The sequence below is a fragment of the Drosophila yakuba genome, chromosome 2R, assembly GCF_016746365.2.
Source record: "Drosophila yakuba strain Tai18E2 chromosome 2R, Prin_Dyak_Tai18E2_2.1, whole genome shotgun sequence".
Taxonomy (NCBI): Eukaryota; Metazoa; Arthropoda; class Insecta; order Diptera; family Drosophilidae; genus Drosophila; species Drosophila yakuba.
The window spans coordinates 5,920,527-6,064,705 of NC_052528.2; the positions used below are offsets into that span (position 1 = coordinate 5,920,527).

Below are 144,179 nucleotides of genomic sequence, written 5' to 3' on the forward strand. Positions count from 1 at the left end.
TCCACTCAGAATTCCGTTTGCTGGCTTCGCGTTCGGTGTGTTTTGAAATTGTAGCTCCGGCTTTGTGTGAAATTTAATTCCGATTGGAAACGCGTAACGGTAACGTGAGGTCCCCTCCTTGCATTTGTGTGTAAATCTGTGGCTGCGGCTGTGTGCGTGAGTTGTAAACAACGCAGACTCTCCAAGACCGAATGGCCATTTTCGGGGGCACTTCTTCGTTTTTCCCGCATTTCCCACTTGACGTGTTCCCATTTCGCGGCTCTCAGGGTTTCCCCCCCTTTTTCCCTCGATCATATGGCGCGCATTTTGCGTGCTTCCTTCCTCCTTTCTCCTTCCTTCTTCTTAAGTTTTTTGTTTTTCTTGAATATTTTTTGTTTTCTCCGCTTTTGGCCAACTTCCTGTTGCGTTCTATACGAACTTCAGGGCGTTTATTGTGTGCATAACTGTCGGGCGCAACCTTAAATAACCGTATATTGCTGGCAAATAATTTCGTCGTCGTCGTGTGCAGTCAAATGCAAATTTCATTTTATTTTCTCATTCATGCAAAATGAGTATTTATGACTCTTGCCTTGTATTTGCTCCTTGCAGTTTTGATTTACCCTAGCTGACTTTACACTCCGTTTATGTTGGCTCCTAAAATTTGGGTGTGTCGCGAGTTTCACAGAAAGTGGGCGTAAAATTTAGGAAACTGCTAAACGGAAGAATGAATTTGATTTTCTGCGGTAGCTGATTCTGCTTGTTATGGTAAAAGATTTATTTTGTATAGGACACAAAGAAATATACAACTGAACATCAATTAAAATTATTAAATTCCCATTTAAATTCCACTGTGACGGTTGTTTGCTTTGCATATTCATCACTAGAATCTGCCTGCCTAATTCCATTCTAGCTCTTTAATACCAAAGATTTCGCTTATACATTGCCAGATCAACCCGGGTGGTGATTCTTATGAAGAAGAGTCTCTAATAAATGTTAGGATATTACAAAACTATTTATTAGCCAATCACTACCAATTTAAACCAATCTCCGCAATCTTTTAAAACATTTCAGATAGCTGCGGTAGGTTTTCACTTAGTATCTACGAATCCAACTTAATCACCTACTATACATCCCTACATCTACCTGTAAACTACTAAATAGTCTCCTCATGCTTCTAAGCCTTCAACTTAAATTACATTGCACTACAAAACCCTTATAAAGTTTACAAAAACCATTGCCGCAAACTTATTAAGTCCGAGCATCGCTTGCCCAAAAAATATCCTAGTAAACGTGTAAAAAAAATACGCACGTAGAGAGTGTAACGGAAACTCATGAAACTACAGGATATTTCACAAATACAGATAAACAGCAACACCTATTGCCATGGGAGGAGAAGGGGGGCGAGCCGGGGGGAAAAGTTGGTCCAGAGGTTGGCTATAAACGAAACGTAGGAAGCCAGGAAGTTCCCACTGCGGTTGTGGAGTGTGGAGGAGATGGAATCTGTAGGCTCAGAGTTGGATAGGATGCAAAACATATGATTCGCAAGAGCCACACTGAGAGCTCTCCTTGGGGAGAATGTTCCGCTGTTCTCCCTGCTCTCTCTCTCTCTGTTGATTTTTCAAGCATTTTCTCTCTCTATGCCTCGGAACCACTTTCTCCCTTTCTCTCTGCGCCCACTCACTAAACAGGAGAATTTGTGCTCTCTGCAGAGCTGCTTTCACATGTTATTTGGTGGTGGAAAACTCGGTTGGCCTAGACGTCGCGCTCTGAGGACTTTTCCAATATGCTCTGTGCTCATTGTGTCGACTGAGTTGCTCGTGGAAGGACGACAACGACGGCGGTGTCTCCAGTCTTTTGAATTTCGGTTCGGTCCGCGCCAAAGGACATACAGAGACTCACTCCAATATAGCATATAGCATACTTACCGCCCACCACCCCTCGAATACATAGGCGCAGTGAAAAATTCTATACGTTTGCTGAGTCTGTGTGCGTGTCTCGCGTCGCGTGTTACAGTGCATGTGTGTGCGTGTGTGCGAAATGGGCACAGCGAAAATAATTTAAATAAATTTGGAAAAGTCCATTAAGAGAGCTAATACGAAATTCTTTACTTCCCCATAAATCTGAATAAAGGGAAATATAACAAAGGATATACGACACAAGCGAAAAGGAATAAAATATATATGTAAGATATATCCAAGTGTGTGTGCCAGTGCAAAGTGTTGATGGAAACTAAAACCAAATAATAAGTGAAACTTACCGGGTATTGAGTCCCGAAAGAGATTATAGTTGTAAAAACACGAGCACTCGATAAAATCAATAACTGGGATTAGAAGCTGAAGCTTACAACAAAGCGGAACTGAAAAGGAAATTGGAGAAAATACGCAAAAAAATTAAAGTAAGCAAGGTCTAATATTAGTTTATATAAAGCTACTGTTTTTATATAAGATAATCTCGAGTCAAAGATGAAACGAGAAATGAGTGGAAGATGTGTAAATTTGTATAGAAACTATAGAAATTGCAGAAGGTGTCGGGCAAAATAAATTGACTGCTATTGGTCCAAAGTACAAAGAACGTTTGTAGTACGAAAAATTCATTATTTTAACGTTATTTTAAAGAATTTCAATGGGTTTTGGATTCATTGCTGGGCTGTGAGTGTGCTGGAGCAGTTGAGGTTAACACACCTTAGACATATACATACACGCCACCGTACACACTCACAGCAGCACACACACCAATACACAGAGAGAGGAGCCCCAGCCCGAGAAGCTCTTTCGCCCCTGTGCGTATGCAGCAGTTTCTTTTTGGCCCGAGCTCCCGCTCTGTTTTTTGGGGAGCATGAAAAATCGATCGAATCCTTGTTCCTCTCTCTCCTCTGGAGCTACAATTATGTTCAGCCCCTTCTGCCCCACGAAAGGAAAAAGGAAAACAGCGACGGCCGCTTATCAGCAAAAATACGAACTCGTAGTACTCCAGCATAGTTTCCCAGTAGGAAAATTGGCAGGAGTCTGCACAGTGAGTTTTGACTTCGTCGGGGGGTTGGTTTTTCGCCGAGAGAATTGGGGAGAGTGGGAAAACTCTCTGGGCTTTGCAGATTTTCGCTAGCTCTCTGGAAACTCTGAGAGAATACAAGAGAGGTTGCCACCATGTGGACTGCACTTGTTCCTCGGCTCTTTGCTTTCACTGTGAACTTCTTGCCGGTTTCCTGGTCTCTGCTTTCATGTTTGCTTTATCGCGATGGGTAGGAAAAAATATCAAAGTGCCCATCAGAAGTATTAGAGAATCGGAGAAATGGTTTGAGACACTATCTGTCAGATAGGGCAGGGAAAATACAGCCAAATGTGGGAAAAAAATGTATTTTGGTTATATTAAGCGAAACTCTCGCATAATAAAATAGTTTTTTCTTTCCAAGATATCTTACTTGTGTTATGGTATTCCATTAAAACTTCAACATTTTTCTCATTGTATTTATTTTTTAGCTGCTGCAATTTCAAGTACTGTTTACAAGCTCTCCTTTTGCTATTATTGTCTTTTATTACCGAAGCCAACTTAAATTTCGTTTCAAAACATTTTGGCCAGCCCTGTCTGTCCTCTTCAACGAACCTTTCTCACATATTAAGCGCGAAATTGCCCACACTTGAATATTTCCACTTTATTGAAAAAGATGAAAAACTAATCACTATAATTTGTCAGTCAATAATAGCAGCAACAATTTGCGGGCAACAAGCAAACTATAATCTAGCAATTTGCGAGCAATAATGTAATCAGTAAATGGCGTCTACACTCTTGACGTTCCAACGGAAAGGCCCAAGACCAAAAACACAAAGCGGTCGAAGATGCTACACAATTCAGAAAAAATTAAATAACATGAAAAAAATAAATATGAGTATAAATCTACGTGCCAGTCAGGAAAATAATAAAACTTCGTCTGGTCAAAAGATATTTGTGAGCAAAGTGTGGCAAAGGCGATTCAACGAAATTATCGAACTGTGGGCCGAAAGTTAAAAATAAGTGCGGTCAATATGGAGCTTATGTGCAACTTTTAAAGAGAAATAAAATGAAATAGTTGTTGTTTTTTTTGTTTTAAATTCATTATACGTTTACATGTTAAACTGGAAAATATTATCTATATTTTTAAATTACTGTCCACAAGAAATTCATTACTCATTATTTCAAGAAAAGTCCTTTTACGCTATAAAGGTTAATCTTAAATTAAAAACACTAAAAAAAAAATACATTCCAAGGGCTTTAGCCCACTGTTTGCCACTTTGCCATTGGCGGCGTTGATGTTATCGCCTTGGTTCAGGCCAAAGGCAAAAAAGTATCTGAAGACGCTAAGACGGCGACGTTGACTTTCGACTGTGGGAATTGTGAGAGGAGCAGCAAAAAGCTGCTTGCCACCTTAAAAGCCCCAGACAGGCAGCCCCAAAGAGTTCTTGGCCAAGTCAATATAATTGACTTATCTGCGCCGCATTGTTCTTGCCTCTTGGGGCCAAGACGAGTCGTCGTCGTTGCTGCTATACAATGTCTTTTGTAGTGGCTGTTGCTATATTGGCCCATTGGCCCGAAGAGGTTGGCTCCCTTCTGCGGTTGGGCTTTTGAACATAATGAAGCTCGCTGGCCTCGTATTTGACTTATTGCGGTCGGAACGCGCCGCCGTCGAAGATTCATTGATCGATGGCGGCGGCGGCGCGAGAAGCGAAAAAAACACGTGAAATATTGGAGTCTTAGGTAGGTGGATATAGGAAATTCGACGGGGAGCCTCTTGGCTGGTCAATAACTATTGAGATTGATTGAGATTGCTTTGCGGTTAAATTGAAAGCAAAGCAACGACTTCAACTTATGCAAAGTACCAAGAAAGAGTAAAAACAAAGTAAGATCCAAGATTGGCAACTTCCTTTGCGTAGAGCATTTTCAATTAAGTTTTTTGGGCACTTTTTCCTTTTCCACAGCTGGCATAGCAAAAGGTCTCGAATTATTAATTTCAGCCTCAATTTCCGTTCGGTGCAATTTTCCAGCTAAGCGACAAGTCCCAGAAGAAAAGGCGATTGTAAAACACGTCCTCTGCAAAATTCAAGGTACACAGCAATAATAATTTCCTTGATGCCCCATGCTTGCATTCTTTGAGTTGCAGCAAAGCGAATTGCTAAATTGAGAATTTCAAGCGCTCAATGAATTTGCATGCCTCGCATTCGTGTGTGGCAAATATTTAAACAATTTCCCATTTATTATATTTTTGTTGACGCTGCTCGAATTTTAATTTGAGGCAGTCTCCTCTGAGATGCTCTGGCCAGGGGCTTAGTTAAAGGGGGTCAGACTTTTAAATTCTTCTTCGGATGTTTCTTTATATTTATTAACGTGCACAGTAACTCAATAAATTCTGGACCCGTACATATTAGTTTCTAAATTAAAAATAGCCCTAGTTTTTGGAAAACATATGTGTCATCTGGCTTTATTATCTTTTGAATATGTACTTGTATTAATCCTGTCCAATTCCATCTGAGTTTAAGACCCTCTCAAAAGGCGCTACCTATGCCCCTGTGCAATAAATCTCCTTCGGTTCGGGCTCTTCTTGCACTTATTTTTGCTGGTCCAGGCCAACGCCTTGTGGTCTCTTTGAGCCGGGGCAAAAACGAAATGAAATGAAATCTTTATGAATGAAATTTCTGCTTAATGCATTCGTCTCGTCCAGAACATGTGAGCAGCATGTGTGAGACTTATGATGATGACGTTGGCTGAGATGCGGAGGAAGGGTCAACTTGGGCAGTCCCAAGTTGGGTTGGGTTGCCACTTGGAAATATTCCCTTTGCCCTCGCCAAATGTGCAGCATTCTGTGTGCCTTGCCTTCTTCTTAAATTGAGCCCTACTGTCTTCGTTTGAGTGGAATATGGGCAGAATATGTCATTTCTAATGGAATTTTCAGGCCACATAAAAAAAAATGCAAACAACTTCCGACCGAGGGAAAATTTGTTTAAATGCAAGCGAAGGCTTCGCATAAAAGAGTAGCAACCCCGGTTTCCCTTTTGCGTCTTGCTGCTCATATTTTCCGCTGCATTCCGTTGCTAATTGAGGACAATTAAAATTTATTAGCTGGCAACAGCAATTAAATGCAGACACCAAGCAAGCCATCGAGTAATTTTAAAATGTTGTATCAAAAAAATTCAAAAACTGTTATAACAAACAAAGAGCCTTACTTCAGTTTCATTTGCCAGAATATTAATGGGAATAAGTTTGTTTGGATGATGCGTTATATTTGCTAACTTCCTTTTGTTTTTTAAGTCCATGTTATAATCCGCCGACCAACGGGGACTTCGAGTCTTCCCTAGGCATAACTCGAAAAAATAACGTATCTGTCGGATTCCACATATCTGGGCTACTCTGACATCCTTCAACTCTCTGAGAGCTAAGCTTATAACTCTAATAAGCTTACAACAACTCGTATTCTGAATAGTTGCAATTGCTCCGGATTTGTGAAGCGGGCGAAGCAACCAGCAGGGTCAGAACAACCACCCACTCCATCCACTCCACCCATCCATCCCACTTGACAATCAATCAATCTTAAGTGGAGATCTGCAGAGAGATCTGTGTATAGTACGGAAAATATTGAGGGGGCATTAGATGCTAATCTGCATACTGTGTCAAATGCGATGTCGGGATGCATTGGGTTAGTTTATTTTTTGCCAAGTGGTACTTGCAACAAATTGGAGATGAAGCCACAGCTGCGGGTGGCAGATGAAAGGAGTTCCAAGGAAGGGGTTGCATTTAACCGAAAACTGGGAAGCTCCTAAATCTTCTCTGGCAATTTTTTGCCGCACTGCAGCAGCGGCAGCAAAAACAATGGAAAATCAATAGGAATTGCAACCCCGAGCAAGAATCATATACAGTCTGTGATCCGATGTCTCGGGTCGGGTGATTGCCCTCTTTGCCGGTTGCTGCGGTTCTTCTCCGTCCACTGAATGAGTCCCCAACCCCCTCCTTTTTTCCTCCCCCTGCGGCCATCCACTTCCTCCTTTGACAACAGTTCCGGCATGGTTTGCGAATGTGTGAGTGTGTGCGTGTGTATGAGTGAGTGCGAGAGTGTGTGTCAGGGATATTTATGTGTGTGCGCTCGCGCATCGTATCCTTTTTATTGCACAAAGCAGGAGCACACTCAAAAAAGATTCTTAGGTAATTATTTTGATAAATTTACCATTAAAAGATTGAGTTTTTCTATAAAAGGTTGTAAAACACTCATATTTCAATCAAGAAAAGGTTGGTCTACCTTACAGATACAAATTCTTCTCCAATGTTTTTGTTGTTTTTACAACCAAGACAGATTCTTCGGTGCCACCACATATTTTCTCTAAGTGCATGAGCGGAATAGAACGACTTTCCGGGGGTGGGCATCTGAGGGTAGTGACGACAAATGGCAAAAAAAAAGTGTAAACGGAGTGGCGTGTGCGGCAATACTTGTGACAAATCTGTAGGAATACAAAAAATACAGATGTGTGTGCACGAGGGGTGATCCACAATTCACATGCAGCAACCAGGGAAACTCGCATACGAGACTGGGCGCTATAAAAATGTAAAATTCATTCAGGGCAGCCGCAGCAGCTACAAAGGCAGAGAATAAGACGATATGCGACGGCAACAACGTGACTGCGCATAAATACGTGAAGGAACAAAGGGAAAGGATGGAGGATGGGAAAAGATATAGATTGGAGTTGAGTTGGTGGAAAGCACCAGACAACGGAAATCGATAAACAGTTCGGGAGATGTGAAAAACGTTTGGGTGTATCTCTACAACAAAAAACTGCATGCCCTTGAAGGAAATAATTAATGTTACACAAGCTCTAAAATAAATGTGTATTGGAAAACTTCATATTGAGTATAGTAGATTAAGACTGCGAAGTTTACGCTAATATCACACCTTAAAGTGAAATCGGTAAACATTCAGGATATAGGTGAAAACCGTTTCTGTCTATCTATCTCTAAAGCCGTAATGGAATTTATTTCTTTGAGTAATGTTTCACAAGCTGAAAAAATAATGTGAGAAAACGTTAAGTTTAAAATATTTTAAAAATGTTTATAAAAAATGTATACTTGTTAGTGCAATAGATCAAAAGTAGGTGTCACATCTTAAATTATTAAAGATAGTTTTTAATATTTGTTTCACATTTCATGATAGCTTACGAGCTGACTAAACCAACGTAGCTTCAATGTAGGCTGTTTATTTTAAATTTTCCCCCTGGACACACCTTTTTATACCGATAACCACATAATCCCGGCCTCTCATTTTCCCTGGGGCGTTTTTCTCGCATCTGATATTTATTTAGGTGTTCCAAATTCCGTATTTATCCCCACTTGGGACGCTTTAAAACATTTACACCACGCTCTTATTGTTTTAGCGGATTGGAAACGCTTTCCAATTAATTCCCGTCCCCATTTGCCCATTTATGCCCCGGATTGTGTCTCAATTTAATTAGTGTTCGAGGCTGTTAGGCTTTGGAATGTGGCACACACACACACACTCACGCAGGCGATTCCATAAAATAAACGACAATTATACACGGCTGCGAATCAGCCAATGCAAATATTTAACCTTGGTGCTATATTCTGCATACTTTTAAATACACACATCTGCCACCACCCCATGTTGCACACAGAAAATCTAGAAGTGAGTTGAATATTGCCAATAGATGATACCAGAAACATCACTAAACCTCTTATGTCAAATGTCCAATTCATGTTTTAAAAAATATAAGGTATTTTTATAATATTTAAAAATGAATATATTGAATATGCTAGGCGATTGGTACTTCTTTCAGTGATCGGCCAAGTTGAATGTCCTCTCACTTATGACGGCCACTGTACTGAGGCTCCCCTCACCTTTGCATTGATTTTGTTTCTTTTTCCCCCCTCATCGATTGCATTTTACGCCTCACATTGTTTGTTCTGTATGTCGCTGGGTTTTGTTTTCTTTTTTGCAACTCTAGCTTCTATTTGTTTTTGGTTTAATTCAATTTTAGTGCATTGCACTTTTTGCGCCGGCGATGACGCCGGAAGTGCAGCGGAAGGTGATGAACGGGTGGCCGGGGGTGGCGGGGGACTTCACTCTGGAGGTGCGGTACTTCCCCTTTTTAGTCAGACTGTCATGCCTGTGTAGATTGTGCAGTTGGCATTGTGCCAACAGTTCTTTTTGTGGCTCGAGCGTGTTTCAGTTGCTTCCTTACTCATAAGTTTTTGGCACATTTCATGCTTAATTCAGTTCCATTGTTGAACATTGTGAAATATTTCCGAAACTCTGTTTGGGAACTTGAACAGGAAAAGTTGCGGATAGGTGTATTAAACGTTGGTACACAAATCGGATTGAAACATGCATCACTAATTATCCGAAAGTGATTCTATCAGGGAGGCTTGAAAAATTTTATTTTTTATGTTTACGCAACTTTTAAAACCTCAGTTTCCTTTAATTCAGAAATTGTGTTAGGGTATTGTCAACGTCCACTTTTAGTCCCGTATCCATTGCATGCAGAGCACTACATTCATTTGAACACACGAAATTGCTTAATCGCCTTTTCCAAATAAAAGTAATCAACAATTGCCGGCCTGAAGACCTGCAGCTCCACATCCCCTCACCTTTGCCCATTTAATGGCACATCGAAGAATTCGCTTTGTGCACGCAAAATATACCTCCCAGCCACAAAAAGCCAGACAAAAGTCTGCAAATTTAATTAAGGCGTTACCTCTATTCAACACCTTCCAGGCGTTCGTTCGCAGGAGGGCACATAAAAAGTTAATTTCTCCCCAGTGAATTCCTGGAACAAAGACCACGGGCTTCCACCTCTTCTTTGCAGGAAGAAACTGCAGGTCCTACATTGAATTGCTTAAAAGCTTCGGCAATATTCGAAACGATGCGAACGCAAAAGCACTTTGGATCGACTAAAATTGTTATTACATGACAGAAAGGCGGACAAGCGAAATTTTCGTATGCCTCTGGGCTGCCAGTTAATGACATTATAATGGCCAATTGTTCGCTTTGTTTTCTTTGAGAAGTGGGTCCTGCTATCAGCGGTTGCTGACTATTAGGCCTGGTAATTATCTGATGTTATTATTTGTCTTCGATTAGCCAGTATTAAGTTTTTGTTGTTTTTTTTTAGCATTTTAGCAGTACTTCTTATAGTCCTTGGGAAATACTTATCTAAATGGCACGTACATTCTGTACGGATGAATGGATCGTCTTGAATATATATATTTATAAATATATCATAAATCACGCATAACTTTATTTTGAAAAATAAGAAATAAATAAATGGAAAGTAATACATTTTAAACTTTCGAGTTTTTTGTCAGTGCAAGCACTTTAGCTATGATTACCCAACATCTATCTTAAGCTTGCCCCGCATCTCAGCTATCATCGCTTGAGCCCAGCTCGAAATCTTACAGGCGTTTTGCGATCAGCTACCTGAGTTATCATTATCGCTAATTCCAGTTAGCAGTGCAGCTGACCAACCAGTCTTCAGGTCTGAGGTCTGAGTTCTTGAGTTCCCGAGGAGGCGTGTCACCAAGGCATGCCCATGTGTTAACACGTAATTTGTTGCCAGACATCGGAGGAGTATCAGGTTGCTCTTAACAGGAGTGTGAGCACTCCTTAACTCCTTAACTTCTTCATTTTTCCAGTTTTCTTTTCTACCTGGCTACTGTGTGTTCGCGCTTCTTGCGAGCGGACTTCTTGTGATATGCAAATATTTGGATCGCATGCAAAAGTCGCTTGGCGCATGGCAAAAAAGGGGTTTAAGAAAACCAATACGAGTATACGTGAGAGACGAGTGCGTAATGACTTTATTTATGACTCGGTCCGAGACAATAGCCTGGGGACCAGATACCACAGCGAATGCGATATTTGCATGCCGAAGTCATTTTCCGCTCGCCGTCCTCTTGCGAAAGTGTTGACAGGCCATAAATACACGCAGGACTCTCTGCGATTTAATGAGTTTCAGTCGATTTCACGGGAATTTTCATCTTTTGGTTTTGCTCGTATGTGCTACTTTTCGGCTCAGCCTTAATTTAAATAGCAAAACAAAAAACAAACGAGCGCCGGCCAATTAATCATTGTCTGCTCAATTTTTCATTGTCACCCAAAAAGGGGAGAAGGGTCTCCTATGTGGATGACAATTTTTGGTTGGCGATCCCATTCATTTTCCTCTGCCGGAACGGCCTATTTCATATTTGATGAAGCACTTTGCTTGCTCCTGTCCTGTCATCCATTCTGTGCCGTAGCCGGATACATTAAGAGGAGGAACAAACCTGATTTTCGACCCTCCTCGCATGTCCTGAAAATCGGAAGTGTGTTCGTTCACCCCTCTGTCTTTGATTCTATTCGTTTTCAAATTTCTACCTGGCAGGACAGATTTGTTGGCCATTGTTGTGTGTCGAGTGCCACGCGCTTTGGTGCCACAATAATAAAAAAAACCCCTCAAACCGAATCGAATACTCGTATGTCTCGTCGCCTTTGATAAAGTGGACTTGCACATGAGGAGTTTGGAACGAGCCCTTCATCATCTTCCATTTAGGGCTGGCTTTTGTTTAGAAGTCCGTTAAGTTTTTCATTTGCATAATATTTCGGGGTTACCCGCAGTTTTTGCTAAAAAAAAAAGTATAATAAAATATTTTTGGGAGTTCAGGATCATTGTTTTTGACCTTGATTAGGGAAATGAGTTGTAAATGGTTATCATTTTCTGGGAAACATGATGGCAGTTTTTAAAAATGTATAGGGCGAGGCTAATTAAAAAAAGTTTTAAGCATTAAATGAAGTACCAAAACTATCAACACATCTTTCCCTATTCAAAATATTCTCTCCTCTAATTCATTACATTTATTAAGCATTACAAATATTAAATACCCTTTATTTGACCAAAGAATTTCGAATAGCTCAGCTCCCAATGTTTGTTACTTAATGTTTAAACAAGCAACCCACCAAAATGACTTTCTGGTAATAAAACAGAGTGGAAAACGACAAAGAAATCGTCATTTCCAATATGACAACAACTTTTCTTTGTGCGGGTGGGGAGTGGGCAAATAAAATATGAAAAGGTGAATTTTAATTGCATGCCATTGGGTAATATACAAAGGAGAAATCTATAACTAAATATTAACATTGAAAAAGAGCCACAAATGACACGAAAACTAAATATATTGAAGACTATTAAAGCTTCGTTAGCCAACATTTGGTTGGCATTCAATCCCTGTAGTTTTAGGACGGCCTCAATAGTGGGTAATTTATTCAGCTGCGTTCATTTTGTACGAGCTTCGCTACTGAAACTTGTTAAAAACTGTTGCCAGCAGTTAAAAATCTAATAAACAATAAACCGACAACGCCTTGAGCTTGAATTCATTTTTGGTTGACTCTTCGAAGACACATATTCACACTCAAGTTCTTTTCGGGTTAACACACGGCAGGTGGTCTCGTATCATTGATATTTAATCGATTTTAAATGACTTTAATGTGGGGAAAGCCCAATGTGATGCTATGTGAGGGCGTGTCCCGGTTCTGTGCCCAAAATACAGTGAAGAGCTATCAGTGCTTGCGGGAAAGTAAGCTAGATTGATTTCACTAAACTTAATGTCAAGAAAGATACATTTCCATCAACCCAAATATCATTGTAGCTTCCCAATTCGTGTGCATTTCATTTACCTTTTCTCCTGTGTGCCCTTTGGCTGCCATGACGCATCAATCAATCCAATGGTTGAATATATAAATATAAAACACCCGGAATTCCAGCATTAGGTATTCATTTATGCCGAAATGTAGAGCTATGCATAGGGACGCTTTTATTCACCATATTGTATCGCATTTTATCTTCGCTTTTAATTAAGTGGCACTATGAAAAATAAAAAAAAAACAAGACGAAACCAACTTTTTGAAGAGACAAAAACTGAACTGTGTTTTGATTAATCGCAGACTGGGGCATTTTAAATGAATTTTAACACGCAGAAAAGCTGCCGCCAATGGAATTAGGAAAGACCAAGAAATGATTTAGTTGGAAGCCTCATAGAAAATCGTTTATTATTTGGCAAACAAATTGTAAATGATTTATTTGGCTTATATCTCGAAGCTTGTTACCCCCGAAAACTATGGGTTTATTAGCGGCAGAAGCAAGTTATGCAAATGCCTAAAGTCCATATAATTTGTTTGGTAGTCAGCTTCGTCAACTGATTAGCAGATATCACTGATATGGCCTAAAGTTTTCGTTTTATTATCTGAATCGGCTGCCGAAGACATTTTCATAGCTAATTGCAATTAAGATGCCGAAATAAAGATAACCGAAATAGGTGAGAATAATACATTTGTGACTCTGGTTTTGGGGTCCATTAAAATGAGTGGCAGAGGCGATGCCTAATTTTAAATAAATCAGGCGGAAATCGATACCTCAACAGTACGATGGAAATAATAGGAATGTTTTTCGCAAACAACATAACAAATTATTTCAACAGAAATAAGTCGAGCAGTGTTGCACACGTGTAGCTTCATTTTTCAACAGTCATTAGGAGTCACCCATGTATTCATTTGTCATCGAATTCCGGTCACACCCAATTATAAGTCAGGCTAGTTATAAGATCATTAGCAAGCTATGTATAGTCCCCAGTCCTTGTCAACCCGGGAATTGTTGGACCAGAAATCCTTTGCGGTGATAGGAACGCGTAAAAAGCAAATAAAACTATTGTCAACACACTCGCGATGTTCACCAATCGGTCAAATAAAGTCAGTGGCGCCTGCGCAGCTGTTTGAAAAATTGTCAAATGGGAAAGAACCTTTTTCGGACTTACCCAACTTTAGGTAGCGAAATTATAGGGTGCGTGCCACTGTCGGATTAAAGGAACAGGGCCGGCATGGCATGTTGCACACGGGGTAATTAAAATAATTTTCTCAATGAAATTGAAGTTTTCAAGGCCAGCCATGTGTGGCACATATTTCAGGGGGTGGAAATGCAAGAGCTCTGCGGAATTACCTAGAGCCTAGGACAATGCAATTGCCGGAGCGTTATGTAGAGCATGTCGGGGGAACATCAAAAACTAACCGAAAATCCCACATCCTGGGAAAAGTCCTTGACTGGAACAGACACAGACTGTGACAATGTTGCCATTCCTCTCCCTGTTTGCCGCTCGGCTTGCAACATCGCTTGCATATTAAATACTGTTACTATTACCATGTAAAAGTTTTCCCTTTGTGCAACATTTTCTGAGCTCTTCGGGAGTCTGGTGCTTGCCTGCACCTCAGCAATTAAAAAGTGAAAAGTTGACACTTTTCTTGGGCTCAGCTGATGCCAGCGATGTAATGATGATTGTATAGCCTCGAAAATGTGTATCCATTTTGCTCTAACGTCTTAACGTTTACTTCGCTCGGAAGCGTTGCCAGTAAGTTGAACTTTTCGGTAGAGTAATGACTTCAGTAATTTTTTACTCAATGCTGTGCTCCAGAAATATCAATGTTAATGGTTATATATTTAATAACTGTGCGTATCATTATGTAATATTAACATTGAATAACTTGCTCAAACAATGCCTTCTGATATAAAACAAAAGCATATTCTCAAACATTATGCCAGTGTTCTTTAATTATCCCCTTTGAAATATGTATACTTCATAGCCCGCGAATATGCACCTCAATAAAACAAACTTTCCTGCATACTTGATCACCCTCACAGGGCAGCACCGTTATAATGTATTCACATGGCCTATGAATTATTCACTTTCAATGACCCATAAACTTTACACAATGCCCATAAATATTTACCTGTACCGAGAACTGCCACTAACCACAAATCAATTTTCGTTTCTACCCACTTTATTTGCAGTTTGCGCCTCCTACGGGAAAACAAACAAAAATGTATTGATCAGCAGTGCAAAAGGTAGACTGGACAAAGGAATTCACCCATGAATAAGTCAAGTGTTAATAGTAAAGTCAATAATTGAAGAGGAAGCATTTTCAAAAGGGCAAGTCACGAAAAAGGTGTTGATACCAAACAGGATCAGAAAGTGCCGCAGCAAAATGGCGGCACGACGTTGCCTGAATCAGCTCAGGCAACGTTATATAACCAGCCGATTTAATATATGCACCTGCGCGATATTTTTGATATCCCTCCCCTTTATATTGGCCATAGAGGAGACCACATTTGCTGGTCTCTCGGCGGAAAATGCGGCTCGCATGTTGGCCGGCAGTCCCGGGGATGTGGAGAAGTCCTCGTCGTCGCATCACAGCGAAATGTCCTTGGTCCTGCCACACGATACCTATCCTGGATTTAGCATCAAGAAGTTCAAAACCCATCCTGTGAAGATAAACGGTAGCTCCCACTCTGGCGCAGCTGCCTATCACATGCTGGACACTGACTACTCCAAGTACTTCACCGTACTGGAAGATGGTGTGGTGATGACCACGGCGGATATTTCCCCCCTTGTCAATCGTCCGGTTCAGTTGGTGGTTGTTGAACAAACGCCCAATGCCACCAATACCCACAATCTGCAGCTGTTTGTGATGCACCGCAACGATATGCTGCGATTTTCGGGCTCCCTACTCGATGCCAGTGGTGAAGTCAGGGAGAATCAACCGGCGGGCACCAGGGTGAGAGGAGTGCCCCTGATGCAGGCCTTCAGCGGTTCCATCCTGGACGAAGAACTGGCCACACCCAAGAAGGTTCGGTACACCATTATCGACGGGAACGAGGATGATGCATTCGCTCTGCAGGAACGTAAGGCCAACAAGAACATACAAATAAGTGCCAAGTCCTTGGTAATTAATGGCGATGACGAATCCGGCGTTTGGTTGGTCACCAATCGTCCTCTGGATCGAGAGGAACGGGCGCACTATGATCTCTCCGTGGAAGCTTCAGATGTCGATGGCTTGGACAAGACAGTTTCCAAAATACAAATCTCCGTGCTGGATGAGAACGACAATAGGCCGATTTTCAAGTCGCTGGACTACAAATTCGCCATTGCTGGTCAGAAATCTGCAAATATGGAGAGCAATAGTAGTGTGACATATCAGCGATTTGCCATCATGGGAAAAGTTGAGGCCACCGATGCGGATGGTGACAAGATTGCCTATCGGCTGAAGTCGCCCAGTAATGTTGTTATCATTGTACCTCAAACTGGCGAAATAATGCTGGCTGGAGAACCCACTTCAAATGAGCTTCTTATCGAGGTGATAGCCCACGATCTGAGGTATCCCAGTTTGCTGAGCGCAAAACCCGCAAAGGTTCTATTGGAATTTTTGGCCGCCGAACCAGTTTCGTTTATAATGCAACACCTGGAGCACGATGAGGTCAACAATCACTCACATCACCGGGAGAAAAGACGAGTTACACGAGCGGTGCGACCCACCAAGCGAATTGAGTTCACCGAAGCTGATGGAGACACTGAGGGAAAATCGGTGTTCCAGTTAGAAAAGGAAACCGATAAGGAAACATTCAAGATCCGCGATGATAATCCCTGGGTGACGGTGGAAACAAACGGTGCAGTGCGAGTTAAGAAGAAGTGGGACTACGAGGAACTGGGACCAGAGAAGACTATCGATTTCTGGGTCATCATCACCAACATGGGACACAATGGTGAGTGAAAGTCTTTTCTTTCATTTTCATTACATACAATGAGCAAACGTTAGATACCCATACTTTATTTAAGGTCGAGATGTATGATATATCATTAAGGATGCAAATTTCCGTGCATAAACATTCTGATTCGAAATCTTCACTCCGAAAACAATTAGCGAGCATTCAGCGTATTTGCACAGTGATTTATTAAACGGACCACAGCCCATTTAATCTTGCATATTAGTACACGAAATGGTTCAGCTGTTTAAGCATAATTATATGCGTTGGCGTATTCAAAAAATAGCAGAGTTTGCATGGATTGCCGATAAATTAATGGCACTATGGATATTTAGGTTAGGCAATTAGGAAAATCAAGGCGAAGTATGGGTATATAAGCGGCAAGGCTGTTCTAATTGAATTAGCTTGGCTCTCAACACATAAAACAACGATTATTTCTAGTGGATAAATGCACTTTCATCATTCTGATAACTGCTTTGGAAATAGCGTTTATATATTAAAATGCAGATAAATTTGATATCTTAAGACTTGGGTTTCACCAAACATTTAAATATAATGCAATCCAGGCCAATAGAGGCTGAGTTTGATTAGCAAAGGCGACATAAGCCATCCAAAAGCGATTTTATGCAATCTTTTGAGCATAAAAACACAATTTCGCCAATTAAATTTAAATCACAGAAAAGTGCTGACTGCCTTTCAGTTGCTGTCCTTGTTTCCGTTTGATATATCTTTTGTTGCTATAAAATTGCATTTCAAATATTTGGTTGACATGGAAAGCAATTACGGTCGATGCATCAAAGAACAGTTCTACACAGTAAGAAAAGGCTAGTTACAAACGTATATACATTTTAAACCCTATGGTATCGCTGAGATTTCCAATAAATTCAATTTTTATTATTCGAAAGAACACATTCTTCACTGAATGAATACTTTAAGTCCCAAACTTTAAAAGTTGTGCGTAGTTTTGTCGATCAATAAGCAAATATTGAACCCACAGCTACCCATAATCCATTCAGGCATCAACTGAGCAGCTGTAAAGCAAGTTAGGATTACTGGTGGTCCTCAATCCAGGAAAACCCGAAACCGCATTTTCCCTCCCCATTTCTGCGCCCAACTCTTGACAGGAGTCGAATGAAAAGTTCAGACAACTGACAGCTTTCCCTCTGAATGTCCAAGTTGGTTTTCCAACCAGTGTACGAGTTCATGAAATGTTGAAATATATTCAGTGAACCCCCCACACACACACCCACACACACTTGTTTCATTTACATCGGGAAATGGTTTCAAAAAGGGAAAACTTTTGCGCTGCAGTTTTTCCACATTGTGTGGGCGGTTGGGACTTCGGACAGCGATTGGTGACCCCTCAACCCCTTTTGACTGTTCAACTGTCAGTCAATTAACAGTTTCCATAAATTTTGCAACTGCAACTGTCTCTCATTCGCTATCGCATCTGCTCTTTGTTTGAGTGATTTTCATTTACACTGTTTGCCTTCACACATTATCGCAGGGTTTTCCATTTCTCTGGAAAATGTCCTTCGATTTCGGACGAAAGTGCAGGCTACTTAACAATACTGATTAATCAGTTAAAATGTTTTTTTACTATTAAAAGGCATAAAATTCGATACCATAAAATATTTAATTATAGAGAACTGTTACGCAAAAGCACAAATAATGTCTGCTTTCCCAAAAAATATCAGGTAAACACTCCACTTGATGAAATCTACACGAAATTTCCACTTGAAACCTCCCTAAAACCACTTGAACTAATGCTTAGTATCTCAAGCGTTTAGCCAAGACATTCGAGATTTCATGGAACTCTACGAGTATATCTAGGCTCCCTATAGGATCCGAGAATCCTTGAGGTTATTTATGGGCGTACGGCGGTAAGGGGGTGGTACACGGAAAATTCTAGGATGCACACATGGGCTTGGCTAATGGTAAGCGAAGGGAAAGCGGAAAACTCTGCTATGTAAAACACTTAACAAAGCATTGCACCAGCCAAAAGGCCGAGGAGCAGAAAGGAGAGGAGGAGCAGCATAAATGAACACCAAATTTACGACAATATTTTTCATTCATTTAAAATGCTACGCCAATACACATGAGGTTATTCAAAGGCGTAAAAGAGAGGGTGAGAAAGGGACGAGAAAGAGAGGGGAAGAACGTGTGAAAGGGAAAGGAGAAGGGGCGAAAGAGAAGTAAAAACATATATCGAGAGCAACATCTGTGGAACGTGAAATGCTAAAACCTGAAACAAATGAAATTTGAACAAGTTGCTGAGCATGCGCCCCGAAAACTGAGAGACATCGAGAACGAGGACTTGCAGAAACGAGAACTCCTCTAAGGGTTGGGTTGTTGGTATTATTTTGAGCTCAGGAGTGGCGACAGGTCCAACAGGAAAACGCTCGTAACAATTAGAATTATCCTTGTCTCACCCCAAAAAGCCCAAAGAAACCAATATGAGTTTCCACCCCACCCCCCCCTGTGAATAAATACGCACGATTTGACATAGAATATGTGAGAGAGAGGGGCTATTTCGGCATAGAAAGAGATGGGGCTAGTGAGTGTGTTTGTTTTAGAAATTTGCAAGCGCATTGTTTTGTACAAAAATGCATGCAGTCCTTTTTGCATTGGAGTAGTTCCCCAAAGGACGAGGGGATGAGGGGCTATACACTGAGACTTAAGGGGTGGAAGCAAAAGCTTTGACATTCCATCACAAACACATGCACGAGAAAATGAGGTAAGAGGAAAGAGGCATCACATTTATGCACTGCAGGGAAGAAAGAAATGGCACGCAATGAATGTTAAAATTCCATAAATTAAATAAAAGATTTGAAGATCCTGAAAAATACATAGTAAATAGAAAATACTTAAAAAGAGATAAGCCTGTTCAATATTGGGTATAGGGGTTTATCCTTATAAAAAATACTCCTACATCGAGTTATTTGTGAATTGTATTAAATAAAGTTACCGTGGAAACTACGAGATCTCAGGTGCAGTTTCCAAGAGCCAATCTTGAATATGCGGCCTTTGACTCCATTCGCAACTATTTGCAATTGACAACTTTTATTGCGATGTAAACTTGCGTTGCGATGTCATACCTGGACTCGTGCCCCATATGAAAACTTTACACAGCCTTGTGTCGTAAACTCCATCTGGCTGTCATAAAACAAAAGAGAGGAGGGCAACCCTAGAAGGGAGCAACCCTGGATAAATGCTACGCAAATTGTAGCATATCCTCGGGCTGGCTTGCGTATAAATTATGAAAATCAGAATTTAAGTTTACGGCGAGGAAAACTTCTTGGTACTTCTTCTTTGGAGAAATAATCGAGTTTAGGTATACAAGCACACACATTCACCCACTGCACGGTGCAGGTGGAAACTTGCTTAATTAAGCATTAATATCATGTTTTATATGCAAGTCTGGGCTTTCAGCGTGAGAGAAACAGCAACTATTCCGGTAATGGAAATTATTTACATTAGGTTTACGGCGCATGCTGTCAACTGTGCAGTGAATCATTAATGCATTCGCTGTGCTCCGATTTAATTTTATTATAAATTATGCACATTTTAAATCAATTGTCTGGAAAACGTCATATGGAGGGAAGTACACCGACTTCAAATGTCAACTTTCAGTCAGTCAGGTGATTTTTATTACCTTGTATTTAAATTATTTTAATATAAATCACCTTATCATTTTTAATAGATGGTAATAATGAGCAAATACAAAACTTGCTTGACTGATAATATCCTTACCCATCACACATTTCCTGTAACTTCCCACGATTCTCCAGCTCTTGAAAATTTGTAAACTTGCAACCCACATCTGCGCCATGTTGCAAGCACCAAAAGTGTTTTGGCCCAAATTCCAAGTGCCGGCGAGGGGATATAAAACAAAGAAGTTTAGGAGAAAATGCTGGAAAAGGTACGCTAAATAAATTTTCTAAGGTGGATGCAGGATGCCTGGCTAAGACTGTTCTATGTGACAGTTGAGCAGGGTGAATTTTTAATAGATTTTGCGATACTGCCATTTTAAATATCACGTGTTAGGAAAATCAGTGTAACATTTCCTTTACTTGGCTCAAGAAAAGGCAAATACAAAGCACGTAATGGTTTGTTAAATCTAATTGGAATGGCATTTGATTTGCTCGTTTCGCCTTTTGCGGCTTTGATGTCCTTGGACATCTTTCGGAAAAAAATAAGGTCACTTCAGTTAATCAAATTTTACAAATAAAAAAGCAGATTGATTAAAACGTATATTTTTATTTTGCTCTAAATCTTAATTGAGATAACTTTATACGTCTAAATAGTGCTATGTGATAAATTTTGTTACTTTTTTACTGTATTTCCACTTAATGTGTTTAAGTGTAATTTTTTAAAAGAATGCAAGTTTGCTCTTGAGTTTGGCTCTTTTTATTCGTTTTGTAGAATTACTGTCAACTTATCTAAAGCTTTATTTATTTATATTTTGCGAGCTCAAGTTTTTATATATACATATGTGTCGAATAACTGTGAGTACGTTTTAACATTTTATAGCTGGCAAAATTACTGTGCCTTATCCTTACAATACATGATTTCAGTTTTTTCAGTCGCTAGAGTTCAATAAACGCTGAACTTTCGCGAAGGGAAAAAAAATCCTTTCGAATTAACATATAATCGGAGTAGACAAGTGACAGGAACATCGAAATAAATGGCCATGGCCAGCAACAGCGACAGCGACAGCAACCGGAACTGAACTCGGATTCGAATCAGAAACAGAATCCCAAACTGAATGAGGCGGGGAAGCAAAGGCAGAGTCAGGGCCAAAACGCCTAGAGGCAGGCTATAGTGCAAAGAAGCATAACCGTGGCATCCTCACATACATGGAGCCTCGAATACAGAATACAGATACAGAATTCCACCAAGAGATGTGGCAACAAAATGGCGTCTATTGCGACCATGTTGCCATGGCGGCAGACGGATGGGAAAATGGGAAATTTCGGCAAAGATGGATGCGCACTGCGTCCAGAAAAGGAGGAAGACTATCCGAACGCGGCTTATTTTGTTTGTTTTGTGTTTTTAGCTTTTGGCGACTGCGACTGCGACGGCGACTGCAATAAGAAACACACACACAGAAATATAATGGCGTCCAGGGGATAAGTAATGGCGCCCCATTTGGGCAGTCAAAACAGGAAGAAAAGCCTTCAGAAAACTAAACGACAAATGGAATAATAAGTACGAAGTAAACAGAGACGACGGCTGCGAAAAGCACAAAAGTAAACAAGTCGAGGAAGCCTGGAAGCCAAGAATCCACCCTCCGATAAAGCAAGATTTATATATGTAGCAGCGACAGCATATAGATACTTTATAGGAAAACTTGAGCACAAATGTTTGACAACGCCAAAAAATTTGCTGAGCTCTGACTTTATTGTTGTACAAGCCCGGGGATTCGGATTCATAAAATCAATTTTAAGCTCTGCCGAGAGCCGGCTAAAGTTTGGCTTTTAATCCTCACAGATTGGCTTAGTTTCATCACTTCTCAACTATTTCTATAAAACGGTGGCAGCGTATTTTATTTGACGCATTAAAAATAATTATATTGCCTGCCAGTCCCGCAAGCGAATAAAAAAGTGTACTTTAGCTCTTGTTCCTTGGCCCTGGATTCTATTTTATCTTATTCATATATTTTTTCTGTGTATTTTTTTCCAATTTGTTTGCACGGCAATTCGATACCTTTTCTACCGAGTTTGTTCAAACTAACGTCAGTACTCAGCTCTCGGTACATTTGCAGAAAATATTCAATGGTTTCGGAAAGGTATATGGGTTTTTGGATGCAGTTGACGCGTTTCAGCCGTTTATCAGCATTAGCACAAATTCATTTACCCATGTGATCATATTTATGTATATATTTCAGTTCCTTTTAGTTATGCCTGGTTTCCAAACTAAATATTATTTAAGGGTATCTACAGAGTGTTTCTGTGTCCCAAATCGCGCTGAACTTGAGTTCTGCACTGGGCTTTGCTGAGCTGAGTCGCACATCCGTACGGCCAGTTCGCCGCAGTAATAATTCATGATACAAATTGCGTTTATTACAATATACCATAGCACGGCGCAATGGGAACCCGTATCCGTACACGGAACCCGCAAGCACACGAGACCGTAGTCCGGAGTCCACAGTTCGGAGACTTCATTCTGTGCGTGGCAGGCAACTCGATTTGCATTGCAAAAATGGAAAAAGCGGGAAAAAAGGGGTAACGTATATGGTGGGTGGTCGGTCGGGAGTCGATGGAAATACACGAGTACAATTGGCCTGTGGCTTGACGGTTTCTTGCGGCAGTTATTTATCACAGTTGCCAGTCTGTGATTTGTGTTTTTGTGGGCGTTGTGAGCACACACGTCACGGTCCAATTAGCAGGACCAAGAGCGATGAAGTTGTTATCCGCAATAATAATCGCTGGCTGGCTGGCTGACTGGCTGGTTGATGAAAAGTTAACGCACAAAATCTTCACACTTGAGTAGGCGATATCGTTCGGTTTGACGTGAACTGATCCGTGAAAATTTCACATGTCATTGAATTTGATTATGGCCAGAAAGAGCTCTAACCAAATTAGCCAAACGCATCGACATGGACGTCAAATGCCAGACTAGAATATATTAATATTTAACACGCTTTTAAACACATGTTTTGGTCATCATCAACGCCACAAGCATTTGTCACATTATAATGCTGCATTAAGCAACAAAGAATCACATTAATAAAAAATAATTAATTTCGCATATGGTCGAAAAAATCTCTTTTTTATCGCATGTTACATAAAATTAAGGGACATATTAAATGAGTTGGACACAAATCAGGAACTGTATGAAGGTATTTATGCAGGCGTAGTCTCCGGAATGTTTATACAGTTAAAAATCGGCAAACAAACTTTTACTGAGCTATGTAAATCAATAAACACTTGCTTGCCCAAGCGAAATAAATAATTTTCCTCCCCATTCACTTTTTTGGTAGCGGAATTTGTGTGACTTAAATAAGAGCAGCGGGAAAACAACAGAAAAGCATATTTAGCACAATGTTTTCACTGTTAACCGCATTGGCTATTTGATGAAAACGAAAAGAGAAAAACCAGCGCCCTCTTTTCGAGTGAGAAAAACACAAATCAAACTGCAAGTGTGCCAAAAAGGGGGCAGATTGGGGGAAAGTCCTGCGGATTGGCCGTGTTCAGTGGCCATTTTGTTTTCACATTGCAAATACAAATTGTTCGCGGAAAATCGTAGTCCTCTAACTCTCCAGCTGCGCAGCTGTTAAAAAATTCTAGGAAAAACACCAGAAATTCGTATTGAAAGTTGGGTAACAGGAGGAAAGTCCTTGCTTGCCATACCATTTTTTTGTGCTCCCCTTATTTTTCCTTTTTTCAGACCAATCACACTTTGCATATGCAGCGTTGCGGTATTCACACCAGCGATCCTGCCCCCATCACCACGGGGCACCCATGCCCCTTAGTTAACCCCCATTTTGCCCGGCACTGTGTTTACTCATTAAAATGCAAAATGCTCGCGCTTGTAGAGGTGGTCCAACTGCCATTCATTAAACGCTCGACATTGTTGATACTCTGTGTGTGGTTTGGCTCGGATGAAAATCCAATGAAAGGAACATGTTTCCTGTACGGCAAACACTGGGGAACTAATGGAGTTGTTGAGATTTAGTTTGACTTTCATTGTATGCAGGCAATAGACCATTACAAAACGGAATGCAGAAGTGATACCTTAAATGTTGAGTTACCGATTAAAGGATCAACTAAATACAGTGCGCTTAAAAACCTCCCTTCCCTCATATCATATTAATTATATTATTTCTTAAAAGTTAAATGTACAACTGTATTAATATATTTTTCCAATTATATACTGTAAATAATAAAATGTTGTTAATGCATTTACTGATGAGACACAGTGTGCTTCAGGCTGTCCCCTTGAAAGTTACCCTCTTTTTTTCGGGGGTCATTTGGGCTGGCCTGTAATGACAACATGCCAGATGTTGTTGTGCGATCTGGACACTTGCCAGCCCCACATCCCTTTTTATCAGGGTCTCTTTCTGTGCGAGGGTCTGTGTAAATTGATGTGCCATTGTGTGGTTGCAGTTTTATTGAATGGAAAGTGCGTGTCAGTCCCGAACGGCGGCAACGACAACAATTTACATAGCTTAATGCGCTGAAACATTTAAATATTTTTCGGTATTTGCATTTAATTTAAGCAATTTCCAGTGGCTCGATTTCAGGCTGTGTGAACATGTGGGCGTAACCGGCAGAGATTTTCATTCTATTCTCGTTTTTTGGTATGCCGCACATGCGAAACACAAATCAGTAGGATCCGGATTCCGGAATATATACTCGTGCATGCTAAGCTTTACGATTATGATTACGGTTTTCATAGCATACTTTTGCGCGCTCCCCTTATCTGAGAGTGCTTTCTCTTTTTGTGAGTGTGTGTGTGTCGGCCACATTATTTCTTATGGCATCCCGCTTTAGCCGCTGCTTATTATTATTGGAAAGTAAGGCTCGTAAAAATGCATATTAAATGCGGTAATGGTTATGACCCAAACTATAATTTTTCCAGAGCCGAACTTTCCCTCAGGCGGTGGTGAAAACGTGGGCCAAAATCCTAATGAAGTGGCGTGGAGTTTTTGATTTATGCACCTCTGGGGATTGGCAGGAATCAAATCAATGAAATTGAGGGGAGAATATTTTTCATACCCCGTACACGCGGAGAATAGTCGAGTATTTATAATAAACTCGAGTGGTGCCTCTAAAAGTTTTCTATATATTCCTTTCTATATATATATACATTCTATATTTAATTTTCTTTGGTTAAGATATAAATGGTTGCAAAGGCCTATATAATTTATATCTGTGTACCACAAAATAATTTTATCGGCGATGCCCACAGTTCAGTGCATTTCTATGTCACCCAGTTGGCAGCCGACTGCCTGAAACTAAAGTGAAATTTATGTTGGTAACTTAAAGTCAACTTCTGCTCGAGTTGCTCATCAATCAAAAGCCAAAGTCCTGTGCTTAGCTAAGAGCATGCAAAAGGAACAGCAGAGGTGGGAAAAACTAATGTCTCGTGCCACTGCCAGAGGCCTTAAATGACTGACTGCCACCTGAGATGGGGAAAAAGCTGCAGCCTCCGTTTCCAACCCCTACACCCGACTTCATTCTCCACCTGATTGGTATGCAGGGGGGCGTGACTTGACGCCTTTGGCTATCGGGGTGGGTAACATCATGGCTGAAATTGCAATCAAGGCAGCGCAGTTGGCGCAGCACAATCGCCATCAAACTCAATCAAGCTCACGACAGCCCCCGGATAACAACGGATTGGATGAGCTTGTTCAGGAGAACAGGAGAACAGGAACACCCAGAACGCACGGAACACCTAGAACCCGGTGATAAAGCTCGGCTAAACTGCGTCTATACTGGAGGCGAGGCGCCATCGGAAAATTTCATTAATTTTCGCTTAATGTCCGCCATGTGCGCAATTTCGCTTCATTTGCTCGGGCTTCAGAGTGTGTTTGTGTATGCAAAAGAGTTTCTAGGGGAGAAGAATGGTGAATAGTCAGGTGGAACAAAGAACGCCTGAAGGAGAACTGCGGCTGAATCGCTATCTAGTTTGATTAGCTTTAAGACAGCCTAATCGATGGAGATTTCCGAGGGGATTTGTCAGCGAGAAAAGATAATTGAAATTTTAAGTGATTTCTTAAAGAATTTATATGATTCTGCCAACGACTTATATGGTACATTAAAGTCGTTTAAAAGCTGAGCTGTATATCAAAGAATGCTTTTCCCTATAAAAGCCTCATATTCCTAGCCTCCATCACAGTTTTGTCCCTTGCATCGTATATTCGCGTATATACTCCATAGGTCCAAGTTGATTACGAGCATTTTAATTGAGTCGTGGCGCTCATCGCTCGCCTTCTTTGCCAGTGCGTGCAAATTAAATTATTAATGTTGGTAATATTTTTTTGCACATCCTTTTTATTCGCTGAAATTGGCAATTAAAGTGTCTGCGATGGATGGCGAAGAGCGAAGAGGGACCATGTGTCTTCGCCTAAGCTTGTCAAATGGTGTTTCGCCCGTTTAATGCTTCAACATTGGACACTGCATTTTAGATGCCAAGTTTATTTATCAGAAGCAACGCGGGAAATATGACACCTGATAAAGTGCTGGTTTTTATGTTCGGTGGCAACAGAAGTCATAACATTATCTTTATCTGCAACTGCCAATTTGTTGCCTGCAACGAGGCACGGCAGATAAAGATACACAGGCGGACCTCTTTTCCGTCCTCTTTTATTTTTCTTGTTTTTTGCACTCTTGCATATCTTTGCATTCGAAAGCAGGCAGTTTTCTTCCAAAGTTTTCATCCTCCAACCAACGACAGGCATGCTCGTTGTCACACCTCAGATTCCTCGCAAGTTTCCGTTGCAGAGGCACTCTCTTCGTTCCACCTGTCCAGGTGTTAACTCATTTGCGTGGCTGTTAAGTAACTCAATAACGACATCTCAAATTGAGGACTCCCCGCGGAGGCTGCATCCCATGGATACACATGCCAGAAGTTGCGTTTCTTGGCTTGCGATTCGCAGAGACAAATTTGTAATGACTGCCAATGTGTCACTTATCGGAGAAAACTGGTTTTTAAAGAACGTCTTGGTTGATATTTACTTCGTTTTTTTCAATAAGAATAAAAACATAGACTTTACCATTCAATACATCTCTGATTTTGTAACTAAGGGAAAGTGTAGAGATGTACTTGATATTTTCTTTCCTCTTTCTTTCTCTCTGCCTGAGAAGAGGTTATTTATCACAAACGATTTATCAAAAAGAAACAAACCAAGTGCATTTCGTTGTAGTTCATTATTTGGCGAAGGTTTTCCTTTTGAATCATTTCCCCAAATTCAACTTATTTTCCATCAGTTGCAGTGGGTCCCAAAACCCCACGAGCCCAAACTCTCAGATTCGATTATTCTCTCCTCGGTTTCCACTATTTTGCTCTAGTACAATCATGGCAAAGCAGAGAAGAGAAACTTCAATCCGAATTAGCTTCAATCAATACTTATGTTCAATATTTGGCATTGGATTTTCTACATTCTTGCTCGAAAGCCCCCGAATCCATTGTTAACAGCTTCATTAAGTCCATGGCAAAGGGATGGTCATAAAAATCATGGAGCTCCTTCCCCTGCAAAAGGGAAAATATTACAGCACCCATAAAAATATTTCGGGGGAAAGCTGCTGCTCAACATTGTACTTGTATTTCCTGCACGTTTTTATTCACGTCTCTTGACTCCCTCGTGCCAAGTTTTGCCATTCAAACCGCAGCGAAAAATGAAGAAATTCATTTGGAACTCGCGTACCTGAGTCTTGGGCCAAAGAATAAAGTTTCGACTTGACTGCATTTTAATCAAGCCGAGAGCCAGGAACCGAGCCAAGCTGAACCGTATTTTTGACCCTCTTGATTATGTCGAACACGGTGGTGTGTAAATCGTTCAGCTTTTGGGTTTGCGAGGGTGTCACAAAGTCTATGTCCCCTTACCAAAGCGATAAGGGCTAAGTTGCCGTTAAATTGCGGTGAAAAATTGAGAACATTTTTCGAGTGGTTGATACGCTTGTTCATCCTCGATGCTTTCATAATGTGTTGCGAAACATTTTGTTTCCAGAGTGCATTATGGGACATCAAAACGTATATGTACTTAATACTAATTCATATCATGAATCGCACAATAACAATACATATATGATTTGCGAAAGGGCGTATCAGAAGTAATTCCACGAAACGTAAACTCTCAAATTATATTTACATAGAGTAAAATGACGTTAATGCAGCACGTAGCACAAGTTTCACATGTCAATTTTCCTAACAAATTCAATTTTTATTCGCTCATCTCACAGATTCGTTTGCTTCCGCAATGGAAAATGTGGTGGTGTCTTGGGGTGTTGGTTAAGATTCAAGCTGGCACCCACTTGAAGATGGCACCACCGGGGCTAAGCCACATCCCCTGAAAATCGTCTGAGCTGTGCTGAGCTGCCTTGCGCATCCCTTTCCGCTTAGCTTGGGCTTCCCAGGCTCCCCGTTTTTCGCTCAGTGCAGCTTCTCTCACTTTGGCCGCCTTCCACTTAATCCATTGAAACAATAAGCAGCTTTGTTTGTTCTATCCACGACGACAGTCTCGCACTTTCTTCTGGACTTTTGTTTTGTTCCTGCACTCCACGAAAATGGAAATAGATGAAGTGACTAAGGCAGAAAGAGAGGAGTACACTCGTAGGTGCTACCGCAGCAGTTTTCAGTTCTTAGAAACTTTAACCTCATGGCACTTCTCTCTCCTACTTTCATACCCTTCACAGAGTGTTTATTAAATGCATGTTAAAATCAGAATTTTTAATTGATTTCAAAAGCCAAGACATATACAAGCAGTTATTTTTAGCAACACAGTAATAATAACATAAGCCTTCAGAAAGGAGCATGTATTTATCAGTACTCGCAACTTAATTGTCTGCAAGGGTATTAGAAATTCGCCTCTCAAAGGCTAGTTATTCAGAATCAGATCTCCACCATTTTTGCCTGCTTTTTCGTTGTACCACCGAAGCGCGTCTGAAGTGCAATGCAAACGGAAATGGAGACAAAGGCGGTACAAAATCTTTGCCGTCTGCTTTTGGGCGTTTCATTTAGTGCTAACCTCTGGCTGCCCCCCCTCTGGCTACTCCCCTGTCTGCATGCATCCCAACCCCCTTTAATCGCATCTCCTCGGAATCCTGGCATTGCATCCTCTTGGCTGGCTAGCTTATGATGACAATGGCTATGGCTGTGACTGCGAAGGGAGTACCTTGGGGTGGGGAAACGCCATCCCCTGGCAGTGATTACGAGTATTATAGTAGCTGCATGGTTTTGACTCCTCAAGGATCTATCCCCAGTTCGCAGCGCGTGTGACAGTCACTTTATGTGCATATGTGCGGGTATACTTATGGCATTTTTGATAAGAGAAAGGCTACACACATATATGTAGGTACTCAGATAGAGGAAGCGATGAAAGTGTTTTAGGGGAGTGCCAAGGAGTTTCATTAAATTGAAACGAATGTGCGCAGGCTAAGTGGCAAGATGATGGCTCGTTATTACTACATGTTCCGGGTGTAAACTGTAGGATACTTCACTGCAAATGCCTTAAAGATGGAGGATGCTAGTACGCTACAAGAGAATGTATATTTTAGTACAATTATATTAAAAATATTTCTTAGACTCAAAATGGGATGAAATATTTTACAATATTAATAAATGTTTGTATTTTCAAATATATGCACATACTAAGCTATATCGTTAGAAATCGTTGAATACACGGTTTATTGTATGATTATTTAAAATCGCTTGAATACATAGGACCCTGGCCGAAACTCATTCCTAATTAAAGAACGCAAGAACAACAGTGTTTAAATGTGCTTCCACTAGTTACGATATTTGTACTTCCCCTTTGAAAACTTAATCACAAATCTCATTTAATCGTGCTCATTGCAGCGCCGAACATAATGAAAATCCATCTTGCTCTCCGCATTTTAATCCAGCCGCACACTCACATTCTATTGCCAGACCACAAAAGGCATTTTCTCCCGCTTTCCACCGTTTTCACCGTTTCCACCGACCATTTTCCAAGCCATCGTGTGCATTGTCGCCACGGAAATCCGCCATGTTGGCTGCTGCTCGTGCCTTATGAAGGAACCCAATGCACATTAGTACCGCTCACACACAGTCATAACAATAAAACTTGCTTCGTATTATTTAAATTTCAAGTTACGAGTATATGTGTGTAGAAAATGGCATTATTTTTTTGTGATTTTTTACCTGCTTGGCACCAGCACAATAAGCTATAGAAAAGCGTTACAATGCCAAGCTGGCAGGAAAATAACAAAAGTTGGCAAGAATCAGAAAATAACTTTGCCAAGTTGTGCCCTCTCACTTTTCCACCCGGATCCGTGGAATTTTCCTTATGCGATGGGTAAAAACTTTTTCATGCAATTTCTGTGCATCTGTTGAGCGAAATGCTGTTTATTTCCATGGTTTTCTTTTTTGGCAAACTCTTCGCCGCCTTTCGTCTTTGCGTCTTTGTTTCAATTGCAGTATTTGCTTACACAGGTTAAGGGTTAGCCTCTGCTACCTGTTTACAATTCACTTTGCTGCTCTTGAGAAATTACACATGCTTCCCCCGTTTTGGTTCACTTCTTTTTCGCCTTTTCGCTCCTTTGTATTTTTTCTCGCTGCCACTTTTTATGTATCGCTTGAATTTCCTTGTGTTGTTTGAGGGGCAGGCAAATCGTCTGCTTTATTTGCCCGCTGCTTCAGCCGACCTTCCACCACCCACACTTCCCCCCAATTCCGAAAAAACACACGCCTCTAATAAGCGTCCGTCTGCTTGGGGTTCCCCTCGTTTACCGCTTCTTGTTTGTCCCAGCGAAAAAAAGGAAAACAGGGAGGAGCCCAACAACATGATTGGAATTTTCCGGTGCAGACATTTTTGCAAAGGTAGTAGAATAAAAAAATAGCGTCCCTGCATTACTTCTTTGCCTCCGTCCTTTCTTGGCCTTTTATTGATTTCTTTCAGCTTTAACCAGCTTTGTTGTGTGCACGTTTAGTGGAAATTAAAAGTTGAGGCATTTCGTTAGCTGAAGGAATTTAAATAGGTAACTTGTTAGATGCGAAAGTTTGCTAAGGGAAGTATGACTTGGTATTATTGTAGACAATAAATTACACAACCTATAGGCTATGTTTATCAATTAGGTAAAGTACGAGATCCAACATTTTATAGATTTAAATATAATAATCATTTCAACACTTTAGTGTGCCCTTAAAGCAAAACCCGTGTATGCCAGGCTTTGGCCTTGCCTTGAGACTGCTTTTCCGGCTGATTGCATTTCAATGGCTCAACCGAAACACGAGAGTCTTAAATTGCAATAGGGAGCTTCCCCCTTACTTACTATCCATTAGTTGTAATAACAAAAGGCAAAAGTTTCGGCAAACCGCCCGAAAAAGCCAAAACACAAACACAAACACAAACCAAGAGAGAACACAAAAATTTCTCATGCTTCCCTTCCACAAATTTTCTGTGTGTGTTTCAGCTGGCATCAAGTACACGGACAACCAGCGTGTGATAATCCTGGTGAAGGATGTGAACGATGAGCCCCCCTACTTCATCAACCGTCCACTGCCCATGCAGGCGGTGGTTCAGCTGAATGCACCACCCAATACTCCAGTGTTTACGCTTCAGGCCCGAGATCCCGATACGGATCACAATATCCACTACTTCATCGTTCGCGATCGGACCGGCGGACGTTTTGAGGTGGACGAGCGTTCTGGTGTTGTGCGGACAAGGGGCACGGATCTCTTCCAACTGGACATGGAGTACGTGCTGTACGTGAAGGCCGAGGATCAGAATGGAAAGGTCGATGATCGCAGGTTCCAGAGTACTCCCGAGGAGCGACTTTCAATCGTGGGCGGCAAACGAGCCCCCCAGTTCTACATGCCCAGCTATGAAGCCGAGATCCCAGAGAACCAGAAAAAGGACTCAGAGTAAGTCAAAACAAAGTGGCAGAGAATACGACATTGCCCCCCACAAAATGCTAATAGGAACACTATGAAAAATCATGATAACTTTAACCATTTTGAAGAATACTTCTGACTAAATTTTATATATTAGTAAACTTTAATGGGTTTCCAAAAATTCATTCACTCTAAGTAGCCAAAAAAAGAAGATGCTTTGCTGGCATTTTTCGCCAGTGCATGCAAATTTCGTGGTGCTGCCAATAAAAGTTATGCATAACAATGTGAACTAGACGGCGGCCATGTGTGAGTGTGTGTGTGTGCAGGACCTGATCTGTGTGTGTGGGCTTGTGCTCATTGAAATTCCGATGGGAAAACAACTGTCAAAAGGCAGTGGTGCGAGTGACAAGCACACACACACATACAGAGCTCGAAGTGGTCTGTGGATGGACATAAAATATGCAAGCAAATTTTAAATTTCCCTTCGCTAACTTTTTCGTATCCGTATCCTTTCAGCATCATTTCGATTAAGGCCAAGTCGTTCGCAGACCGCGAAATTCGCTATACTTTGAAGGCCCAGGGCCAGGGAGCCGGCACCTTCAACATCGGACCCACGTCGGGCATTGTCAAGTTGGCCAAGGAGTTGGACTTTGAGGATCTGCGACAGCCGCACGTGTACTCGCTGATTGTGACAGCCACCGAGGACTCCGGAGGATTTTCCACTTCGGTCGATGTAAGTGAATGGCATATCCTTTTCGAGGGGTTAAGTCGCAGAAAAGATGGAAAAGAAAAGCCTTGTAATACATTTCTCCTATTAGGGGAGTTTAAAGTTGGCCTTAATATAAATTATGAAAATAAAAAGATGCTTCAACCAATCTTTTCAATGGCAATGTCTTTAAATAATAACAATAACTAACGTACATGTGTTTCAGCTCACCATTCGCGTTACGGATGTGAACGATAATGCGCCGAAGTTCGAGCTGCCGGACTATCAAGCTCACAATGTGGACGAGGACATTCCGCTGGGAACAAGCATACTTCGCGTTAAAGCCATGGACTCCGATTCCGGTTCAAATGCCGAAATCGAATATTTAGTATCCGATGATCACTTCGCCGTGGATTCCAACGGAATCATCGTGAACAACAAGCAACTGGATGCGGATAACAACAATGCCTATTATGAGTTCATAGTCACTGCCAAGGACAAAGGTGAACCACCGAAGTCGGGAGTGGCTACAGTTCGAGTTTACACCAAAAACAAGAACGACGAGGAGCCCAAGTTCTCCCAACAAGTGTATACCCCCAATGTGGATGAGAATGCGGGGCCCAACACTTTAGTTACCACTGTGGTAGCCTCCGACAAGGACGGTGACAACGTGCGGTTCGGGTTCGTGGGCGGCGGCACTTCATCAGGTCAGTTTGTCATCGAAGACATAACCGGTGTGATCCGACTGCACAATAAGGCCATATCCCTGGACAAGGACAAATACGAGTTGAACGTCACCGCCATGGACGATGGATCCTGTTGCGTAAATGGAGACCAAACTATCCACACCTCAACGGCCGTGGTCGTGGTATTCATCACCGATGTCAATGATAATAAGCCAGTGTTCAAGGACTGCAGTACCTATTATCCGAAGGTCGAGGAAGGAGCTCCTAATGGAAGTCCTGTCATTAAGGTTGTGGCCACCGATGAGGATAAGGGTGTGAATGGACAGGTAAATATTATATTGCCCAAAAGTTTGGCTAAAACTTTTGTTACTTGAAGACATCACGAATAACAAAACGCAATATTACAATAAATGCATTGAGATATTTCACTTGATTCTGGTAATATCAAGAGTTTTTGATATCGATTAAGCAATGGAAAATTTCCATGCATTTTCGGACTAACTAATTTAGATGTATACGAGTATACTATATACTTGCAATAGCAATCCCCACTTTAATACCTCTTTTGATTATCCTTTCCCTAATTACATTCCCCTTTCGGTCGGCAAACCTGATTAATTATACGTTATTTGTGTTTTGAGGCCAACGCAAACATGATTACCCACACCTAATTGAATTACCTGCATGTGTGTGGCCACGATAGGGTGATTTCATGACGAGATTTGGCCATAATTTTCTTTTCGTGCCCGCCAAGTTCAATGCACTGCTTACAGCATGTCGTGTGTGGAGGTCGAGTGCCTCAGCAGCTCTAATAGCAATTTGTGTCAATCATTAAACCATTTTGCATGTTTTTCGACAGGTGAAATACTCAATAGTTCAGCAGCCAAATCAGAAGGGTACAAAGTTCACGGTGGACGAGGAGACCGGAGAGGTGTCCACCAATAAGGTTTTCGATCGCGAGGGCGATGACGGCAAGTTTGTATCCGTCACAGTCAAGGCCACCGATCAGGGTGATCCCAGTCTGGAGGGTGTGTGCTCCTTCACCGTGGAAATCACTGATGTGAACGATAATCCTCCACTGTTCGATCGACAGGTGAGTCATGTAAAAATTATCAATCAACCAACATAATTAAATATGCACTCATTTTATTAGAAATACGTGGAGAACGTAAAGCAGGATGCCAGCATTGGCACGAATATCCTCCGCGTCTCTGCCTCCGATGAAGATGCCGATAATAATGGAGCTATAGTATACAGCCTGACTGCCCCCTTTAATCCCAACGATCTGGAATACTTTGAGATTCAGGCTGAGTCCGGTTGGATTGTGCTCAAGAAACCGCTTGACGTAAGTGTTTGCTTTTCATTTATCTTCAAAATTAAAGAATCGATTACCCCAGTTATGAGTTTGCCATACCCCTACTAACCAAGTCTTATTATTTTAATTTAAAGTTTTATTTTCAAAAAAACGAAACCTTTTGTTTTACTAACTAATTCAATGACAGATGCTTAGCATCTATCAAGTTCAGTCAGCTCCAGCGGCTTGTACCTATATCTGTATATCTATCTTCTTGCTTTTGATTTCCTTTTAAACTGCACCTTTCTTTTAATTTGTATTTCAATATCTTATAAGACCGCAAAAAGTCGTAGGTGCAATAGAGCCTTATGGGCAACGATGAAAGTTTTTTGCCATATCTAAAAACAAAAGTTTTAAGTTGATTCCAATTGTTTTGTTTAGTTTATAGTGCGTAAAATTGGCGAAAAACAAAAGCTTAACAAGTGCAGATACTGCCAAAGAGCAAATTGATTTTTAACATTTTTTGAAACAAGTCAAAACTAACACAAAACAAGAAAAACGCCATCAGAAGTTGGTATGAAAAGGCTTATAACAGTTTAGCTCTTTTTGGTGACAGGTTTTTAGGTTTAAGCAAAATGTAAATATTAAAACATTGTAGAACGCATACCCCAAAACGATCACGAATATTTTTGAGCATCGTTGGAACCTGTTTTAATGGTTCTTTCCATTACATATTTTGAATTTAGTTGTACCTTCAAAACAGCATAATTTTGTATTGCCTCTTTTTAATTTATACCCAAATATTTTCCCTACAAATCCCAAAGCAAAACAATCCAAATACTTTTTGTCGAGACTATGCCATTTTTGAACGTCTCTTGCTGAAGGCAAAGTGCTAAAGTATTTATGCTATAGCTATTATATTTAAGGAATGTTTGAATGGATTTTTGAAGAACATTTAATTTTGCATGCCCATGAAAAATGTGGCCAATTTTGTAAAGGATATTGATAGGAAACATTTACTTTAATATTCTTGTTTTAAATGCACTTTACTTTTTTCTTTTCTTTTTATTTGTTTATTAACAATTTGAGAGGGAATACGATTGAGGCATTTTAATAGTTTAAATTTTAATTTATCTTTACATATCCAATATAATGGTACTCAAAAAATATCAACAATTTAGGGTTGTTATCCAGTAAGTAAATGCAATTACTGTGACTGTGCTAACCCCTTAAAGCAGTTAAAAACCCAAAAACTGTACGCTAACATAAAAATTCGAAACTAACTCGAAGACCAGGTTGCATTTCATTAAATGTAAATAATTATAAATTTTAGGATTAATTCCATCGTAGGGTTACTCAGAATAAAGCCATAAAAATAGTCTCGCCAAAAGAATCCACCCATTTTATGAACCGATCCACCGAATTCCTGAAAACAATATTATTACCTATAAACTAATCCCATCCCATCCCAAATATAAAAAACTCTTTTATCTCCCAAATTTTGTCTTTTATAGTTTGTTTTACTTTTTATATACTTGTAAAAACATTGGATTAAATTTAAACAGTTGGAGGGACCAAAGGAATCCTTCTAGTTTTGAAGCCGCTCAAAAAGCTCTCTAAAATTATACAGTGAAAACATTGGGAAATATTTACCCACATTTATCATTCACATTTTTGAATTTAAGTTCTTCCAAAGACCAACATATTCATATACGACGATTATATTGGTCTTTGGTTAAACAGTAACCTTCAAACCTAAAAGATTTCTGTAACACCTTCGTTTGAACAACGATGCCATTAAATACGTAATCGTAACGTAAACTCAGTACTCAAACCATACGTAACCAATGCTAACACTTTGGGTTCGGCTCTCGACTACTCCTTGCAATGTTAACTCCCGTTGTGCTGTTAACGCTAACATTTCGCCCTAACTGTTCTGTACTGCTTCAATCAAAATTCACCCACTCAATCAATCATTCAACAGCGTGACCGATATCGATTGAGGGTTAGTGCCTCCGATAAGGGCACTCCCGCCTCGGCAGCCGATGTCGACGTCGAGTTAGATGTCGTCGATCGGAATAATAAGCCACCCATTTGGGATAAGAGTATATACGGGCCGATTCACATACGCGAGAATGTCACTGTGGGTACGGTTGTAACATCGGTTAAGGCAAGGTTTGTATAGCCAATGAGAACTCACTCACAACCTAACACTAAAACTGAAACTAAAACTAAAACTAAACGTAAACCTAACTTGCGAGTCTAACAGCTGTCGGTCTATTTAACATAGTCTAGATACAATTTTTTGAACAAGCGGCATAACAATCGGCTAACCTAGCATTAAGCTTTCAAGTATAAAGTATTTTGAACATACGGTCTATTCACTGTCACGTGAGCTTTGGAATGCAAACCCCTTTTTTGGCATATCGTAAAAGCTCTCTGCGAATACAGCAACCAAAAGTCCTGACCAATCTGTAAAACCAAATCGAAAATGGAAGTGGAAAAATTCAAAATCCTTCAATCTTTTGTTGCTGGTGTGCATATGATTTTGATGCGAGCAGTCTGTTTTTTAAATACGGTTGCCCCTCAAAATCTTTTTGGATTTTGTCGAGTCCCATTTCTTTCTCTTTACTAAACAAAACACATCACCCATTGGATCTGTGATTCCCCAAAAAGACTGAAAACCCCTACATGAATTAATGCCTGGAATTGTGAGAATCGTAATGAAATTTTTGGTGTTGGTTTTCATTTGAAAAATACGCTGCTTAAACATGCGTCATATTTTATAAGCAAAACAAGGTTGCAGTTTAGATTTAAGCTAGTGGAGCAAGGTAACTACACAAAGTGTTCAAAAATGTTAAAAAGCAATAGTCAAAATCGAAATGAATAAAGAATAATAACCGCAGCAAACTGTGTAAAGTGTGCTATGAAAATTATACTTATTAAATGCACAAAACCCACCATTAGTTTCTTTTTTCTAATATTTAATTGACATTTTCTTTTGAAAGCTACAAGTATTCATTTAAATAATAAAACATTTCTTTTTGAAGGCTAGGGTCGAGACTATAATAAATATTTTGCACTGCAATTGAAATACTTTTTATTGAAGCCGTAAACTTAAAATGTTTTCCTTATCCCGTTTTTCGATTAATTTATAACTTATTTACTTGCGGTGTTGGTTTAAAATTTATTTTTGATTTTTAACCAAAAGTCTACTATTATAACAACATATTTTTTAGAACTTCTTTACATAAAAGGTTCCAACTATACATATTATATTATATAATTTTGTTTTTTGCCTTTTTCCTGAACAAATGTCGTATTTACCATCCAATATCGACGCGTCTGTCATTTTTGCATCGCCTTGCTTGATTTTGATAATAAACCCAAACGATTTTTGAAAACATTGATCGTGAAATGTATACAAAATACAGCGCGAGACATACAAGTTAGAGGCCATGGCCCAAGACAAGGGCTATCCGCCATTATCGCGTACTGTCGAAGTACAAATCGATGTGGTCGATCGTGCAAATAATCCGCCCGTCTGGGATCATACTGTCTATGGGCCCATTTATGTCAAGGAAAATATGCCCGTCGGCGGCAAAGTCGTCTCGATCAAAGCCAGGTCTGTTCATTTTTCGTGCAAGAAAGTTTATCTTAAAAAAAACACATGAAATTACATCCCATTTTGCTTAGTTCATTTTTAAGAACTGCATATTTTTTTAACATGATTCTAGATGGTTTTTTTTTTGTCATATATTATTGGTTATTGGTGTCATGTCTTGCAATAATTTATATGTGTTCTGAATGTTTGCTATAGATGTTTATTAGCTATTGTATTGCCCCCAAGAAAGTGTTTTTGAATAACAACACTCATCAACGCCTTCTTCTAATCTATAGTAATTTTATGTGGTCGCCCAACTAGTTTCCCTCCCTAATATCATCTCTTCCCATAGAACCCCATCATTTATATGAAGCACTCAAACTGCACCAGTGAAATATACACCCAATATATGCCAAAACTGCACAAGTCACACATGTATATTAAAAAGCACATTTATTCTTTTAATTATATATAACCAATTTTCCAGAAACAACTAATTTGAATTATTATGCCGAAAATTGTAGTACAAATTAAGCATATTTAAGCGATTTAAAATTGAAAATGCTGTCTAACCACTGCACTTGCAATATTTTGGGATACTTTTCAGAAATATACTACCAAAAATACCCGTTTTCATATTTTTCAAAGGGTAATATTCGAGTTTGTAAATAATAAGTACTATAAAAATTTTCCAATGGGCTTTCAAAACAAATTACGTGCGAAACCTATACCAAAAAAAATCTAGTTCTGCATTTGAAACTTTTAATCCTTTGCTCTGTGAAAAAATTATGTTTACGTGCGAAACCTATACCAAAAAAAATCTAGTTCTGCATTTGAAACTTTTAATCCTTTGCTCTGTGAAAAAATTATGCCTTTTTCTTCTCGACCAGATGAAAGTGCTGCATAAACTTCGAAAGGCACACAAGTCGGCTTTGTCACCAACCTTTGCCGCATGATGAGCTGGGTCAGTTTCAATTACCTGCCACTTAGTGGACGCCAGGGGCAAAAAATAAAATATACAAGTCGCCTGCTGAACAGTAAGAGCAAGAGGCGGCAGTGAAAAAATGGAAAGTTTATTTTAAACAAAGTTTTGTTTTTTATAATTGCAATTAAAAAACTTCAAGCAGCGGCCTTTAATGACTTTTGACCCCGCGCCACTACTTTTCTGCTTTGCATCTCCGCGGGCACCGTTTTATCTTCGTGGCAAACCAGCCACATGGCGCTGGCATTTTAATTATGCGTCAGTCCGACGAGTCAGTTCAGTTTTTATATTATCCAATCCCATTTTTTAACCTGCACTTTTCCTCTATCTTGCTACCTTGCTATCTTGCCGCACTGAAAGCAAATGCACTTAAGCCGAAAGGACACGTTGAAAATAAAAGCAAACGTAAATAGTAAAGTGAAAACACTGCACATACGCACCTGCACACACCTGAGCCTGATTCTGAATCTGTATCTGCTGTTTAGCGTTAGTTTAGTGCCCTTAAGTACACCTCCTTTCTGTTCGCAGCGCAATATTAAGGAAATTACAATCTATTAAACGTGCTTGGGTTCTGCTTTCTGTTTTCTGTTTTCTGTTCTCGCCTCTGTTCTTTATGTGTTTAAATTTCGAATAAAAAGCATTATCATCCTGAGTTCTCTTCTTCGCAATTATCTGGTCATGTCCCAGCACAGAAATTTGTTAACAATACGAGTATGTATATATGTATGTACATTGGGCACCATTAGGAGAGGGTTTAAGTGTTTTCGGGGGGGCGGGTTGAAGGACTCCCCAGTGTGCGCGTATATCATCATAATTGTGTTTGCTCTTGGGGCGCCGCGAGTCCTTAAGGGCTCAAAAAACAAAAGCAAAAAGCAACAAGGTCGAGGGCATAGCTCACATATATATTTCTATAGAGATTTCTTAGATAGAACTGTTGATTATAATCCTATTATTAAATGTATTTTCTTTAAGCCAATAGCAACTAGTTTAGGCTTTAACCAAACTGCAAACAGCCTACAACATTTACTTTATGTGTATAGTAAGCAGTGTACAGAAGCAAAGAAGTACATCTATTTGAAACACTTTATTTTGGGTTTACCAACACAATCAATAAAATTAAAATCGATTCACACCATCCAATCACAAAACAACTACAAAACAAAACGAAACCTCCAAGAAAATTTCATGCAATCCACAAACTTCCCAACCATTTTCCCACCCACCATTTCGCCATGAATTTTTTTGTTCGCAACAATAATTTTTGTGTCGTTTTTTGTCCTTGGCAACATTTTGCGCAGTCCTGACAGTTTTCATTTATTCTTAAGACCCGTTCTTAAGGCTTTTTCCCTGTCAGCTGCAAATGTTGTCCATGCTCAAATAAAATATATATTTTTTCTGCAAACACGTATATACAGTACGTATATACTTTGCTCTTTTTTGCGCCTAATTTGATTTTCATTATCAAGTGCCGAACCCATTCCCAAAACAGTCAAATGGCAATTAGACTTTTTGAGGCCATTTGCTTAATATTCGGTTCGTTTTTTTCGGTTTTCACCTTATTAACCGCACAAAAGACGCTTCAAGGAATTTTGTTGTGTACGATTTTTTAAAGCACACAACGCAACATTTTTACTGCACATAGTTAAGAGCAAAAGTTCCATTCATGCGTCATCCTTTTGTATTTTGCAATGTCGCATGTGCCTTAAACAGAGTTATATTTTTGAGTGTGTGAATGTATGAATGTATTTTTAGGAGCAAGAGAATGGAGGCTTTCGCAGCAAAAAGAGTATTTTTCTTGAGTCCAAGAAGCCCTTCTCTTGCTCTTTTCAACATTTAACCAATTGATTTTTGATAAACTTAATATATATATTTAACGATTTAATTTGTAGCATAAACATAATTTCATGTAGCAAGTATCTAATAACGTACTTACGCTATTGTCAATGCCCTTTCACTAATGCAACACTTTAATGCCCACTTTACCCTTGATCCTTGGCCTCAACGTCTGCAGTTCGGGTATTGAAGGCAATCCCACAGTTTTTTACCGACTGATGCCCGGGTCAACGGCCCAAACAAACAAGTTTCACACGTTTTACTTGCAACAAAGACCGGACAATGGCGATACTTGGGCTGACATAAAAGTAAATCATCCGCTGGACTACGAGAGTATCAAGGAGTACAATTTAACCATACGTGTTGAGGTAAGTTTGTACACATGCAAAAAATGCAAAGAAATCCCAAGGAAATTCAATTTAAAGTTAGCAAATGTTTGCACAATTTTCAGGCGGCAGTTGAAAGTTTTCGAGTCGTTTTTAGGCCCAATTAGACATGTATTTGACTTTTGTATTTGCGAATGACTTCCGAATACGTTTGTAATTATTTGATTTGAAAAGTTTTAATTACTTGCGCGAATTTCCTTGCCGGAAAATGCAAATGCGAGCTTTGGTTCGTTTCGAATTCATTAGAAACTAACTGATTGAGTGACGGGGTGTCGGGGTGGCGGGTTGGCGGTCCGACGAACTGACTGACTGAATGACTGGATGACAGCTCGCGGCTCAACGGTAATCAAGTGCATTCCCAATCAATGTCAAGTTTCAGCATTTCCTCATTGGTTTGGCCATTCAGCGAAGGACAAACTGGGTGCCAGACCAAACAAGCCGCCTGCTGAAATATTAATGGGAATGCTGCTGCCGCTGCTAGCCGCAGCCTAATGAAATGTTATAAAAATGCAATTGCAAAGGGCATTGGCAGCATTTTGCACTCGATGTGCAGGTAATTAAATATCACAGGGTTGTAGCTTCATGGCCTTCAGCCTGCAAATGACCCACTAAAAGCTAATGGTCTCGATGGGCAGGAAAACGAATTTCTAAATGAATTTTGAAAATAGTTTGCGGTTTTGGGGAAGCCATGAATGCAGATATTTCCGCATATTAGTTTGACAATACATTCGTATTAATTTTTAATTCACGGTTTTTTGGTATTGCGGTTGGGAAATATGTCAAATATACTTTTTGTTTAACCTGCGGTTGGTGCTAAAATTCTTTAATAATTTCAAATGGCAATAAACCTTTTATTAAACTTTAGAACTATATTAAGCAGTAAATAATTTATTAAGTCCTAAGTAGAGTGTGTGGGCTTACAGATTTGCCGATAACCTGTCAAAGTTCTGCAGCCGAAACCCAATCTTGGTCAATAACAAGTCTAATTACTGCTCGTGTTTACCCAAGAAAATGGAATAAACGCAAACTAAATAATTCATATCGGCCACTCTAGTCCACTCCATCGGGATCCCTGGTGCTGTCCACATTAGTGTAAACATATGTTTGCAAATATGTATATATATATGTATATCGATTTCATATGCATTGATTAATAACGTAATGCCGGAATCTGAATGGCAAATATTGCGCAAATAGACGTCGTAGGCAGGAGTGTAAGCTGGGCCAATCGGCAATCTGGCATAAACCAACTAATAAATGACAAGTTGCCAGTTAGATTTCTTCTATTGATTGATGGCAATTGTGTAATCAATCAACTGGCAAAGGGTGAAACCGACACTTGGCACAGATACCCATCAACACAAATAACCGTTTCGAGCGTAAATAATGTGGGAGACACTTTTTTCCACAACGCTGAAGAATTTTAACAATTTTTAATCAGCCGAGAAAAATTGCAAATTAAAATACAAATATTCTGTCAGAAGCAAAGCGGCCAGCAAAACTCATCATGCTAACTTTATTGCTTAATTAAAAAACAAACACTCAAAAGATCGGGGAAAAAGTTATGAAAAATCAAATGTATACCCTTTTTAAATTGCTTTTTCCCACCTCTCACCCCCCTCCTCTCTTTCAGAACAACGGGGCCCAACAATTGGCTTCGGAAGCGACCGTTTACATAATGCTCGAGGATGTTAATGATGAAATACCTTTATTCACCGAACGCGAACAGGAAACGGTGCTCGAGGGCGAGCCGATTGGCACCAAAGTGACACAAGTGAACGCCATCGACAAGGACGGCACATTCCCAAATAATCAGGTGAGCAGCAGAACCATTTCACAGAGGTGGGCGAGATGGAGGAAAATCGGGTCAAATCGGCGGAAATGCCCGACGATTGCGATAGCAAATTAAAGGGAGCGGGAAAAAAGGGAACAAAATGGCTGGCGGAAAAATCCAGATAAAAATTGGATGAGATACGATTGCGGAGTATGCTTCAACAGAAGATTGTTTTAATCCAAGATTGGTTATACTAAAGGCCAATAAAGCACAAGTCGTGTGAATGCAATACAATTTTACAACAAAGCGGACGATTAGGCGGGCTTACACTATAGTGTGGTTCCATACCAAACATAGAATTTTAAAAGGTTTAATTTTAATTTAATATATTGCTCCGAAACGCAAAAAACTGCATTTAGCTAAAATCTTGTTACAAGCAGTTCGGTTTATAATTTATAATTCCTTAATTCCACAGCATCAGCACCCTCTCAAGCGCCTTTATCGTAAAATTCCCTCAACAAAGCCTTCACAAATCCCTTTAAATTACTATTTTCAGCGTCATCTTCAAGTTTCACTCACTTTCTGACCCACCTAGAGTTCTTTAGCACCCCCTTAATTTGTCCCACCCTGCTGTTACGAACCCTTTTACGTCTTTGTAATTGTTTTTTGCTTCCCGCTGACCACGTCCTTCGTCCTTCGTCCTTCGTCCATTTGGCCATCAGCTGGCAGCTGGCTAATAAATGTCAAAGAGTTAACATTCTTGCACGCCTTCCAAGTGTGTGCTAAGCCCTTGGTGAAAGTCCAGGACTAAGGAGGGCGTTTTGAAAAAACTAATGCAAAATGCAGAACGCGGACGACCGCAGGGTGATTTCCTTTCGTGATGAAAGGGTGGTGGAGATAGGTCGGGTCTTTCAGACAGACCCCTCAAGCCCCTTTTGCGATTATAATAATATGGCACTTTGGCGTTGGCTATTCTTTGTTTTTTATTTTAGTCTTCAGCCAGCCACAATTTGTGTCCTCAAGCCAAGTAATTTGCATGTACGCGCGAAATGTCCGCACTAATTAGCGTTTTCATTCATAGTCCGCTTTTCCCCCAAAACGGTCTCTGGATTTGATTATCATTATCGTTTCTCTTTAAAGTCCGAAGCGGTAATTAAATTCTCCCACTTTGGACACCCGAGTTAAATACTTAATTTTCCCTCCTTTGATGTTATGCGTGCTTGCATCAAATCCATGTTTTAATTAGCCAGAGTATCGAGCAGAAATAAACCAGATTTCCCGTGTGCTCTACGCCCTTTCAGGTCTACTACTACATTGTGGATTCCCCGCGAAACGAGGGCAAGGAGTTCTTCGAAATCAACCTGCAAAGTGGCGAGATCTTCACGAAGACCGTATTCGACAGGGAGAAGAAGGGCGCCTATGCCCTCGAAGTGGAGGCTCGGGATGGAGCCCCCTCGGCTCGACCCAACAGCAATGGACCCAATTCAGGTAAGCGATACCAGTTGAACATTCAACCAGTTAATTTTCATACCCGAACATATATTCAAAACGGAGGCAGTCACTTAGAGCTTGTTAGCTAAAATGGTTCCACAAACAATGTAAAAAGTGTATGTACAAGTTAATCTTTTTTCAAAATATGCTGTTAATAGAATTCTTTCAAAGCAGCACAACTAATAAGAAAAATGAAAAAAATTATCATTTAAACAAACTGAGCAAATATGCATTTCGCATTTGAGCTCACAAGACACAGAATCGTTATTCATATACAAGCCTTGAACATTGGAGCGAAGTCAAATTCTGTATATTTTCTAGAACTTAGAATTTATGCAAAGTGGCAAACTTTTATCGCCCCAAGATTGCAAAACGCATAATGTAGTTTAGAAACAAATTGTTGAGTTCTTGAGTGCCACCAAAATCGCTACAAATGGCAGCAAATAAATTTGACTCAAAATTCCCCAAAAACCAGAAGCGAATTCGCTTTGCAAATATTTACCAGATTGTTTGTGTGAGTGCATAAATACTGTGAATGTGTGAGTGTGTGCTTGTGTGCGTGGGCGAGTGTGTTTTGTCGAGTGCATTTGGGGCATTTTATGTATGCGGAATGTTGGCCAGGCATTTGCCACATTGGCCACATTTGGCGTGGCGGACATCAAAAACGTTTTCGTCAGCCGGGCGTCCTGTGTCTGAATGGTTAAGCTGGCTGGAAAAATATTTGACGTAGGTGCGGATTGTTGACGGGACTAAAACAGGGGCCAGGATGTCAGGGGAATCGAGTCGTAAAAGCATTAGATCTGATTTAGAGAATTACTTAGCTGGAAAACAGATAGCAGCGTGGCAAGCGGTATTTAAACAGCTTAATACGAAATAAATAGATTTGGACTAACTTATGGAAATACATTATATTATTATATATATATTATATGGAAATACTTGTATTTATTAATTGGCGTTTGAAAATTACCAATTATGTTCGTGAAATGCAAAAATGCTCACAGAAATGCCATTTTTCACACAAATTGTATGACAGTTTTCAACATTCCACATCAAAAATAAATGCATTTTGTCGCTTGAAATGTCGTGAAATGAGCAATTAGCCGCTTGTCAGAAATGTAATTTTCCAAATTTGATTAGCAACTTGTGGATTGCACCACTACAGTTGTTTCTTTTTCTCATTTGTTACACATTTCCATGGGTAAGCCTTGGCAGCATTGTTATTTGCTGTTCATTAAAAATTGCCCCTGAAATGGCAATCAATTTCTCCGCACCCCCATCCTCATGGCCATTTATGGGGGGATTTTATATTTTGCCGCATTTTTTGTTGTGCGGCGGCGGTCTGTGAAAATGCTTTTCAATTGTTTAATACGTCACTAAGCCGTGCATAAGCTCGTGGTAAATGGAAACGGCGGAAAAATAGACTCGCTTGCGGGCCGCATTGAAACTGATGTGCAATCAACATGGGCGCGAAAGAAGACGGAGACAGGGGGCTTTTGGTCATGAAAACGAAAATTAAAAAGTTTTTTGTTTCTTGCCTGTTTGGAAAAGGGAAAGCTGCAGAGATATATACGTAAATTACCACAGTTGCTTACAAATATTGATATTCATGTTGAGCGAAAAAGTTGCGGCAAGGTTCTTGGGCTTTTCACGAGGCTGCCCGCTTTTCCGGTGGCTCATTTTTGGGGCCAGGTTCTGGCAACAGCTTGTGGTTTTGCAATTTCCCCAGCCAAAACAAACAGGCCTCGCTGGCTGGGATCTCGTTTAGAGAAAAGGCAATAAACTATTGTTAAAAGCCTGTACCCTGCGATGATTTGTTTTCCGTTCCGTTTCTATTTTTTTCGACATCGGTTTCGTTTTCATTTTCTGCTGATGCAAGGCAAAAGTTTTCGGCTTTTATTTATTGTTTTTAATTGATGTTGCCATATTTGTTTTTACGTGGCATCGCCAACAAATATATATCTATTTTTTGTTGTGGGCGTTGTATACATTTTATTTTGGCAAGCGGCAAAAGCTGAAACTGTAAATCTCTGCCATGTTTTTGCAGGAGTATCTTCTTTGCACGTATTTACATATGAAATTGAGTATGTTTCAGGCTTCACTTGTTGTGCTTCATTCAAGCCATTGAATTGACCCGGAAAGCTTGAAAATAATCAAATGTCCTTGATAGGACAGTTGGTTATACAGTCGAATGCTTCGATTTATCTTACTAATCAACATTTAGGTGATGGTAAAGCTTCAAACAAAAATGAAACCAGTGCTTTACGGGAAGCCTTTAAAAGGCTTAGCTTAAAGTTGGTTTCCTCAGGAATATTTATTTATTGCTGTACACCTTAGAGCCTCCTATTGGTATCTGAGACATTCCTTTGCGCAGCTCTGGCTTTTGTTCAATTTGCCTGTTACTCTTGGCGCTTTGGTTTTGCTGAGAATATTCCCTTTTTGTATTATGGCTTGTTGATATTCGCATTTGGTTCTTCCTTTCGCATTTATTGTGCTTTGAAGTTTCTGCGGTGCTTTGACTGCATTTCTGTGCAATTTCGTTTTCACGATGGCGGAGTTTTCCACCCCGCCTATTGTGCTGTTTCCCAGGATTCCGTTTTGCATTAGTCGGGGCAACTCATTTTATTTGGCCTTTGTTATTGTTTGGCTTTGAGCAGTTCTCCCTTTATCCTGCCTGCGACCTTGTGACCCATTTAAATACCAACAATTTTGCCACAGCTGCGTTTCGGCTTGCATTTTCCGCTCCATTGGCAAACAGACCCGAAGCGAAAAATCATTTGCCTAAACAACAAACATATCTGTTATCCCACACGCACACAAATGTTCGTCCAAATCACAAAGATAGAAAGGCACTGGGAAAAATAAAGGATTACAAATGTCCCTCGTCACAGAAATATCTAAAACAAACGCCAAAAGACATTTGAAACTCATTACTAAAGGTGTTCCTAACACCTAACACAGTGGAGCTATTTTATAACAGCAATGTGCTTTAAATACTAAATTAAATTGTTTTTAAACTTTTTCCTTGTGTACCCAGTTAGCGATGTCTTGTTTTGTTCGTTGCCTTTCCTTGCCATTGCTGTTTGGTTATCTGTGAAACGTGCTCGTTTTAGTTATGCATACTTTTAGGCTTAGCAACCTCTCCGCACGTACCACATCCGTTGCTTTCTGGGGAATAAATGCGGCAACCGGGAAACCAAAACACCAGACGACAAACAAAACATGACAAATGTCGGAAAGTTAAATTTGAAGCAACACTGGGCAGTGCGAAAGAGTTATTCAGGAAAAACAACCCCGACGGAAATTATTATTTATCCAAGGGCCCAAAAATTGAGCCACTGCCGGGAGCAGTTTAATCCTTTCCTCGTTTGGTTCTCGTAAAAATCGTATTAGATAAAATAAGCAAAATTTGCATGACATACTCGAGTGAATGGCCGAGGGCAACCTTAGCAATGACCCAATTGTTACACACATCATAAATTCGAGAAAAAATAGAAGAGAGCAAAGACTCAGCTTATTGGGATACAAAACCCTTCGGGGCATAAACGCCTTCCAAGCAGTTGTCTAATTTCTGGGGCGGAAAGATGTGCTCGTAAAAAATGTTCGAGGCCATAAAATAGGGCCACTCCCACCGAATATTACCGCCCTCCAGACGGCGAACAACCATTTTAGCAAAGAAGTTGTTTGGAACTTTGCTCTAAATATTCGATAATGCTTTTATGCCATGCATTCAATTTATGACTTCCTATGAAAGGTCCAACAATTTGTAAATAGTTTGTTTGGTTTTTTGTTTTCCTTTTTTTTTGCAACTTTAAACTCGTCTCGTCGCACATTGCGCATACGCAGTGATGTCATCGAGAATGGAACAATAAATGGCCGTCGAGTCGTGGATTTCTTTTGCCCATGGCTTCTCCGGCACTCGACGGAACCATTTATCTTGATTGCCGCACTCCATCATTTATGATCGATGCTTGAACCACGTCCTCTTGGTTAAAGACATTAAAAATAGTCAGCGATGACCATCGATATTTGCTGTAAATTGAATCTGTTTGTTAATAATGGATTTTCATTTTTCTCCTCTTCTCCTCTTTGCAGGTACGTAAATGGAACTTTGCACAGTCGTTAGTGAATATGTCTGATATATTGGGATCTTAGTGGTATGTAAGATAAATACATAAAAGTCTTGAACGCCACAAATCGACCATTTAATTACAAGTTTGCACTCATCTTGGCATTCCCAGCCCATAAATCCTCCCAATTAGATAAGAGACAAGGACGATAACCAGGCAGTGTAGTACTATGTATGTATGTATGTCAGTGCCCAGATGTAGTTGGCCTTCGTGGAGTAGTTTTGCACTGTTAATATTAGCCCAGCAATGCCAAACAATTTGTCAAAAGCAAAACGAAGGCAGCGAGAGATGAAGTGGAAGACAAAAAAGACGGCAAACCCCATTCGCATGTATATCTCTCCGACGAGGGCATATGTGTGTGTGTGTGAGTGTGTATAGGAGAAATCATGAAAAATGGCATTTCCGCATTGCCAACTTCATTTCCGCTTTTCCTTCCGAGCGGTCAGAGTGGCAACAAGTCAACAACAAGTTGGCCAAAGTGGCAGCTGCATTTACCATTGAAGAGCTGACAACGTCTTGAGAAATGCCCGAAGGGAAACGCTAAAATAAAGTGGAAAATAGAAGGAAGCAGGGCAAGCAGGGGAAGACGGGGGAAACGGTGCAAAGTAAACGCAAATATGTACTTTTCGACCATAAAACAAAGCTCCCGGCACTTGGGCCAATTTGCTACGTTTTTCTGGTTAGATGCCGATAAACAAGGGGAACTACTTAAATTTTCTTCCCTTCGTTCTCACTCTTTAATTTGCATAAATCGCCTTAAAGTTGCTGCCAGCATATTCAACACTTGCCGACAATGGGCCAAAAATAGACACCCAGCAGCAAGTTTGGGCCGACTCGAGTCAATTGCGCTTTCTAGAGCAATAAATCTTAGAGATTATTTTAATTTCATGCAAACTATTTCAAGCTGAGCTGCGTCGAGATGCCTGTCAACAACTTTTGCGACTCGAGAGCACCAGCAGCAACAAAAGATAGCAAAAAGTTGCCGAACCTACGCAAAAAAATTAAAGGAGGTTACGCAGTGCAAAGCACCAAACTCTCGCTATCGGAAAAACGAGGTTGAATTCCACACGCAGAGCCGAGAAGCAACATTTAGCGGCGGAAACTAACAGTTCCCGAGCTCCTCTCCGGGATCCACAGTTTGAGGGGAGAATTCTAACATAGCTTTCGAAAATATTTACAGACCGAATTTCAACTAAAGTCGGACATGTAGGGGAAGATTTACAGAATATAGAAAAGATGTAGATGTTTTACATGGCAGGAAAAAAACAGGTTCCACATTCCCCTAAAAATGTCTATTAACAGTATGCTTATTTATTGAACTTTGTAGTTGGCTGAACAACATTTAGAATGAGTAAAATAAAAAATATTTTTTTAGAAGTTTCATTACTTGTTTTAAAAGCATAAAAGTATACTTATTTGTGAGGAAATGTTAGCTACAAATTTGCGTAACTCTGTTAATTTAACAGATGCTTTAACTTTTTCGAATTTTCCTCTCTCGTGGGAAAGATTCTCTCTATTTCGGCGTGGAACGCATGTAAACTCCATTCGCGGCCAGTCCTCAAAATTCCTTTAACAGTGCCGGCTTTTGGCAGGTCTTTGAACCTGATCAACCACCCAGCTGCCTCTGTGTGCGTGCTCGTGTTCGTGTGAATGGGGAAGGACTCTTAACATCCTGCCACTGCTGTTCATGGCGTTTTTCGAGGACGCTTCTGAGCATGTTGAGCAGCCATCGAAGCGAATGCATGAAATGCAACTCATATATAGAGTAAGGATGCTGCCATCAAAAATGCGAATTTGTTGAATGGGAATGCCGAGTGTTATTTGATGAGCAATTTTAATGCAATTCGCCATGACCTTGACACCCAGGGGCTAAAGAGCTGCATTCCATTATGCGGTGATTTAAATTTATTTAGTTAGGGAGCTGTAATAAAAATATGTCCTGAGAACTCTTCACAACTATTTTCTAAAAGCATAGTATCTGATATTATGATTTTCGTCTGGAGATTGTAGCCTTAAAACTGCTTTAAGAACACAAACGAGTTATGCGGTTGTGGGCGTGCCCACGCCCACTTCAGCTGATATTTATGGCTCCGCACTTTGGGTCCACTTTTCAATAAACTGCTTAGTCGCGGTCGCAGGCCACAACAGCAGCGAAAGCTCCGCAGAATCTTCTGCTTCATTCGGTGATTTATAAGTGCAGGGATCCACAAAATTTTCACCACCCCTTTTTGCCACCGCCACTGCATGCATCTTGTTGCTATCAAAGTGCAAATGAATTACCGGCAGTGGAGAAAGAACTGCCCATTTGGCATAACGTTGCCCAGGAGCACAGGATATGGGGAGGGATTTAGTCTGCTGCCTAAGCGTTTTCTGATGAGACGGCTCACCTGTGCTCTGAAGAAAAAATCCATAAAATTGTGAGGTCAATGAAGTCCCATTTTTTAAGCAGTGAAAGTAAAATTAGGAATAAGAGAGTCGTAGTAAATAAATTTAAAGAGGCGATTGATATTTTGCCTAAGCACTTGCAGCTCATTTAAATTCTTAAATATAATATATCGAAACGCCATGAACTTTGTTTAATTAACATTTCAGTAAGGAATTATTTTAATTACCACAATGTTCAGGTGTTTGCATCTGGCCAAGAAAACATGCTCGGTATTTGCTTGTGGCCAAATAGCCATTAACTGGCCTTGTCATTCACTTCCCTTCACATTGACATCGTTGTTGTCGTTGTGTCGACGCTTTCAAACGTAAATGACACGTGTCAAAAGTCAGTAGGAGCTACCGTACAACAAGAGTGCCACGCCCACGCAGACAACTTTAATTGTTTACGAAAGTCCGAGGCCATTCAGCTTCGAAATGGTAGCAGAAAATAAGGTTAATACTGCCGGAATGCTTACAGAGGGTTTCGGTCTCGTTCTGGCCAATATTTCCTCTGAAGATTAACGTCACATCCACGCAGCTTGGCACCTTTTTCAAGCCAAATGATTAATGACAGCAATTTTGGGGTGAAATTCGGGTGGAAAAGCATTTTTCCTCTTCCTGTTCAGCCGTGGGCAGCTCTCCCTTTGATGGAAATCTACTTGTTGGCGCCAGTTTTTCAGCCAATCAAATTTGTCGAGAGGAAAAGCTTGGCCAACTGATTTATTTCCCAATTCCAGAGCATTAATGATTTCCTAGCTTATGAGGATTAAGGACATTTTTCCATGAATTACAGGTGGCTCTTCTTGTTCCATAAAACTCTAAATCATATTAAAAGCATGCAAATTCTTATTTTCGGTAAAAAGTACATAAACCTTAAAATGATATTTAACCAAATATTCAAATATTTTTTAGTTATATAAAGATATATGGTTGGACTTCTTTATTTTCGTTAGGACAACATTTTAGCCACCTAAAAACTCTTTGAAAAATGTCAGATGCAAGTGCATAAAAGGAAACATCTGGCAAATTAGTGGGGCACAAACAACATCAGGTAGCTGCCTTCTAACCCTTTCGGCTGCAATATTGAAAGCCCCGAAAGAGATACACGGAATGGCGGAGAAGGAGTACGAATGTCGTTTGTCGGCATTTGTCACGTGCAGTGACAGGTCGTGGGGGCGGCGGATGTGGGCGTGGCTGGATGTCGGTTTGTTTGGGAATTTGTGTGCAGCGTTTGATTGAAAGGCGTTGCGATTGTCGCTCCACCACGTTGCAATGCCTAAGCCCAAAGGCAGGGGACCACCCTTAAAGAATATATTGGTGGGGAAAAATTCATGGCATTCTGCGCATAGCAGCTCTCAATCAACCCAGCCAGTCAATCAACCAGTCAGTCACTCATGCATTCAATTATCCAATGCAATTCATTTGAACACGCGTGCACTCGAAATTATTGAGCAAACGGGTTTTGTTGAAACAGTGTGATGAGATGCACACAGAGCCGGAAAAATTGCTAATTTCGGCGCTGAAAATGCATTGATATTTGAAAAAAATGAGAAGGAAATTTGTTTAAGGACTCAAATGCGCCAAATCAATCAGTTTTATTTATATTAACAATTTGAAAACTAATTGAGATCAATTAAAATCAGTTTCAGTTTTGCATTTTCCGCTCAATAGCACCCAGCACCCAAAACGAGACACTGAACGCCAATAGAATTTTAAATCGCCGTTCAAATATTCATTAATTTAGCAAAGCGCTAAAAACCAAATTATAACATAAGCACGAATTTTGGTTGTGCAGACTCTATATGTACTATATGTACTTGCAAACGTATATATTTGTATAGGGGTAATTAGAACGGCAAGTACGGCAACAAATATGCAAAAAACGTACAGAAAATAAAATACCAAATGGGGAAAGTGGAAAAGTGGGCGAGTGGTTAGCCATACACATGTTTGCGATTTAAATAACCCAACTTGCTTGCATAGTCTGATTTTGGGCCACAAAAATTGCACTTCACATGTAGTACATTTGCAGCCAACAAATCTAGGTCAGCAACAAATATTGCGTATACGCCGCCCACACCAAAAAAATGTAATTGATTTTGTTGTCCAAAAAAATCACATCAAATGAACAAGTGAGTTGGGACCTGTTTTGAATGGGATGAAGAGAGGAAAGAATGTACAGACCGGATTTATTTAATGAATGTTGAGTGAAAACATTCAAGGGAAATAAAAGTAGTCACATTAAATATTTCTGCTTGTGGTTAAAGTATGACGTGTTCTTTATTTCAGAATCACTTCAACTTTTCAAACAAAATCAAAAACTTTGAATCCTCGCATGTGAATTTTCCGCATTTTCCTGCATGGCTTTTGCATTTTCTGCCCTAAGGCTGTCGTCTCTGGCCAAACGCATAAAGTGTCAACTTTATCATGAGACTGCAGCCAACTTGCTCTCCCTTTTTGTCCTCCATTTCCCACCCACTTTGGCCACCTTTTGTGGGCGGTGAAAATATTACCGGAGTGTGCACATTTTGCACATTTATCGGCAGAGGTCAGAACTGACCAAAGGTTCTCTGTCCTCTTGCTAACAAAGTCTTCGACAACCAAGCTGGCAATTTGCGTGTCATAGAAGTGGTAAAAAAAACAAAAGCTTCGAGGTAAAACTATAAAATAGAGGACTGGAAAAGATTTGAAAATTCTCTAAAATATGTTACTAAATAAGCAGGAGTATAAGTATTAGGCGAATTTACGTGCCCGAGAATGTGAAAGCAATAGTCAAAAATATTACTTCTGGAAGAATAGTAAGAAAATGTCTAGAAATATTCAACTAAATTGTTCTCCCGACTAGGCCGCGTTTTTTTTTGCGCACATGGAGCTCAATTTGCTTGTATTCAACAGCAACGACTGAAAAAGTGTCAATGTAAAATCCAACAATTTAATTAAAAACTTTATGGCAACATGTCGCTCGATTTCCTCTCTTCTTTAGCTAACACTAAGAAAGCAGGAAAAATACTTCATAAATTCTGTGGCTGACAATTGCGGCGGGCAAGGCAAAAGCGAGAAGAAAATAAGGGGGGTGGGAAATATTTTCATGTAACCAATAAAAGCATAAAGTAGACTGAGTTCTCCAGCAATGGTAATGGCAATGGGAATAGAAATGGGAATAGAAATGGAGATGGCGATGAAGCTTCCCCTGATATATTGTCATAAACGTTGACGAAAGGCAAACATAGGAATCACAAGCTGGAAAATCATCATCATGAAAGCAAAACAAAAAGCCAGGCAACACACATACAGTCGCAGCTGCTGCTGACAGTGGGGAATCACATGAAAACAACATGTCGCTGACTTTTAGAGGTGGGGCCGGAAAAGTCGGTGGGTGGTTTTTGAATGGATAAACTCCACCCACGCAAGAGACTTGAAAAGTTTCCAAACACTCGATACGGCTGCATAGCAGTGCCACAAAAAAATGAAAAGGCAACACCAAGTTTTCACATATTTTACTTACAATTAAATACAATTGTTACAGCATGGGAAAAGGGGCGTGGCTGCTTTTTCCCGCTTGTGGGTAATAATTTATGATTCTTCACCGAGCTCAGAGCGCGTAAATTATGAAAATCCACTTAAACTTGCGTCGCGGAAAACCGCCAAGGAAAACCGGCTAACGAAGCAAAACAAAAGTCGCAACAAGGCTAGACGCTTTTCTTTCTTTCTTTTTGTTGCTGTGCTTTTCCTGTTGTTTGCCACTTTTATAATTGCTCCACTTTTTTGTGGCTGTGTCGTCATTTTTTCTTGGGACTCAGCTTGTGCACAGTAAGCAGCTTTACACTCCAATCGCGTTTGTATTTGGTGTGTCACTAACATTAGGATCGAAAGTAAATTTATCGTGATACATAAACTTATGAATAACTCATCTTTCGTTGAGAGGTTGGGAAAAGGAAAACGGATGTGATGGTTTAAGCCTTATCCTTTTGGCTTATTAAAAAATTAGTACACCTTAAGGTATCCAGTCGGCAGGCTTATTATTCATAATATATCAGCATTATTATATCAGCAAAAATGACAGGCAGGGAATAAAATGGTTCCTTTTATGCGCCTTTTATGCAAATGTTTTCTTGTTCATTTAAAAATAGGAACAAACAAAGAAAATCAGAGAGAGTACATTATAAACATACTTTGCTTTCAGTCATCCGTTGTTTGTTTTTTATTACCCCCAATTAGTTATGAAAATGTCCTCTTAATTGCGGCTGTAATTAACTCTAATGAATTTAATTGTTCCACCGCTCACCATAATGCAAATATAATTTAATCAAAGGCAACTGTGAAATATGGCGTACATTCTGCTTGATTGTTGTTTATCGCTTGTGTTTATTTGTCAGCAGCTGTCATCACATGTGGTTTTCATCAAAACTTTACATACACGAATTTAATTGCAAAACAACGATCGTGATCTTTTTAAGGCCCTGGGTGGAGTTTCAATTTCGTTTCAACTTTTTCTAGAATGGGTTCTCAAAACTTAAACAGAGTCAAACTTTGTATGGTCAATAGGTGCATAAGACCTTTCAAATAATTTAAAAGTTCAGTTTGATAAAAAAAAGCAAAGCACTGAAGCAAAATTGCAATTAGCAATTGAAACTTCCTGCGGGTTTGGTCCTATTTTTGCACCTGCAGCGGAAATAATTTTATAGCAATTTTTGATTTATTTGGCACAAAGTTGCAAACAAAGAAGCAGTGCACAAAATACAAAAGAAACTAGTCAAATAAATCAAAACAAGCATGCGTAACATTCTTATATTGAAAGGTTTTGTACTGAAGTTGCTTGAATACTTATTTATTCTTTCTAGAAGCTGTCAAATTCTATGTACTGAGAGCTTGGTTAAAAAGTCACTTTAGTTGTCTTTCCTTTTTTCCCGAACTCATAAGCGTTTCGCATGCAGAAAGCTGTCCCCCACAAACATGCAAAATTATTAATATTAACTAATTTAAACTGGTCTAAAACGCAGTAGCTACTAGCTACCTTTTTGGGTGGGAGACGGGAGACCAGCCACGACATGTTGTCGCATTGTTGTCAACGCAAATTTTTCATGTGGCATGCAACAAGGCAGAAGAAGGTGGCACTCCCTCGCGCTGCAACCCTTTCAACAGCTCAACGCTTCTGACTTTTAATATGCAAGCAACCCGAAAGTCCTCACCCCATTTTATCCTACCAGTTTTTGCTGCTACTGAAATTATTTCGTTGGGAGCAGCGACGTTGAGTGTTGCTTTGTTTGAAGAGCCACGTCGCACCCTGCTCTATGCTCAACAAATTTATGGTTGGAGCCCTCAGTCCTCAGCAAACCCCCTACCGACATAGTCTTTTATTAAAGTTTTTGCACATTTCGTCCTTCACATACTGTATGATGATTTTGTACCGCTCGCCCATTTTCTGCCCATTTCTCATATGCAACAAAATTTGCATAAAAAATAAAACATCAGCAGCCACGCCGAAAAATTGTTGCGTTCGTATACTCGTATATTTTGTAGTTTTTGTATTTTTTCTATTTGGGAAAGGGTCAGGCGTTGTTTTGTTATTTTTCCAGCTTGGTTACTCTTTTGGATCCCGCTCATAAAGATATATATGCAAATTGTGCTCCACTTGGCTCGCGGCCTTCTATGCGCATATAAGTTGGCCTAATCACGTGCCACTCAGTGGCGAAAAAGTGGGAGGGACTGCAGCTCGATTATCCTGGCAAATAGGTAAACAGGTTTTTGGCTCCGGCGGAAGTTTTATCCTCGTCCAAATCGTTATTTGTCTTTTTTTAGGAAATAGGACAACTTGTAATAGTAATTATTTCTTTTACCATTTTAAAGCTTCCGTTACTCACATAGTACAAGTACGTATCGGGTAGATTTTTTTTCAAAGAAAACTGTTTTAAAATGCCAGCTTAACAAAATAACGCAGTTATCCTTTTCTTTTCTGCACTGCTCGGAATTGTTTAATTGAAGAATATTTACAATTTCGCTTTCATGAGATTTATTAATTCTATTTTCGATAAGCGCAACACTTTTTATTCCCTTTCAACAAGATCTATCCAGTTTTACGGTAAAAAATAGCAGTTAAATATCAAGTTAAGCTGAGCGAAAAATAATATGGCTTGACTGGTTATTAACTCAAAAAGTGTTTTCGACCTAAGCTTCCCCAGTACTGATCAAACTGATGAAAGCAAACATAAGCTTTGGCTTTTGCGGCATCATCATCAATATGTTTACATTCAAGGGCTGGCAAAAACTTAATAAAAAAGTCTGGCTTAAAAATGCACTCACTCGTGCTGCGATGCTGCAAATTCATTTCAATTTTTCGGCTGTAAAGCTTCTGAAAAAAAAACATTTAACACACACACACACACACACTGACATCCCAAAGGCCGCGGCCACGCCCTCTATTGGAGGAGCTCCCAATAAAAAAGCTTTGTTAGCATAAAATTGAACATGTGTGGACTGCTAAAAAAAATTGGAAGAGAGGTAGCCGGGCTTCGTGCGTTGTTGGACCCCCTTTGTATGATTTTTTCAGTGCTCCCTTTAGTGCGCTGCCTGGATTATCCTTTGGATTATCCTGTGCAGCATGACTGCGTTTTAGTTGCAATTTCTTCGACGCTTTTCCCGGCGAGTTGAAAAGGCAATAAAGGGCCGTGCCCTCACGTCCAATGCATTCTGCCAGTATTTTCCCTTTAATTCGTTAAAGTTTCAAGAACTTTTGTCTTCGGCGAAAACTTTCAATTTGACTAATTGAAAATGTGTTTGCATAGGAGGGCGAATAATTTTCATAATTTGATTTTGCCGAGTCGCGTGCACAACAACAGTTTGGTGTCCGAATAATTTCGAAATAAATAAAACAAACAACAAACCAGTGTACAAAAAAAGAATACTCAAAATTAATTAAAAAAGGGCCAAACTGGGTGGTGTTGTCGCCGCCTCTAATTGAGTTCATCAACAAATTTTGTTTTGCTCCTTTTTCCGCGTGTAATAAGCTTAGGTATGGCTGGGCTTACGGGAAACTTCAATTGTTGATCGTAATCCAATGCGCTTACTCGCAGGGATTGTATGTATGTGTGTGTGTACGACGCCTGTAAGTATGCTTCATAAATTTTGCGGGCGCCAAAGGATGCCTGTGCGTGTATGTGTGGCAGGATTAAACGTGAAATTTTAATACGGATAAATTACAGCAGAAACTTTTCGCTGCGTGGAATTTGTTAATTTAAATTTTTCAAATTCCACCAGCAAATTTAGCATATTTTTAAATTTTTGTAAGGAGCTATTTAATTACACCCTGAAAAGGAAAAGTGTTAATTTCAAAGACTGTGGTCTTTTGCTAAACTTTCCATGTAACATATTTACGATTTAATGATGTCGTAGGAGTTTAGAAAATTATTGCACAATATTAAATAACCTACGAAAACGCAATGCCGCCGTAAAAGTATATTTAATCCATCAATTAGTGACTTAGTTGGAGCCTATTTTAAAACGTTTTAAAGCCTGTCGGCACAATAAATAAACAGGTCTTAAGTGCTGCCATGAAGTGCTGCTCCACAACTCCACTCCGCACCATTCCTTATAAAAAGTGAACCCAAGGCAAACACAGCACACACACTGGCGCAAATAAACAAATAGCAATGGCAGCCGCAAACAAAACGGAAGCAAAGCGAAATCCTGTCTCGCAATGAGCAAACAATAGGCGAGTGTGTGTGTATGGGTGCGGGCAAAAGGGTTCAGGTGGGGTCAGCTGCGGTTAAATAAATGGAATGGTTGTTGGGAGAGGGGCCGCGTGGGGGGTAAAGGTTATCTCGGGATGTTGGTGTCAAAACAACAAATTGTTTTATAATGCTTGGGACAGACAAAGGACACACAATCACAAACTCACACACTGAAACACTCAAAGGCGAGTCCAAAATGGAAATGGACACACACAGAAGCCATTTGGGCGTGGTCAGCGTATGGCAAATGGCGAATGGCAAATGGTATTTGGAGGCCGAAACGGAAAGTGCTCGGGCTTATTGTTCACATTGTCTGAGCTTTTATAATTTGCCAGTCAAATGTCACGACAAAGGGATCGTCTCATTTCTATTGAAGCTGTGAAATTTCCGTGGAAATGCCTCTCACAAAGCGCTGCATAAATGATTGCGCCATAGGTGGCCGTCTTTTGTTTCTGTTTTTTACTTGTGCTTTTTCATTTTGCTGAAAACTTTTTCGTGCTGGTGCACCTATGAAACAATTTCCGTACCGAAAAGGGAATAAGGAATTTGTTATTGGCTCTATTTTTTCTATGGATGCGGAAGCAATTGCCCTTAACTTTTATTTTCCTCAGCGTGCAAAGCTTTCGAATTTTTATAAAATTACATCTTGCTTGCTCAGGTTAAACTTTTTGACGCTTAAGAGAATGAAAAAGAATTTAGTAGTGCACTCCATATTAAAATCATTTAAAAGGGCAAGGTAATTATTTAGGTATTGCACTCTTTTCCATTGAAGTCAAGGAGATGAAGCTCCTTTAAATAGGACAATTTGTTTCTAAATAACTCGACACCTCCGCCTTGTGAGTTTCTAAGCCAGTAACTTTACCATTGCATCGGGATCGGCGGAGATTCATTGAGTTGTCACCTCGGCAGTTGCAAATTGGCCTGACAAATGCGATTGGCAGGCAAGGAAGTTGATTGAATGTAGGGAATGTCTCGGCTCGTAAATTGGCATTCATTTGCATTACCGTAAAAAGTTATTTGCACATGCATGTGTGCACTTGGCCCGGCCGCACGCTCCAACAAATTGCAGCTACTAAAGCGCTAAAACGTGACGACAGATGCCGGAAAAGCTGGGAAAAGCCGGGAAAGCCGGGGAAAGTGTGTGGGCCCGAGGCAAATACCCAAGTAAATTCGAGTGCACCAAGGGCGGGGTTCGCTGAGAGCTAAGACATGGCATTAGCCTTTTCCTACTTCCTACTTTTATTTCACTTTGCTCAAATGCTTATTGGCTTAGTCCGAAATGCAGCAGCAACATCAGACTCAATAAATGCCATAGCCATGCGTCTATACTTCCCTGTAAGCCGATTTATCAACTGCTTCTCCCCCAGCCCCTTCAAGGCCCACCACCAACCCAGTCGGCTGATTGCAAAGGATGACAGACCGATGAGATCTTAAGCTAAGTTCGTTAACTGACGTCCTTGTCGAAGAATACAAATTAGGTTCGACTGCAAATTTGCCTAAGAAACGCTTAGCCTTGGCAAAGTGCATTTCATTTGTAGCATTTACTTAAAGCAAAAAAGTTAAATATTCAAAAGAACATTAGGCTTTCAAGTCCTGGGCAGCAATAATAAGATGTTATAGGTGTTTAATTTCGAAGGTTGTCAAAAAGAGAAACTTGAGGTACGATCGCTTTAACATTATGCTGCTCAACTTGACTTAACACCTTTTCTAAAATTAAATGCACACAATCAACCGATGAAATGCCGGCTGAAACGGGGGCAGGTGGCATTCGCCTGAACAATGACAGTCCTGCCATTTACAACCTGGCTGAAACAAACGCAAAATGACAGCCAACAAGCTGCAGTAGCAGCAACAACAAAAACAAAAACAAAAACAACAACAACACTACTCTGCCAGCCGTCGCGACAACAACAAGACCAACAGCCATAACAAGCGTGACGCAAGTTATGCTCCAAGTGGAAGCGCAGTTAAAGTGTCAAAAACACGCGCACACAAACACACCGATGAAGGGGGTGGTGGGTGGGAAATAGGGGCTGGACCAGATGGGAGGTGGAAACACTCACCTGGGCAGAAGCCACCGAAGGTTGTCCCTTGGTATGCAAGTTTTATAGATTTTTTTTTCACACGTGAAGCATTTAAACGCGCCATTAATCTCAAACAGTCGTGGCGACTCTCGCACAAGAGCTCGCCTTCTCGCAAACGCCCCAGGCCCTTTACACTGAGGAAAAATAATACAGAAATGATATAAGTAGGGCTTCGAAATTGCTGGTAAATATGTCAAAACGTAAGCAGTGTTGCGCAATGTTTAATGGGTAAGCACCTTTTCAGGTGCTATCAGTTTATGAAACACCTTTTAAGCCACTGCCTTTTTTTGCTCTGCTTTAATGGTCACATTTGTCATAAATATCGAACAAGCAAGTGGTTGCCACTCAGCCCCCCTTTTTTGCCCCGACTTTATTTTTATGTGACCACACACACATCTATACGCGCACAGTATCTGGCAGACAGGCGAGTGGGCGTGTGGGCGTTTCGGCGCTTGGTGGGCGTGGCACAGAGTAACACATGCGATTGATTTAAAATGCACTTGAAATTATGTACGATATATTTGACAAGTGAATTTATTTAAATTTTGTTTTTGGCAGGTGTCCGGGGCCAACGGGGCGTATGAGTGGTTTTAACTTATGCGGGCGACCGTAACAACAGCACAACGCTGACGGTTATTTATGATTTCAAGTGTATTCCGTTGTCTGCTTTTAGGGGTCAACTTATGGCCATGGCCATGCGTGTGTGTGTGTGTGTGTGTGTGTGATGTTGGCCATTGTTTATGGCCCGGCACTTTTTGCTGCAATATGTTGCCCTGGCAAACAATGCGATCGCATGTAGCGGACCAGCTTTGGAACAAATTGTGCTACATAAATTATGCGAATGTCAAAAAGTTTTTGGCGATTCAAACACGCCCACCCGATTCCGCCCACCACAAAAACAAATTGAATTAAATCGGGTACTTGGAATTGGGCCAATTTCGGTCCGAGATTATGACATGATTGAGGAGTTCTCAAATAATTGGTAAGGGTCTTAAAAAATCGACAAAGCGGAAACTGTTAATATACACAAGAAATAGAACGAAATCATGTTGTAATTACACACTTTCTCTTCTTCTTGATTTTATAAAAATTTAGTTCTTAGGGGCATTCTTAACATTTGAAAGTCTTTCAAAAAAAACTTAGCTAAAGCCCTTCTTCTTACATCCATGTACTACATTTCTTCATAAGGCAACGCCAACGTTCTTCATAAATAGTTTCGCACTCAGTTTCATTAGACGTTTTTCCAAATACACAAAACTTTTGTCATCAAAAAATCCCGCCGTTATCCCGCAAATGATCAGCAGTTTTTGCGGTGTGCATTTAATAAGCAGCGTCACATCTTTTTATGATTTCATCATGCATATAAACATTTGACAGCTCGAGTGTTTATGGCGAACTTCCCGTGCTCATCTAAACTTGCCAATTTCGCCATCAATATCATCATCAGCAGAAGCCAAAGCAGCCAAAATATCTCTATCAGGATGCGGGGCAGCCACAGGGTCCTGTGCCTTTGATGGCTGCATTTAAGTGCTTCGCTTTGGTTATAAAACTTTAAAATATGTGCGTATAAAAGCAAAGCAGATTCTTTGCATCTAACAATGTACGGAAATACGCGTTTTGGCAACAGCTGAAGCCCAATTTCCGAAGTATGCTGGCCAGCGTAATGAGCTGATGCGAACTCGAATATTTCCTACTTACTTGGTACCAATAAAGTTTGACCACAAGCGAGACAAAGTTTTCACGTGGACTTAAGTACATAAAATATTCCTCGGGAAAGGATAAGCGGTGAGGAAAAAGAGTGGGGGCAATTCAAATTACCAGCTGGTCAGAACTGAGCATAAAAGTGTGGTTTATCATAATAATAAGAGGATTCCAAATTTTCAAGGGACATTTAATTACAATATTTATTTTTACAATTACACACTAAGTTCTAAACTAAATATTTTATGACTTTGTAAGTGTCTTTCTGCACTAATAAACTTTTTCAAGAGATTTCAAAACACGGCTTGACATAAACTCTACACAGCCGTGTTGAAAATCAGCTTATTCTATATCAATCTATAAAAACCAACTCCTTCGTTAAGCTGACTTATACGTATAAGTTCCCAAAAAAGCTTTTCTGAAAGCTTTCAGGACTTATATTGCTATAATTACACAGAATTTTTTCTTCATACTTATAGTTAATAATGGATACAGTCTTCTGAAAAAGACATCCTACCAGAAAGTTGTCGATGCTATAATAATGATTAAATTTGTTTCGAAGAACCAACCATTTGTAGAGAAAAGTACCACTGAATATTGTGTACCTACAAAAGCTCTTCAGCTTTTGTTCCTAAATTCGTTATTGTACTCAAATGCTTGTCTTATACTCGACATGTAAAAGGGATTTTGTAAATTTTTAATATCCATTATAGAATAAATCCCTTTTCGACGTTGCTTCAAGCTTATGTATGAAGGATTTATTCAATACCTTTTATAAGAGTATGTATATGTCAGAAGTGCTTTCGAAACACACAAATAGTCGTATGAATATATCCCTATATTGCGTCCAGCTTTCGACTCCTTTTATAGCAGTGAACTTTCTCATAAAACTCGTATAACAGTTTTGTGGATTTTCTCTACCGTTGCGAAAGAGAAGACTTTTGATTCAGAGCACTATTATTATTGTTTTCTAATACAGGCGCCTTTGGTAGGTCAAGCACTTTTAATTACTTAACTACTTTTGATTCTCACAGCTCGCTATTTCACAATTTAGGCTCCGAGCTTAAACTCGGACTGGATTGATTTCTTTGTTGGCTTTTGCACTTTTACCACCTCAGCGGTAGCTCATTAGGGTGAATTATGAACGATTTTAACAATCATTAGCTCAGTCGTACATATTAAGTTGAGCAAGTGACAAAGTAAATTAGGTGACAGACGGCTTTGAAGTTAAATTTTATGGGAAAGGGGCAAGGTCGTGTTGCAAAGGAATTGCTGATGTTGGGTGGCTGCCAGTTGCCAGCTGGAGTGCCCTTACCCGTGACTATTTGCCAAACAAATCGCTTAAGACCCTGATGGCAGCCGAATAACAAATATACAAGCACACATTTGTCAGTCAATTTTCAATTGGCATTTGAGCCTTTGAGCCGGCACGTAAATTTATTTGCCTTTGCCTGGCAATCAGAATGGGAATCAGTATCCTAACTGAAATCTGAATGCGGAATCACAATTGAATCACTGTTTTCGATTTGAAAGAAAAAACATATGCACCTGCACAATGAGAAATCGCTGGATCTTCATAGGTGTGCGGGTAAAAGCCCCCTCGGTAATGCAGTCAATTGAGTTTTCATTTCAGTGAAAATGTAACAGGACTGCATACGAAGACTGCTGACAATTTATCACCTCGCCAATCGAATTTTAAAAATCCGTGCTCACTGCCGGTGAAATATTTTTGAAATAATACCCGCGCAATGTGAGTACATTGATTGCCTGGTTGACTAACATCTTAATAGGGTCCAGTAATTTATCATTCAATTGAAGCCGGAATGAAACGCAAAGCATCGATGCGTACTTTTTGGAGCGAGTAGTCAAAGAATGTAATTAAATATTAATAATAATTTTACGAATTTCCAAACTGTGCGTAATGCAGTTTTGGTGTTTAGTTCAATCAATCGCCGTCAATCAGAATTAAAACCCCAGAGGGCGAGTTAAAACACATACTTTAATCGCAGGGGGTGCCATTTTAACCCCAGCGGCTTTAAGGAGCGGAAGTGGTCAGTTATTAATTACATTTTATACATTTCGTGCGATTTATTATTATGCGCATTATGAAATTGTTTGATTTATGTTTATTTGTGGGGTAAGGTCCTATTGAATAACTTATTGTTGAACTCTTTCCTTTGACAATAAATCAAGGGTTTTCTTGTGCTGCTGTATTTGCTGTCTGGGCAGCTGTCAAGCATTCCCCCAGGACATTTGAGTATGTGGATATATTATGACATTCCATTTCAAACAGGATAAATTGCTTTTGGCGGAAAGAATTCGAGCGTGAGACATTCTCTCCGAGGAGGTGCATAACTTTTAAAGCAATTTAATAGTCAGCAGTGAAAACTAAACTTAATATGGGGAAAATAAAGTTTATTTTCCTGCGAAAACAAACAGATGCTCCACACCTTTGGGAAACTTTTCTTAATTTTCAATTAAGAAACGCAAACAATAATTTAGATGCCAGATGAAAAAGTGTCTTGCAGATTTCTCGCAGTAGTTTCTCAGTTTCTCAGTTTCCCGTCTGCTGTCTACGCAATTAATTTGCTGCAAAAAGGCGGACAGAAATCAGCTGAAAGGATGAAAAAAGTAACGCGGACAAAATGCAATTGCAAGACGATCTCTTTGCTGTATTCCTCTGTACTTTTTCGGTGCTTTTCCTTAGCTGAATACGCATAAATTCGCATCCGGCGACAAGTTGGCGCAATGTGCAATGAATTTTGGGCTGCAATACCTCGTTCACTTAAAGCGCAAAATTGTCAACGTTGCACTTTATCAAAAAGGAGGAAAACATGCACAACAAGAAATACTTTTTTAATCGCTAATATGCTAAAAAGTTGTCGCCAAAAACAATGCAAAATAAAACTGGCGCTGGTCTTAAATATTTTCACGAACAACTACTTTCTTGCAGTGCACTCATGGGCGTCGCAGTCTGTGTTTGGCAACATGGCGTATGCGGCACTTCCGCTAAGCGAAAAAAGCGGAACGGAAATGTGCAAATGAGTGCGCCTTGAATATCTTAAGCAGGCCATGGATACTCAAAGTTCCCTTTCGCCCATTTCCTCCCTACTGTCATCTCAATTATTGTTTTGTTTTTGCCAGAAAAGATGACAAGCTGGGAAAAAATGACAATTTAGCCTCCCAGTTGCCGTTTTTTGTACTGCTTCGCCTAATTGGAAAACTATATGCAGACAGAGCGAAGTAGCAGCAGACTGCTGAATATGGCAGAATAAAGTGGGGCAGCAGTGGTACGCAAATGCCGCTGAACTTAAAGAGAATCACAAAGTCAGTAAAGGGAATGAGCTCGATTTGCGATATACTTTGAAACTTTTGTATTTAGGAATAATGAAAACTAACTAAATTTAAAACTAATTATATATCAAAACGTGAAATCATCTAATGTAATGTTTGTGCAAAATGTACAAGCATTGAAGCTGTTTTCCAATTGAAACATTTGCAATCAGCAAACAGCCTTTCACCCTTGACCCACACATTAGGCATCAATTACCAACGCTTCGGACGGAATAACAATATGTGGGTAATGGGATACCTCTCTCAAATGCGGCAGCTGTAATTAGATTTAATTTTCGACTAGGATGTGAAAAACAATATGTAAATAGCTATGGACCAACATCAAAAAGCACAGTGGGATTAATTTAAATGGGCAAAGGTTTGCTATGAGATTAATCAGGTTACCCGTCATTATAGGTCACTCATTTCACTAAATCGGACTAATTTGAACACTTTCCATTGATTAAGAACACACGGATTTCAACACAGTCATTATAGGATTTACTCTTCTTCAATTTTCTATCGCGTTAAAGTCTATTCACACACAACTCATGTGGGTGTGGATTTGAAAATCTTGTTTGAGAGACATTTGGAAAAGTCCAACTTTGACCGCAGAAAACGCGTTTCCATTTCCGACTTCTGTGATGAATGACAACAAGGAGTGTGCATCATCCATCAGAGCGTGGCGAAAAGTCAAGCTTTTCGCCATGTGTGTGCTCAGGAGGTTGGGAAAATTGAAAAATGCATTACAATTAGTCGACGCAACTAGATTGTCCAGACCGAGATGGCTTTCTCCCCTCTTTCACGCATGGTTCTGATCCTTATTGGAGGTTTTGTGCGATAATTTGACAATTATCACCCTCTAAAAAGTTTTTGTTTGTGACAGCCGAAAAAGGTAATGTCAACAGCAGGGTGGACAACGAGGTGGACAACGAGGGTCTTATTAGAAAGGTGGACAGATAAGCTTTGGCATGTATTGAACTTTTGAATCTCATATCACTTTATTTGGGTCCCTGTATTTGTTAAATTGCCCCGAGCGGATATACCTATTAATACAAATTTATCACTCATAATGTAATATTTATTTGGAAATAAAAATAAGCACTGACTTTTTTAACATCTTACCAGTTTTGAAAATATTCCGTTGTTTTGCGAAGGGTATCTCGCATTTCACCCACTTAATACTCCATTATTTCTCTACATTTTTTTGAGCGCAATCTGTGCGAAACTTTATTAGCTCGACCAGCTGTCACACGGCGACCTTTATCACATTAAAACAGGCGCAGGAAAATACAAAGAAAATAGGCGAAAATCTCGTTATCCCTGCGGTGAGGGAAGCACTTGCCAGAGACCAAAAAATCTTGCCCACCTTTCACCTACAAATTTTTATTATATAGACAGACCCTTTCTCGCCCTCTCGCTTCCCCTAATTGATCAAAGAAACGGCTTCTAAAATGGAGAAAAGAAAACTTCTCGAAACTTGCCTCAACAATTTTCACGCCAACTTAAAGCCGCTTACAAGTGAACTGAGAATCAAGAATCGAGAAACGAACACAGAAGTTCAGAGGGAATCTTTCTGGTTGAGTGGACTTGAGGGCGTGCACTTCCTCATCTTGGCTACCTTTAAGGCATTTCCCCATCTTCTTGTTTTTTTTGGCCAACTTACCTGCTCCGCGCTCATTAAGATGCATTGCAATCTGTGTGTGCAATATGCTTTTACCTGGCGATGATGATAATAAACGGCAAAGTTTTTCCACAACTTGAGTTGATTATTATGCGCCGACAAACTTGGAATTGTTAATGCGTGTTAAAGATTTTGCATTAATTATCTGAGCGTGGCGGCGTCGGTGTTAGTTAGTGGGAAAACTTTAATTAAGTCATTATGCAATTGTGGATTCCGCATTGCGCATACGCCGCGTGTGTCGAGGACGAATGTTGACTAAGAATCGTTGCGTGTATGCAAACTAATTTAACGAGCAAAAGTGGACTTTTTCAACAGCTTTGCGCGGTGAAAAGTAATTTATTTCAGAAGCTCAGATAACTTTTTTTTAAAAACTAAATAACTAAATAAAAACTAAAGATCAAACTAAAAATATATCTTTTCGAGTATAAACATTAGAAAATTTTAATTAAAAAAATTGTTTTCTCAAAAAAAACTAATGCTCCTACTTCCTATTCAAAAGTATAAAAATAATCATAAAATGAAAGCGAAAAAACAAACTAATAAAATCACAAACAAAACAAATTGAAATACCATAAATGCTGATACAAGCAACCAAATACCAATTGCAAAACATAGGAAAAACAAAAACTTTTGCCCACAAATGCCATAAAATGCCAGATACTGCAAAACTTGTGTAGCTGCAAAATTTTATGGCCTCACCCAAAGTTGAACTCTGTCCCGAGGCCTTTGATTCCTGTCGAGCTTGATTTCCTCGAAAAAACTTTGACTTCTAGATGATGATTTAATTGAGAGTGCAGGTGATGGGAGAAGTCCTTAAAGTGTTTTCCGAAAGCCAAACAGAAATGTTCCCTGCCGTTATCCTTTTGTGTGTGTCCCTGCCCCCGACTCTACCTAGTTCGCATTGTCAGCGTTCAGACAATTGAGCTCAAGTGTTGCCACTTGGATTGGAGTCCCCTTGGCACCGGCCTCATAACAAGTATAAATGTCGTGCAGAATGTCCTGCGACCACGGCAAGGGAGAAAACGTTGGAAGCCAGGGAATTTTGTTGTGAGGCAGACAATAAAAAAAGCTGGGCCACAAGTTTTCTTAGATAAGCCCAAGCACGTGTCTCTGAAATTCATATAACGCATACGCGGCGAGGGCCGCCACATTTCTTGTTTTGCAGTTCGTTGGTCCAGAACTAGCGTCTAAGTGTTCCACTAAGCATTAGGTTAAGCTATACAAATTATGTTTATTTTCAAAAATATGAATTTTTTTTTCAATTTACAAAACGCCTAAATTTTCAACAGTACGCATTTGGTCAAGTGTATGCGTTGCTTTTATTGATTAACTGAAATAAGACCAAGACCTGCTCGTCTTTAATTCATTTTCCTTTTGTCTGAAAGCAAACACAAGCTCCATTTGCCAAGCAGCATTGCTTACTTTTCTCTATTATTACCACTATGATGGTAAGAACGCTTATTGTCCTTGGCTTCCCGACTTCCCGACTTTCTGGCAATCACAATGCCAGGAGTGCAATTGCTGGGAGCAGCATCATCTTCGTTTTATCGCACACCCACGGCCACGTCCTCGACTCTCGTTTAACTTTCGACCTCCTTGCAGCCTTTGTCCTGTCTTGCAAGTGTTACTTCTATTTCTACTTGTTTTTGTGACCCACAATTGAGTCCCATAACTCATAAAAGTTTGCAATCAAAATAGCTGAAGAGCTAATTGAGTTTGCTGTGTACGAAAATTGAGCTTCCTTTATTTTAGTCAATTTAGCGCAGGGACAGGGTGTGAAAATTATTATCAGCACTTGGCCAGCTGCTTTAAAATCCTGGCCAACTGGCAACAAATTAGCAAAAAGCTTTTGCCAAGGACAAGCAAAGGATTGGGTATGAAAAGCCTGGCAGGCACATTCACGTGTATATTTTATTGAACCGCCTGTGATTTTACCAGCACATTGGGCAGTAAATTCTCCAGCAGTTCACTGATTGCTACACGAACAGTTGGGCGAAGTCAGGACATTGAGGTCAGCTTCTGCAAACACGCACCCAAAAGCCAAATCAAGTCGAGCTGACTTGGCCCGAGCCACCGTCCACAATCCACCTTTCTTCGATGGGTTTCTTTTCTCTCCTATCGTCCTTGTGCACTATCAGCAGGAAAAAAGCCATGGCCTGTTTGGACTTGGTCCTGTGTGGGCTGGGATAATGAAATAAGCCACAACAGTAACGGCTCCTCGAACATATTGAGTGGAAGCTGCACAAACAAATGAACTAAATGTGAACACGTAAGGTAAATAGCGAGTGCCAAGGATGAAAGAAATAAGAAAAGGATGGGGCTTCCTTTAATTCAGACTTTAATCCACTAAACTAAGCAGTGAACAAAGCAAAGGAAATAGGGAAAGAATGTTTTTGAGATTTAAATTTAGCTGAAGGCGTCTTCCTTTTTTTTATTAAAACCTTTGTGCAAATTTACAAGAAATATTATTTCCATAGTTAGTTAGCTAACCAATATTTTCTACTCGCAACTGAAATTCTCAAACCGAAGTGCAATTAATCAGTGAGACGTGCCTCGCCCACATTCATGTGCGTGCTGCACACGAAATGTTGATAAAAATGTGCACTGCCACTTGCAGCGTGTAGCGAGATTGTTGACTCGCTTTTATTTATATAATTTTTTGTTGCCAGTTGTTTTTCCGAGCATTTTTGCAGCCACATTTCCACAATGCAGCAACTATTTTGATATTTTTTGTTTCCTTTCGCTCTCTGGGTATTTGTTAAATGCTCAGAGTTTTTGCGCAAATTGTTTGAACAAACTGTCACCAAATGACAATGCGGCGGCTGATGATGATGGCATGAGAGGATGGCACTCGTTGTTGTGAGTGTTGGGATTGGTCACTTGTGAAGGGGTAGGAAACACATTCGGCATTTTGGAATTTTTTTGGAAGTAATTAAGTGAGTGGCAGGACATATTTTTGCTCATTTTAAGTAGAACTTTCTCTGCTAAGTAGATTGCAATTTTTAATGTCAAAATATGTGAACAAAGTGTTATATACCGCGCTTTAATTTAAAGGACACTTAATAGTCGGAAGAAACAGACTTTATATATGTACTCGTACTTGTATATCGAAAGGTTTTAGTGCTGCCGCCTTGCGCAAACTGAAAACTGCAACGAAGCATGGAAAGGGGCAGATAAGCTGCATCTTATGCAAATGTAATTAAAATGCAACAGAGAGCGCTGTTTTACAATATTTTATGCTATTTCGCCAGCTTTATATTTTTTGCCCTTTTTGTTGTTGCTTAGGATGAAGCTGGCTTAGCGACACAGTCGTCCGTCTCTTTCACGCTGCACTCGCTATCTCGTGTTGGCCATTCCGGTTAAATGAAAATGAGCGTTGTTTTCTATTTATTTCGGAAGCGATAATTAAAACAAATAAAAGTTAATGAAATACAGCTGAGAATGGCAAACGGTCCCCTGGCACACCATAAATGTAGTCGTGCAACTGCCAGAAAACAAAGACGTTAGTGAAAACCCAATCCCTCAGTACAAACTAATTGGGTCGCAAAACAAACAAACCTAGACTCAAGCGGTGAAAAAGGTGAATCAGAGAAATCGTTCTTACAAAGCCAAAGCTTTTTTCTTTTTCGCACTTTTAATCTGATTACGTAGCAATTTTTCCATCCTCCCCTATCCTGGCAGTGGAATTTCCCGCTTTCCTGCTTTTCATTGTCACTTTTGTTACCATTGTTGTCATTGTCGCTCACGTCAAGCTCAGATTATGCAACTCAGGAATAATCCCTGCTTTGCCTCTGATTTACTGAACATGACGAGTTGGAAAACGAAATAGGAAAGAAAACCAGTACCTGATAATTGAAACAAATGTGTAAATAAAAAACCTGGTTTAGACCCGCTTTTATTTTGCGGGAAATTTAATTTGCGATACAAAAGCATAAAATCTAACACCACAAAGAGTCTCTAATGTCAAGTGCAGACTTCCTGATGTCAAACAAAAATGTTTTATGTTATTCAAAGACACATAATGGAAATTCCTTTCACTAAAATTAATTTAATAGAAGTTAAGCTGTAATTACACCCAATGATTAGGTGTTGAATAAACACAACCTCGTTCATACTTAGTTTTGGTTTGGAAACTGAAGTTAGTAAAATACTAGATAAGTCCCTATTTCTATAAGATGTTCCAGTAAATGAAATAGCCTGTGTACTGATATGGAAACAAATGGACCCAGGTCTGAGGCAACTGGGATGATTTTAATATCTTTGAAGGGTTTCCTGGCCAAAAATTTAGTTATTAAAATAGCAGCCATTTTATTCGTAAGCTTAATGCTTTTTGATCTGTCAATAAATCCAATTTTCCGTTCTTACGTTTGATTCCAGGTAAACAAATAGCGCTTCCTATCGCAACTCCTCTATAAAAACCGCACTCAGGTAAGGTTGGTACTTCGTTTGACCGCATCGAGCAGAAACTTTAATTACTTTGGCGCTAAAGTTCGGTGAAGTTAACTTTATGTGCAATCCCCTTCAACTTTAAGCAGCTTATAAAGAAAACAACGAACGTAAAGGGAAGTGAAGGAAAGCCGGAAACTTTCATGTGCTAGGGTCAATAAAACACAATGGAAACGAAACGAACTACCGATAGTTGCAAGGAATACAGAATTCCTAAAAATATGCATGACTGTTGTGGGCACACTCGCACACAAAAATAGCAAGTATATTTGTGTTCTGGCCAGAGGAAAATGTAACACACACAGTAAGGACCAAATTCTGAAAACATTGCGCATACACCAGGTGGTGCAATACCCGATGCTGACACTTTAATTTTTACGCAAAACTGAACGGTCAACGGATGGAAATGGAAATCTAAACATAGTTTCACATACATATCTTGCATTTCCATTTCCGCGACCAAAACTGCCTATGAAATATATAAACCCAACAACAGCTAGTGAGATCAAATATGAAAAACAAATATTTTGGAGCCGACTAACTAGCATCTGAGCTCTATGCGCCCTATTGTTTCAGTTACACAAATAATTTCATTGCACATATTTGAAACAAAATAGAAATGGGAATGGGAATGGGAATTGGAATTGGTAGATGAATAGAGAAACATTATATCTATAAATCCGTGTGCCCCAGATAAGCCATGCTTCCGTTGCCAAGGAATTTTGGTTTGTCATTGGAATTGTTTGCCATATTCATACGAAACGAATATTCTTCTATTTGAATTGCATATTTGAGTTAGGATTTAGGTAGAAAAAACACCATTTGACTCACAGGGAGATCGCCCGCAAATAGTTAGCGCAAATAAAGGTTAAACAGGTGCTTCTTAGTTCTTTTGAAGTTCAACTTGCTTAACATATTTTTTAATTTATTCAATCCGGCTATTTAGATAACTCTACGTAAGCCCAACTGTAAATACAATTTTACGCTGAGGTGGCGACCCGAGAAACAGCAGAAATTGTAGACGCAACAAACATTGTGTAATACGGCTCCGACCGCAAGGGCATAAACAATATTTATAGTTGGCCGATGTAGATACAGGAGAAGCCATCGTCGCACCAACAATGAATTTGCGACCATAAAAGCCAAAACATTGTTCGTTCGCAGTACCAGCTGCTAGTGGAAAGTAACAGTGCCACACAGACAGGACCAAGGTCTGGAGACGTTTTATGAACACTCCGCACAAATCCTGCATCCTACAGACCGCATAGGATATCCTTCATATATGTACACCGATGTTTCCCCATCAATGGCTTCACCCCTGCCATATTCCATCTCCATTTGAAGCACATTTCAATGGTTTTTATGGCAAGAACATCAATCAAATGGAAAATATTATTGACAAAACATGCGCACGACATTGTTGATGTGATTTTTCGCAAAAAGTGAAGTAAATATAAACGTGCACTTGAAAAAATTCAGCAAAGTTAAATTGGATACTAAACAACAGTAGCTATACATTATATATATACTTAATGCAGTCCCACACTGAAATGAAACTCTCATAAAATCCACCTAGCTGGGCGGCAAAACTATTTTTCTAAAAGCTCAAAAGTAATAAGTTCAGATGTTCCGGCGGGTGCATGCATTCAGCACAATCGCGGCGCACTCGGGCCACATAAATACAGAGAAAATGTCTAGAGTAAAATAAGCAATTTGCGGACGTGCCGCCGCAAAACTAGGCAGCAATTTAAATTGTATCGCAGTGAAATAGTTTGATAAATTGCTGCAAAAAATTGATTGATGCCGGCGATTGATGCTGCTTCCTTCGTCCTTCGTCCTGGCTTATTTGTGGAAAAACTCCAAGCTACGAGGCGTTGGCCCTGCCACTCCAGCGACAAGTGTCGATAAGTCACGCGTGACTCTGGACTCGCATGCCTGGAATGGCATAAATCAATGTAATTAATTTGAGTTTATCAAACTCTGAATGCCGTCCTTAGCTTGGCCAGCCACTCGATGCCTAATGGCCGTTCGAGCAGGATAATTATCTCCATTTGTGTATACAATACCAAGCAGTCTGAGATGTTATTGCTGTCTGATGTTATTGGTGTCTATCATTACCGACAGACATTTGCCATTGAGTCTCGAGAGAAAGCTGAAGAGCTGCAACGTTGGCTTGACAAAGAGCCAAACCAGTAATTTTTATTAATGGACTTCTAATTTGTTGGGCACTTTTCTCCACTTTGCCCCCTCTTGAGCTGAGTTCATTGTCTGGGGTTTGACAGCCTTTAAAGTATGCACCTTTTCCCTCAACCTAAATTGGTTTATTTCGTCAGGCCGCGTCCACCTGTCGCTTTTGCTTGGAATTCTTGATGAAAACTCTGGAATATTCTTGGACGGTTGCGCTGAAAGTTTCGCTCGAGAGATACAATTTAATGCTTCACCGCGATGCGGTGGAAAACTCATTTACCTCGGAAAGAGACTTCTGAATGCGAGGCACGCATTCGGCCAACTACTCGCTTTTCCGCTCCCCTTTTTGCGGGATAGTGTAGCCAATCATTGAGCATATGCCGTGATAGAGGGAACGGGCTAAAATGCTCGACATGTTTACACCGTTCGATTGGCAAGCTGTGGATGCTATTAAAAGTTTGGCCAAAGTTGCGCACATAATTTAAACTATGACACGAGGGCCGCAACTTTCCACCGCTGTCCTTTCAGGATGATTAGTCGTCCCTTGGCCCAAAAAGGCAGCAGGTGCACTGGCAAGTTTCCGGTGATATAGCACTTTGTCCACTTGACGTAGTTTAGCGACACTTGAGAGCTTTGCCCGAGCACTGGGAATAAATTTGTTAAAGAAAAACAGTTTCTAAGCCTGAAATCCAAAATATACCAACGGAAGCTGTAACAATATAAAATGAATTTTAGAATTGGGAATTTTTCTTATTTTTGCTCTTTCCAATTGCTGAAGCTTAAAACCTCTTAAGCTCTAAAATCGGCTCTAGGTGCCTGAATATAAAAAGTTTTAGCTTTTGAAAGGTCAATTTATATACCATTAACATTTTCCCAAAGTGTTAAAAAGTTCTAGCGATTTTTCTTAAATTCCATTGACAGCTGGCGAAGTTTTCTGGCAGTCAATTTGCGATGTCGAAACTGAGAACGAATCCCGCTCGAGTGGCGACAACTGGCAATAGTGAGTGCCCCATTCTGGTCCCCCAAATGGCTAACCCATTTTGGTCATTCATTATGCAAAAGCTGCTTCTGTTGTCGGCATAAATTCGCTGGGGACCGAGACCAGCATAAACAAGTCAAATGCAAGAACAGGGTCACTAGTTTTTGGTCAGAACAGAATTATGGCCATTTGGTAATTGTACAATCGTATGCAGCAGATACTCGTACAACTGCAATGACAACTGTTCCGGGGGCGGGAACACGATTCTGGGCCCATCTTTGGGCCAACTGTCATCAGCAAAGGGAGAAATGTTTCTTATTCTCACTTTCCTTCTGCTGGCCACAAAAACCGCAACAGGCCCCCAGGAAAAGTCGTTTGCCTCTTGTCGCCAGCATCGTTGGGCTGTTATTTCGGTCGCCCCTTGCTATTTTGTATTCAGTTTCGTGTTTCAATTTCTCAAAGAAAATGTGAAGGGGATTTTTACGGAACAATTTATCATCCACCTGGGTCCAATATATGTTCTTCTTATTATTCGTTATCAATTAATGTCCTGCCAAATTTTGGGTTCATAAATTAGCTGTTAGTACGTGACAGCATTTTCTTGTTGACTTTCCGGGGACCGAAGTTGGAGTTCCTTGGCCTGTCAATTGATTTTAATGGCTTTTTTGTGGCTGTGCCTGACTGCCTGACTGGCATTTAAACTAATTAAAAAGTGCCTTGGAATCTTTTCAGGGGCGCAAATTAGTCGGTAATTGGTAAAAGTGTGAACACACAAAATTTGATGATGTGAAAAAGAAAAACCTCAATAACCACAAATAGGACAATCAAATACACATGACACTGGCAGGCCCACAAATATCCGAATGAACCGCAGAAACATTGTTGAAGACCTCGCATGTGGTGCATTTATATTTATACTTCTTTTTTGAATCCAAGGACGAAGGACGAACAGCATGGAACAGCTGCCAGTCAGTGGGGCAGACAGGAAAACTGACAGGCAGGCAACAAACCACAATCATAAAAAAATCAGCAGCTGCAGCAGCCAAGCGACAAAATGCAGTTGAACAAGTTTTTACGAGCTGGGGCTTAAGAATTGCAATAAAATATTTTTGCAACAATTTAGATGCCACAGTTTCTCCTTCGGTGGCATTAGCTTCGGACACGCAGTTAGCTTTTCTTTATAGCCCGGCCACATTAAACGCCATTAATGGCCCATACCCCATACCCCATACGGCTTGCCCCACAAGCGGGTGCGGATGGTCAGTGATTTCCTTTTATGTCGTACATTGTGTTGCCTTTGCAACAGCGGCGATCATTAAATGAAATGAGTAGGGGAAAACTGCATCGGCCAATTAGTTTTTACCTTAGGTAAGCAAGGAAATTGATGCAGTTCAAACAGTGCAGAACGCCAGGAATTCGAAACTGAATAGCAGTAAATTTCACATATGAGTTTTATACAAATTTAACGATATCTTGAAAAATTCTCAACTATAGTGAGCCAGAACGATAACTTAAAGTCCCGATGTTAAAAGAATCCTTATATAGGTATTTTTCCCGACTCCTGTAATTGTTTATTTTCCTTTTTTCGTTGTGCTGTTTAATATCGTTAAAATTCATTCAAGTGCGAAACTCGTCGATAAACTTTGCCTCACCAAAGAAGAGCAAAGCGAAAAAATGGAATGGGATGCCCGGAAAAACTGTTAAGGAAAGCTGGGGAAAAATATGGCGTCTTTGATTTTGACATTGTGCCACATCACGTAGTGCATATACATATATAAATATGTTTGGATGGCGGAATGCCTGAACAAGCGAAAATAGCGCATAAATTTATGACACTCGAATTGGAAGGGGGCGTGGCATGTGGCATTTGTGCAGCTAAGCGTGGCAGCTTTTCGGTGGCAAAAAAAATATAAAAAAAAATCCATATTTATTGAACACTATTTATTCGGTAAAGAGAAAGCGAATGTGACACATTTTCCTCGACTTAAATATGTGATAAAGACGACTTTGATTTCGCCACTCGGCTGCAGTTGACCTAAATTGCTTCAATGTCAGCTCTTAAGGCTGCACAAAGGACTTGAGATCCTGGAGGAACAGGAACGCCCAACCTCTCCAAAACCCAAAGGGGAATCCCCAGCAGCTGTCCAAACATTGCAACTACAATTCACCATCAAATTCGTTGTGTGTCAGTGGGCGAGTGTGTGTCAGAAAGCTGGAAAGCTCAATGGGATATCTTCTATTTGATTTCGAGTTAGTTTATGGGAAAGCGGTCGGGTTGAGGAATGCAATAAAATTGGTGTTAGATAAATAGATAAAGTATTTCAAGGGCTGGGCTTCTCCTCGTAAGCCGATAAGGGCGAAAGGATTAAAGCTTTCCAAATTGGGTTAACTTTTGACTTGGCCTCGGGTGTTTTCGTTATTGTAAAATGTTTCACCCCGTACATTATATATTTCGCTTATATTGCGCTTTAAATTCCACACATCCCGGCAATGTGCTTAATAAAAACTCATAAAATTTCATTTATCCGAGCACGAGTAACTCAAAGAAGTGGATGGCATGCGGAAAAAATCTGCGCCAAAAATATATATGAGGCAACATGAAATTTTTATATGTTAAGCATCAGCAATCAATATATATTGTGTTTGGTATTGTTCCGCGGCAACTCACCTCATCTGCATACTTGTAGATTGATTTTTGACGTTAAAAAGTCGAGCAGAAATTACTGCGAAAATTTAATGAAAATCTTTGGAAAGTCGCAAAAAATTATTAGTGTAGAGTAGTTTTATAATTGTGGACTATAAAACTTACATTCAGGTTTCGAAGCAACTTTATACAAAATCCGTTTTGATGTCGAGTATTCAGAACGAACGAGTAATGGGAATACAAAAATTTTCATCTTGCAAATGCAAGGTCTTTGACTAAAGCATTAATGTTGATAAATACGCTGTATACTCGTATTATTTGCATTTAATACCAGCCTAGCAACAGGATTTTGCCAAGTTTTAATTAAAATGTCGTCACATAGAAAGCAAACCACAGTCGAGTTGGCAATTAGCAATGTTTTGCAATAAATTTAATTCAAAATTGGTCACAAACATTTGCTAATTTAAGCGCCACGGTGGGATTGCACGCAAGGGCAAGGAACTTATCACACATACGCCATGTGAGCCGGGCGGCAATAGGAGTTGTCAACCTGCAGCGCCAGCAAATGTGCATAATTCTTGCACACAGATAGTGCCCAGTCAAGGCAGCTAAATTATAAACCGAAACACAAACAACGCAGGCACAAGGGAAAGTTTTCCTGTGTTGTCCTTCTCAGGATTGCTAAGTAAATTGATAAACAGAAACATTTGTGTCGAGCTTCTATTAAACTGAGAGAAAATATCGCAACGTGTGATTATTAATTTCATCAAAATTGTTTTAGATACACTTTTTAAGTAACATCTACTCATACATATATAGATGTATGCATTTAAATAGTACAATTTGCCATTCCTTGTGAAATTAAAATTGAATTTAGTTTCATCTTTGCTGACCCAAATTTCCCCTGTGCAGTAGCAAGTTCTAAATGGGCTGTTAAGCGGCAAAAGTTTGGTCGCATCTGTTGCCATAGATTTGTGTGTACTCTTCAGGTTTTCGTTTGGTCCAATGGTCTTTGCATTTATTTAATTAAAACGCACTGGCTCTGTCCAACGTTGTTATTGCTGCAATTATAAATGATATATGTAATTTACTGCCTGCCTGACATCTCTGCTCAGTGATATGTCTCATTGTCACTGGCTTTGTTTATCCATCCATCCCCTCCTCTCACAAATACGAGTATTGTACTCCACTTGGAGTTTTCCCTGTTCTATTTGCCCGACCTGGCATACTTAATCACCTGAATACTTGGATTCAAATCGGGCAGAATTAGAGGTCTTTTTTGGGGTAATTTGAATTTAATTTCTGTGAATTCGTAGCCATTTCAGCAGCCACAATAGGTGTTGTCTAACAATGCAGAGGTAATAATAGTTAATTATGCGATTGAATACTCAAGACAAGAGGCTTAAATGGGCTGAATATGAAATTTCGCTCGAATTCATTTGCGACCGCATTAGTGCTTACTCCATTCTGTGATCAAATGTAAAATCCATGAATATCAAATAAATTACATCATCGCACATGCAAATAAAAATCGGAAGTTCAAAATATCCCAGGCTGCTTAATATGCGAAACGCGTTTGAATCTCCCACGCATAAAAAGCAATGAAAATAGGGGATCTAGCCTTAAATAAAAGATAAACAAATTGTTGGTCGCCCCAATAAGAGGCGTCAAATTGTTGCTCTGTCTGGCAGAGGAAAAGTTTTCCTCATTGTGTTTAGTACGTGATAATTGCGAAGTACCAACCGTTCTTGAGTGTCAAATTGAAAACGAGAAATTTAACCGAGCGAAATGGTGTTCTTTCCGCCCTTCCGCTCTTCCGCCCTTCTGCCCACTAACAGTCACCAAATTCATACGCATTGGCATCGCCGATAAAAACGATAACCCGCCCTATTTCGACAAATCGCTGTACGAGGCCGAAGTGGACGAGAACGAGGACATTCAACACACAGTGCTCACTGTAACGGCCAAGGATCACGACGAGTGTAAGTAGAGGGCCCCTCTGGATGGCCCCAAAAAAATGCTCCCAGAAATTCCGCAATTATTATCTTACACACACATTTTTCTCTCTCCCTATTTTGCTTCTTTTCCTGAATTCGTCCTTCGCCCACAGCCTCACGTATCCGCTATGAAATTACAAGCGGCAACATTGGCGGCGCTTTTGCGGTTAAAAATATGACGGGTGCCATTTATGTAGCTGGCGCTTTAGATTACGAAACTCGACGCCGGGTAAGTAAAAAACCAAAAACCAGACAAAAATGGAAATACAGAAACCGCGTTCACAAAAAATGAAAAATGCAAAGTGGAAGCCCGTAGAGGACTCCTCTGTAATCGACAAACGTTCTTTCGCAGCTCAGATATATTTATGGCATAAGCGTTGCGGGCTTAGTCAACTGTGAGATTTGTTTATGTCATTGGAAAGCTGAGAATACATAGGGCCAACAGGGATTACAATATAACATTCCCGAAAAAGTACAATTATTTTTTCTTAAAGCTTCAAGAGTACGAGTACATTTTACTGAACGGCAGGAAAGTTGAAAAACATTAAGAGTCAATTGAAGTCTTTATGGAGAAAGTTTAAAAAGGTGCCTAGAAAAGGGACAAGAAAACTCCTTTTCACTGCCCAACCGGGCATTAAGGCCATTCTAATCTTGACCAACTATTAAATTCATTAAGAAACTCGCTCTCGCTCTCCCTTTGAATTTCAATTTACACGCTTCGCACACCGCGAGGCTCCTTAAATATTTAAAAGTTCAAACAAGTTTTGTTACACGAGCTGCGGTCGAAAAGACAAATACCAAAGGCAAGAACGTGGATGGCCAACCATTAATTGAATTGCAATTCGAACAATTGGCCAAGTGCAAACTCAGTCAGTCATCCAATTTTCGTGTCTTTAATTGAAACGCGGCTAGAGAAAGTTTCTCCAACGAAACATGCCAATATTTCGATTTATTTAGATATTTAGCAAAGAATCTTAATATAAGTAAGAAAATTGATAAAGTTGTAAGCAGTAATATACGTAAGCATAGGATTGTATTGAATAGTTTAAAGACTCGTTGAAAGATCTTAGATAACGTTTTAAGTATTGAAAATACAATCGATGCGTACAAATAATGCGTTTTTCTCTGTGCGTTCAGTATGAACTTCGTTTGGCCGCCTCTGACAATTTGAAGGAGAACTACACCACCGTGATTATCCATGTCAAGGATGTCAATGATAATCCCCCCGTTTTTGAGCGACCCACTTATCGCACCCAGATTACCGAAGAGGACGATCGTAATTTGCCCAAACGCGTCTTGCAGGTCATTGAGTGAATTAAAATGATTCTGAATCTTTGCTCACAAGTTTTGTTTTGTTCCGTAGAGTTTTTATTCAGCTAGATATTATTGCATGTGTTGAGTTTTCCTTTTCAAGTTGTTTCCCGCCCCGAAAACTGCCTGATCCACACTTTACTGCACAAAAGATACACATAGAATGTTAGGGTGAAGTGCTTTTAGTACAAGCTACGTTTTAGGTAATCGCCGACTAAAATTATTTGTTAGTTTTTATTTATCACGGCCAATATATATTTTAATGATGTGAATAGCCTAAAACCATTTTCCCTCGTTTTTTCAGACAACAAATAGTTGACATGTAAAGGCATTTACTGCTTTGCAATATTAATGAACTAAAATTAATGTGGGTTCATTTTAAAAGTATTTACAATGGCAAACCAATGTATTTTTTAAGTTGAAAAGAATGCCACATATTTGAAGCCATTTGCATGTTGTTCCACTCCCCGCTTTTTCGTTTGATTTAGGGCTAGTGAAAAAATATGACGAAAAGTAATTGAACAATTAAAAAATGCTGTCCATTTTAAAGTGGACATGGCCTGTAAAATGTGGCCTATAAAAAGCGTATAAAATTTATTTACCGAGTGCGCACACATAAAACATTTAAATTGCGGTTTACGGAAAAAGTATGGTAATAGTATTGATTTATCATTAACCGGGCTAAAATAAATTATGTTTAAAATTGAAGATGTCTTGAAAACATGTCGATTACGAGGGTCGTTTGATAAGTCCGTGACTTTTTGTATTTGCCGCGCACCTGCTCTAAATACAACACTGCTCCTGTCAGCAGTTATCGATTAACAGCTGACTGTAAAATTTTGAGAAAGCTGCGTTTTTTGGTTTGCGTTTTATAGGCATTGAAAGCAGACGATCTCGTGAATTTTAACGAAAATGGAAAAAAGTGAATTTCGTGTGCTAATTAAGCATTATTTTTTGCGTAAAAAATCCATCACCGAAACCAAGGAAAGACTTGATAAATATTATGGGGACTCTGCACCATCAATTTCAATGGTTAAGAAATGGTTTACTGAGTTCCGTTGTGGTCGTACCAGTACAAGTGATGCCGAACGTTCAGGTCGCCCAAAAGAGGTCGTCATGCCAGAAATCGTCGACAAAATCCATGGAATGATATTGGATGATCGGAGAATGAAAGTGCGTGAGGTAGCTGAGGCTGTAGGCATCTCAACTGAACGGGTACATCACATTTTACATGAATATTTGGACATGAAAAAGCTTTCCGCGCGATGGGTGCCGCGATTGCTCACACACGACCATAAGCGCAACCGTGTGACCATTTCAAAGGAGTGTTTGGCGATGTTCAACCGAATTTTTGCGCCGTTTCGTTACCGTAGACGAAACATGGATCCACCACACCACACCAGAGACCAAAGAACAATCAAGACAGTGGGTTTCTCCGGGTGAACGTGCACCAAAGAAGGCCAAGGTGGGTCTGTCGGCCAACAAGGTCATGGCCACAGTTTTTTGGGATGCACAAGGTATCATTCACATCGATTACCTTGAAAAGGGTAAAACGATCACCGGCGAATATTATTCAGAGCTTTTGGACAGATTCGATATTGATTTGAAGCAGAAACGACCGCATTTGGCGAAAAAAAAGTGCTGTTCCATCAGGACAATGCACGGGTGCACACGTGTGTAGTCAGCATGGCAAAATTTCATAAATTGGGCTACGAACTGCTACCCCATCCAGCATATTCTGCAGATTTAGCCCCCTGTGACTATTTTTTGTTTCCAAACATGAAGAAATGGCTCGGCGGTAAGAGATTCTGGTCAAATGAAGAGGTCATCACAGAAACAAACGACTATTTTGAGGGCCTTGAGAAAACCTATTATTTGGAAGGAATAAAAAAATTGGAAAAACGCTGGACTAAATGTATAGAGCTAAAAGGAGATTATGTTGAGAAATAAAACGCTTCTTTGACGAAAAAAATATATTTTATTCAAAAAGTCACGGACTTATCAAACGACCCTCGTAACATACATACCTTCAAATTGATACGCACTTTTTAATGTATAATTGAAAAAGTCAATTAATTTATCGTCATTTAATGAGTAAGCAAGCGCGCCATTGAATGTGAAAAATGCTAATTTGCCGTCAAGTCAAGAATGGAAAACCGTTTACAAGATATTCGCTGGATTATTCTTCCACTTTTGTAAATTGTCCAGCAAGCTTTCACATAATTTTAATCAATAGTTTTATGTCCTCTTCTTAATTTATGTGCATTTTATATTTATTGTTTAATTTCGTTGTTTTTACCATTTTTTGTTCTCTTCCCTGCACCAATTTTCCGTTGGCCATATATTTTATTTAATGTTTGCATAAAGTACGAACTGAAATTGGTTGCCTCGGACAGTTTGAATGAAAATCAAACAACAATCGTCATAAATGTGCGCGACGTCAACGATCTTCCACCGCAATTCCCGCAGACATCCTATGAGCGAACTCTCGACGAGGGAATGACCAACACGCCCTTTACCATTATGCAGGTCGCTATATTATTTACCATTTTCGAGTCCTGTACATAAAGTCATACCGAACACGAACTATATAGCATAAGGCAAACAATCAAAGCCGCTCCACCACGTAACAATTAATTTAACCCAACAACCCGAAATCTCATTCAGTCTCATTTCCCATGTAAACTTTGTATAAATCAGTAAACCAGCCATAATAATACGTAAACATAATGAATAATCTCCGCGAGCAAGGTGTAGTGTTCGAATTTATTAAAAGCCATTCAGCGGTAATTGTGTAAATTGAAACGAGAATTCCGTTGGGTATTAAGGTGCACTATTAAAAGTACATAGCCTTGCATTTGCAATGCAAGCAGAACAATTAGTGGGGTGACTTTACCGAAAAATTGATTTTGTTAGTAAAATACTCGTTTCCCTGCGGTCCTTAATAGCATACGTAAATATTGCGAAAAGTTTTCTCATTTCGCATTTTATTTATCGCACATATGTATTTTCCATTAGCCATTTCTGTTTGCTACCAAAAGCTGCTAATTAAATTCAATATGCTCTTTAAGTATTAATGCCACACATTTGCACGATTAAGCTTAACCCGCTCAGATTTTGTGTTGTGGTTTTACCACGTTTCACTTGTGGCTAGCTGGCGTCCAACTAATTTAATTAAAATGGACATAGTTGGCGCTTAGAGCCAACAAAGAGAATTAAAATCAATCAGTCAGCACCTTTCTTTGTTTGTATTTACAATTTACTAACCATACGCCAATAATAATTTTATATTTACCATTGATTTTGCGCTCACTCACTTCTAACAACAATAATATTCACTGACCAAACCTAATACCTGAAAGCACTATGAAAACAAGTCATAATCCATTGAAAAGCGGCTAAAAAAGTCAGAATGGTAATTAAAGTAAATAAATACCACTAAAAAGTACTATTGCAAAGTAAAAAAAAATAAGCGCACTTACACATCACATTTATCTAAACTAACCGAGGCATAAATTGTTTTGTTTTTAAGTAGTTTTTGCACGGCATGTTTATCTTATTTCTCAACTATTTAATTCGTACTTTTTGCTTGTTTACTTAATGTTTGATTTTACTCCCCTCCCCCTTCACCGACCTTTAATAATAAATATATTTATTTAATTGGCACGCTGGATGAACAGGTTACGGCCACAGATGGCGACAAGGATCGTCCCCAGAACATCGTGTACTTCCTCACGGGCCAGGGCATTGATCCGGATAATCCAGCCAATAGCAAATTCGACATCAACCGCACCACCGGCGAAATATTCGTACTAAAGGTAAGTCATCAGCGAAAACAATGCTGCAGTGCTTGGCTCTTAATTTAAGCATTAACAAATTGTCAATGGCGGCTGTGAAAAGTGTTCGCATGCATAATAAATATATAAATAAAATGCGGTATTTAAAAATCCATGTTGGCCAAGGCCGCAGCTGGTCCGAAACGAAAAATAATGGTGAATTTTCGAAATATGCTCTCTCTGATTAAGCCCCATCAATGTGCACTTAAGCCCGGTTCGAATCAATCGCAATCCCCACAAAATGCAAACGCGCGAATCTGTCTACGTGCTCATTATTTCACATTTAAGTTGCACTTGGTGGACGAAGGGAGTCGCATTGCAGCTATTAAATGAAACGCTTAAATGGATTCCTCCAGGCAGAGGAAGTGACTGATGGCCCTCAAGGTCTCGCGGGTTTTTTAAAGGGAATAAATAATTCATTTGAAATTGAAATACACTCAACAATTTACTCTGCGTCCAGGTTCTGCTCTGTAAATTGCCCCCTAAAAGCCGCACCAATTGAAAGAAAATGAAAACTAATTACAAAATCACAATTGGAAATCCCTCGCCACATGCGAGTTGGAAAATTTCACTTTACTCTAGTGTAGTCCCAAAATCGCCAAAGTCATATTAAACGAAATGAAATTCCCATGCGTCCAGCTCAAAATAAAATTAAACGAATAACACTCGTGCCGCACAATTCGGCCATTTTATTCCAAATACTATCTCTCTCGACGTGAATACAATTTTGTAAAAGTGGCGGGTGGAGAACTTGGTAAGGGATACCAAACAGCTGTACCGCCTTTTTTCTGTGGTGCGGGTCGGAGTCCCCAGTATGTGACCCACTCACAACTAATCCCTTAAATTGAATATGTCATAACAATGCTGGCAAATTTGTCATGCAAATTAAAGCGATGACTACGCAGGGGTTGTGAGTACATATTTTTCTTTTATTCCGTAGTTAAGGGGTATTTCGGAGACTTTCAGGTTGTTCTGGACTTTAGTCAAGACTAAAAGCATGTTGGTAACCAAAAGGAGTTACAGTTTTTTTAAGTATTTTAAATGTAATTGAAAATATGGAATCGTGTCCTTTGATGCATTCCAGTTGATAGTTTTAGAGAGAATGCACTTGTGTCTCTTATTCGTTTCCACATAGGCTTTAGCATATTTCTCCAGAGTATCCTTCGGTGTAATCCATCAACACAATTATCTGTACACACAGTTTTTTGTTGTTGGCGCCTCGTACACAAATTTTTTTACGACAAATCCAATGTCAGCGCCATGAAAGACTCCTCATGTTGTCGGTCCGCTGTGCCTGTCACATGTCGTCGGGGGTTAACGATGGTGGAGGGTTAAGGGGTCGTGGGGCTGCGATTTGCTAACAAGGGTTTGGGGCCATATCCAAGGGTTGCCGGCAGCAGCCAACAGATACAAAGTACTGATTAAAATCGCTTGCGCATTTTATTATTTGCATACGTATGTGGGGGTCGGGATGGGCATTCTGGGGCCTCGGGGCACCCAGGTGGGACCAAAACCCATCACTCAGGCTGCCGTGAATGCATATCAAAGTCACAATCAACTTCAGGGACAGGTACAGGCTTCCCATACCTTTTTTGTGGCTTCACCAACATTGTGTAAAGGGATAATTTCATGGGTTAAAGATGGTGTAACTCTTAGCCCACAACAATGTTATGCTCGCCCCGCCCAATGTTAATCGGTCTTGCGTTTATGACAGCTAAAATTACGCAAAGCCCCTGCGTGTTTTAACCCATAACAGCGCTTTACACTTTCACTCACACTTTTATTTCGATGCTTTTATAGCCTCTGGATCGCGATCAACCCAATGGACGCCCCCAGTGGCGCTTCACTGTATTCGCCCAGGACGAGGGCGGCGAAGGACTCGTGGGATATGCGGATGTCCAGGTCAATCTGAAGGACATCAACGATAATGCCCCCATTTTCCCACAGGGCGTATACTTTGGCAACGTGACTGAGAACGGAACCGCCGGCATGGTTGTGATGACCATGACAGCCGTGGACTACGACGATCCCAATGAGGGCTCCAATGCCCGGCTGGTGTACTCCATTGAAAAGAACGTGATTGAGGAGGAGACGGGGTCCCCAATTTTTGAAATCGAGCCCGATACGGGTGTGATAAAGACCGCCGTTTGCTGTTTGGATCGCGAAAGGACTCCGGACTATTCGATACAAGTCGTGGCGATGGATGGCGGGGGGTTAAAGGGGACGGGGACGGCCTCTATACGGGTTAAGGATATTAACGATATGCCGCCGCAGTTCACGAAAGACGAATGGTTTACGGAAGTGGACGAAACGGATGGTACAGCCCTGCCGGAAATGCCCATTTTAACCGTGACCGTACACGATGAAGACGAGACGAACAAGTTCCAGTACAAAGTTATCGACAACAGCGGCTATGGCGCCGATAAGTTCACCATGGTGCGGAATAACGATGGCACTGGTTCACTGAAAATCGTACAGCCCTTGGACTACGAGGATCAGCTGCAGAGCAATGGCTTCCGCTTCCGCATCCAAGTGAACGATAAGGGCGAGGACAATGACAATGACAAATACCACGTGGCCTACTCGTGGGTTGTGGTTAAATTGAGGGACATCAACGACAATAAGCCGCACTTCGAACGGGCCAATGTGGAGGTGTCTGTATTCGAGGACACGAAAGTTGGCACCGAACTCGAGAAGTTCAAGGCAACCGATCCGGATCAGGGTGGAAAGAGTAAGGTGTCCTACTCCATCGATCGTTCTTCGGACCGTCAGCGCCAGTTTGCCATTAACCAGAATGGCTCCGTTACCATTCAACGTTCCCTGGACCGCGAAGTTGTTCCACGTCATCAAGTTAAGATCCTGGCCATCGACGATGGTTCTCCACCGAAAACCGCCACTGCTACACTTACAGTCATCGTCCAGGATATCAACGATAATGCACCTAAGTTCCTCAAGGATTACAGGCCGGTTCTGCCCGAGCATGTCCCTCCACGTAAAGTGGTTGAGATTCTGGCCACCGATGATGACGATCGCTCCAAGAGCAATGGCCCACCATTCCAGTTCCGTTTGGACCCCAGTGCGGATGACATCATCCGTGCTTCATTTAAGGTGGAACAAGATCAGAGTGAGTATTTCGTATATTTATTTTTGAAAATCTTGACTCAACTGCTTAGCTGACAATTTTTAGATCTTTCTTGTGAAATGATAAAACAATTTAAAAATGTTTAAAACAATTTAATTTAAAAACAATTCAAAAATGCATAAATACATATTTTGATTTTACAGAAGTTTTTATAACTCAGATTATAAATTCTTTCGAATTAATTTGCCCTTTAGCCAAAGTTTTATTTTCCTTTTGTCGCACTTCCAAACTTCACATGAAAATTGTTGGTTGTAGGGACCTTAAAATAGTTACAGGGCAAAACATTCCCTGCCTCATCGAAAAGTTGTGCAAATATTTGGGTTAAAGCTTAAACAATGCTCCAGGGTAACACGCTTAGTTATTTTTGAATTTTTTGTTTTGTGCCCCTGCCTGTAATGAATTTTTCTTGCCAAGTATTGAGCGGTTTAAAAAAGGCTTGTGACCGGTGCCACTGAAAGTTATCAATAGCATACAAATGCAATTACCTCGCAGAGGAAGTTCAAAATGAATAGCCAGGAATCTTTGGCCATAGAACGGAAACCGTAAACCACATGAAAATTTAAATAATATAAGCAAGGCAAGCGCAGAGGATTCGCCCACCTGGGCGCCAAATAAAATGGCAAATGCACAAGTTTTCAATGAAATTACACCATGCAGAGTCTGCCGTAAAATCCAAACTCCATATGTATGCATCGCAGCTCCCTTCGCAAAGCCAAGAAGTGCAGAGAAAAAAGTGACCCAGCATTCACAATTTTTGTGGGTGGCAATCCAATTCTGATGCCTCAGCTGGGAAACGGAAAGGGCGGGCAAGTTTGGGGCTTTCGTGGAGTGCGGACAACTACGATTCTGTGACTTTATGCAAACGTTGGTTGGCCTGGGGAGCAGAAGGCTTTTCCAGACTCCTATTTGCATACAATTTGCCTAAAAACACTGCATGGACTGTCTTTAAAAATACATTTCAACTGTGCGTTCTCCGCCGGCTCTCCTGGGGTTTTTCCCTCCAAAGCAATAGTTTCCTTTCCTCCGGACTTCCAGTCCTAACACTTGTTGGCTCAAAGGCGTAATTACAACAAATGGGCTATTGCACAAGTTGCATCTGCAATCAGGTGGAAGGGAAAACGTGCTGGCTAATAAAAGAGCTTAGTTTTTGGGTTGGTTAGTTGTCAGAGCTCTTGGCTAACTGGCAAATGCCTTTGAAGTCCTGAATAGCAACTGGATTTGGGCTGGGCTTTAGGCACTTACATGACCGAGAATTGGTAGTTTATTCACCTGTAGGCACGCGGTTTTAGGGAGATAGACTCAAGACTTTAGAATGGAGGACATGGAGGATATGTTTCTAATCCATTATAAATTTACTTGCAATTTCTAGAGGGTGCAAATGGTGATGGAATGGCTGTCATTTCCTCCCTGAGATCCTTCGATCGGGAGCAGCAAAAGGAGTACATGATCCCAATTGTGATCAAGGATCATGGCTCACCAGCGATGACTGGAACCAGTACTTTGACCGTCATAATTGGCGATGTGAATGACAACAAAATGCAGCCTGGATCCAAGGACATCTTCGTATACAACTACCAAGGACAATCGCCAGACACTCCGATTGGGCGGGTCTATGTCTACGATTTGGATGATTGGGATCTGCCCGACAAGAAGTTCTACTGGGAGGCCATGGAGCATCCTCGGTTCAAGTTGGATGAGGATTCCGGCATGGTAACGATGCGAGCAGGAACTCGCGAAGGACGATATCATCTCAGGTTCAAGGTCTATGATCGGAAGCACACTCAAACCGATATACCAGCCAATGTTACGGTTACAGTGAGAGAAATTCCCCATGAAGCTGTTGTAAACTCGGGATCCGTACGTCTATCGGGCATTTCTGATGAGGACTTTATTCGAGTCTGGAACTACAGAACACAAAGCATGAGCCGCTCGAAGATGGATCGGTTTAGGGATAAGCTGGCTGACTTGCTAAACACTGAAAGGGAAAATGTGGACATATTCAGTGTGCAGTTGAAGAGGAAACATCCGCCTCTAACGGACGTCAGGTTTTCCGCACATGGATCTCCTTACTATAAGCCAGTTAGGCTAAATGGAATTGTACTGATGCACCGCGAGGAGATCGAAAAGGATGTGGGTATCAATATCACCATGGTGGGCATCGATGAGTGTCTGTATGAGAACCAAATGTGCGAGGGCAGCTGCACGAACTCCCTGGAAATCAGTCCACTGCCCTACATGGTAAACGCCAACAAAACTGCCCTGGTCGGTGTTCGTGTGGACACCATTGCTGACTGTACTTGTGGCGCTCGCAACTTCACCAAACCCGAGTCCTGCCGAACCACACCCTGTCACAATGGTGGGCGTTGTGTGGACACCAGATTTGGTCCTCACTGCTCATGTCCCGTGGGATACACGGGACCCAGGTGCCAGCAAACCACTCGCAGTTTCCGTGGAAACGGTTGGGCCTGGTATCCTCCCCTGGAAATGTGCGACGAATCGCATTTAAGTCTGGAGTTTATTACCCGAAAGCCCGACGGCTTAATCATCTACAACGGTCCAATTGTTCCTCCAGAACGGGATGAGACGCTCATCTCCGATTTTATTGCCCTGGAATTGGAACGAGGTTATCCTAGACTGCTTATCGATTTTGGCTCGGGAACTTTGGAGCTGAGAGTAAAGACGAAGAAGACTTTGGACGATGGTGAATGGCATAGAATCGATCTGTTTTGGGATACCGAAAGCATTCGCATGGTTGTCGACTTTTGCAAATCAGCAGAAATTGCAGAAATGGAGGATGGCACTCCGCCAGAATTCGATGACATGTCCTGCCAGGCGAGAGGACAAATCCCGCCATTTAACGAGTACCTCAATGTAAATGCTCCTCTACAAGTGGGTGGCCTATATCGGGAACAATTTGATCAGAGTCTGTACTTCTGGCACTATATGCCCACGGCGAAGGGATTCGATGGGTGCATCAGAAATTTGGTGCATAACTCAAAGCTCTATGATCTGGCCCATCCTGGTCTTTCGAGAAATAGCGTCGCGGGTTGTCCGCAAACCGAGGAAGTTTGTGCCCAAACGGAAACCACAGCTCGGTGCTGGGAACACGGAAATTGTGTTGGGTCCTTGTCCGAAGCGCGTTGCCATTGTCGACCGGGATGGACAGGTCCTGCCTGTAATATTCCTACAATACCCACTACCTTCAAGGCCCAGAGCTATGTGAAATATGCTCTGAGTTTCGAGCCCGATCGATTCAGCACGCAAGTCCAGCTGAGATTCCGGACAAGAGAGGAGTACGGCGAACTTTTCCGGGTAAGCGATCAGCACAATCGGGAATATGGAATCCTGGAGATCAAGGATGGGCATCTGCACTTCCGTTACAATCTTAACTCACTGCGCACTGAGGAAAAGGATCTCTGGCTAAATGCCATAGTCGTAAACGATGGCCAATGGCATGTGGTGAAGGTCAATCGATATGGCTCAGCTGCTACCCTGGAATTGGATGGTGGAGAGGGTCGTCGTTACAACGAGACCTTTGAGTTCGTGGGACATCAGTGGCTGTTGGTGGACAAGCAAGAGGGTGTCTATGCGGGCGGAAAAGCTGAATATACTGGAGTGAGAACTTTTGAAGTATACGCTGACTACCAGAAGAGCTGCCTCGATGATATACGGTAAGTGTCTTAAATGAATTCTTCTTAGTAAAGTAAATTATGTTTACAAATTTCACGCTTTTTCTCACAATTTTTCGCAATTGAATTTACAGTCTGGAGGGCAAACACCTACCGTTGCCACCGGCGATGAATGGTACTCAGTGGGGACAGGCCACCATGGCCAGGAATCTGGAGAAGGGTTGTCCCTCGAATAAACCCTGCTCCAACGTGATCTGCCCCGATCCGTTCGAGTGTGTGGATCTGTGGAATGTCTACGAGTGCACGTGAGTTCCTTATCAGCTTGCCATTTCATCTTATAAAATCCACCCACTGCTTTTCGTTGCTCATCAATCAAAAAGAAAAATTCATACCATTTAAATAAATTGACCGTTCGGACTGTACTTTCACATAACATTTACAAACCAACAGAAAAGGGTGAAACCTCAAACTTCCCGTAAGCCCAAACGGCGATAAAAAACCCAAAACCAATACCACAAAAAAGTAGCAAAAAAGAAAACAAATCGCCAGCTTTGATAAGCAAGCGCAGGGCTTACATTTCATAGGCTTAATCAATTAAAGGGAGGCACAAAACATGGGGGAATACACGGTAGGAGGAGCAGGGTCCGGAAAAAGCTTGCTGAAACTGTTCGTCAAAGAACCTTGTGCCGGAGATTCAGTTGAACACCATCCCACCCGTTGAACACCCATTTGAACACACATGGCACAAAAGTCAGTTAGTGATTGGCACTAAACGTTGCGTGACAAATCAATCGGCTTAGGCTTACGTTTCCGATTTCGCTTTGACTTCGAGTTAAAGTCGATTCGAGAATCCAGATCCGGGAGCAAAGAGCATTTGTCCGGCTTGCAATGGTCCTTGTATGTACATATTCACGCTTTTGTTTTCTTACACACAGAGCAACAGCAACCAGCTTAGCACAGGTACTACTACTTTGCTTATCTTTGTTAAACACACACCCAAACCACCCCTTATACTTAGCTGGCTTAAAGCTTTTGGCCAGGGGAAATAAATCACTGTAAAATAGGGGAATAAGGAATAGAGGCTACAGAAATAATTTGGGATTCTAAAATCACTTCATTGAGATTATAGTACAAAGTAAGTTATCATTTCGGAGAGTTCTATCAATCACTTAAATCAACGATTTCAAGGGCCTTGGTAATATTATTTGATATCTCTATATATATCTACTTATATTTGTTGTATTTCCTGATCACCTACGGTACTGGAAACAAAAAAAAATATAATTAAGTATAATTGTACTCTTATTCAACTGCGCATAATTATCTGACATAACTTGGACTTGTCTCAAACAACATAAGTTAATTATCCATCACTCAATTGGAACATCCATTCGATATTTGCATTTTCGGTTGCCCAATTTCTTTACCCATATATCCGAACAACTCAATCTCAACTAATTAATCATAATAATTAAATAATGGTAATCAAAACCCGAATCGAATAGTTGCGGCGAAGGACGCATTATGTCTCCAGATTCCAAGGGCTGTATGGATCGCAACGAATGCCTCGATATGCCCTGCATGAATGGTGCCACTTGCATCAATCTCGAGCCCCGACTCCGATATCGTTGTATATGTCCAGATGGATTTTGGGGCGAGAATTGCGAACTGGTGCAGGAGGGTCAGACCTTAAAACTCAGCATGGGCGCCCTGGCGGCGATTTTGGTCTGCCTTTTGATCATACTGAGTGAGCATCGAACCACAGAACCTCCTCCAAAAATCGAAATATGCGACAACAACATTTGGTTATAATCAAGCAATTAGTGCTTTAGCGAATGCTTAGCGTTTTAGTGTCTATGTTGTTACGTTTTTCAAAGTTAATTACCTAGTCGCAGTCATTCAATCAATTTCACGCAAATTCCATTTCATTTTACCATCAATTCGACATTTCAAAGGCTCCTATGCACTTTGGTTTTATTTGATCATCTCATGCTCTATCATTTATAAATCCAATCATTCGGCATCAAAATCACGGATCACCGAATTTACCCTTAATAAAAATTTATATATCTGGCACATGGCTTTCAATATGTCCGCTCACATTTAACCCATTCAAAACGGCATTTCCATATTCATCAAACTATGATTTCATTTCCATACCATTTTGAATGTTTGTTTTTGGCACGTTTTCCGTTCAGCCTTCCACTCAATATGTCTAGTATTATTCCCTCTGTTTGTATGTGTAAATATTTTATGTAACTAAATGAAGGTATGTACCGAATATTTAATGAATTTGTGACGTACTCCTTGCCGAGTATTTCATTTGAACGCCGACCCTGTAGAGTACACTGTCCATTTAGTTTTTGCGCTACACTCTGCCAACCATTCGTCCCACACACTTAGCAAAATGCACTCAGCCAAGAGAATGAACAAGACCTGAAATGCCCTTCAGGTAAGTTAACAAATGTGCAGTCAGAGATACAAGTTGTCCATGAGGAGACAAGGGCAAGCCACCCGAAACCGAGCAAGAGCAATTGCAGTTGTTAGCTTTGGCATTTCGAGAAATCACGATGCTCCAAATCCGCCCACCTTATACAAGAATGCATAAAAAAAACAGATAAATACAGACTAGGGAAGACAGGATGATCAGACAGCTCAAAGGAGCAGGTTGGAAAGTGGCACTAAGAAGCTGCCAGTTCCATTTCGGCAATGCCTCGCGAGGATTTACTACGTTTGCATTTGCTTTTTTCTCCATTTCTCGATTTCCTAACTTAAATGCCGGGTACGTGTGTAAACAGCCAGAAAAATGCCAGTTTCAGGCTTAGAGCTCAGCTCCATTTATATGCCACCTTTGCTTAACGTTTAAAAGCAAACGCGGTTCACAAAGCGTACGGAAATTATTTCGTGACCGAGCCAACCAACATCAACTGAAACTAAATAACGTAAAATATGGCTAACTTTGAAGACGAAAATTCCGTAAAAATTATCAAGTACCTTACTCACTTCTGATGGGCTTAAACTGCGCACTTGGGAGCAATCGAAGGCAAGGAGGAGCAGCCAAGAGTAAGAAAAAACTATCCCTGACTCAACTTTTCAACTGGCGCTGATTTAGTGTGAAAGTTTCTTGCTGCTTTTGAGGTATTTACTCTATCCTCGCCTTTTAAACTTGTTTGCTCCTTTTTTCTGCTTCCCTGGTGTGCAGAATTCTATGGTTAAGCATTGGCGTTGGCCAATAATCAATATATCAAAAGTGACTGGAGTCTGTATTTGAAAAGTATTCAATTCAATTGGGCTTGCAAAAAAGTCGCTCAATTGCCATGAATTTTAAGCAGCTGTAAAGAAAAGAAGCCGAAGTGTAAACAAATTCGATTTCTTTTCATTTTGACAGATATCAAAAAGTCCATTACATATTGATATTACATATTCAAATTTAAAGCAAATTCAAAGTAAAGACAAATGTAAGATTTTAGTTTAATGTCAGCTAATGAGTAATTACATAAATACAGTAAATGAGAAACAAAAACGTATTTTATTATACAATTGAAAAGTTCAATTATGATCTCAATTAATTTGAAATTGTACAATGGTTTATTTTGTCGTGACAGACATTTGGATTATTTACGAAACAAAACATCGCAAATTTCCCATGCATCTCAATTACTTCAGCCTTGAGTCCAAGAAATCTCCCTTGACAATTTTACACCTCAATTCGCAAAAACAACTGACACTGCAAAGTTTTTATCCCTCTGCTTCTGAGAGATCGAGTGTGAGTGCGTTTCCCAAAACTAATCAAAACAAACTTAGGGACTAAGACAAAAAAATACTAACGAAAAGTGAGACAAAATAAAATGAAATTCAACTTATGCCAAGAATGCAGCTAGAGTAAAACTTTATTCAATTCCAACCAGGGAAACAAACTGTTACATAATAATCATAAAGGGAAACAAAATTTGTTAAAAAAAAACAGCACTTAAAATGCGTGTTACAATGGGGAACTCGATGAAGGGAGATGCGGAATGCAAATTCAAAAAGTTTGTAACACGACCAAAAACTGAACCAAAAACTCACAAAGCGTAAAATAATAACTACTACGAAAGAATAGGAGAAAATGGTAAAGTTGCAACGAACGTTTAAAAAGACTTTTTGACAGTTTTTCACACTTCACACTAAAGGAAGCAAGCGAGTGAAGCAAATGAAAATATTCCATTCCCAAATCTATTGAAATAAACAAGAAAAAAGTGCGCAATGAGAAAATATCGACACCTAAAATCAGGAGTAATGATCCTTAAATCCAAATTTTTGTTGAGTTATTTGTACTATATTGGGGATAGCCGGGGTAATTAATGGAAACATCTGAAAAGGATTTAAGTCCAAATTCCTGATTCTAGGGCGTTTATTTTTCTCAGTGTTACAATACGCAGGAACTTAATTCAAGACACACCCACACATCACACCACAGCATGATGAAAACAAATTTTAAATAATTTCTTTTATTTTTTCAACACACATTTTTTCCCGACACTCCCACACATTCGGTACACATCACATCCACTCAAACAACCAACCAACCACTCGTATACGTAACTTTTTCACGGCTCGTCCTGCAGCTGTCCAGCGGGCTACAAAAGCTCGGGCAGCACCTGTGTCAACGACAACGAGTGCCTACTGTTTCCCTGTCGCAACGGGGGTCGCTGTCGCGATCATCATCCGCCAAAGAAGTACGAGTGCCACTGCCCCATGGGCTTCACTGGCATGCACTGCGAACTGGAGTTATTGGCCTCCGGCGTATTGACGCCATCCCGTGATTTTATTGTCGCCCTGGCGCTCTGCCTGGGCACTCTGATACGTAAGTACATACCGAGGAAACACAAAGGAGGTGTGGAGCCAACGAATTGATGATTTAAATCGAAAATTAAGTGTTTCAATAGCTAAATATTATGGTAAAACTTAAATGAGCGAATAAGGATTCTCTATATTATCTATCTTGCATGGAGTATCACCCGTTTTAAATTACTTGAACCGCTAAATATTTGATGTACTTTTTTACTCGTTTCCATTGCTTACTTTAATATACTTTAATTTGTTTTATTTCTCTGGATTTCTTATGCCAATTTAAACTTTGATCAGACGTGTGTGTGTCCTTTAAATATTGATGGCATTACGCGTAAGCCATAAAATTAATTAAGTCTTACAATCAGCAATCTGCAGTGACCGGAAACGACGGATCCCAGCAAGCAAACATGTCAAAAGTCATTTCCGCAAATTACATAACACAACAAAAGTCCTTCCTTTAATTAAAGTTTATTGAATGGGCAGCGACATTTTTATACCCGTTACTCGTAGAGTAAAAGGGTATACTAGATTCGTTGAAAAGTATGTAACAGGCAGAAGGAAGCGTTTCCGACCATATAAAGTATATATATTCTTGATCAGGATCAATAGCCGAGTCGATTTGGCCATGTCCGTCTGTCCGTCCGTCTGTCCGTCTGTCCGTCTGTCCGTATGAACGTCGAGATCTCAGGAACTACAAAAGCTAGAAAGTTGAGACTAAGCACACAGACTCCAGAGACATAGACGCAGCGCAAGTTTGTCGATTCATGTTGCCACGCCCACTCTAACGCCCACAAACCGCCCAAAACTGCGACGCCCACACTTTTGAAAAATGTTTTGATATTTTTTCATTTTTGTATTGGTATGGTAAATTTCTATCGATTTGCAATAAAACTTTTTGCCACGCCCACTCTAACGCCCACAAACCGCCCAAAACTGCCACGCCCACACTTCTGAAAAATGTTTTAATATTTTTTCATTTTTGTATTGGTCTTGAAAATTTCTATCGACTTGCAAAAAATCTTTTTGCCACGCCCACTCTTACGCCCACAAACCGCCCAAAGCTGCCACGCCCACACTTTTGAAAAATGTTTTGATATTTTTTCATTTTTGTATTAGTCTTGTAAATTTCTATCTTTTCTCGAAAAAACTTTTTGCCACGCCCACTCTAACGCCCACAAACCGCCAAAAACTGTCCTTCGCACTTACACTAGCTGAGTAACGGGTATCAGATAGTCGGGGAACTCGACTATAGCGTTCTCTCTTGTTTGCATATCGATTTGGGCGTGGCTGCAAAAGAATCCAAGTATAAATTAAACATTGTTGGTAAAGAATAATATTTTGGCATTGCGAATGCGTATTTGACTAGCACAACAAGAGAGAACGCTATAGTCGAGTTCCCCGACTATCTGATACCCGTTACTCAGTTAGTGGAAGGGAGAAGGAGAGTCTTAAACACAGTTTTTGGCGGTTTGTGGGCGTTAGAGTGGGCGTGGCAAAAAGTTTTTTGGCAAATCGATAGAAATTTACAAGACCAATACAAAAATGAAAAAATTTCAAAACATTTTTCAAAAGTGTGGGCGTAGCAGCTTTGGGCGGTTTGTGGGCGTTAGAGTGGGCGTGGCAAAAAGTTTTTTGGCAAATCGATAGAAATTTACAAGACCAATACAAAAATGAAAAAATTTCAAAACATTTTTTAAAAGTGTGGGCGTGGCAGTTTTGGGCGGTTTGTGGGCGTTAGAGTGGGCGTGGCAACATGAATCGACAAACTTGCGCTGCGTCTATGTCTCTGGAGTCTGTATGCTTAATCTTAACTTTGTAGCTTTTGTAGTTCCTGAGATCACAGCGTTCATACGGACGGACAGACAGACGGACAGACGGACAGACGGACAGACGGACAGACGGACAGACGGACATGGTCATATCGACTCGGCTATTGGTCCTGATCAAGAATATATATACTTTATATGGTCGGAAACCCTTCCTTCTGCCTGTTACATACTTTTCAACGAATCTAGTATACCCTTTTACTCTACGAGTAACGGGTATAATAATTGCAATTACATGCTGCTCAGCTGCTGAAAGGCAAGAAAAAGAGAAAAAATACAACTTTCTGCGGACAAAGAAGCCGCAGCAAATTACTTAACGTCAACTTCAAGTTGTGGTGGCAATTTCCACGACTCGAAATGCCCAAAAACTTTTTGTTTTCCCAGGGTTTTCCCGTGCAACAGATGCTGTCTGCGTTTCGCAATATGCTGAAAAGCGCGCTGGCAAAATTAGAAATGCTACAGAAGACAGCGGATTCAAGTCGTCTGCAGCTTGATTTGCCATGTTCTGTTGACCAGAAAACTAGGACAATGTTGGCAATATTGTTTTAGGTTTCTTTTCGTTTCGTTTCGTTTTCCCTATTCTTTTTTCCGTGTTTTTGCTCTATTCCGCTCTGGTTATACAATTTAATTAAGAATTTTTCTGCCAGCTGATAGCGCACGGAAAATGTTTGGACCCGCTTTTCCGCCGTTGAAGAGAAGTACAACTGAAATTGTTCTGCATGTTAAATTAAGCGTTGTATGGTGCACTTTGTAAACCCAAGGAGTTGTTGTTGCATACCAGAGGAGGGCAATATTTGAGGGGAAATTGCATTTTAATATTGTTGAATTTTAACTATTCGCAGTACTCGTCTTGGTGTTCGTCGTATACAATCGTCGCCGTGAAGCGCATATCAAATATCCGGGTCCCGATGACGATGTGCGCGAGAATATCATCAACTATGACGACGAGGGAGGCGGCGAGGATGATATGACGGCCTTTGATATCACACCTCTGCAGATACCAATTGGAGGGCCAATGCCACCCGAGCTTGCGCCCATGAAAATGCCAATTATGTGTAAGTTTACTTGAGACTTTTCCTTTCAAGCCTTTAAAATACAATTATGAAATATATGTTTTTTTTCTGTTTTGCGAACGTTTTAAATTCCGAATATAGAATTAAAGAAAGTGAAACACTGTGGTTTTGTTAATGAAATGCGTTTATTTTTAACCTCTCCTATCTCCAGATCCCGTCATGACCTTAATGCCAGGTCAGGAGCCCAATGTGGGCATGTTCATCGAGGAGCATAAAAAGCGAGCCGATGGTGATCCAAATGCGCCACCTTTCGACGACTTGAGGAACTACGCGTACGAGGGCGGCGGCAGCACAGCTGGTTCGCTCAGCTCGTTGGCTTCAGGTAGGCTTGAAAAATATTCTACTTTAAGACTAGTATTTGCACCCATTATGCAGCCGTTTAGTCACGAAACTAGAACCGAAAAGCCTGAGATTCCCCTCAAAAAAGTAGGCTACTAATAAGTAGAAAAGCACTCCAACGAGCAGTTGAAAATTAGACCACTCGATTCGTTGTTGTCTCATCAACTTTTTGACATTTTCAGGCCAGCGTTTCTCAGATACAGCTGAATATTGGGTGTAAATCTAGGAGAAATATGTAACCAAAAACGGCAGTTCTTTCTTCTATTTTGACTACACAGTGGAAAAAAATTCCTAACCAAGTCGTATATACTTCTCAATATCTAAAGTCCTAAGTAATAATACTTGCCATGGCTTACAGAACCTGAGACAAAACAACAATAATCTGCAACATTTTCTTGAATGCTTAGATTAAACATGCATTTTTGTGCACTTACTCATAATTTTTGCAGGAACTGATGACGAGCAGCAGGAGTACGACTACCTCGGGGCCTGGGGGCCACGCTTCGACAAGCTGGCCAACATGTACGGACCCGAGGCGCCCAATCCCCACAATACCGAACTAGAATTGTAAGCTGGAGGAGCCGAGAAATAGAGTGGGGAGAAGGGAGAGACCGAATCCATGTCCGATGCGGATACCTAGATGAACAAACTAAAACTGTTAGTAGATTCAAAGTTGCATTTAAAACGAAATGAAGCCCCACTCCCAAGGGAAACTCACACACACAAAGGAAGCGTAACCAAAGAAGCATCTCAATGCTGAAGTTGGCAGAACTCTCTACGTAACTGGAAACTAAGAAGTAAAAAACTAAAATAGGGGAAGGAATGTGAAGTGAAAGTGAAATCAAACACATATTATGACACGTAAAATGACATTTGTAAAAATATTTCATCAGCATTTAAATTTAAATAATTACGATAATGAGATTTAGGTTTTAGGGCAACCGATTAACCCAAAACGGTTACGGTTGCACTTTTTCCAGCATTTTTTGCGGGGCAAGTTATGAACGAAATAAAACTAAAAATTGAGGAAATAGATTTGTATGATGTAGGAGAGAGCATACCAAAGTTACGTTTAGGAGCGCTTATGAATTTATAAGTTTAATTCTCAAACAGATTTATTGTGCATATTATTTTAAGTTGTAATTAATATTTTAGGCATTCGCTGTTTATAAGTTTGTGACGCATGTGAGAGTCATTTAGCGGTTAAGCCAGAAAAATTCTCAACGCCTTTAATTTATCGTTAGTTTAAGTTAAACCATTTTTATTTAGCATTACTTTTTAGGGATTACGATTAAACAGAATTAAAACTTATATAAAGGAATACCCAAAGACTGTTTTCGTTCCATCATAACAAGTATATACATACATTAAAAACACGAAACATATATATATAAAAATATAAACATTACGAAATTTTTAACTGCAACCGACGGGCGTTTCGCATTTGTTTGTCGCATTGTGTATGATTCAATTTAAAGTAAACCACAATCGGCAAACCCTGGCTAAATTCCAGGAAGAAAGTACTCCTAAAAAATATTCTAAAGCAGGAAACCTATGCTAAAACTCCATAAAAGCGAATCAAGCAAAAGAGTTAAAAGAAAAAAGTAAAAGTAAAAAAAAATAAGAAAAAGAAAATTTACCTTTAGATGAACTTAGCGCAATTGATATAATTAAAATGAATACTTCAAAAGAAAACAAATAATATATATATGATGAAAAAATGGAAAAGTATTTTACATTGTATATATTATTAGTTTTAGCACGTATACAAAGAAACACACAGATACAACAATATTAAACCAAATCAAATTGGTAGCAAAACCTAAAATAATATTAAGTCATTTCAACTACAGTGCATTGAAATAAAAAGAAATAAAATCCTCCATATACATAAATCCAAAACTAACTGCATTTAAACACAAACTTTTTCCACACGACAAGCAAACGTTTTGCAGATTTGTTCTTTTTTTTCCATTTGTTTGCTGAAACTTGAATCGATTGACAATGGTCGCAAATTTTTATTATTCTTCGTTTGTTGTTGCATAGACCCACACATAATAAATGTTGTTTTTTAAGTTGAATTCGTGTGTTTATTCTATTTTATACTGTCTGCCATAAAAACAAAATCAGAAACGCAGTTTCCCGATTATAGATGGTAGCGAACCGTAAGTAAATAACAAAACATATATATAAGAACTGTTTAGATCATAGTGTTTTCTAGGCACCATGGCCATTTTTCTGTTCCTTAATTTTACAGATTCTCTCCTTTAGCAGACAAAAAACCATACAACAGTTTTGGTATTCGAATTATTCCTAACACTACTTATGAAACACTATACATATAACAAATGGAAACAGAGAAAAAAATCTAACAAAACTGCAACAAAAGTTGACTATTGAAAAGTGCAAAGATTTTAACGTAATTGTTAAACCATACAGCGAAATAAATAATAATACACTTCTCTGCTGTACTTGTTTGAGAAAATTCATAGAAATTTTAAAGCACATTAATTGTTAAATCGAACTTTAACTCGAAGTAGCCATTTACGAATAAACGAAGCCATTTTGCATGATTTGCCTGCTTAGTGCAGTACAGTGCGGTACGGTACAGCAAGTCCGCAAACCTAGAAACACACAGAACACTGCCAAAATTAGGGTTTAGTTTCGCAGGGACTCGTGAGGTTAATTCAACGAAACGTTCATTTTTCGCTTTCGCTTTTCTTTAGCGCACTGAACTTTTCATTTAGCCTTCTTGCTGACGCATCTGACTATGAATAAATTTTGCATTTATATATGTATAGGTCGAACAGCCAACGGAAACGAAAAAAATCACAAACACCACACAACAAACAATAAACAATGCAAACATTTTAAATTGTAGACATTCAAATAAACAGCAAACAAAAGAACTCGGCGATATTTTATATTTATAACAGCTAGAAAGCACACACAGAACAAAAACCAAATTAGTAGAATGGCAAGTGAATTATATACTTATTTACACATATTTGTTATATATTTTGTAACGTAAATTAGAAGCATATACTATATATTGAATAATGCACAGACACATACATATATAATGCGAAATACATTTACACCAAACAGAAATGAACACGCCGACAGACTGACAGATAGACAGACCCATACATGCGATGCAAGCATCATACTATTTGATAACTATGTATTTATAATGTATGCATTTTTTACCAACAAAACAACCCGAAAACAAGCGGCTAACAAAAACCGAATCTCCTCCATGAATCGTAAATCCCGTTCAGTCTAATCGCAAAATGCAAAACAGATACACATACTAAAACAAATGAAAATGCAAAAACAAAAAACCGATTTGAATGCAGTTTTAGATAAATTTGCATATAAGTACATTACTATGTAAAATCCCTTTAATATACACAAAAAAGAAAATGCAAACGGAAAATAGTATTAAAAAATGAAATTATGAATAAATTACGAGTAATAATGATAAAACAAGAGCAAAGCAAGCTGCTGGAAAAACTAACAAATCAATTGTGTCAGTATCGAAAATGATAAAAATGCTAATTAAGTAAGCGACGGAGAAAAGGCGTGAAAAACTTGTAAGCTAATCACGCGCCACTTACGGAAAATGGGGAAAATATTTAGTTAAGAAAACGTATACTGACATACACACACATTGACATATACACACACTCACTCATAGACAACATCAACAACTGCAATTATATTAAACGAGGAATTATTATAAAAGCAAAAAACACACAAAAAAGAAAAGTGGAAAGTAAACAAAAAGAAGGAATAAAAAATAAATAAAGAATCTGTAACGTTATATGGAAAGAAAAATTGAAAACTGTGTATTTATTGAAGTGTGGTGAAAGAGACTGGGGGCTAGGAAGTTGGTCTTTACCACAACAAACTATTATTCTTCGCATATTTTAAATGCAATATATTTATTTAGAATGGCTTGAATTATTTTATTTCGAACGATTGTCACAAATTGTCAAACCTAAGGAACTAGAAGGAACTAAGGTTCGTCAACAAGTTCTGAAATATTAAATTCCTTGTTTATATTTTCTTCAGAACTCATTTTTAGTAATATACAATTAATAATTCTTTGATTTATTCTCTAAACTTAAAGACTTCATGGGAAACATAAATTTGAACCCATGACCTAGGCGAATGCAGTACCCGTAAAGCAAATGTAAATGTTTGTGCCTCCCAGACAGTAATCTCGTATTATCTCAGTACTACAATGGGCCAGTTCCAATTTCCAGGTAGCTCTGAAGAACAGTGCTATTTGTTTATTTGTCTATTACATATTGCATTGTTACGAATGAAACCAATATTATGCCAATGTCAATGTGGAGTCAGACAAGCTCAAAGCCGCGGGCAGACACTCTCAGGATCACAGTATATCCGTATTTGGCCCGGGTGGTGTCCTTTGTCTGCGAGCACACTATCGCTATCAGCAAATTTAACCAGCAGTAACTATAAACACAAAGCGCACAATAGAAGAAAACACTTTCCTCGAGAAAAGAATGTACAGACAAACATCTCCTCTCTGATTTTGCAATGGAAGGCGGTAGGTTTTGTAAATAGATTTGGCCTTTGCTTTGGCCCCGAATACAATTTCCTTTTTTTCTATCCAAGGAAGCGAATGAAAACTTCTCATCACCACAAAGGCAAATATGTGCGAAAGGAGGGCAGCAGAATTTCTTTCCCTACATTTCCAGTGCGGCATCAAATTTCCAATATTATTGCCCCCTGTTGAACATTTGTCTTTCCCTTTTTGCCGGCTCTTGGCACGTTCCAACAATTGTTTAAGGCGCCAGAACAAATTGCGCATACGCCAAGTGGTGCGGGCAAGGAGAGAATGTGTATGCAAACATTCACTTCGAGCACAATTTATAAGCCACAATTTGTGCGGACTATTTTTAGCTAAACAATTTGTTTAGCCGTCTCTTTGCAGCTGTCGATTTATTGGCCAACCCTTTCCATCGCAATTTCCCCAACTTTTTCCCATTTCGAACCCAATGTCTCCCGTCCAATTTCATTGTCAAGCTTTCGGTTTTGTTTGTTTTCACCCTCAACTCACTGGTATTTATGGGTTTTGTTTTTGGGCTGCGAAATTTATGAATTTCGCGCTGACAAGAGCCGCTCGTTTATCTCATCTAATAAGTTTCGCTTGTTGCTCCACGACCCTCATACTATCGAACTTTCCATTTCGTTTCGGATTTTTCCTCCGTTTTGCAAGGGCTTGCTGCTCTGGCTCATTTGCAGTAAAAACTTCTGTTATGGCCTTTCTAGAAAACACTCGAAGAAACATCCATTATTCAGAACTAATCGCCATCTTCAGTATGTAGACATTTAACGAGTTAAAGAGTTTTAAATAAAATTTATGGAAACATTTCTAGTCAAATTATTATTTATTAATCAAAAGTGCACGCGAACAAGTTATTTATGTTATATTATTTATATGTCTTCTTGTAGCCATTTTCATGTTTTTAATATAATTTAACCAAACATAAGTCATTGGAAAGTATTTATATATTTATGGCATTTTTTTTTTGTGCACGTTGTATTGATTTTGAGCTGGAAAAACAGTTTGATGAGCCCACTGAACGTTTCAGTTTCCGATTTGAGCTTTCGGCGCTCGATTTTTGTGTGGGATTTTTTTTATAGGAGGTTGTTAAAGGCGAGTATGTTTCGATTTTGCCGCCGACTATACATAGTGAAACAGCGAAAGCAGCCAAAATGACGATATTTTTTAGATAAGTGCTGTAGTTTATGAAATCGCTCTGGGCAGCTTTGAATGGAATTTAGCAAGCGAGTGATGGGTAAGCTTTTAAATTGGTACAGCAGAGAGACATGTGAATCGCATTTGTGGATATTTAGCCACTGATTTTATCTCATTCGTGCCGAATGATACTTATCATATTTGCACTTCAAAGAGGAATACCAAATAAAGCATTTTCAAATGCGATTTTGCGCCCGAAAGCATGCAGTAAATATGCGCACTAGATAAGCACATGTCATCTACATATGTTTGAACCAGGCCCAGATTCCGGCTTTGTTTCGTGCCGCCCACATTTCAATATTTTGCCAACATGTCACATGGATGACATTCATTTCCTACAGTCAACACGCACAATTTGCCGCTCGCAAATGAAATGAATCGCTCCAAGACAACAAAGTCAAACTGCGGAAAGAGCAGCCAGCGCAACTCGTACAAATCCCCTGACACACCGGAAAATCTTGAACGAAAAACCCAGCAAAATGAAAACAGTAAGAGGAAAGCGGTGCATGATTTAGCCCAAAAGCGAAAATCAACACATGCAAATGGTGAAAGTAAAAGCAAGAGCTGACAGCTCCAGGCCAGATGGCTGAGAATAGATTTCAAACGATGTTCAGCAATATGTATACACAAAAAAAAATTTAGAAATTTCCATAAAAGTGTGCAATGAACTGCCCTTACCAAAACACGATTTATTCAATTAAATTAATATACAAAATAACCGATACATTTTATGAAAAAAAATATTTTATTTAACCATTATATGTAATCATTTTTTTTGCCTGGCCAAAATACATACGAATATGTTTAAGAATATGTCCCGGAAATACTTGAAATACCCCGAATATGCGTGGGCTCAGAAAGTGAACCGCTGGAAAGCCTAAGCAATTTAAATCCTAATCGGACTCAATTTGGTTGTCCCAGTATTTCTGCACACCATGACTCCTTGCGGTTGGTCGTTAGGGTCAACTTGTCAGTCAATCAAAGGTCAAAAGGGTTCCCAACTACGGGACTAACAAAAAATTATAAAGGAAAAGGGACAAAGGTCGCTGGTTGACAAGCATTAAGTAAAGAGAGCGGATCACTTTAGAAACATATTAAATTTTGTGGCTACAAATTACTTAATGAATGTGGGAATGCCTTCGGATTCCATCGTGGCACGAATGGGATATATCCTTTGGCCATACGCAAATACTTTGGCTCCCAGGCAGCCTTTAGCTCTTGAGTGGACCTCCAAAAACGTTGATTGTTCGGTCCTCTCCGGAAATTAGCATAAACTGTCGCCGAGCACGTCTGTCGAACCATCTAATTGAGCCGAAAGAGGCAGGCTTAAGCTTGTTTTAATTGCATGAGGGAGCAAAACAAATCGCATGCACAAAAACCAAAGCTCAGGCTGAGATTTCTCCAACTCAAATAGACAGAGATCAGCATGTCAGGCGGTTAACCGCCATTTCAGAAATTAATTGGTATCTTTGGTTTTCGGTTCCTACAGCTCTGGGTCACACATCCCACACATCCACTTATTTAAATTGATGGTCTTCCCGGTGTCCGGGTCAACATTTAATGCCTCTGGGTGTTGTTGTTTAGAACGGTTAACGGCATTGGTGTTTTGGTCAAGGGATTAGTTTATTAGTATACACTAAGTGATGGCTCAATAACGACTAAGCCTTTATTGCCGCAATGCAGTAGGCATGGACTTAGCTGAGGCGTTCTTGAGGGGCTCTATGCAAATTGAAATTTGAATTGTTATAGCGGGGGGAGAAAACTCTATTTGTAATGATTTTCTTTTGCTATAAATTATTAGAAAAGATAGCACATGTATCCATTAACAAGTCTTATTAAACTTTTTTGTGATGCTTTTATTTTCTTTTTCAAAAGATGTATCAAAGCCTTAAAGCTTTCTTTGATGTTATAATAAAAATAATTTAATTTCATACTGCAACCCATCACTCCATTTCCCTGCACAGCCTTCCTCTGAATCTAATTTAATTTCTAAGAAGATTGTCAGTGCAGTAAGCTCTTATCATCTTACCCACGTAATAGAGATTATGCCATTTAATAACGCAGCCACTTAGCGAGAAGCCGAAATCAGATTTTAATGGATTTGCATTGACGCAGTTGCGACGGGAAATTGCCTTGAATTCCTGTCAATATCGGAATCCATTAGGATGTTCTGCAAAACAAATAATAGTAATAAGAACCTTAAGAAAAACATCTACCCACACTGGAGATCAGGTTCCTTTCATATTGAGTAATTTTCAGCACAATGTCCCCACGCTCAACTCTTTCGAGTAATTTAAATGTATGTGCTCAGACAACGGTAACATTTTCTGATTGCTTTCCATTTGCGGAAGAGATTTTCCCTCCGTCGGGCGGTGGATGGATATTCATTTAATAAAAGCCAACAGCGAACAAATTTTAATGAAAGACTGCCAGCGCAGTGGGTCCTGCATTCTGGCTCCTGGCTCCTGGATCCTGGGACCGTTGCATATGTCTGCGTTAGCCTTAAGCGCGTACAGTAAAGCCCCAGAGGCGAGAACGACCGAGCCCACAACAGCAGCTGCAGCGGCAACACCAAGTGCAATCAGTGTACAGTATCAATGGTCCACGGAAGGGTAGAACAAGGGAAAACGAGGTGGAAAGCCTGGGAATCGGAATCGGCGCTAAAAAGGACGAACAAAATGGGTGCCGGCAAGGAAGGAAACCCACTGCGTTACGCTCCTTGCTGATAAACTCTTTGGCAGGCCTTTTGACGGGGTCCAGCGATTGAAAGGACATAATAAATGCCTCACTTTTCGAGGACAGAGCAGCACGTCAAGGCATCGAAGAAATTATAATGAAAGTTAATCCAAATTACAACACGAAGTATTATGCATTGGTTATAAAATAATCAGTAGTAAACAAAGAAGGAAAATAGTTCAATATGATTTTAAAATTATTTGATAAAAAAAATTATAATAATGAATAATGAATGAATTAAATGAATTTCTTGGAATATTAAAATTGTTATATTTAAGGAACCATTTCAGCATTTCCTTCGTCTGCAAATATTATTGGGAATATATACTGGAAATATCCAAATATACTCACAAGGCAGGAAAGCCAATTTTATTGAAATCTCTGTGTGCGCAAGTTGTCATTGCGTATTTATGCTAAATGGACGCGATGCCAAAAGGATATGCCACGAGTCCTTCAAAGGTGGACTCTGAAAAGTAAAATTAATATTTTTCGTTGGTTATCGATTATCGGCATGTACGAGTACGTATGCGTTGAAGGCCTTTTACATACAGCACTTAAATTTAAAACCGTATACCAACACCTGCGTATCTTTCAATTTCATTGGCTTTTGCTTTTGCTTTTGCCTTAATAGTTTTTTTCGCTCTTGTGCGCCACTGTATCGCTTCTCATTTCGCAAATTGCATTACTGCCGAGTCATAATTGCGCTGATTAATTTCCATAAAGTAGCCATGGCCAAAGGGACTCGCTCTGAGTAGCCCCATAACTGCCCGGCATTCGTATTCATATATCTTGGCTATATGGCAACCGGGCCGGTAAATGGATTGCAGCAACAAAAGTTTATTGCTGTCTGAGTTTTCTCCCCCTTTTTAAATTACATGCTCGTATATGCACGGGTTCTGTTTTCTTTATGTATCGTAATTTAAAAAGGCAGTTTACTCATTAGCATAAGAAGCGAAAAATATTACGAATCATCTGAATTGCGGGCTGGGATGGACGAGAAATGGCAGAAGAGCTATGGGATTAAGTTTCGTAATGGAAAGGGAAGAATGAAAGATTAATATGATTATTTTCGTTAATTGATCTTGGTATTGCTTTTCCTTCAGGAGGGGATATAAAGTGAGTATTAAATAAGTCAATAAGTAAAAAGTGAAAGAAACAATAAACAATATGATAGAAGGAAGAATGGGAGGTAACTTAAATTACACCCCTTTAAACATAAACTGTATATTTAATTCTTCCCAGAAATAACTGAAAAAGTATTTCCTTCTAGGAAATATTACCTTCGCACCTTCACATAGTATAGGATAAAATACTATACTTTTCCTGTAGCCCTTTTTCCGCCTCCAACCAAATGTCGTAATCTCATTTCGAGGCAAATATTCACCTGTCCACTGGGCGCATGTCACCAGCCGATGTTGGATGCGATTCACCCACGCATCCGTGACAGGAAACACGTGACATTTGCGCCCATCGAAGGAGACGGAAACTTGAGCCTCTGATGTACGAGTATAGTATGATGGTATCCCATCATGTGTTTGGCGTTGTTACCCAGCCACCTTGCGCATTGCACTCCATAAAAATCACGTAAATTTCATTAACGGCAGAAGAGATGTTACAACAGAGAAATAATAATTGCAAGGCGATTTAATTGTGCATGGAGAAGTTGACTGCCAAAAAGACGCGGAAGTCAGCCGCACACAATGTCACAGTGGTTGCAAAGGTGGAAAAGGATATGCACCATGAAGCCCATGTGCTTTTAATGCTGAAAAATGAGTTTGTGAGCGGCCAGCAGACCCATGGGCGCGCCATCTCCCGCTTTCCTCGTTTTCCCACCTTTCCCATCCGCTTATCACGCCCCCCGCACCTAGCTTTTCCGACCCCCTCGCCGCGCTTTTCGTGTGTGCAGCGAAGCAATTTGGCGTGTGAAACGGGTCAGGTCAGTGGCGTCCGCACTCGGCAACATTTGCAGTCGGAATTTATACTGCACTTTCGAACAAGTGGCCGCCTTCTCTCCCCATTTCCCCACCATTTTCCTATTTTCCCCGCCGAACTGGCTCTGTTGTTGCTGTTTTAGTTCAATATATGCTGCTGCTACAACTGCACTTGGCCAAGTCATTAAGAGTACGTGCCGGCCTTAATTTGTGTGTGTGTGTGTTTGCTTCCTTAACTACATTTAATTGAAAGAATTTTATTCCAAGTGGCTTTAATAAAAACGGAGAGGGAATCATGAGCTGTTTTCTGCAATAGTTTCAGGCCTTTGCATTTATAAAGCAATTTATTCAAATCTGTGAAAAATCTAATACCATTTTATAAATGTACCGTATTTTTTCGAGATTATTTTGCTTTTTACTTGATATGTATTCCTATATTTCTAGATAAATCGCACCTAATGGCAGTTTAAGGCGTACAGCTCACAACCATGTATTTCCGAATCAAGTCGATTTGATGCATATATATTTACGGACATTTGGTTATCATACTATTTAGACTTATAGCCATCCAAGAGAGAGTATTTCCCACTCAACTAATATTTCATGATCCTGTCCTTGCCAGCGAAGAGTTTACTCGTTCGCCTTCCAATCCTTTGAGCAAAAGGCATAATCATAAATACTTGGCTTGTCATTTAGTGTGCAATTTCCGCAGCTCGCTGGGAAAACTTGCCGGTTCCGGCTGCCAGGGTCATAATTCCTTTTGAGTTGACAGTAAAAGTGGCGCTAATGTGGCAAAGAGTCTCAGAGCTAATCAGCCACAAAACTGTCGACGATGATGACGCTGGTTATTGGTAGTTGAGGCTGCTGCCTCAGTTCGCCTGCAAACGGGCTGCAACTTTAATAAGAAAATGATTTCCGTTTGGCAAATTGGAAAAACGTTTGCGGCGTTTTGCTCGGTGATATTTCTCCTTTTTTTTGCATCCTATCCGCCGCACTCTATTTCCAACCCCCCCTGCCTCCACATGCTGTAATCCATTTATATGGTAATTTTTGCGTCGCTCGTTGCGCATACGCCACGTGGCCTGTCATAACTATTTCAATTCGCACAACATGTGCTGCAGAAAGTGGCAGGAGCATTTTCGGTGGGAAAAGGTAGCAGTAGCAGTAGCAGCAGCAGGAGCAGCAGCCGCAGCCGCAGCAGAAGCAGAAATCAATAAGAAGCAGTTACCGCAGTTACCGAACGGAAACGGAAATAAACGCAGCAGGTAAATGCTAAATTGTGGCTCCTCCCCATCCTATCCACCCAACTACTCGGTGAATCCCTTCGTCTGGCCAACTGATTACTTACAGCTTGTTGAACTGCTCTGCTTGTATTTTATTGTTTTTAGGAATAACTCCTTTGCGCCCTTTGGACTCTGCGTTGCGTTGCGGTAGGAATCCATAAGTTTATCTTCGTTAAGGTTTTTCCACCAAAAACCCGCTAAAAAGGATGAAACAAAATTTTGGTTAATTAAGTTGGGAGAGCGCTATAGTTCCTCGACTAGTAGGTACGCTAATGGGAATGCGAGGGGGATAAGGAGGGGGATAAGGATAAACGCAAGAAAAGTAATAAATTCGCCACATTTTTTAAATTGTGGGCGTCACAGTAGTTGTTGTTGTTTTTGGTTTTGTCATATCATTAGTAATTCACAAGACAAATAATCTAATTAAACAATTATCGAAGGTGTGGGCGTGACAGTATGTGGGTGTGTGTGAATCAAAACTAGGCGTCACTAGAATCTGAACTACTCGGTTATTGTTTCAGCTCAAAAATATATATACCTATAAGGGCAAAAATTTTTCGACGAATCTCATATTTCAAAGTACTTTAGGAGTAAAAAGTAGAAAAAAGAGAAACTCAAACTTGAACAACTAATTAGTATTTGAGTTATTCAGCTTCCAATGCGATTCGAGGCTTCGACAAATTTGTAAGCTGATGCTAAAATCTCTTATTAAAAATGAAGTACTGAACATTTATTTGTACATCATTTGACCAAATGACGCATACATAAGTTAATAGCTCTGGTTTACAATTTATTTAAAATATTGTAGCCCGTAGAACAAAACGCTCGTTAAACCTTTTTCTAAATTCCACTTGTTTTGCCATGGCCACATTATTCCCACTTGCTTTTTAAAGTCAACACATACGAGAATGGGTTAACGACAGTCAGGCAACAACTGTAGAGAATACGGCAATAAATTAATAACGAATTTAATTAGTTCTGTTACACTGGAATAGACAGAGACACCTATCCCACAAGGAGGAAGGATAGCGGCGCATCCAAAAGGATTCCGGCGCAAAATGAGCCACAGTTGCGTTTTAGCTCCTGCTGCTATTTCTGGCGTTTGTTCCATAGGCGAAAACTAATTTGAAAACATTTTAACACTTGTTTGGCCATTCCTGCACCGGTTCCCTTTATCCAGCGCTTTTGGCATTATTAGTGGCTGGTGCTGTCGTTATTTTATTAGATTTCGTTTTAGCTGCTACATTAACTTTGCCCAGGCGTCGTTGGAAGGCACACACGAAATGTTCCACCGCCAGGCTTTATATTGCAAAAACATTTGTTCAAATAACGAGCATAATAACAATAACAACGGGCAACACCAGCACCAGCACCAGCAGCAACAGCAACGGCATAAAATATGTATCCACTTTTATGGAGTTTTAATTTGTTTTGTCGCCGAAAACATTTCCTAAAGGGGGAGTGCACCGAAGTTGGTAATATCCGTTTCACGTTTTCGGCAAAGCTAAAACACTCAAAAAGTGTAATTACCCAAATGGTGTTATAATTTAGACGTGTGTTGGGGGACAAATTGAAAGGGCTCGACAAGAAAAGTTGAAGAAAGTTTTCTGATTTTTCCCCAAAAAGGGGAAGTGCATGGCAAAGTTTTAAATGTCTGGGATTTCGATGGTAGCATTCTAATCACGGCAATTTATTTTAATTTTTTTGTTGACTAAACAACTTAGCTACGTATAATAATTTGTATTCCCATTTAATTTTGTTGATTTGTTATTAAAAATCAAATTAAATCAAGCTCACTACGTATTGTTTACACACATTGGCATTGGCATTTCCAATTGAAAATGTTGTGAATTGTTATATACACTCAGCAAAATTATAATGTCAACATGAATAATTTAATTTCAAATGACTTTTATTATTGATATTGCAATTTGAATACCTGTATTCGAAGAGTACCTTTTATATTATCGGCTAAGTGGAGTTTCTGTGCATATCTTCAACTCGTTCACATAATTGCGTGTAACGGGTATCGGATAGTCGAGGTACTCGACAACGCGTCCTCCCTTGTTTATTGTTAAATTTCACCAATAGAAGCAAAAAAAAACTTTTGACAATGTTTTAAGCAGCGACTTCCTTTCATCTTAATAAATCTCTGCATGGATGACCTCTTCCCGTGTGACATTGCATCTCGATTTATAATTTCGACTTACAACAATTTCATTTGTTTTCTATCTGCACTATCTCTGCGCGTTAGATTTGCAAATAAATTGCATTGAGGCAAACGTGAGCGCAAACTAAACTGAAATATGTTTTGTAAAATTCCGGCGAAAAATTGCACAAACATTAAATTGGACAACATGTGCGCGCCTTTTGCTGTAGCTTTAGCAATAAATTTTACTGATTTACGAGAATGCGATGCGAGTGGTGGGATGGACGGGGGAAGGGAGGGGCAAATAAATAAGAAGGACGCGAGGCACACGCTTAACTAACTAAATAAATGTTGCAACTTTGCCCCATCTGGCTGCATATCAAATTATTTGTTGCACTTTAATAGTGCCAAAGTGGAGAACGAAAACTTTTCCTTTTGGCCCGCCATTTCGTTTGCCATGTTCGCTCCACGCTCTCTCCCTTTAAATGAATTGCACATTTGACATTTGGCAAAGCATTTGAATAACGCAACGCCCCCGAAGGCGTTTTCCCATTGCCAACAGGTGTCCTCGAGCGTGTTTGTGTGTTTGTATGTTTGCGTGGCGCGGCAAAAAGCTTTTAGCATCTAGAGGTATGCAAATCAGTTGCTTCGCCACAAAGTTGCTGGCACTTTCGGCCGGGCCGAATGGAAAAAGAACTCGTCATTAACCCCCCGAATTCCACGCCCCTGCTCAAAAGGGAAACTCCCCCAATTGCATTCTCGTGCACTCTCGACCTTCTGCATTCTGGCCACGCCTTTTGTTGCAATCTTTGTAGCAAACTTTTCGCATTAGCTGCCGAGTTTGATACTCCAAAAACTATTATAGAAAAATATTTTTGCAACCCAAGTGCGGCCAAGGGTGGCGAGTTCGGCGAGTATGGGGTTTCCGGAAAGGTTGGTATTTGATCCTGGAGCTGACTGGTGCATTCTATTGGCAGTTGAGGGGTGCATGCCGCAATGTTACAGTGGAGAAAGATTCTGTGTATCCTCGCGCAAATTTGCTTCAATTGAAAGTTAAATAATGTGTGTAAGATACGAAATGTATGTACTATACAAACAAATTAAATTCTTGTTTTTAAGGAAACACTAAATAAATACTTTAAATAAATAGTTGTAAATACAATAGTATTTTCACGTTGATATTATCATTAAACTTAAAACAACATATACATATATAATGCTATATTCAACAACTTTATTTTCGCCATTATGTTTCATGTTCTTGTGGAGCGTGTGCCGGAAAACTTTCGTTAAAATTTGCCGACTGCTTTGCTACTTTTCACGTCATCGAGGTGCCTGGTGAATATATATTCTGTGTGTTTGGGTTGCATTATGTGTGCAGCCGTCGTTGTCGACCTCGTCTAGATTGGCACTCGATATTCGGAAGTGCATTCCCGCAACGTCACTGGGCTTTCCCCTTCACCCTTTTGTATTTTCAGCTTAGTTAACACAAAGGCATATTTACTTTACCAACCCAACTCAACCCAACTCATCCAATGGCAGGGAGAAAAACGAAAAACCCGAAAGCTACTTGCGTAAAATTTGATAAATTCCGGTTAAGGCTCCAGAGCCTCCCGACTGACGGCAAATCTAATAAAAAACACCATTCAGGGCTTCACTCTGTGTGTGTGCTGTGCCGCAAGCTACACTGCGGCCAAAAGTTAAAACTTTGAGAGCCCTAGTCCTTTTTGTATTGGCCTGGCCAAACTCTTTTGGCCATCAAGATCGGAGCTCAAGTGAATGGCTGACCTCTTGGCCTTTTCCAACATCGTGCATATGTTGTCGTTCTCCGTTCAATTACCTTTTAGGCTTCAGAATTAGCATCCAGCTGGGCAAACATATAGTTTTAGCTCCGCAACTTTAAGCTCAAGCCAGGCTGCTCGTTTGCCTTCCTGCTGAACCTGAACCAACTGTTGCCCTGTGTTCTGAGTCCTGTGATATGTAACTTGTCAGAAGTTTGCTGACGTGCAGATTAAACGGCGAGTAGTCTGCCAGGAGCAGTGGAAACGCTACTCGAGCTGGCATCATTTATCATGAGCAGCGTACTCGAAACATTTTGTTGACACTCTTGACGGCTTGCAGTTCATGGATAACGAATTTCGAGGATACCGCGTAGGCGATGAAAGGGCAAGGGTTAAGCCATTGGATAAAATATTGTTACATTGTTCCTGTTCGTTGATTGCCACGTCGAAACATTTTAGGGAAAGTGTTAACAGGAAGGAGCTATAATAATTATAGAGTTTACGCTATCTCCGTTTAAAAATATACCAAGAACCTGTTTAATTTATTTAATGATTACAAATTGATACATTGTTGAGCGTCTCTTCACCATATTTTATGCCAAACAAAGCCTGGTACCAAATTAGTCAAAAACCTAGCAGATTACACATGGTTAGCCCACACCTGCTGTAAATAGGCATTTATAGTCAACTGGCTTGAAATAATTGGAGTGAACTGGAATTTTTCCATTCTGATGACTAAGGATACTAGAGGCAGGATACCTGCTGTGCAGCAGAGCATTACAAATCACAACAATCATGCGCGTTCAATTGCGCATATTGATTGTGAATATAATGCTCGATGCTCGTGTTGATTGTGCTCACAGGTCACATAACTAAGGTTGTGACCCCTGGGACACGCCCACCGCAAATCGCCCTGCGCCCCCTATCTGCGGGTTAACTAGCTCAAGTCCCCGGACAAGAGGCGTACTTTTGCGACTCACTGTGTCTTGCTTGTCATTTGTCTGCGTCGGCATCTGTGAGCTTGTGTTTCCTCCGTGGACACAAGGACACGAGGTTCATCCGTCGCCGCTTGTTGGGCGGTTGTCCAAAGGTCGACCTCAACCACACTCTGTCACTCTTCAGCTCACTCAAAAAAAAAAAAACTTAAAAAATTTTCCATTTATTTTTAATGTAGGTAGGGAAGTTGTAATGAAGCTACTCTTAATTCTTCTAAGATTTTTGCAATACATTTTTATTTTTAACTATTTAATTGTTTTATAATTCGTTGATATTGTTAAAAAGCTCAGTTACGGACTTTCATATTGTTAGAACTTAAATACAGAACTAGTTCCCCTTCTTTTCCAGTGCATCGACCCAACTACTCAGCGATGTCTGTGTAATTGTGCGCATTCGGAGCGACCTCGTTTGTCATTGCAAATTATGCGGTTAAATCGTTCGTGGGCCTAGTTCTGTCCTCAAACCATCTCTTTAAAATATTACGTTTCGCTTTGTTTTAAAGCACTCTGCCAGTTCATTTTAACTGAAACTGAATATTCATGGATAGCAGGAAAAACTCGTCTCCCAACTACTACTGTACCTCTGTGCATTCGTCTAGAATTTACATATCTTTCACATATGCATAAACCGGCTTAGAAAAAATACTATAAATTTCCTGGTTTGAAACTCGCAGCTTCAACTAATAAAACTGAGAAAGGGAAAATCCATGTTAAGTTAAATTACCGCAGCTGAAAAAAAATATAAAAGCTTAAACAAGAAGCGAGAAAAGCTGATTTAGTTTGCTAACCTATTGTATACCCTTTTAAAATGAAGTGATAAAATAATGATAAAACTTATATTTAAAGCACGGTACAAATTTAACCACACGTCACATTTAGTACCTTATAAATTATTTTCAATTATTCTCAAAGTTATTATACACGTTACTCGAAGAGTAAAAGGGTATACTAGATTCGTTGAAAAGTATGTAACAGGCAGAAGGAAGGGTTTCCGACCATATAAAGTATATATATTCTTGATCAGGACCAATAGCCGAGTCGATATGACCATGTCCGTCTGTCCGTCCGTCTGTCCGTCCGTATGAACGTCGAGATCTCAGAAACTATAAAAGCTAGAAAGTTGAGATTCAGCATGCAGATTCATGTTGCCACGCCCACTCTAACGCCCACAAACCGCCCAAAACTGCCACGCCCACACTTTTGAAAAATGTTTTGATATTTTTTCATTTTTGTATTGGTCTTGTAAATTTCTATCGATTTGCTAAAAAACTTTTTGCCACGCCCACTCTAACGCCCACAAACCGCCCAAAGCTACTACGCCAACACTTTTGAAAAATGTTTTGAAATTTTTTCATTTTTGTATTGGTCTTGTAAATTTCTATCGATTTGCCAAAAAACTTTTTGCCACGCCCACTCTAACGCCCACAAACCGCCCAAAGCTGCTACTCCCACACTTTTGAAAAATGTTTTGATATTTTTTCATTTTTGTAATATTGATTTATTATTGATTTGCCAAAAAACTTTCTGCCACGCCCACTATAACGCCTACAAACCGCCAAAAACTGTGTTTAAGACTCTCCTTCTCCCTTCCACTAGCTGAGTAACGGGTATCAGATAGTCGGGGAACTCGACTATAGCGTAGTTAAGTCATCCAAATTTAAGTTAAATAAATGTAATTAAAAACGTTGTACAAACCAACCGCACTTAAAGTTAAAGTATCTCAACAAAACAATAGAATTGAAGGTGAAGACACACAGTTGGACCCAAGGACCTTAGATCCACAGAGCTCGTGTTTATGACGAGCCCCAACTGCATGCCAACATTTGCATGTGCCAAACAGAAAAATACGAGAAGTTTGTGGGTGAAACAAGCTTATATAAAATTGTCGGCGGGGTTGATGATTAGGTTTTTCTTTACGATAGCCATACTTAAGGGTAAGCGTGAAAGCCTTTAATTGAGTTTTCTTCGGGGCGCTTCTCTGTGCTCCTCTCAGTTCTTAAAATTCCCAGGACCTCTTGTTGAGAGGACTTGACTCCAGCTTCGTCGCCATCTTCTTGTGGAAGCTACCACTTTTTGTGTTGACGGATTAATCTCTATCACATGTAAACAATTCACGTGCTCGGAGCTCGCCCTTGTTGTTGCGGCTGATGTTGTTTTTCAACACTTTGCTACTGGTTTTTCACCAGGATTTGCGTTGCCGGGTTGCATCATAAAGTCATTTGAGCATATAAATTGCACTTTTATGCTCCGCGCCTGTCCCACAAACACAATTACTCCGGCACGTTCCACGGAAGCGGCATGTATATGTGCGTTTGTGTGTTGGCAAGGACTAGAAAAGGATGTTAGGGAAAGAGAAAGCCGAAGAACTGAGCTCTTAAAAGCACTAGACTTAAAGCAGTGCCACAATATCGGAATTAGACATTAAATTTACCTTTTTACGTAGGAAGTTGGGCTTATATGAAACTTGCACGGATAGATTTTGTCACTATATAGATGTCCTTGAGTTTTCTCAGTAGAAATCATAGACTACGTCCTGAAATCCCAAATGACCGTACAGTGCGTATTTACGAATCATTCGTATCTCAATCGCCGATGGCCTTAATTACACTTCTTCAGTGCTATCGTGAGTGGAACTTTTGGGGCATATATCAGCTCTTTGGCTGCAGGGCTGTCCAAACAGCAACGGGCTAATTAACACAGGGAGGTAAAAGGGGGGTGTGGCAATGGCAGCGGCAGTGAATGCGGGAATTCCCCGGTGCCACAGCAGCCAGAGTTATGCATTAATAATGCCATCGCAGAGCAGCCCAAAAGCCAAAAACAGCAGCAAGCCAATGTGCAGGCACACACGCAGGACACAGGCTTTTGTCATCGGCATGTTGCATACTTTTCTGGGCAAGTGCAACATGCAACAATAGCGCGCCGTCTGGCCAACAACAAATTATAATGCAATTGCAAATTCTCGTCGTTTGTTCTGTTCTCCGCTTGTGTGCGTGGGTGAATTTATGCGTTTCTGTGCATTTCCTGAATTGGAATTTACTTGGGGTTATTACCAATGCCAGGGGCCGTCGAACCGGCATTAATGCAAACTGCAAACTGGAAATGTCCTGCAAGGACGTCCAAAAAGCCCCACCATTCCCCCTGTCTCCACAGCCATTATGGTTTTGGTTTTTGACATTTTTCCGCCAATTGTTTTCATGCCGGATTTTAAACACTTTTGTTCGGTTGCTGCGGTCTGCCGCATTTAATGCTGAGTATTTTTCCCATTGATTTGAGTAAAGAACTTCAACTTTAAGTTAAGAAGTTGTCTGGAAATTTGACAATTATTATGTTTCTTTCCCAATAGCAAACAGTTCAATGTCCAGAACAGACGCCTAGGGAAACCCATAGCAGCTGAAAAGTGTCTGGCCAAATAAAACAATTGTTGCAGCCGCTGAGCAAAAAGTTAAGAGTTTCTACAGGATTAAGCTAAATGGTGTACAAGCTTAATTGATATTTTATTTAAATCCAAAAATGTGTAATTATAGCTACGCAGCATTTCTGATTTAAGGAATTGTGAACCTGTAAATTTGTATTTATTTACAAAACAAAACTCTTAAGCATATCGGAAAGATTACTTCTTTACTTTCAATCAGGTTTTTCTTAGTTTAGACATTCAGTTATTTTATGTGTTCAATACATTTAGGATGACCTTTAACCCGGAGATTACTATTTCTGTTACAGCAAAAATTAGTTGTGGTTATTTGGTGTTGGGCGACTCATTGAGAAGTCTTTCGGCATTAAAAATGCATTCACATTGCCTTTACTTCATTTAGCATTCTCGCCTCGCTCAAAAACTGAAATTTAAGTAACTTGTTGCAATTACAATACTGTTGATAGGAAAACTTTTAATCGGCTTAATATGTAGCGAAACTATACAACTAATTTCTCGGTAGGTAAAACCGATAACAGCAACACAACATCCACGAACGACCGAAACTTTGTGGTTTGAACTCGATGGCACTCACACTCGATTCTTCGGGTAACATATACTTGCGTTGCATAATCACAGCAAATAGCACGTTGACAGGAATTGTCGACAACACTAGAGTTTATACATATGTATTTCGAAACATATTTTATTAATAAAAGTTTCAAAAGAAATATTATATGTCAATCATTGAGTACTGTATGACTCTTTTTCTTAGTTGCTAGTACATCTACATTTTCTGAAATTGAGGTCCTTTTGAAAGCAATTATTGCTAAATATATTTTTTATTGCATTATGGGCGGACGATCTTCTTAGTATTAAATTATATTTTCAGAATTACGATCGTACTTTTCAGGCTGAACCCAATCGTATTAGTAATTTGTTTACTCCTATTCCAACTTCTTCATATTTATAAAGAGTGCCATCACTGTCGCACTCAGCTGAATATGCATAAAAGTGTAATGGTACACAATTTCAATGCCTGCACAAACTTTAATTAAAACGACTTTGCCGAGCGGTAAACATCAGTGTCCCAGGCGACAACCGCACACAGCTACATACGCCAGCAGGCAGGCAACAGAATGCTACGTGCAACCCAATAGATACGCAGATACACGACACGGGGCTCCTAATGAAGTGCATGAATACCTTAACAAGATGGAACCAAAATCTATGTGGTAGTGTGTGGGCGCGGCGCTGTGGCTGTCCCCACTGTGTGCGTGCCCATAATCACTTTGATGGGCACGTAAAATTCAAACTAAAATCACTAGGGCGCTGGCAAACAATGACGCATCTGCCAAAGGCGAGGGAAAATACGGCAGAAAAACAAGATGAGACCGAGTAGCAAACTAATAAAACGATGGAACTGCCACGAAAACCATGGCAGGTCAACATCAACTGTGGCCCAAATCGGATGTTAACCGGATTCATGCGCAAACTTTGCTCTACGCTTAATAATATTTATTGTAATTGTTTGGGCGGAATGTGGCTGCACATTATTGCCTGAAGCGAAAGTCAATTTATTCGCCCTACTTGTTGATACATGCAATTTTAAAATGTTTCTTCCATGACTTTCCACATTGAAGTGCAAATAGTTTTGCCATTAATCACACACAACCGACACGAATACATAGTTTCATAGTTTTGGCGAACGTGTTCCGAATTTCCGTCCGCAAAATGCTGACCTCAGTTGTTGGTGGAGGGCTTGACCTGAAGCCAAACTAAAATTCTATTGAGCTTGTGGCTTGGCTGGGTCAGTGATTGACCGCAAGCCATAAAACTCGCTGGCCAGACATTAACTTATAATGGCTGCATCTGTGCGATAATTCCATGCAATAATTAGGCATTTAATCATATCAGAACCAGATATGTATCTCCCTAACTCAAAGCCATTCCCCGGCCATTACAATTGGCCCTTAAGTCAACCGACTCTCATGAGAAATCTTAAACAAACTGCTAATTAAAGATAAACAAAACTCTTTAACAATAACAACGAGGCGGCAAAAATAGGGGAATGCCAGGCACTTAAAGTTTTATGAAAATTGAAAGGAAAATATTTAATTATGAATACAAGGCAGCAGACGGAAAATAAAGAGTAAAAACGGTTTACCTGTTGAAGACAACGAGTGCAAAAGCCCCAAGCAAATATAACAGAGGCTAATGGAATACATTGTTCTGGTTACTGGGCAAAAACCATTATAAAAAATACTGCAAATGACGTTCCCACAATAGACTTTTCTTATCTGAATCGGTTTGAGAAATATATTTAACTTAATCTATTAATAAATCCGAACATATTCCGTTTGTTATAAAAATCATGCATCTAACAATTTGGTTTTTTTAATGTTTAATTTTCAACATTTTTTAACACAAAATCGAGCCTTTGCTGCTGCACATGAGTTGAGAGAAAACGTTCCAAAGGAATACAAGTTAAAGAACGCCTATAAAACTAAATAAACGCCTTGGGTGGCTCGCCTGACATGCCAATTAGGCTAATACTCTTGATTATGAATAAATTGCGGTAATGGAGAGGGGGGTCGGGTGGGGCAATAAAACCGGGCGAAGTGGGGATTATTAAAAAGCAGGTGGCGGGAGGCGATGGCCGAACAATTTAAAGCTCATCAATTCAGGACAAAGCAGCGCATTGAAAACAATTGAGCAGTTAATGTTTGTTTACCCCACGTCCGCAGGAATAAAATGCGAGCGAAATATAAAAGCAGATACTAGAGGGAGGACTAAAGTGAATTTAAAGGAAAAAATCCTATTTGCGACTTTGCTTTTCGCTTTTCCTTCCTTTTATTCTGTGGGCATTTTTTCGGGCAACACGCCGGGGGCGGAAACTTTTCATAATTGAAATAAATAAAATACAACCAAGACTAAATTGGAGAGTATATATATTTATATACGAGTGTATATATTCGGGTACGCTGGGGAAATCCCCCGATGAACGGCCATCTATGTTTGTGTATCAATGGAAACTCATTTATTTGGAGAATATTTTATAAATGATGCGGATTCGTTTTATGCCCGCCGGACTCGTTTGCTCAGAAATTTAATCAAGCTTCGGCCAGCCGGGCGGCGAAAATAATTTTCACAAATTCTTATACGCATTTCATTTGAACCACCGCCCTAGTTCAATTCCCGCGCCACTCCCCATTCTACGCCCACTCTATTTGCCGCTGGCATGCAAAGCGTTTTTTAATCCCCGGCAACTTCTGGCTGCCCGAACAAACGCATTGGCCAATTTGTGGAAAGCTGGAAAAAAGCAGGGGCCAGTGAAAATCCGAGCCGAAAATGAATAAGTAAAGCTGAAGGTCGAAGGCCATGCCACAGCCCTGTGGCAATTGCAGGAGTTGCAGCACGACGAACATTGACAAATGGGGCGAGGCCACTGGCCAGATTACTCGACCATCTATAAGTCCAGCTGACGAGCGGAAAGTTGTTCACTTTGCCACTTTGCTCACTTTGGGCCTCCTGGCCGAAAGGGCACAATTATCATAATGAGTGGGGCAGCTGAAAAAATCAGAAATTTATCGCCGACTTTACAGGTAAACTAATGCCAATAAAGGAAATATTTTATTAATTTTGGTCAGGCAAAAACATATTCAGATCTTTTTAACTTAACAAGTAATTCTTACTCTCCTTTAATAAGTACATACCATACATATTCAAAATCGATTCACATAGCTTCAAACTATATTTCATTTTAAACAAGTACAGCAAGTTTTTCCTTTCTTCGTTGGGTGATCACTTTGACTGGCCTTGTGGATTGGTGGTTGATTGTGTGATTTTCCAACTTCACATATATCAAAATCGAAATGCTTTGGCATTTCGGCGGACTTCACCTTCGTTATCAAGCACTTAAATGCGAAACAAAAAGCAAACAGTATGACTATTATGCAGCCCAAGCACACGAGAAGTATGGGGACTTTCCATAACAGTTCTTCTTCTGCAACGTTTCTAGCCTTCAAGTTTTTCTTTATAAAACTATAGCACTCATCTGCGCTCATCAGGTCCACTCCGTATTTACGCTTAGCTTTGAGTGTTGGAAGATTGGGGAAAAACTTTAAGCGGCTTTCATCGCATAAATTATTGAACCAATTCATTTCACCTCAGTATTTTTAGAAGTACAAAATATATCTTACTTCCTATGTCGATGTATTTAGCAATGACAGTTGGTGCCTTGTAATATGTTGAAGGTTCGCTTTTCTCTTTCTATTGTATATATTTATTTCTTAATACGGTCAGTATTGACAGCACTATAAAATACATATTCAAAAGAAATATAAGCAAACTTTTAGATTAAGCAGATAGCTTTGACTGAAATGGGGCTGGCTTTTTAGTACCAATAATAATAATTTAACCCAGCCAAACAGTCAAAGAAGTGAGCTTTTATTAAATAGCCCCATTTGACCCTTGCTGAAACCCCTTTAAAAATAATTCGAGTAAGCTACCATCAATCTTGAGTTTTAAATTTCTTGACATTCACTAAGCCCAAAATTGAAAGGCGAAGGCAAATGTTTGCGATAAACTACCTGAGCAACTTAAAGCGAATGTCGAAGGCATTCCCTTGACTATTTGTTGGGTATTTTGCCAACACAAACTAAGTATGTTGATCCAATCAGAGGGAGCCGAACAGCCATATCCAAGATCCCAGCCAGTAGACCCAAACCCCATGATTCGGTGAATATATTTTCCCTGGGATTTGTGGCGGGATTCGAGCTCGGATTCGGATTCGTAGCCGTTGTAGTCGTCGTCGTCGTCGACGTCGTCTGTCAACTGTCATCGGCTGGGGGTCGGTGGCTCACGTTTCGACCTCTAACCCTTGGTGACTATCATGTGGCCGGGTCTTACTTTTATTTATTTCCATATTATTCGAGAGGCAGCGCGCTGCTCTACTTTCAATAACTGTGAATAAGACCGAATGAATGAACTGGCTAACCTTGCCGCTGGCTCGACACTCGGTGCCTCAGTGGGTGGTGCTGCGATGCTGGGAAATAAGGCGCTCGACTTTTCCTACGCTGCTTTGTGTTCGGTTTATTAAAATATACATTTTCCTTTTTTCATTTGGCTTCCCTTCTGTGCACAGTATTCTATTTGGCAGTGCCTGTGCGTTTGCGATGCTCTGCTCTCTACTCTTTTGCCTGGTAAATTTTGCAGAAAAAAGTTCTTCATTTTCTTTTTTCACGTCGCCGCAGGTCAAAATGTCAGCAAAAACTGGACAATATACTAGACGTACAGTAATTACTCGCAAATGTCGATTTTTTTTTCAACTTTTCAATTAATTGCTCACCATTTTGAAGTGGATGCATTTTTTCGTTAAGCACATTTTCGCAATTTTGATTATACATATGTACATAATTTTTGTCGTTCTATGAGTATTTGGCTTTAATATTTCATCGGAATCATACTTCGTTTTGTTGAATACTTTAAGCATTTATCTCACCGTTTTGCTTATCTGGTTACCTCTGTTTAAAGACCACTATATATGTAGCTCTGTTGCTTGATTTAATTTTTGTATTTATTTTAAGGCTTGCGGCTTTTGCATATTTCATGCGCATTTGCATGTTCTTTTTCCGAGCCTGCTTCGCCCTCGAAGATTTATTTGTCAGATACGCTCTTTTATTTGATTTATGAAGGCGCCCCCATATCCCCTCCATCGGCCAGGTTATCTGGTGGCCGATAAGCTTGAGGCTTTGAGTTGCCCAGGAGAATTGTGTCAAACCTCTGAACTTCAGATTCCGCTCCCTCATCCTGCAATGACTGCTGTTCGCTGAAGTCCGTGGTCTGTGGTCTGCCCAAGATTTCCACCTGTTTACGTGTTTACCTGTGTTTCTGTGTGCCTCCCCGAGATGCCCGACAAAAGGCCACTGGATCCACTGCAGCCGGTGCTCTACATTGACCACTGCCGCTATCGTCCAACCTATCGCAAACGGGCCCTGCACCTCCATTCTTCGCTGGCAGAGGCTCTGAAGGCCATTCAGCCAAGGGTTAAGCTCCAGCTAAGGATCAACGACAAGGGACCGCCGCAAGATGGATCCTTTGAGGTTGCTGTTTCCCCGCAACCAACCGATGACGCCAAGGCCCGCCAAAGTGTATGGACTGGGCTGAGGCGGATGCCCAGTGCATCGAAGGTTCCCCATGTGGACGACATTCTAACCCCAGTTTGTTTCGCCCTCCAACTGAGGGATCCGCACAAGGAATCACATCGCCGGATGCTGACCAATTTGCGGCACAACGAGGGCAGTCGAGCCAGGAGGAGGGATATCAAAAATGTGTCAAATAATACTTAGTAAATATTTACAATATTGTTACGACACACCTGTAAGATATTGCACTGCATTATTCATTTTTGCCGAAAATTCCCAACGAGCTTATTTGCAAGCCACTCATAGCGGAAAGTAACTATTCAACCAAAAGTAAAGTGCACTCAAAGTTTCTGTTTCATGGCGTTACAAAATACGCATTTAAAAGACCGGCGAAAGGTCAGGCTTCATCGTCGCGCTAATTGTTTAGTTAATCTGCAAAATAATCTGCAGCCGAGTGAATTTCGCTCCTTGGCAGACACCAAAGATAACACTAAGCCCCGAAACTAATGAAAAGACAAACTCAGCGCCTAGGGAAAATGCACTTGGCGGAACTAGAGCGGGATGTGTAACTGCGTATAGGCGGCAGTTATGGCAGCGCCAGAAGATGCAAATGAAAATTGCAAGAGGCACCGAAGAACCTCCTCCCCGTTTCCTTATTTCCTGCTCATTTTTGGCGGGGGAGTTGCCAGTTAAGATTTTCGCCTCGTTGCAGGGATCTTTTGAGGAGCGACAGGAGCTCAAGTTGAGTGCTGCATTTCGGCTTCATTGCATCTCGGTGAGCACACAGTGGGCGAGGTCTGAAGGAAGCTGGTGAGGGGAGGGGAGGGGAGAAGGACATTAAAAGGCAGCAAGGGGCGTTGCATTGCAAGGGCAAAAAGCACAATAAATCCCTACCTCTGAAGTAGTTGTATATATTTTATTTTCGTTTCCTGACGGATCGCCTTTGCCAGAGCGTCTGCTTTCGTGACTTAAGTTTTCAGCACACGCATTGTGTGCACTCACACACACTCATACACACACACACACACTAGCAGCGCACGCATACTCATTTAACTAGGAGGCACAAACAGTCGCCAAAGGATGCGCAGCTACAGTGGCATCTAAAATGTGTGTGTTCATAAAAATATAGCTGCGATAAAATTAACGATCAAATAATGATGTTACATTTGTAAAATGTATTATTTACTGTATTTACCCGTCTTAAATAGTAAACTGTCATATAAGTTTAAGTGATGCAATTACCGTTAGGTGAAAACTTGCTAAAAATTCCTGAATATATATTTTATCCGCGCATCACCAGTATTCACTGCTCACCGCTCCGTGTGTGAGTCCTGACAGGACGTGCCGGCCAGGTCCTGAAAGGCAGCATAAGTAGTGGAAAACGGCAGCATATTAATCTTGCAACCAACAACTTGCAACTGCTAAAACAAGAGCAAACAGCAAAGGCTGTGAAGACATTGCAGCAGGAGTACTATAGTACTATACTGTGCTCCCAGCTTTTCCTTCCGCCAGCCAACGGAACATAAAACTAAATCGTTTGTGTGTGCCGTTTTTATTTTCCATTTTCCTCCAAAGTAAATGAACTTCATTATAAGTGAGGCGTCTCTGCAGTTGCTTTTCTTTGTTGGCGGCTGGCTTTCTCTTACATTCTTTTGTTTTAGCATTTTTGGCTTTCGGTTTCAGTGTCAGTATAGTTAACACAAATGGCGCGTTTTGTTGCTGTCTGGCTGCAGAAGCTGATGCCAAAAAAAGGATGCAGACTTCAGAGGAGTCTGCAGGATTTTTGACAACCCGGGAATCACGTTCCCCTTAAAGTTTGAGCTTAAACTAAAGACGCTACCATACTTAAAGATAAGTTCAATGTGTTTCAGTCCAAGGGATAAAATAGATGCAGCTTTTTCATAGTAAGTTAAACTAATTCAAGCCTTTTAATCTAGTCAGTAAATCAAATTTCACTTATTGCAACTGGCTTTGCGCCACTTTTTTTCTTGACACTCCATTTTCGCTGTTTTAATAAACTTGGTGTCATTTACATTTTTGCTTCTACTGCAAATATTGAAATAGAAGTGTAAAAAATTACAAAAAAATATATAAAAGGGGAAAGAATGAAAGGAAGGCGAGTTTTATGCTGTTTACGCACATTTTGCCAGTCAGCTAAGAACCTTTACTACGCTTCTTGGACAGCAGCTCCCTAGATTTTGCATGGAAAAAGCGCAGAGTGCATGTAAAATGATTTTAATAATATTTTAAATTGACATTGTCGATGGTCCTCATGACATTCAATTAGTGAGCAACACTTTTCCCAGCTGCAACAAATGATAAGTGATTGGTTTCTGGCTTAGACGTTTTTCCTTTTCAATTTTTGTGCACTGCATGCGCAATTTTTGAACTTACCCCATTAATCAATTTGTAAAACCCTTGTTGGTTATCTTCTTTCTTGGATGTCATACAGATCAATCCTTACAAAAACGTAGAGAGAATACCATTCCAGGCATTTAATTAAGATAGAGAACATTCTATCCCCAACACACTTAATTGAATCAGTACCTATATTTTGAAATTTAGGTCAATCACTCAATCCGTTTTAAAAAGTTAATTTATTTTTCTTTCGTATTCATTGATGTATGGGTGCAAATAGCACAATGCACATTGATCGCATTTTCGACAACGCAAACGTTATTCAGCAATAGAATACAATTTATAGATGCCAAACATTTTTAAGCGCCTGAACAAAGAGGGAAAGTTTTGAGCTGGCTAATTGGCATTGAATTTTATTTAATTTTTTTTTTTTTTTTTTGTGGCAGTTTTGGTCGGTTACGCGATGCTCGCATTGTGCAATATTCGATGGATATTGATGGCGTTCCAATTGTTGACAGTCCACTGGCTTAATTGGGGGAGTTAGCGTTGATACATGCCGCATTTTGACCGCGCTTATAATTCCGCTTTAATCAGCGTTGTTTTAAATCTTTCGTAAGCTGGCGCTGGCATCCATTATTTGAACTATCAAGATTTCCAAATAAAAAATAACAGAAGAGAACGTCGCCGCAGAGTCCATTTCGATTTCAATTAAAAGCAGCAGGGAATTCGCAATATGCCCAGAATGCAAATACCAATTTTGATATTTTTCCAGACCGAAAGTGGGTGGTTGGCTGCGGCCAAGGTGAGCGAATCGAAAAGGTCACTCGAACCTGCTGACCGGCTGACAAGTTTCGCAATCTCTGGCAGTCAAGCGTGAGGCTTTTTCTGATGGCCAAGACATAACGAGATGCATCGCATCGAGCTTCCAGGGGGATGTCCTTAAATTGGAATCGCTCCGCAACGCAATATAAATGTTTACTTACATTGATGCGGCAGAAATTCAATCCGAATTTCATCAACTTTTACAATGTATAGTTAAAATAAGGTTGCGTAAATAAAATGATATTACATCAATATAAAAATATTTATTTAGGCCAAAGTTCATTGAACTGCATTAAAACTATCATATTTTTGGACTAGCAAACTAATTAGATGAGAAACGTATAAAAGCAAAGCTGGTTGGCCATTATAGCGATAATACAATTTTAAATTGTGATTACCAATTTGGGAAGCTTATTAGCCTTCGCATAATATGAGCCATAATGCTAAAATGATATCTATTATTAAGCCAACTCGTGAGCAGCTAAATTGTTTTTCTAAACAGCAAACCCATATATTTCAAGCAATCCCAATGTGAATCCTTTATCGCTGTTCCAAATGTCGGCCGTCCGAAATTCCCCAAAGGATTCGCCACAAACACACGCACAAATATGACAACGACAACAACTAGGACTGGTCCTGTCCAAGTGTCATTCCGTCATGATCTATGGATGGGAACATAAATTTTGAGTGCTCAACTCGGGGGCGTGACGGCATCGATGCTGCGGCGAGAATCGAATTGAAATTTGAAATTTCAAAAGTGATTACAACTATACTCGGCTTGCAGGACGCGCGTGGAAGCGAATTTCTGGCGCTAAAAACTGATTGCCGGAAACGACTGTAATTGGTTGCACATGCAACCTCCAAAGGGGGTGGTGTTTTTTGTTTTTCGTGGGGATGCGGAAGTGGAAGTGGCATGAGAAGGGGAAGTGGCTTAGTGCTGATTGGGTGGCCTCCACATGGGCATTGTGGCTGCAGCGGTTTCGTTGCAGTTTTTAGCATTATTGTTATTATTTTGCGGCGAGCGAAGAGCGCTTGTTAATGATTTATGCATTCATTGTGCATAGAAATGACATTGCAGTTGTGCAAGCAAAGTGTGTGTGGTGTGGGATCGAAAGGTGGGGGATGCCCTGCTAGTTTAAATGCACATTTGGGACACCTACAGGGCACGAGCAGAGGGGGTGGTGGCATCGCAGTGCAACCGCATTGCTGTCGACATCCTCGACTTCTGTGATTTATGCTGCTTTTTAGCCATTAGCCTAACACTCTTGTGCCGCCAACAGTGCAGACTTAACATTGGACAGGTCAAGAGAGAAAACAGTGTTTCGAAAGAGTAAATTTCCCAAAGAGCCTGCTCTGTTAGCCACGATTCTCTTACTTTTTAGCGCTGTTAGCTATTTTAAGAGCGTTTGCTGCTCTTTCACTGTAAGCTTAGCTTAGCTGGGCAGATTCAACTTCTTAACAGCACAACATAAGGTTCGTTTTTCCATTACTTGGCCATAGGTCAGTAATTTTTGTTGAAAACAAATACAAAACCCAAGCACGTGATGCCATAAATCATTTGTTTTCGCCCGGAGTTTTTCCTGTTTGCAACACACATCTGCATTGAAATGTTGCAAGATAGATTATGCATAAAGCAAAAGTAAATAAGGACATAGTTAAGCCATTTTGAAGTAACTTGTGCTTTTAATATAAATATTTTGGATTTTCTTAGAGATTTCTCAAATTTAGCCTTATTAAAATAGAATAAGAATACCTTTTGATATTATAATCACACTTTTATTTGATCACCTCAATATCACTTAAATATGTAGGGAAGACTGACCATTAAACCCTGCTTCAAAGTATTTCAAATAGACGTCAGTCTGGATTTAATTATATTTCGATCACAGTCTGCTATTGTCCCGATAATGACTTAATCTTAAATATGATTTGACGATTATACTGCTTCCCTTTTTATTGCCACTTCCTGGCCAACAAACCAGCAGAATTCCCAAGCCAAAGAGCAGATTATAAATTCAGCTCAGTCATCGAAGATCTAAGCAAAGCGCCAACAAAGGGAGTCCCAACGAAAAGTACAAGGAAAACCACAAAATAAAAATAAAAAGATACTTTAAACCCGCTGCTGAGAGTGTGTGTGTGTGTGGAGTTTTCGTATCTGTGTGTTGCTCACGTGGCTGTTTAAGATTCATTTAGCTGCAAAACAATGGCAGCAAATGGCTGGGAGACTGCAACGGTTGTGTGATACTCTCGACGGGAGAAACCTGCGGAAAAACAACTTTCGTGCACAAGCCTAATCCACTTTTCCTGCACTTTTCCGGTTGGGTTTTGCAGTGTATATTTGCGGGACGACAACACATTGGCTATGGTATTGGCTTTGGTTGCTGGCCATGGCTTTTGGCCGTTGTCGGTGCTGCAGTCGCGGGAAATTACGTGAATCAGCGAATTTGGCAGCAAGATACGGCCAACGATAGTGGCAACAAAAACAGTCACCGGCAGGCACATAACGACGCCGCGGCCAATTGCCGATTAGCATCACTTTTGGCCAAGGCGAAACAGTGGGGAAAAGCAGTTAGCAAACAGCAGGGTGCGAGCAGGAGGAGGAGCAGGAGAAGGAGCCACAGGATACAGGATAAAAAGGATGCCCATGCCGGACGGATATGCAAGTGCTAAACAAAAGAAACAACGTGGATATGGGCGAAGTAGAGGACGTGGCAAGACTGTAAGTGATTGTAAGTGAGTGAGAGTGTCTAATGAAGCCATCGCTGATGACCAAACGAAATGAAGGACCAAACACTGGCGAAAAAAATGGATACCAGATGACTGGCAAAAATGTTGCCTACTTTTGATGGCTGGAAAAATTACTGTTACCTAAAGAGTAGGAAAATTAAATTGAAATCAAGTTGTTGTACCTTTAAAGTTTCATTTTAAATGTAATTATTGTTTTAAGTACAAATATTTTTTTAAACCAGAAATTTGAAGGCCCCTTACTTTAATATCCCTCTTTTTCGTTAGACGCCTTTTCTTGATTGAAAGTTTCTTTTCAGTGAATTCGTCCCTTTTTCTTGACTCCCATTGGCATTTTTTCTGGCAAGGCTTTAAGAATGTCAGCCCAAACAAGGGGCGGGGCTGAGGCTGGGCGTAGACAAAAGGACCTCGGCCAGGAGACAATGATGTCGCCAAAATCGTTGACGAGGATCTGCCACCGTGGATGCCGCGCCTGGATTTGGAGGACTCAATGCCTGCCGCTACGAGTGTCAATATGAAAATGAATGCGTGTGGTTTGCCTCTCCTTTTTTTGGCTGCCACAGCACCTTACTGGTGGTTCTATGTGTGGATATGAATTATTCATAAAATGGCAATGGCACTCTGAGCAGCGACAAGAACAAGAGCAAGTCGTGACGATGCCATTGGAATGTTTGTGGTAACCAAAAAACGGAAAAAATACCTTGCAGCTCCTTAACTATACCTATACTCTTTTCTCTAGTGCCAATAATATTATTTTACCTTGACAGCCTTCTTTCATAGAAGTATAAGTACAATAAAGGAAAAATTTGTTAAGCCAAGAAACTGTGGTTATACATTAAAAGAGTATAAGGGAGGTCGCCTACCCTATTTTCCATCCCTTTTTTGATTTTTGCGACCGCGACAAGGCAAAACACGAGGGCAACAACAATGAGACGCCATTTGGGATGCCTTCCACATAACACACACACCCACCTTTATGCATATATGCAAGAGTAAGTGGGTGTGTGTGTGTGTGGGAAAACTATGCGACATAAAATGTTACGAGGATGGCGGATTGTCGAGTCACAGAGATGGCCGAGAGCTCTTTGAGGTAAGTTAACCCCTGGCAGGCACCCCTGACTTCAGCCCCCATTAGCCAAAGTGAAATTAAGTACAGATCTTTCTACGAATTACTTACCATCTTTCAGCGAGATTGAGTTGCAGGTCCTTCAAATGCAGTTTATAACCTTTGAGCCCGACCTAATCTGCCTCAGAGAAAATCCCTTAAATTCGCCTGCTAATTAGTTAAATGGAAAAGCTTATTATTCCGATTGCAAAACTTCTGCTCTCGTATCCTGCGTAAATCAAGAGCTGGAAAATGAATGAAAAGTGTAAACTTACCTGACGTTTTCGGTGAAATTTTCGCAATCGACACGAGATGAGAAATTGTGGAATTTGCAACAAGGACTACGCAGCGAACAACAACACAATCATCATTGGCATTAGCGAGAGTTCTTCACATCCTGAAATCCCCATCCATTTCGATCCGCATGCATAACAAAATCCATAATGTTTGCGCAATCAAACGAAGCCAAAAAAATTTAATCGAACTACGACAAAAGCAAAAAAAAACTTCCCAACAAAAGGCAAAAAAGGATTGGAAAATCGAAAAAAAATGAGTTGCGTGTGCTCTTTCTGTATTTGCATATACATTTGCATATGTCTGTGAACAGTGGTTCGGATTATACAATTTTTTTTTTTTTTTTAAATAGTTAAATTTTTTTCTCTGGAAAAACTGACTTTAATTATAGTTATTCAAATTAAGCTTTAAACTTTTATGTGGAATGAGTTTAACTTAGGAATTACCAGTTTTAAGAATGAATATATTAACAAATCGAAACCCAACGAGTGGTAAAAAATACAAGATCATATAAAAATTTGTTTATTTAAAAAAAAATTATTTACCATGTATGGCTCATATTTCTGGCTTCCTAATACCCATTCAACCTCCCACTGTAGAATACGTTCTTGTTTGGGTTGGCAAACCTACATGGGTTAGCATTGCAAATTTTCGCGACTTGACTAGAGCTTATTCAAATGATCTGAAGAGTGCTTTGGCCAGATAGCAGAGGAAATCGAGGAAACGAAAGGATGAAGGGAGGGCTGGAGTGTAGGCTGCATTTCAACTCGAAAAAGCTGTTGGTAATTAGCCCAGTGCTTCAACAAATTTCAACGATTCTGGCAAAGTCTCCATTTAATTGTGGTTTTCCATAACATTTAAAGCCAAGTTTCTCCTTCACTTTGCTCCCAAAAAGTTCAGTAAACATATCACGATGCCACGCCTACTCGCTGCCTAGGCACACTCCATTTGCGCGGTAATAGTTATTTGCGGACAGTAAAAGCGAAAAGAACATAAAACAATTATAGTCCCTGTGCTGCATCGCATAAAAAGGAGCAGGGCAAAAACCTTTGACAAATTTTTGTCGCTGCTGCGTGGCAAGAGTTTCGCACTTTAGCACAGTATAAGTTCGCTAATTAAACATATAAATATATAAAATATAATAATAATTATGGCGAATCTATCTATGCGAATTATTATGAAATACGATTAAGCACATAACTATTGAGATACACGAGTGCAAAATTATGATGTGTAATGATGTGTGTTTGGTCAATGAACACCAGTGAATTGTGGGTTAATAATATGTTGCTGCATAATATTATTAGCCCACAATTCACTGGTGCTCATTGACCAAACACACATGAATGCAAGCCAACCGGAAACTAAATCGAGGCGCTACTGTACCATTTGAAGCCTTTTGTCACAGCAAACAACAAACTGACTTGCTAATGAAAAGTTTATTGCTCCGGGGCTATATGTACTTAGATCCCCAGCCATGGTCCGTCATGGCCCGTCATCTTCTGACGGCGTCTCTCATGGCAATGGAATGGATCCGGGTGCTCCTGCATATGCATACGAGGGAGCAGCCTCTCCGGCTTCCCACTGTTGTCGTCTGTTTAGTGCTAATATTATTTACACCGAAGTAGACCGAGTGGGAGGCAAATGACAAAGCGACGTAGACGCATAAGCACTTTATGTGAATGACGCCCCCAGGCATAAACTAGAATTATAACGCACACACACACTCGCCGAGATGTGACGGTGCCTGGAAACAAAGGACTCCTCCCACTCCTTGCCGCAAAAGTATGCAACAACATTTTGTGTAACTATATTTTAGAGGCAAGCCAAACAAAACAGCAACAGTCGCTGGCGGCGTCAAATGAGCATGGGCATGGCCCAAAGCCAACCAAAAGAACCCAAAGGGGTATATTCATGGATTGCAAGTGTATAAAAGCGTCTTATTTGTACGTTTTCTTTGGGCCAACTGAGCTGGCTTTTCCATATTCCACGAGGTGTTTGCCCAGTAAACCTGGAAAAGACATTAGAAGCGTTTCAATTATGTAAAGAGATCAAAGAAAAAATTGTATTTGTTGTAAAGACAAAAACAAACTTAACTTAATAAAATCAATTTTGTTTTTGGGAATGTGTTAAAATGTACAGTCAGTATATTTAATTCTCCCTTGTTCCAAAACAAACTGAAATAATAATAAAATGGGATAAACGGAGTATATATTTAACATTATCACATTATCACATTTTACGAGTTAAACATGCAGCAAATCCGTAGGCAGTCTTCCTCGCATAATCAGAAAATCCCCAGTGATCTCACTTTATAAACCGCCTCCCCACTTTTGTTCCTCCGGAACAACCTTTGCTCCACAAATCGCTCATCTCTAACAAACACACGAGAACGTTCAGCCAGGTTTGCTGCCCTGTTCAGGTATTTCACGAGCTTTATATTGATAAACAATAAAACCACCCATCGCAATTCACTCATACACACACACAGACATGTGGGAAGTAAATCCGAAACTTCCCCTTTGCCACGCCCCGGCACACTTGCTTTTATAAATTTTTATTTTAATTTTATTTATTTTGTTTGGCATGGCTTTTATGTATTTATGGGGCAACATGCGAATGCAAATTGAAAAGGAACATGAGCAGCGACACGTAGATGCCTCAGCGAAAAATGATTACGGGCATTTGTATTTTCCTCTCATTTTGTACTTTTTATACGGCAATAAATAATTTTATTATGTGCCGAGACCAATAAACACATTTGAGGCAAACAAATAATCGAAAACATGCAGATGCAAGGCGCTCCCAGCCAGATCCGCATATAAATCAGGGATATGCAAGGGGTGTTCTTTCTCGGAATTTCAGCTCTTTTGATTGTTCCAAAAATGTAAATACCCTAACATTATCAATTCTTCATAATTCAGTAGTTGTGCACTCGTATTCTAAATTTGACTATCGAACTAACTCAATCGTTTGTAGATGCTGAAACTGAGACTTTTTGATGAACTTTATTACAATTAGATTATAGCCAAATTAAAGATGGTAAGTTCCTGATGTAAAACTTCGCTAAAGAGCATTTCCAGTTCGACATTACTCCTTATTACCCACCCAATCTCCTCGTCTCGCATTGACATTAGGAAATGAGTTTAGCAATACTTTAGCAATTTTCACAGGCTCTCAAAAGCAGACGAGACATTCACAATGTGGGAGGTGCTCTGTGAGCGGTGGACGTTGGGTGAGGGGTGAGGGGGAGGCTACTTAACCACGCCCCCTTTGCCTGCTATACGCTTACATGCCAGGCCGTAAGGCTGGAAAATCCACAAAACCCTGTTAGCTTAAGCTCATTTGGTAACTGGGAAATGGAACGGGAATGTGGGGCTTGTTCCCTGAGAATGGGACAGACTTTCCTCTTATGGCAGTACAAATGATATGCGTATTTAAATGGAATGGCAGTTGCTTTTCCAAAAGGGGGAGCACACGAAAACGCCAAACGAAATCACACTCAAAGTCAAAGTGGTAAGGTGATTTCAAAGAAAGAGGCTCTGGAAATGAAAAAAAGAGAATGCTTAGAATAAATGGCAGTCAAAAGAATTGTCGAGCCAATAAGATGATTGAGGCTTAATTTGCCTACACTTGTAATCGGTTATTGTCAGTCACATTTGGGTATTTCACCAAAGAATATAAAAATTCAATCAATGTTTTGGTTAAATTATACTATTAAACTCTTCTTAATAGTATGTATAATTATATTCACGACTGATATCTTGTATTACTTGTATCTCCCTATAAATGACCCATCGTCTTCAATCAAAGTCTTGGTTAATTGAAAACTATAAAAGACTTGTTAGCAAAAGTCATGTTCACGTCTATTATTACTTGCATCGCCCTATAAATGACCAACCATTTACCCCAGGAGCCTGGGCCCTTTTTGCATTTTTCCATAAGCCTGGACATGAGTTACTTTTGAATGTCTTTTGCGGCAGCCAGGCTCCTAGAACACTCTCCATCACCATCTCTGCTCCAAAATGGTAGACACTTTTTGGCCATAAAACATAAATCTGCAGTACTACACCACAACGGCAACGAAAAAGGCAAAACAAAAAAAAGGCAGCAAAGTGCACTATAAGTTCAAGAGCTCACAACTGGCTGGATATATATATCCGTGTACATATATCGGGGGGCCCGCCCATTTCTTCTCCAGTATAATGATGCCAAGTTATGTTTCCATGTGTTCTATTTTGTTTGCTTGGTGAACAATTTTTTCTCGTTCAATGTTTGCTAGCGTCGGCCGATAGTCATAAATGCCTGTGCAATGAGAAATTGTTGTATCTACGAATGGGAAGGGTATTTTCCGGTTGACACCTACATCGAAACCTAGTAACCCCTTATAATAAGCCAAACATTTTTGCTTGGTCTAGTGATAACCTTCTATACATTCAACTAACTGTATGGCTTTTCTGTTAAACAAATAAATATCTGGCTTTCAAAGCCTAATAGTTGACATCTATGAACTATCAAAAAATATGAGTCAAATTACTTCAGCTACTACATATAATAATTGCTTCGTCCGAAAAGGCAAACTTAGAAAACTTAGGAGTAGCGTATTTTCCCATCGATTTCATTCGCTAAATGTATTTCTCATCCTCGGCCAGCTGCAAGTTCAGTTACCCGCATTCAGTTGGCTCTTGGCGAGTGGGCCATAAAACACAAGTCGGTGGAGAAGACGCGAAAAAGATGGGAGCTCGACTAATAATTTTGGGCGTTTTTCCCTCGTTTTTTTTTGTTTGTTTTTTGGTTTTTTTTTACCGGTTTACCCGGAGGCCACGCCCACCCAATTTTATCGTTCGCCTCGGCATAAACTAAAAATTGAAAAAATTGAGCCCCCGCAAAACGGCAAATGTGAAATAAAACGGATGGCAGTGGGAAAGTCCGGAAAACTGCCAAGAGATTTTTGCCGCCGTAATGATAATTCTGGTGGCTTTAGTTGCTCTTTCGTTTTTTGCCGTTTTGTTGTTGCTGCGGCTAGGACGTCGCCACAACAGCCGCAAAAGCCGCAGACAAGCGATGGAGAGGGGGGAGGGGAATGGGAAGGGGCGCCGGCTATCATGCATTTTGGTTTATAAATTCAGTTTTGGTCTGCAAGCGTTCAGCCGGAAAATGCGAGAATTCCGGCCAAGCAGACCAGAGGAAATGGACAACGCACATTGTTTGCGCTCATTTCTCGCATAAAAATGCAATCTTATGTTGCTGCTGGTAAACTTGTACTTATTCAGTCTTACAATTTCGTGGCCCAAACATTCTGTTTTGACTGTTTTTTGCTGTGGCTATCGCACACCGTCTGTCAGTCTGCATTCAGCCAATTTTAATTGGCCTTGTCTACTCTGGTGTGTACTTTCAAAATGTTTACTTTAAATTAAATAATTAATTTGCAAAAGTCAAACAAGTGGTTTGCTTATATTTGCCATGGACTTTACTTTGTGAATTTCAGTTAATTAGTCGGGGCTTCCACTGCTTTGATTTTAAATTGGCTAAACGGTTCCCATTAATTAGGTGTCGACAACACCTTTCGACATAATAAATTCAATAAATTGCTTTCAAAACGAAAAGGTTGTTATAGATATGTGTTAAATATAATGCAAAATATATATTAACATCTTCATTTCTTGTATCACTTACATCTTATTTAAAGTAATTAATTAATTTATTTTAGCGCTAAACTTCGCAAGGAAATTTGAAAGATTTATTCAGTCAGTGAATCTTATTTTCTGTGACTTTAGTACTTTAACAGAAATATTTATATTATCTGAAACTTAAAGAAAGTGAAGAACAGAGAATTCCTTCTCCTTCCCTAGTTGTTAGATACATCACGATAAAAAAAACTCCTTCCCATTTATAAGTATACTTTTTTTATTTCCAGAAGTTGCACGAGTGGCGGGGAAAATTCTGTGCACGCCGTTCAATTATGGCGCTAATATGCACTTGACAATGTAATGACATTTATTGAGCGGCATTGGCATTCCCTCCTTGGTTCTCACAGGGGGCAAAAGTGGTGAGGGCAGGGGAGTGCGAATAGGAATCTTTGGCGGACTGATTGAAAGTGTCAGAGTCGAGAATTCGGATTCAGCAGCCAGACATTTGTCGCAATGTGAAAGAATTCCTTACATGGGGCCCTCCAGGCTTGAATAGCGTTAATTTCATGTTGCTGACAAGGCTTATTGACAGGAAATCGCTGGCTGCTGTGGTTGGGTTTTGGTGGCTGGGCGGCATTCGGCTGCTTTCCTGGTGCTTTCCGGGTGATTTTGGCCCGATCCGGCAATATTTGTCAACGGGCCACAAAAGCGCGACATTTATTAATCAAGCTGGGGAAGATTGCAGCGCCCTAGGCACGTCTAATCAAACCATTTCCACATTTGCGCGCTGTTTTCCTTGCAGCGTATGCAATTAGAAGCAGTCCTTTGAATCGTCGGCCCAAAGTTATTATTTGTCAATATGAGTGCAAACAGTCAAGTTTCAACTAAGCTTAAATTTAAAAATAACATGCATTTGTAGGAATTCTGTGCCAGTGTCATGTCAAAGTCAGAAAACAGAGTAGTCGCATAAATAGGGGATCTAATATAGTGTTGATCCACTTAACCTTGATAGTTATGCAACTTCTCATTACTGACGGTTTTCTTGTATACTAACTTAGTTAAAACTTATACAGGTAGAATTTTTTTGAATTTTTTGTATTTTCATTTTGAAAAATTTGTATGCATAAATTAGGTAAATTAGGCGTAATAAAGATAAATCTTTATGGACAAAAGAAACAGTAAGTAAAAAATCAGTTACAACCAATTGAAATATTTTTTTAAATGTTATAATTACTTGTAATCGTTAAGTAAAATGTTCTTCCTAAACACTTTAAATAGTGTTACACTTTTGTTACTTCTTATTGAGATAGGTTGCCCTCGTTGCCAAGGTTCCAAAATGGAAAGAATAATTTTGCAAGTGTTTGGCGAATGTATTTGCTTGTTTTCCCGGGAATTTTCGCGTGGGCGAGACGCGATAAGTGAAATCAGAAACGCTTGCGGCGACAAGCAAAACACGAACTACAAATTGTTAAACACAAATCGCAGTGCCATTGTGTCATTGTGCCATTGTGTAGTCACCTGTTTGGGTTATTTGGTGTTTTGGCCGTTTTGGGTTGTATTAGGTGTTTGCCCGCCCAAATGTGCAAGTGTCGGCCTGATAACAAACTGGAACAGCTCGGTGACAAGGCCGAGGGAAAATGCGTGGCGACAGGTGCGGCAGGTGGCTAAATTACGATAAGGAAGGAACACTCTGGTGGTAATGCGCAAGTGGGTGGAAGGATTTTCGGGGGATTGCATAACTTTGACATTGAACGGGGTCCGTGGTGTATTGTTTGTGTGCATCGGCTAATAGAGGATTTAATGCAAGCCATTTGGCTTGTGTTGCAGTGAATTATTGAGTACAAGTTTCATAGCTTGACTCCAGACACCAAATTATGGTCGCTTCTACCAAGTTAAACGAAAAGAATATTTATATAGAAATATTAATTTAAAATTTAATAAAATACTTGACAGAATTCCAATCCGCTGTGCCAAAACTAATTACGTTCGTAAAACGCTAAATAAACATTTTAACTTCTACATGCATTTACACTTGATATCACAGCCAAGGCCTAATCTTCAGCACGGGGGACTAAAGTCCCTGGCTGGTTAAATGGGAAAATCTATCGGACAATTGAGTGCTTTTCCTCGCTAAAGAAAACATATGCCTGCCGGAGTGTCAGTAGCAGGAGCAGGAGCCGGAGCACCGCTGTCCACAATATCCGCACCGCTCCTTGATCGCCATTGAATGATGTCGGCGTGTCACACTTTTGCCCGAAGTGCAATTACCTACTTGTGTCACGTGCAATTTCCAAGGAGTGCCGAAGAGAGGGCAGGGCGGATGTTGCCTGGGGGCGAGGCAGCCCACCCCGTTCATGGGTATGCACATAAATAGTGAGTGCATCAAAGTCAGGGCGGTATTGCATGGCTGCTGCTGATTAGGGCACTGAGGCAGTTTGGCTGCGATTCGAGGCAGCAGCCACAACGCCAACAGCAATTGCAGCAGCAGCAACTGCAACGGCAATGGCAATGGCAACACCCAACATCAGCAGCAGGGCTATTGTCAAAATATCAGGATGAAGCCAACAGGAACACCGATAAAAAGAGGCAGTTCTCAAAATACCCAAAGAAAAGTAGTAGTAAAACTAAAATTTAAAATTAAGTGAAATCGATCATGCTGACATATTCCATCAAAATTAAGATTGATACTATAAGTATTTCTATTATTTTCCGTATTGCATTTTTCAATTGCACGTATAGAAGGTAATTTTAATTTATTTTTCGTATATTTTTATTAAAAGATACGTCAAATATCTCAGCGGAACAAGCAGATGGCCACCATTGTAGTGCTTTGGCAGGAGAGCGATCCAGTCGCTTTCCCTTCTCTTTTGGCCCCATGACGTGCCAATTGAGTGGCCACCAAACGCCATTCCTTGGTGCTCCTTACTTCCCCGGCTCCTCCATCGCTCCCTGTCAGCCGCAGCCCCTCCTTTTAGCCCCGCCGCACTTCTCCTCACCTCATTCCTTCGCCCGTTTCGTGGCTTAAATCATGTTAAGATTTCCAGCGCTGCGACTTGGCATGTTTGCTTCTTCCTGGCCATCCACATAGCATCTACGAAATGCAAACTACAAATGTTCTCTGGATGTCCTCCTCCCAAACGCCCACCACCCATTTCACTTTTAAGGGGCGTGTCGTCAGGCGAATGTGACAAAGATATCAGCTTCTGCTCCAAATGTCGGTGTGTTGTGGAACAACGAGATGAACAACAAGAGGGCGTACATAACGATCATTATAATGATATGTGCATGTTCAAAAGATTAATTACTAAGGATATGGGATATTAAAGTATGTAGTATTAAGGACTCGTTAAATTAAACTTTAAATTATTTGTAGTTGTTGATTTCTCCCTAAAACCCCAATAAATCTGATAGTTATTGTGCTGTGACCAGTATTGAAATTGCATAGTTCTGTTTTTGACGGTTTATCAACTACCTTTGGTAAAAGACGTATCATATTAGTTCAGAAGAAAGCATAAAAATATATATACCGCGTTTGATAAGCAATGTGAGGACATCCGCTTCAAATCCTATTGCGGCACTCTCGTAGAACCATGATGGTCCTCCATTCAACCACGTGCATCCTGCCAGAGCAATTTTCGACTCTGTTGTATCCGCACGATTCCTGCCATAAACCATAAACCATAAACCACTCGAAGCTCCAATATCTGCACTCAAACAGTACTGCCTGCCGTCCGAATTGAAAACGTGCGGCCCTTTTATAATAGTCAGATTTCCTTCCGGGCCCACGACAATAATATTTACGGTTTTTCGCCTAAATTCCAATTAAGAATGGATAGCTTTAAGTGCCCACGCCGCCTTTCAGGGACCTATTTCTACCGCAGTATCCTGGCTTGTCAGCGTTTGTAAAAAAATAAAAAAGAACGAAAAACAATATTCCAGCGATTTGAGCGCATCTAAAAAATGGCTAGGCCACCTTCGCATGTGTTGGCCACTGCCGAGCAATTAGAGTTCTACAGCGGCTGACCGCTGGAAATGCAACACGGGATAAAAAGAAATGCACATCCGGAAATAGCACTGGGAAAAAAGCGGAAAATGGAGCAAAACAGCATGAATGAAAGGAAAAATGCACAGCAAAGTAGAAAATCGCACAATCAAAACGAAACTGCTGACCAGCATCGATCTCTGACGACGACGAATCGGAATCGAAATCGGAACGGCAATGGCAATGGGAATCGGAATCGGAACGGGTGGGGTATAGATACACTGAGAGAAATATAACGGGGCAGTCAGTGCGTTACTTAAGTTGGGGTTTTCTGCTTATATAATCGGATTAAACAAATGAGCGCCTACTTTTAGACGGCTTTATAAGAGCTTTCCTAGCCTACGATTAATTAAATTAATTGATAGTTAAGTTAGATGGAAATTGGCAAGAGAAAAGCAAATGCTTGGAGTTTAAATATATGAGCAATATTTGAAAAGGATAGCACGTGTTTGCCACTGTGCAATGGAATGGCAACCGATTTGAGAGCGCTGTTGGCCATTAAAGTGTGGATGTTGTCGCCATCGGGAGATGGAAAACGGGAATCCGTAAAGGAGGCAGGGCAAGGAGCTCTCGGGTGAAACCCGCAGCCGCAGAGTCACCGACATGGTAAAAATTCATGTTTACCAATGTGTCCTTCGAACAGTTCGATGTGTGTGCGAGTGTGTGTGAGTGTGTGCAAGTGTGTGCGAGTGTGTTGTCCTTCTAACTTGTGGTGCGTTGTCCTATTTACGTTGTCGTACTTCATGCATTTCAATCACCAAGCACAACACAATTTAAAT

The 144,179-nt window shown here is 40.1% G+C and overlaps 4 protein-coding genes across 11 annotated transcripts; 2 read left to right on the forward strand and 2 right to left on the reverse strand.

The window, feature by feature from the left end:
- Window positions 1–1,774: 1,774 nt before the first annotated feature.
- LOC6529439 (neural-cadherin) lies at window positions 1,775–104,020 on the forward strand. 8 transcript variants are annotated; one of them, XM_039372797.2, is made up of 23 exons: window positions 1,778–2,374; window positions 14,811–16,559; window positions 31,679–32,129; window positions 32,616–32,832; window positions 33,032–33,817; window positions 34,351–34,584; window positions 34,645–34,836; window positions 35,967–35,978; window positions 36,770–36,960; window positions 41,383–41,572; window positions 43,224–43,406; window positions 44,666–44,852; window positions 80,033–80,176; window positions 80,305–80,420; window positions 81,329–81,493; window positions 85,183–85,320; window positions 87,139–88,462; window positions 89,850–92,151; window positions 92,244–92,414; window positions 96,717–96,955; window positions 99,611–99,823; window positions 99,993–100,163; window positions 100,630–104,020. In XM_039372797.2, exons 2-23 carry the CDS (start codon window positions 15,005–15,007, stop codon window positions 100,749–100,751), a joined length of 9,303 nt encoding a protein of 3,100 aa, XP_039228731.1. In that variant the 5' UTR covers window positions 1,778–2,374; window positions 14,811–15,004; the 3' UTR covers window positions 100,752–104,020. The 8 variants fall into 8 exon arrangements, with proteins under 8 accessions (XP_039228730.1, XP_039228731.1, XP_039228728.1 ...); XM_039372792.1 differs by lacking the exon at window positions 96,717–96,955 and adding an exon at window positions 93,615–93,856 and having other exon boundaries at window positions 1,780–2,374; XM_015196869.2 differs by lacking the exons at window positions 35,967–35,978; window positions 96,717–96,955 and adding an exon at window positions 93,615–93,856 and having other exon boundaries at window positions 1,780–2,374.
- Window positions 46,725–48,328, reverse strand: LOC26535915. Its single transcript, XM_015197452.2, is given in 3 exon segments — window positions 46,725–47,928; window positions 47,931–47,946; window positions 48,005–48,328. Coding segments are annotated over 3 exon segments (168 nt in total). The 5' UTR covers window positions 48,080–48,328; the 3' UTR covers window positions 46,725–47,851.
- Window positions 104,021–123,925: 19,905 nt separating the features above from the next.
- On the reverse strand, window positions 123,926–124,541 carry LOC26535960. Its single transcript, XM_015197457.3, has one exon. It carries the CDS (start codon window positions 124,419–124,421, stop codon window positions 124,017–124,019), a length of 405 nt encoding a protein of 134 aa, XP_015052943.2. The 5' UTR covers window positions 124,422–124,541; the 3' UTR covers window positions 123,926–124,016.
- A 1,449-nt stretch (window positions 124,542–125,990) lies between these two features.
- On the forward strand, window positions 125,991–126,643 carry LOC6529440 (selenoprotein BthD). Its single transcript, XM_002090408.4, has one exon. The coding sequence runs from the start codon at window positions 126,168–126,170 to the stop codon at window positions 126,606–126,608; it is 441 nt and encodes a 146-aa protein (XP_002090444.1). The 5' UTR covers window positions 125,991–126,167; the 3' UTR covers window positions 126,609–126,643.
- The last annotated feature ends 17,536 nt before the right edge of the window (window positions 126,644–144,179 follow it).

Bases quoted from the DNA above. Each gene is read 5' to 3' on its own strand.
- LOC6529439 (XM_039372792.1), top strand. From the start codon at position 15,005: ATGGCGGCACGACGTTGCCTGAATCAGCTCAGGCAACGTTATATAACC. The intron at 32,130-32,615 runs GTAAGTCAAAAC...GTATCCTTTCAG, and splicing joins AACCAGAAAAAGGACTCAGA to CATCATTTCGATTAAGGCCA. The intron at 92,152-92,243 runs GTAAGTGTCTTA...TTGAATTTACAG, and splicing joins AGCTGCCTCGATGATATACG to TCTGGAGGGCAAACACCTAC.
- LOC26535960 (XM_015197457.3), bottom strand. From the start codon at position 124,421: ATGAATTGGTTCAATAATTTATGCGATGAAAGCCGCTTAAAGTTTTTC.
- LOC6529440 (XM_002090408.4), top strand. From the start codon at position 126,168: ATGCCCGACAAAAGGCCACTGGATCCACTGCAGCCGGTGCTCTACATT.